The sequence below is a fragment of the Micromys minutus genome (assembly GCF_963924665.1).
Source record: "Micromys minutus genome assembly, chromosome: 9".
Lineage (NCBI taxonomy): Eukaryota > Metazoa > Chordata > Mammalia > Rodentia > Muridae > Micromys > Micromys minutus.
Window position 1 is genome coordinate 30,909,811 of NC_137978.1, and position 141,680 is coordinate 31,051,490.

The 141,680-nt window shown below is 36.4% G+C and overlaps 2 protein-coding genes across 2 annotated transcripts; both read left to right on the forward strand.

The window, feature by feature from the left end:
• Window positions 1-42,710: 42,710 nt before the first annotated feature.
• LOC308424279 (selection and upkeep of intraepithelial T-cells protein 2-like) lies at window positions 42,711-121,022 on the forward strand (the record flags this gene model as incomplete). The annotated part of the gene is made up of 5 exons (XM_080921223.1): window positions 42,711-42,786; window positions 68,974-69,321; window positions 70,838-71,119; window positions 102,479-102,601; window positions 120,970-121,022. 5 exons carry the CDS (start codon window positions 42,711-42,713, stop codon window positions 121,020-121,022), a joined length of 882 nt encoding a protein of 293 aa, XP_080777349.1.
• Window positions 87,406-88,058, forward strand: LOC308424900 (Golgi SNAP receptor complex member 1-like; the record flags this gene model as incomplete). Its single annotated transcript, XM_080922102.1, is given in 3 exon segments — window positions 87,406-87,898; window positions 87,901-87,914; window positions 87,918-88,058. Coding segments are annotated over 3 exon segments (648 nt in total).
• Window positions 121,023-141,680: the final 20,658 nt, after the last annotated feature.

Below are 141,680 nucleotides of genomic sequence, written 5' to 3' on the forward strand. Positions count from 1 at the left end.
GGGTTAGGAGCTTTTTGTTTTTTGCATCTTCTCTGGCTGTTTTGTCTATGTTTACAATGTTTTCTTCTGCCCCCGAGATTCTCTCTTCCATCTCTTGTAATCTATTGGAAATGCTTGCTTCTGTGACTCCTGATTTCTTTTTTAGGTGTTCTACCTCTAGGGTTATCTCTTTTTGTGTTTTCTTTATTGTGTCAATTTCCGTTTTAAATTCCGTCTTTCATTCCTTGATCTCTTTGGTTCTGTTTTCCTCTAGTTCTTTGAGTTCTTTGAGTGGTTTTTTTTTTTTTTTTTTTTTGTTTCCTTTTTAAAAGCTTCTGAATCTTTTTGCTTTTTCTCCCAGTCTTGTTTAAGAATCTCCATCATCGTCTTGAGGTATGATTTTAGGTCTGTGTCTACTTTATCTGGAGTATTTGGCATTCTGCTGTTGGCTGTGATGGGAGAGCTGGGTACTGGTGTTGCCAGGTTGTCTTGGTTTTTTTGGGATATGCCCTTTCGCTTTTCTCTTGCCATCTTGTTGTCAGTGATATGTTCTTGCCTTTCCCCTGTACCTGGTCTGTATCCCTGAATCTCTACTGGTCCAGGTGACTGATGATCCGAGCCCTGTTCTGTGCCACAAAGATGCCAGGTGGGAACAGATGTCCCAATGCTGGGTTCCTGATCCCTGGATCAGGCAGGGCAGGGGCATGCTTTCTGTGAGCACTTAGCAGAGATCTCTCTGCTCCCTGGCTGCTCAGATCTCCTTCTCACCAGGCCTTAACCTTTGGGAACTGCTGGTGTTTTCTGTATTTTCATTTCAAATGTTATACCCATTCCTGCTTATCCCCTCCCTCTTCCCCCTAAAATTGCTTCCATGAAGGTGCTTTTTCTCTCAATCACTCTCTTCAGTTTCTTGGCTTGTTAATGATTTTGTTTTCACCTGATGTTGCAAACCTTTCAGCTCCTTCAGTATTTTTTTTTTTTCTAGCTCTTTCATTCGGTTCCCTGTGTTCAGTCTAAAGGTTAGCAGCAAGCATTTTCATCTGTATTTGTATAACTCTGGCAGAGACTCTGAGGAGACATTCATATCTGATGGCTTCCAGTAAAAACTTCTTGGTTTCTATTTCTTAGATTCTGGTGCTTGCCTAATGCCATCTTGCTATTGGTGCTGCTAGGTGATTTTTTGTCTCTGACTGGAGCATGTCTCTTCTGTGGTTTCTTGGGCCCATGGTCTCCAGAGGAGGATTGCTTCTGCGGTTCGGTTCTCTGGGTAGGCCCTGAGTTCCAATGGTGGTGCCTGGTCCTGATGCAACTGGGCTGACTCTGTCCATGGGCCAGAACTGTTTATTCACAGGCAGCACCTCTACTTGGGCTCTGAGATTTCTGGGCAGCCTCTCCAGGATAGTCAGTGGAGCCGGAGTGTGGAATCACCTCTGGGCTCAGGAGTGAAATCCCACCTGCAGCTCTTCCTGGTGCTTAGCAACTTGTGGGCAAGCTGTCATTCCTGATGAAACTCCTCCTAACTCTTTTATAGGGGTCCCCAACCTCAGTGCAATGGTTGGTTGTGAGGATCTGCATTGTCTCAGTCAACTACTGGTAGAACCTCTCAAAGGACAGCTATACCAGGCTCCTATTTGCAAGCATAATACAGCATCAGTAAAAGTGTTAGGGATTGGTTCTTATCTATGGGACAGATCCCAAATTGGACAAGAAACTTGTAGCCCATTTCTTCAGTCTCTGTTTCATTTTTGTCACTGCATTTCTCTTAGTCAGGAACAATTTGGGGTTGCAAATTTTGTAGGAGGGTTGATGCTCCTATCCCTCCACTAGGGGTCCTATCTGGCTACTGGAGTTAGCCTCTTCAGATCCCATACCTTCACTATCGAGCACTTCACCTAATGTAACCCCATTGATTACTGAGATTCTTCTTAGGTCTTTGTGACTTTTTAGAGGTTCCTCCCATCCCTACCCCCAACCCAACAACTACATATTTTCATTTATTCTAGTGGCTCCCTGAGTATCTCTCCTGTCTCTATCAAGACCTGATCCTGTTCCCCTTTTCTCGCTGCCTCCCTTCTCCTACCCAGGTTTCTCGCTCCCTCTGCTTTTCATGATTATTTTGCTCTCCCTTGTAAGTGGTATTTAAGCATCATCACTTGGCCAATCCTGCTTGTTTACCTACTTAAGGTTTGTTGGGTATATCATGAGTATTCTGTACTTTTTGGATAATATCAGTTACTATATACTATGCATGTCATTTGGGCTGTGGGTTACCTCACTCAGTATATTTTCTAGTTCCATCTATTTGCCTGCAAAATTCATGATGCTCTTGCTTTTAATAGCTGAATAGTATGCCATTGTGTAAATGAATTACATTTTCTGTATCCATTCTTTGGTTGAAGGACATTTGGGTTACTTCCCAGTTTCTGACTATTATGAATCAACCTACTATGAGCATAATGGATTATATATCCTTGTGATATGGTGGAGAGCATATTTTGGTTGTATGCCCAAGAGCAGAATATCTAGGCCTTCAGGTTGAATTATTTCTAATTTTATGAATAACTACCAGATTGATTTCCTGAACAACACATACATTTTCTATGATTTTGTATTTTATCCTTTACAGAGGAAAATGTTTTAAATTTTCTTATCTCCAATTGATTATTTTTCAAAACTGTGTGCATTGTTCTTAATTGTCATACCAAAGAGCCTTTGCCTTGGCTCTTTGTGCACATTTTCCTTTTGAATTACATAAACTCAAATTTATATGTATGATATAAATATGTATAAATCTTTAGATATTAATGATGCAACATTGAGATTTACAATTTTTCACGAGTTTCTCATTATTTAAGAACCGTACTTTAAAACAACAAATTTTCACTTGAATTTTTAGTACCACATAAATTACCTAAGTTTAAGTTTCTCCACTTCTGTTTTATTCTTTTGTTATAGAGACTCAAATAGCCTGCCAATTCCAGAATATTTTCTTCATGGAATTGTGTATAAATTTTATAATTGATAACATGTTCCTCACAAATTCATATTTAGAAATTAATATTGTCTGACTCTCTAAAGAGAATTATCCTTTGCTTTATAAACACATTTATATAAATTCAGAATCTGCACTACAATCTTGGTTAGAATCTTAGGCCACATTAAACTGCCAAATAGGGTAAATGAAGAAAAGAAATTTCTAGAAGATGGAATGTCCAAGGTTAAAATAATGTTATCTATCAATAGTCTTATTAAGATGCTATACATGACTGAAGGAGTAAGAGATGGTGGAGCAATGTGGGGTGAGTGTTATTATTATTATAAGGAATTCATCCATGATCATAAATATATTCTCAACATGATGACATTAGTTCTTATATAAGAACAGTTTCCAGGCTCTAATTATCTGTTTAGAGTCTATGCATTTTCACTTCTTCAAACTACATAATGACAAGTAAATACCAACCTGGATGTGTGAGGATACACTCAGGACCCAGCACCTGGGAACAAGATTTCCCATACCATTTCAAGCTTGTTTTCATGCAACAAATAAAATATCCACATAATTTGATAGAAATATACTCAATCATATAATTTTGGTACTGCAATAGATTGCATTGTCTTAAATTCAAACTCAAAAGCATCATGTCTTATATGCAGGGATATAATTTATTTTTGAGTATTGATATATAATTTAGAAGTTCACTAAACACATTTGGTTTTTTTTTAGACTTTTCATGGCTGTAAACATTCATACTGACAGTTACACAGTATGTCAATTCAGAGAGATTTTACTCTCTGTGTCATTAAAATGGCTAGTACATTTCTGTGATATTATTTTATGGAAGTATTTTTACACATGGACAGCACATATCCAATTTTTGTCTATATGGTATGTTTTACTGTTTAGTCACCTATTGTCTTTATTCAATAAAGATATTCCTGTCTGTTTCTAGTTTACCAAAAGATTCAACCATAAATGAGTACTGATTTACTGCATGCTATCTTTCTTTTTTATTGTAATCTATTTCATATCAGTGTGACTCACATTCACTGATTGTACAAGTTAAACCACCCTGATGACATCACTGTTCATAATATACTGTATTATTTTCAGATATTGATAGACTAGATTTGTTTACACGCCAGTTTTTAAATGGGATATTCTCTGTATTTACATTTCAAAGGTTATCCCCTTTTCCTCCACTTCCATCCCCTTTCCCATTTCACTTGCTTTCATGAAGTTAATCATTATCAACTACCCTCTCAACCTCAGTGCCTTAGCATTCCCCTACACTGGAAAAACATGCCTTCATTGGACCAAAGACCTCTCCTTCCATTGATTCCACACAATGCTGTCTTCTGTTAAATATGCAACCAGAGGCATAGCATCTCCATGTGTTCTCATTGGTTGCTGTTTTAGTCCCTGGGAGTTCTGGAAGGTTTATTTTGGTTGATTGAAAATGTTCTTCCCATGGGATTGCAAACAATATCAGCTCCTTTAGTCCTTTCTCTAGTTCTCTCATTGGGGTTCCTGGGGGTTCATTCTCAGCTGTATCTGTATGACTCTGGCAGAACCTCTGAAGAGACATCCATATCTGGTTCCTGCCAGTAAGCACTTCTTGACCTAAGTAATAGTGCTTAAGTTTGGTGGCTGCATATGGGGTGGATCCACAGGTGAGGCAGTCTCTGAATGAGTCTAACTTCTTGAGTTCTTTGTATATATTGGAAATTAGCCCTCTCATAGGAATAGGATTGCTAAAGATCCTTTCTCAATCTGTTGGCTGCCATTTTGTCCTTTTGACTGTGTGAAAATCTTTTCCTGTGCCTACGTGTTCTAAGCTCTTCCCCACTTTCTTTTCTATTACTTTTAGTGTACCTGGTTTTATGTGCAGGTCTTTAATCCACTTGGATTTGACCTTTGTACAAGGAGGTAAGAATGGATCAATTTGCATTCTTCTGCATGCTGACTGCCAGTTGAATCATTACCATTTGTTGAAAATGCTGTCCTTTTTCTGTTGAATGTTTTTAGTTCCTTTGTCAAAGATCAAGTGGCCATAAGTGTGGGAGTTCATTTCTGGGTCTTCAATTCTGTTCCATTGATCTGCCTGCCAGTCTCTGTACCAATACCATGTTTTTTTTTTTTATCATGACTGACCTGTAATACAGCTTGAGGTTGGGGATGGTGATTCCCCTGGAAGTTCTTTTATTGTTCAGGATAGTTTTCACTATCCTGGATTTTTTGTTATTCTAAGTAAATTTGCAAATTGCCTTTTCTAACTCTATGAAGAATTGAGTTGGATTTTGATGGGAATTGAATTGAATCTGTAGATTGCTTTCAGCAAGATGACCATTTTTACTATGTTGATCCTTCCAATCCATGAGCATGGAAGATCTTTCCATCTTCTGAGATATGTTTTAATTTCCATCTTCATATACTTAAAGTTCTTATCATACAGATCTTTCACTTGCTTAGTTAGGGTCTCACCAAAGTATATCATATTGTTTTTGACTATTGTGAAAGATGTCATTTTCTTTATTTCTTTCTCAGCCTGTTTATCTTTTGAGTAGAGGAAGGCTAATGATTTGTTTGAGTTAGTCTTGTATCCAGCCACTTTGCTGAAGTGATTTTTCAGCTGTAGGAGTTCTTTGGTGGAATTTTTGGGATCGCTTATGTACACTATTATAATATCTGCAAATAATAATGTTTTGACTTTTTCCTTTCTGTCTTTTATCTGTTTGACTACCTTTTGCTCTGTAATTTGGTCTGGATAGGACTACCAGTACTGTATTGAATAGGTGGAAGGTGGGATGGGCAGACATGTCTAGTCCCTGTTTTTAGTGGAATGGTTTCAAGGTTCTCACCATTTAGTTTGATGTTGGCTACTGGTTTGCAGTATATTGCTTTTACTATGTTTAGGTATAGGCCTTGAATTTCTCATTTTTCCAAGACTTTTAACATGAAGGAGTATTAAATATTGTCAAATGATTTCTCAGCATCTAATGAGATGGTCATGTGTTTTTTCCTTTGAGTTTGTTTATATAGTGGATTATGTTGATGGATTTCTGTATATTGAACCTTCTCTGCATCTCTGGGATAAATTGTACTTGATCATGGTGAACGATCGTTTGATGTCTTTTTGGATTCGGTTTGCAAGAATTTCATTGAGTATTTTTGCATTGATGATCATGACATAAATTAGTCTCAAGTTCTCTTTGTAGGGTTTTATGTGGTTTAGCTATGAGCACGATAGTGGCTTTGAAGAATAGTTGAGTAGTATTCTATCTGTTTCTATTTTGTGGAATACTTTGGTATTAGGTCTTCTGTCTGATAGAATTCTGTACTGAATCCTTCTGGTCCTGTTTTTTTTTTTTTTTTGTTTGTTTGTTTGTTTTTGTTTTTTGTTTTATGTTTTTTGTTTTTTTTTGTTGTTGTTTTTTTTTTTTTTTTTTGGTTTGGAGACATTGGATGACTGTTTCTCTTTCTTTAGGGGTTATGGGATAGTGTAGGCGGTTTATCTGATCTGGATTTAACTTTGTTACCTGGTATCTGATTAGAATACTGTTCCTTTTCTCCAGATTTACCAGATTTGTTGAGTATAGCCTTTTGTAGTAGGATCTGATGATTTTTTGAATTTCCTCTATTTTTGTTATTATGTCTCTCCTTTTACTTCTGATTTTGTTAATTTGAATACTCTCTTTGAGCCCTCTAGTTAATCTGGCTAAGGATTTATCAATATTTTTGCTTTTCTGAAAGAACCATCTTTGTATAGTTTTGTTTGTGTGTTTGTTTCCACTTGGTTGATTTCAGTTCTACCTCTGATGATGCCATCTACTTCTTTTGTGTGTATCTGATTCTTTTTATTCTAGAGCTTTCACATGTGCTGTCAAGCTGTTAGTGTGCTCTCTCCAGTTTCTTTTTGGAGGCACTGGGAACTATGAGTTTTCCTCTTAGTACTGCTTTTATTGCATCTCATATGTTTGGGTATGTTGTGCCTTCATTTTCATTAAATTCTAGAAAATCTTTAATTCCTTTCTTTATTTCTTCCTTGACCAAGTTATCATTGAGTAGAGCATTTTTCTGCTTTCATTTGTATGTGGGCTTATTGTTGAGTTTGTTGTGATTGAAGACCAGCCTCAGTCCATGGTTATCTGATAGGTGCATGGGACTATTTCGATCTTCTTTTATCTGTTGAGACCTTTTCTGTGATCAAAACTATGTTTACTTTTTGAGGAGGTGCCACAGGGTGCTGAGAAGAAGGTGTATTCTTTTGTTTTAGGATGAAATGTTTTATAAATATGTGTTAAATCAATGTGGTTCATAACTTTGGTGAGTTTTATTGTGTCTTTGTTCACTTTCTGCTTCCATGAAGTAGTTTATTGAAGCCTCCCACTATTATTGAGTGTGGTACAATATATGTTTTTCACTATAATAGAGTTTCTTTTATGCATGTGAGTCCCTTGTATTAGGAGCATTTATGCTCAGGATTGATAGTTCATCATGATGGATTTTTCCCTTGATGAGTAAAAAGTGTCTTTTCTTTTTTTGTTACTTTTGGTTGAAAATCTATTTTATTTGATATTAGAATGGCTATTCCAACTTGTTTCTTAGAACCATTTTCTTGAAAAGTTTTTTCCCAGGCTTTATACTATGAGGTAGTGTCTGATTATGTTGCTGAGATGTGTTTTCTATATGAATCAAAAAGTTGGATCCTGTTTCTTTATCCAGTCTGATAGTTCATGTTTTTTTATTGGGGAATCAAGTCTATAGATGTTAAGAGATATTAAGGAATAGTGATTGTTGTTTCCTATAATTTTTGTTGTTAGAGGCAGAATTATGTTTCAGTGTTTTCCTTCTTCTGTTTGTTACACGGAGATTATTTTCCTTCATTTCCTAGTGTGTAGGTTTCCTACTTGTGTTGGAGTTTTTAATCTATTGTCCTTTTTAAAGCCTGGTTTTGTGGACAGATATTGTAGATATTTGCTTTTGTTCTGGAATGTCATGGTTTCTCCATCATGGTAATTGAGAATTTTGGTGAATATAATAACATTAGTCTTAGGGTCTACATGATGTCTTTTAAGGATCTTCTTGCTTTCATAGTCCCTTTTGAGATCTCTGCTGTGATTCTTATAGGTCTGCCTTTATATGGTTTTTGTTCTTTTTCCCTTAGTGCTTTTAATACTGTCTCTTTGTTTAGAAAATTTCGTGTTTTGACTATTAAGTGATGGGAAGAATTTTTTTCTTCTCCAATCTATTTGGAGTTCTGTAGCCTTCTTGTATGTTCATGGTCATTTCTTTCTATAGGTTAGGGAAGTTTTCTTTTATGATTTTGTTGAAGATATTTATTGGGCCTTTTAGTTAGGTATCTTCACTCTCCTACACCAATTATTTTTAGGTTTAGTCTTCTCATTGTGTCCTGGATTTTCTGGATGTTTTGGGTTAGGAGCTTTTTGATTTTTGCATTATCTTTGACCGATGTGTCAATGTTTTCTATGTTATCTTTCTATTTTATCTCTTGTATTCTCTTTGTGGTGCTTGCAACTATGATTACTGCTATTTTTTCTATGTTTTCTGTCTCCAAGGTTGTCTCCTTTTGTGATCTCTTTATTGTTTTTATTTCTGTTTTCAATTACTTCACCTGTTTGTTTGTGTTTTCTTTAGCTCTTTAAGTGATTTTTGTGTATCCTCTTTAAGGACTTCGATTTGTTTACATGTGTTCTCCTGTAATTATTTAAGTGTAATTCATGCACTGCTCAAGGACTTCCATCATCATTATGAAGTATGATTTTAAGTCCAAATCTTGTTTTTCTACTGTATTGGGATTTCCCCTCCCTTTTGTGATGGGAGAGCTCTGTTCTAGTGTTGACAGGTTGTCTTGCTTTCCATTTCTTAAATTCTTGTGCTTGCCTCTTGTCATTTTGCTATTCGTAATGGTAGGTGATCTTGTTGTCTATGAATGGAGAATGTCTCTCCTTTGGGTCTGTTGGTCAATGGGCTTGGGAAGGAGATTGTTCCTGGGTGTTCAGCTCTCTATTGGTAGCCTGAGATTTTCAATGCCAGTGGACCAACTCTGACTCTGGGCCCAGATGAGTTCTGGAACTGTCTGTTCCCAGGCAGTACAGTGCTACCTGCATCCTGAGAGTTCCTGGTGGTCTCTTTCTGGATAATCAGTGGAGAGGAAGTGGGGATTTACCATTGGGCTCAAGATGGAGAGCCTCATGAGGCTTTTCTGGGTGTTCAGCAATCCACAGGCAGGCCCTGAGTCCTGATGGCAGTGGCCCAGCTGTTTTACAGTTATTTCTTATTATTTAGTTAATTTTGTGGTTATAAAAAATGTGGTAACCATTTTTATTTCTAACCTAACTAATTTGTGTCACCTATTTTTTTAACTTAGAATAAGTAGAAGTTAACCAGTTTTGTTGTTCTTTAAAGACGTCAGCACTTTAAATTTTTTTTATTATCAACTCCATTGAACTGAAAAATATTTTGAAACAAATCCAATTAGGCTTAAACATTTTTAATTAATTAATTAATTAATTAATTAATTAATTTTTAGACAGTAATTTTAAATCCCACACACTGGTTCCTCTCAGTTATTTCTTCCCACAATTCTTCCTCCATTCTTCTTTTCTCTTCTTTTCTGTATAGTTGAGGTTCCCCTGGGTATGCCCCCTCCCTGGTACTTCAAATTACTGCAAGGCTAGGAGCTTCCTCTTTTACTGAGACTGGACAAGGCAGCCCAGCTGGAAAAACACATTCCACATAAAGGCAACAGCTTTTGGGATAGCCCCCAATCTAGTTGTTTGAGACTCACATGAAGACCAAACTGCACATCTGCTATATATGTGTGTGGAGGCTTAGGTCTAGTCTATGTATGTTCCTTGGTTGGTAGTTCAATATCTGAGAGGTCTGTGTGTCCACGTTAGTTAATTCTGTTTGTCTTCCTGTGAAGTTTCTATCCATAAAGGGTCTGCAATCCTTCCTTTTATTTTTCCATAAGGATCTCCAAGCTCTATCTTCTGTTTTGCTGTGGGAATCTGCACCTGTCTGAATCAGTTGGTGGGCGGGTTCTCTTAGAGAACAGCCATGCTAGACTCCTATCTAAACCATAACAGATATCATTAATCATGTCAGAGATTGGTGTTTGCTCATGGGATGAATCTCAAATTGGGCAGGTTAGTGGTTGCCTACTCCCCAGGCTCTGCTTTATGCCCAATCTCCACATTTCCTGTAGACAGGGTAAGTTTTTGGGTTAAAAGTTTCTGTAGGGGCTTTGACATCACATTGCTCACTGGAATTCTTGTATAGTTAATGGAAGCAGGCTCCTCAAGCTTCATTTCTCTAATGCTTTGACTCTTAGCTAAGAACATGCCCATTGATTTTTGGGCATTTCCTCTATCCCAGGTCTCTGTCGCTTCCTGGAGATGCCCCCTACCTCTCCCATCCCATCTATTGTAGTTTTCCATTCACTCTCATGGCCATGTGGCCATCTTCCTTTCCTTCAGCTCACCTAACTCTGAGCTCTTCCAGTTCCCTAATGATCCTCTCTCTACCAAGATCCCTCCCTCTTCCTGCCTTTCATGAAGATTTTATTCCCCTTTCCAAGTGAGAGTGAGACTCAAGCACCCATCCTTGTGCCTCCTTCCTCTCTAGACTTCTTGAGTCTGTAAAATATAGCATAGACATCATTTGTTTTATGACTAATATCCACTTATAAGTAAATACATACCATGCATGTCCTTTTGGAATTGGGTTACCTCACTTAGGATAATATTCTCAAGATCCATAAATTTGCCTGTAAAACTCATGATATCTTTGTTTTTCTTAGCTGAATAGTATTCCACGATATAAATGTACCACATGAGATCATTTTCCACTGGGAACAGTGGAGATTCAGGGATGCTGGCCTGGTGAGACTGCACTGCAAGTAGACGGGGAGCAGAGAGGTCTGGGCTGAGCACTCGGAAACCTCAACCCCCCCAATTGGTTCAGGGGAGCAGAAACTCTGCTCCAGGGACTCAGTTTCTACCTGGAGAACCCGTGCATGCAGAACAAATGCTCAGGCTATTTGTCGCCAAGAAGAGCAGAGATTCAGGGACACAGGCCAGGTACACAGGAGAGACGAGAACCAATCACTGACAACAAAACCATGTATAATCACAGACAACAAGATGGAAAGAGGAAAGTGAAAGAACTTACCCAATAAAAACCAAGACAACCTGGCAACATCAGAACCCTGCTCTCCCACCACAGCAAACAGCGGAATGCCAAACACTCCAGATAAAGAAGACTCAGACCTGAAATCATACCTCAAGATGATGATGGAGATCCTTAAACAAGAACTGGAGAAAAAGCATAAAGAATTAGAAGCTTTTAAAGAGGAAACAAGAAAAACACTCAAAGAACTCAAAGAACTAGAGGAAAACAGATCCAAAGAGACGAAGGAATGGAAGAAGAAATTTAAAATGGAAATGGAAACAATAAAGAAAACACTAAAAGAGACAACCCTGGAGGTGGAAAACCAAAAAACAAAATCAGGAGTTACAGATGCAAGCATTGTCAACAGACTACAAGAAATGGAAGAGAGAATTTCAGGGGCTGAAGACAACATTGAAAACATAGACAAAACAGTCAGAGAAGATGCAAAATCCAAAAAGCCCCTAACCCAAAATGCCCAGGAGATCCAGGACACAATGAGAAGACCAAATCTAAGAATAATAGGAATAGAAGAGGGTGAAGAATATTAACTAAAAGGCACAGTAAATATCTTCAACAAAATTGTAGAAGAAAACTTCCCTACCCTTAAGAATGAGATGACCATGAGTATAACAAAAGCCTACAGAACTTCAAGTAGAGTGGACCAGAAAGGAAATTCCTCCCAACACATAATATTCAAAATGCCAAGTTCCCAAAGCAAAGAAAAAATACTTAAAGCAGTAAGGGAAAAGGTCATGTACCATATAAAGACAGACAAATCAGAATCACACCCCACTTCTCAACAGAGACTATGAAAGGTAGAAGATTCTGGACAGATATCATGGAGACCCTAAGAGAACACAAGTGTCAGCCCAAGCTGCTGTACCCAGAAAAACTCTCAGTTACCATAGATGGAGAGAACATGATTTTCCAGGATAAAACTAAATTTACACAATATCTGACCACAAACCCAACACTAAAGCAAATTACAAATGGAAAACCCTATACATCTTTGTAAAAACAAGAAAATACCTAAGCAAGAAAACCAAAAGAAGAAAGACACACAGGCACAATTCTACCTCTAAAAGCAAAAATAACAGGAAACAACAACCACTATTCCTTGACATCTGTTAACATAAATTGTCTCAATTCCATAATAAAAAGACATGGGCTATCAGACAGAAACATAAACAAAACTCAGCATTTTGCTGCATACAGAAAACTCATCTCATAGACAAAGACAGACACTATCTCAGAGTAAAAGGTTGGGAAAAAACCTTCCAAGCAAATGGTCACAAGAAACAAGCTGAGTAGACATTCTAATATCTAATAAAGTAGATTTTCAACCAAAAGTTATCAAAAAAGATAAGGAAGGACACTTTTTACTCATTACAGAGGAAATTTGTCAGGAGAAACTCTCAATCCTTAACATATATGCTCCAAATACAAAAGAACCCACATTCATAAAAGAAACCCTACTAAAGTTCAAAAAATACATTTCACCCCACACAATAATATTGGGAGACCTCAACACCCCACTCTCATCAATGGACAGATCATGGAAACAGAAACTAAAAAAGGACACTGTAAAACTAGCAGATATTATAAACCAATTGGAATTAATAGACATCTAGAGAACATATCATCCTAAAACAAAAGAATACACCTTCTTCTCAGCACCTCACAGCACCTTCTCCAAAACTGACCATATAATCAGTCACAAAACAAGCCTCAGTAGATATAGGAAGATTGAAATACTCTCATGCTTCCTCTCAGATCACCATGATCTAAGGCTGGTCTTTAATAACATCAAAGACAACACATACACATGGAAACTAAACAATGCTCTATTAAACTATAGCATGGTTGAAGAAGAAATAAAGAAAGAAATTAAGGGGTTTCCAGAATTTAATGAAAATGAAGTCACTACATACCCAAAACTATGGGATGCAATGAAAGCAGCAACGAGAGGAAAACTTATAGCTTTGAGTGCTTCCAGAAAATAACTGGAGAGAGCATACATTAGCAACTTGACAGTACAGTTGAAAGCTTTCGAAATAAAGGAAGCAGATACACCAAAGAGGAGGAGTAGATGGCAAGAAATAACTATACTCAGAAAAGAAATTGACCAAATTTAAAAAAAAAAAAAAAACATTCAAAGAATCAAAATCAAGAACTGGTTCTTTGAGAAGATAAACAAGATTTATAATCCCTTAGGCATACTAACTAGAGGGCAATGCAAGAGTATCCAAATTAACAAATTCAGAAAAGAAATTTGAGACATACAACTGAAACTGAAGAAATTCAAGAAAACATCAGATTCTACTACAAAAGCCTATACTCAACAAAGCTGGAAAATCTGGAGGAAACTGAGGAATTCCTAGACAGATACCAGATATTAAAGTTAAACTAGGACAAGGTAAACCATCTAAATAATCCCATAGAACCTAAAGAAATAAAAGCAGTCATCCAAAGTCTCCCAACCAAAAAAAGCCCAGGTCCAGATGGGTTCAGTTCATAATTCTATCAGACATTTATTGATAACCTAATACCAATACTCTCAAACTATTCCACAAAATAGAATCAGGTGGAACACTACCTAACTCATTTTTAAGGCAAAAATAACCCTTGTTTCTAAACCACACAAAGACCTTACAAGAAAACAGAACTTCAGACCAATCTCACTTATGTATATTGATGCAAAAATATTGAACAAAATCCTTACAAACTGAATCTAATAACACATCAAAATGATCATTCATTATTATCAGTAGGGTTCATCCCTGGAAGATAGGGATGGTTTAATATACAGAAATCCATCAATGTAATTAACCATATAAACAAACTCAAAGAAAAAAAACACATGGTTATCTCACTAGATGCTGAGAATGTTTTTGATAAAATTCAACACCTCTTCATGTTAAAAGTCTTGGAAAGAGCAGGAATCCGAGGCCCATATCTAAACATACTAAAAGCAATATAGAGCAAACCAATAGCCAACCTCAAACTTAACAGTGAGAAAATTGAAGCAATCCCACTAAAATGAGGAACTAGACAAGGCTGGCCACTCTCACCCTACCTATTCAACATAGTACTGGAAGTCATGGCTGGAGCAATTAGAAAACAAAAGTAAATAAAAAGGGATACAAATTGGAATGGAAGAAGTAAAATCATCACTGTTTGCAGATGATATGGTAGTGTACATAAGTGACCCCAAAAATTCCACCAGAGTAGTCCTATAGCTGATAAACAAGTTGAGCAAAGTGGCTGGATATAAAATTTACTCAAACAAATCAGTATCCTTCCTCTACTCAAAGGACAAACACACAGAAAAAGTAATTATGGAAAAGTTACTCTTTACAATGTTCACAAACAATATGAAATTCCTTGGTGTGTCTCTAACTAAGCAAGTAAAGAACCTGTATGACAAGAACTTCAAATCTCTGAAGAAGAAAATTAGTAAGATCTCAGAAAATGGAAATATCTTCCATGCTCATGGATTGGAAGGCTCAAGAGTATAAAAATGACCATCTTACCAAAAGCAATCTATAGATTCAATGCAACTCCCATCAAAATTACAACTCAATTCTTCATAGAGTTGGAAAGAAAAATGTGCAATTTCATCTGGAATAACAAAGACCTAGAGTAATGAAATCCATCCTCAACAACAATAAAACATCTGCAGGAATCACCATTCCTGACCACAATCTATATTACAAGGTAATTGTGTTAGAAACTGCATAGTACTTATACAGAGATAGGCATGTACATTAATGGAATAGATGAACCCTCACACACTTGGTCACTTGATTTTTGACAAACTGTAAACATTCAATGGAAAAAGGACAGCCTCTTCAACAAATGGTGTTGGTCCAACTGGCAATCAGCATGCAGAAGAATGAATATAGATCCTTTGTTATCTCCTTGTACAAAGCTCAAGTGCAGGCGAATCAAAGATCTTCACATTCAACCAGGTACAGTGAAACTATTAGAAGAGAAATTAGGGATAGCCTTAGAACACATAGGCACAAGAGAAAATTTTCTGAACAGAACACCAACGGCTCATGGTCTAAGGTCAAATATCGACAAATGGGACTTAATGAGATTGTAAAGTTTCTGTAAGGCTAAGAACACTGTCAGGAAAACTAAACAGCAGCCAATGGATTAGGAAAAGACCATTACCAACCCTACATCAGATAGAGGCCTAATATCCAAGGTATACAAAGAACTCTAGAAGTTAGACACCAGAGAATCAAACAACCCTATTAAAATATGGGGTACAGAGCTAAAAAAAAAATAAAAACTTTCTCAATTGAGAAATATTAATTGGCTGACAAACATCTAAGGAAGTGCTCAGCATCCTTAGTCATAAGGGAATTACAAATCAAAACAACCCTGAGATTCCACCTCACACCAACCAGAATGGCTAAGATCAAAAATTCAGATGACAGCAGATGCTGGTGAGGATGTGAAGAGGAGGAACAACCCTCTACTGTTGGTAGGGTTGAAAATTGCTACAATCACTGTGGAAATCAATCTGGCTGTTCCTCAGAAAATTGGACATAGTACTATATGAAGACCCAGTTATTCCACTTCTGGGCATATACCCCACAGACACTCGAACATACAACAAAGACACATTCACCACAATGTTCATAGCAGCCCCATTTATAGTAGCCAGAAGCTGGAAAGAACTCAGATATTCTTCAGTAGATGAATGGATACAAAAATTGTGGTATATTTACACAAAGGAGTACTACTCAGCTATCAGAAACAACAATTTTATGAAATTCTTAAGAAAATGGATGCATCTAGAGAATATCATTCTTAGTGAGGTAACCCAGTCACAAAAGAACAGACATAATATGCAGTCCCTGATAATTGGACACTAACCCTAGAAAGCTCTGAACACACCAGAAACAACTCACAGACTCTATGAATTTCAAGAAAAACAAATGCCAAAAAAAAAAAAAAATCATTGTGCTTAATCTTTACACACCAAGAAATCTTTGACTATTCCCAGGTTACATCTTGTTTTACATGAAGTATATGCTCATTATAGCTTATAAGATTTTAAATCATATCATCAAACTTTTAAAGAAATCAATTACTGAGAAAAATATATTCATATACTTTTATGCAACAATGCTTTTAAAATTTGTTCATTTATCTTTGTTTTTAAAAATAATGTTGTTCAATTAAAAAAATAAATGTACCACATATTCTTTATCTAGTCTTCAGTGGAGGGGCTTCTAGGTTGTTTCCTGTTTATGGCTATTATAAATATAGTTGCTATGAATAGTTGATCAATTATCTTTTTGGGACAATTGTCTTTGAAAAGATTTAATATATAAATAATTAAAAATGATTTTATTTATTTATATATTTTGAAACAAATTTGTTTAGATTTAAAGCATTCTTCAATATAAGATTTGTTTTCTTTTATGTGTTTTGCATATATATGCATATATATACATATACCTACATATACATATATATATATATATATATATATATATATATATATATATTGTGGTGTGTGTGTGTGTGTGTGCGTGTGTGTGTGTGTGTGTGTGTGTGTGTGTGTGTGCCATCTACATGTAGTTTCTTTGAGGACCAGAAGAAAGAATCAGAGCCTTTGGAACTAAAATCACACATGATTGTTTTCTACCTTCTGGACCCTGGGAATTGAATCTAGATCTTCTGCAAGAACCATAAATACTCTTAACATGTGAAAGTCCCATTCTCTTATGAATTTATGATTGTTATTTAAATTCTATATCCCGAGGTTCATCTAAGTAATTCTAATTCTCTCTGAAGTCTTTTTTAGCAGGCATGGCTGAGACTGGCAAGTTTCAAGGATAGAGCTGGAATGGAAGAAAGCACTAAGGACTTTATGTACTTTATATTTTTAAATAATAAATGTATTTTATTTTATTTCTTAACATGGATTCTGAAAAAAAGTACTTTATATAAATCACAGTAGTGCTTAATTTAAGTATAGTCTTTGTTTTTTGGAAGCTTCTACAGTAGTAGGTTATAAAGTGATATTCCAAAATGCCTTAGTCTTATTTTCGTTACCCATATTTCCTTTGTTACCCTACCCTCCCAAACCTTCCCCAGTTAAAACTGGTAGTTTCACATTTTCTATTTATAACACTACCTTTTATTTCTCTATAAAATATATATATTTGAAGTTTAAAAGCTAACAACCACATAAGAGAAAATATAAAATATTTTTCTTTTGTGGTCTAGGTTACTTCACTCAAGATGACTGTTTCTAGCCCCATTTATTTACTTGTAATTTACACAGCCTTATTGTTCTTTTTGTTAGGTTTTCAGGTTTTCTTTCTTTTTTATTAGATACTCTGTATCTACATTTGAGAAGTTATCCCTTTAACCTGCCCCACTTCCACCCCCTTCCCCCTCTATTGTTCTTAACAGTTCAATAATATTCTATTGCGTAAATATAAGGAAGCAGGATGTTGAGTGGGCCTTCCAATATTCTCTGTAATAAGGTGTCAAGAATTCTTGGTATAAGCTGTCATAGACAGTGTTCTATTGCTGTGAATAGACACCATGGCCATGGAAATACTTGTGAAAAAACATTTAATTGGGGTTTGATTACAGCTTCTGAAGTTTAGTCTATTGTTATCAAGGTAGTGAGCATGGGAATATTTAGGCGGACAGGTTCTAAAGAAGTTGTTGAGAGTTCTACACCTGAATCTTCAGGCACCCAAAAGAAATAGAAAGCCTAGGTTCAGAATGGGCTTTTTAACCACAAACCCCAACCACCTAGTGATACAATTATTCCAAAAAAAATAAAATAAAATAAAGCTACACCTGCCTATTCTTTAATGTAGTGCAATTATCTTGTGACCAAGCATTTAAATATATAAGTCTATGAGGTCAATCTTATTAAAACTACCACATTTTACTCTCTGCATTTCTTTTGGCTTGTAGCCATATCATATTACAAAATTCAATCACTTGAATTTCAAAAGTTCCCATAGTTTATAATTTCTTCAAACCCTATAAAGTTTAAAGTCTCTTCTGAGACTCATGATAATTTCTTAACTCCCCCTACAAAACAAAAATAAAAATAAAAAAGCAGATCATATACTTTCAGTATACAATGGAGACGATTATAAATTACCCTTCTAAAAAGAGAGAAAGAGAGTATAGTTAGGTAATAACAAATTATAATAAGACTGAAAACTAGCAGGGCAAACTCTAAACTTTGAATCTCCATGTCTGATGTCAAAACACTCTTCAGATCTTCATATGTGTTCAAGTCTGTTGATTTCAGCATACTTCTTCTTCTTGGGCTATTTTCATTCTCCTAGCAGCTTTCCTTGCTAGGAAAGGTTTAGACCCACAGGTCTGCCATCTTCAACATTTTGGGGCCTCCAGTATAATTCAGGATTCATCTTCAGAGATTCATGAAATGGCAAATATATGTCTTTCATGCAAAGATATTCTTGACTTTTGTCTGGTCTCAGTGGTTGCTTGTAGCCTGGAAGAAAGATTTTATCACCATATTCTCTTATTCCTGACTTTAAAGCCAGAACCACATGGCCAAAACTGCCATACTCTCCTGCTTGCTTGGACTGAAACAGGGTTCCCTACTTCAATTAAATGTTCACTAGTTTTTTTATTTTCCATTGTTTCCTTTGCTGCTTAAGCAATTCTTCAATTCCCTTTTACAAGTTGGAAGCTTGGCTGGATAGGTCTTGTCCCAATGTTACCACTCCCTTTATTTCATTTAGCTTCTGGGCTCTCTATAAATGTTTTACCTCCTTGAATACTGGACATAGCTTCACTACAGCTCCTAATGCTCATTTTCTTCTTAAACTACATTTTGTTGTTTTCTTTACTCACTTCCTTCATTTCTTTTTTTAATTGAACAACTTTATTTTTAAAAACAAAAAACAAAGATAAATGTACAAATTTTAAGTATCTTTGCATAAAAGTATATGAATACATTTTTGTCAGTGCTTAGCTGGTTTTTTTTTTAAGTTTTGATAGTGTGCATTAAGATCTTACTAGTTAGAATGGGCATAAAGTACATGTAAAACAGGATGTAACCCAGAATTAGTCAAAGTTCCCTTGGTGTGTAAGGATTAAGCATAATGGTGTTTTCTTTTCTTTCTTTTTTCTTTTTTTGTCTTTTCTTAAACTTCACAGTCTGTGAGTCGTTTCTAGGGTGTTCAGAGCTTTCTGAGGTTAGTATCCAATTAACAGTGACTGCATATTATGTCTATTCTTTTGTGACTGGGTTATCTCACTCAGGATGATATTCTCTAGATGCATCCATTTTCTTAAGAATTTCATAAAGTAAGGCCTCTGTTCCTGGATATCCACTGTTCCTGGTGGCAGATGATCTGAGGGCCTGTTCTGCATCCAAAGGCCGCAGGCTAGGAACAGACAGCCTAATGCTGGGTTCCTGGTTCCCTGGACCAAGCGGGGGGGGGGGCATGCTTTCTGCGTACTCGGCAAAGATCTCTCTGCTCCCTGGCTAATCAGAATGCCTTCTCACCAGGCCTGTGTCCCTGGATCTCCCACTTCCTTCATTTCAATGTAGATCTCCACAAGAGTGGCCACTAATAACTATAAACTACAGTTAATGCTTGGCTGTCTTGCAATCTTTGCTAATACCATTAATACAAAACTCTTTTATTTAGCTTTAGGCAGATGTTTTGGACAAGGGCAAAAGGCAGCCATAATCATTGTCAAAATATCACAAGAATGGTCTCTAGGTCACTTAGTAATATTCTTCTCTGAAACTTCTTGAGCTGGGTACTGCAATTGAAATTCCATCGGCACTGATTTCCAGACAAAATTTAGGTAGAGAGATGGGAATTTGGTATGAAATACTATTCTTAGCAATGCAGATATTAGAAATGAATGGTTATTGGGTGAGGCAAAGACAGTCTTCTCTAAAAATGTAGGCCCTTGAAAGTCAATCACACACCAATAAAGAGCTACATCCAAAAAGTTGACGAGCACTGATTGTATTTAAGTTTTAATAGGGCACAGAGTTGAAAATAGACAAGAGGGGAGAATCTGAGACAAGATGGAGAGGTTATAAAATATAATCACATATGTACAAAATTCTCAAAAGACTAATTCAAGCACGTATTTATTGCTTGTGGGAGAGAAAACTGATAAAGATACTATGGAAATCAGTGTGTAATTCCCTAATATATCTAAAGCTGAAAATACATCTACCACAAGGTCCAGGTATACCACTCTTGAGCATAAGTTATATTTGAGTAAAAATGTTTCAAATAGACCCGGAGCGGCGGCTCGTAGAGGCTGAGCAATTGGTGGGTGGGAAACCTGGGCTGCCAGGGAACAGAGAGATCTCTGCGAAGTGCACATGGAAAGTGCACACCCTGCCTTGCCCTGCCCTGCCCTGTCTGATCCAGCGACCAGGAACAGAACTTTGGAACTTCTGTTCCCACGCGGCGACTCTGAGGCATAGAACAGGGCTCGACCCATCTGCCATATGGACCAGTGGAGATCTAGGGACACAGACCAGATACAAGGGAAGGGCAAGAATATATCACTGAAAACAAAATGGCAAGAGGAAAACGAAAGAGTATATCCCAAGGAAACCAAGACAACCTGGAAACACCAGAACCCAGCTCTCCCATAACAGCAAACATCGGAATTCCAAACACTCCAGAAAAGTAAGAAATAGACCTGAAATCATACCTCAAGATGCTGATAGAGATACTTAAACAAGAACGGGAGGAAAAGCAAAAAGATTCAGAAGCTTTTAAAGAAGAAACAAGAAAAACACTCAAAGAACTCAAAGAACTAGAGGAAAATAGAATCAAAGAGATGAAGGAATGGAAGAGGGAATTTAAAACAGAATTTGACACAATAAAGAAAACACAAAAAGAGATAACCCTAGAGGTAGGACACCTAAAAAAGAAATCAGGAGTCACAGAAGCAAGCATTTCCAATAGATTACAAGAGATGGAAGAGAGAATCTCAGGCACAGAAGACAACATTGTAAACATAGACAAAACAGCCAGAGAAGATGCAAAAAACAAAAAACTCCTAACCCAAAATGTCCAGGAAATCCAGGACACAATGAGAAAACCGAACCTAAGGATAAGAAATCATCAGATTCTACTACAAAACTTATACTCCACAAAATTGGAATATCTGGAGGAAATGGACAAATTCCTAAACAGATACAAGATGCTAAAGTTAAACTAGGACCAAGTAAACCATCTAAATAACCCTATAACACCTAAAGAAATAGAAGAAGTCATCAAAAACCTCCCAACCAAAAAAAAGCCCAGGTCCAGACAGGTTCAATGCAGAATTTTATCAGACATTTATTGGGGATATAACACCGATACTCTCCAAACTATTCCAAAAGATAGAATCAGATGGAATACTACCTAACTCATTTTTTGAGGCTACAATAACCCTTGTACCTAAACCACACAAAGACCCTACAAGGAAAAAGAACTTCAGACCAATCTCACTTATGAACATTGATGCAAAAATACTCAACAAAATCCTTGCAAACTGAATCCAAGAACACATCAAAACAATCATTCATCATGACCAAGGAGGCTTCATACCTGGGATGCAGGGATGGTTTAATATAAGGAAATCCATAAATGTAATCCACCATATAAACAAACTCAAATATCAAAATCACATGGTGATCTCACTAGATGCTGAGAAAGCATTTGACAAAATCCAACACCCCTTCATGTTAAAAGTCCTGGAAAGAACAGGAATCCAAGGTCCATACCTAAACATAATAAAAGCAATATACAGCAAACCAACAGCCAACATCAAACTTAATGGCAAGAAACTTGAAGCATTCCCGCTAAAATCAGGGACTCGAAAAGGCTGCTCACTCTCCCCCTACTTATTCAACATAGTACTGGAAGTCCTGGCTGGAGCAATTAGACAGCAAAAGGAGATCAAGGGGATACAAATAGGAAAGGAAGAGATAAAAACATCACTCTTTGCCAATGACATGATAGTGTACTTGAGTGACCACAAAAATTTTACCAGAGAACTCCTACAGCTGATAAACAAGTTCAGCAAAGTGGCTGGATACAAAATTAACTCGAACAAATCAGTAGCCTTCCTATACTCAAAGGACAAACTTGTGGAGAAAGAAATTAGGGAAAAGGTACCCTTCACAATCGTCACAAAAACTATGAAATACCTTGGTGTGACTCTAACTAAGCAAGTGAAGGACCTGTATGACAAGAACTTCAAACCTCTAAAGAAAGAAATTAAGGAGGATCTCAGAAAATGGAGAGATCTCCCATTCTCATGGATTGGAAAGATCAACATCTTAAAAATGGCCATATTACCAAAAGCGATCTACAGATTCAATGCAATACCCATCAAAATTCCAACCCAGTTCTTCAAGGAATTGGGAAGATCAATGTGCAATTTCATATGGAATAACAAAAGACCTAGAATAGCAAAATCCATCCTCAACAACAAAAAAAAACATCTGCGGGAATCACTATCCCTGACCTCAAGCTATATTACAAGGCGATTTTGTTGAAAACTGCATGGTACTGGTACAGAAATAGGCATGTGGATCAATGGAATAGAATAGAAGATCCAGAAATGAGCCCTCATGTATATGGTCACCTGATTTTTGACAAAGGAGCCGTAAACATTCAATGGAAAAAGGACAGCCTATTCAACAAATGGTGCTGGTCCGACTGGCACTCAGCATGCAAAGGAGTGAAGGTGGACCATTTCTTATCTCCTTGTGCAGAGCTCAAGTGTAGATGGATCGGGAATCTCCACATTGGACCAGATACACTGGGACTGTTAGATGAGAAAGTGGGGAAAACCATGCAGCACATAGGCACAGGAAAAAATATTCTGGATGGAACACCAATGGCTCAAGCTCTAAGGTCAAAGATTGACAAATGAGACTTAATGAGATTGCAAAGTTTCTGTGGGACTGAGGACATTGTCAAGAAAGCAGAACGGCAACCAACAGAGTGGGAAAAGATCTTTACCAACACCACATCAGATGGAGGCTTAATATCCAAGGTATGCAAGGAACTCCAAAAGCTAGACACCAGAGAATCAAATAATACTATTAAAAAATAGGGTACAGAGCTAAACAAAACGTACTCAGTTGAGGAACACCGAATGGCCGAGAAACATCTGAAGAAGTGCTCGACATCCTTAGCCATCAGGGAAATGCAAATCAAAACAACCCTGAGATTCCACCTCACACCAGTCAGATTGGCCAAGATCCAAAACTCAGATGACAGCAGATGCTGGCGAGGCTGCAGAGAAAGAGGAACACTTCTCCACTGTTGGTGTGGTTGCAAACTAATACAACCACTCCTGAAATCAGTCTGGCGATACCTCAGAAAATTGGATATAGTACTACCTGAAGACCCAGCTATTCCACTTCTGGGCATATACCCCAGAGACACTTTAATACACAACAAAGATATATGCACCAAAATGTTTATAGCAGCTCTATTTATAATAGCCAGAAGCTGGAAAGAAACCAGATGTCCTTCAGAAGATGAATGGATACAAAAATTTTTGTACATATACACAATGGAATACTACTCAGCCACCAGAAACAATGACTTGACCAAATTCTTAAGAAAATGGCTGCATCTAGAGAATATCATCCTGAGTGAGATAACCCAGTTACAAAAGAACAGACATAATATGCAGTCACTGATATTGGGATGCTAACCCCAGAGGCTTGTACTCTCCCAGAAACAACTCACAGCCTGTATGAAGTCCAAGAAATAAAGAAAACAAAAAAAAATTTACAAAACAAGAAGACTTTGACTATTTCCATGTTGTGTTTTGTTGTGCATGTACTTTATACTCATTGTGACTATTAGGTTTTCAATGCATACTGTCAAGTCCTTGAAAAAATCAAGTACTGACTAAAAAATATATTCACATAGTTTTATGTAAAAATTATTTTAATATCTGAAAATACAGTACTGACAAAAATGTATAATTTTAAGCAAAAAAATGTTTAAAATCTGTACATTTTTCTTTGTTTTGTAAAATAAAGTCATTTTAAAAAAATATTTCAAATAGGTTAATATATTTAAGTACTTAGTCACCGGAGAGTGCCAGTATTTGAAAGGATTGGTAGATATGATGTGTTTTGAAAGAAGCATGTTGCTAGAGGTGAGAATTGAAGATTCAAAAATGCCATTCCAAGCCCAGTCTTTCTCATTCTTTTTACTGTGTGCAGATCCAGATGTAGAATTCTCAGCTACTTTTCCAGTACCATGTCTACCTGAATGTTTCTATGCTCTCTTGCATGATGATGATGGACTAAACCTCTGAAACTATAACACAGGCACAATTAAATATTTTCCTTTATTAGTGTTGCAAATATTATGGTGTCTCATCACAGCAATAGTACACTGACTAAGGCAGAATTTGTTACAAGGAAGGACCATATTGCCTGACCATGCTGTTTATTTGTGTAATGTAAACTTTGCATAAGAAAGCAGTTGAATTCTTTGAGCATAGATAGGTCTAGGTCGATCTGGTCATAAAATCTTTGTACAATATGGTGTCAGTCATGGTTTTTATCATGTAAAATATTTAAATCCAATCATAATAATTTTTATTATCCCATGATGCTCTCGCTACTATTCTATCCATGAAAATGTCTTTACAGGCCAGCCATTACTGTAGCATGAAGAGTTTATACTTGAGTATGGTTGATAATTTTTGGGTTCTAGTATGTGCATGTTATCTTTCAGTATAATGAAAACCAAATGATAGGAATAAAGTTTTCAGGTCAATATCTTAATATTTTCATTTTATGCTTAAATATATGTCTTTAAGAACAGAAGATTTTGGTTAATGGTTTTCTCTTCTTCTATTCCCCCCTCTTTCTTATTTTTTGAGAGAAAGAGAGAGGTAGAGTTTTAATGTTGAGCTTTTGAAATTTACTAACATACTACAGTGTTTGAGGATCTGGGGAGGCTAATGCCACCTGGATTGCCAGTTGCTGGCCTATTTCCCAGCCAAAGAGTAATTTGTCTATTCCAGCCAAACCTAAGTGGTCACCTTTCTGTACAGGAAGAAAAGATTCAGCCCTGCCTCCTTAGACTGGCTGTCAGTCTCGGGGAGTATGTTGGGCAGTTAAGGGCCTCTTTACCTTTTCTCCTCATGTAGGAACTGTTTATAATAATACCTTGGAGAATTGATCTGGTTCAAAAATAGATAGATATATTGTGGCAGGTTGCCCAGCTGGGCTGCCAATGGAAGTTCTCAGGATTATGTGTGACCAGTATTCAGTATGAAAATTTTACTAAAGCTGCAAATTATTCTAAACAATTATCTCAGTATCTTTTGCATGTGTCCCTTGATACCTGTTCAGGAGTCATTTTTGCTTCTCCTTTATCAGGAGAAAAGGCTTCTCATGTTATTACTCATTGTCTTGAATTGTGGAGTGCATGGGGCATACCTAAAGTGATAAAAACAGATAATGGTCCTGCCTATACTTCAGCAAAATTCAAGCAATTTTGCCATCACATGGGAGTTTCACTCCTGACAGGATTGCCTTATAATCTTCAGGGTCAAGGCATCATTGAACGGGCTCATCGAACCCTAAAGGTTTATTTAAACAAATAAAAAGGGGGAATTGAAGAGGTGCCCCCTACACCCAAAATGGCCATTTGTACTATGCTTCTTACCTTAAATTTTTTAAATTTTGATGCTCATGGCTATTCAGCTGACGAGCACTATGGACAATGGCCCGTTCCATCTAAAGAGTTAGTAAAATGGAAAGATGTCCTCACTGGTAATTGGAAAGGCCTGGATCCTATTTTAATATGATCCAGGGGAGCTATTTGTGTGTTTCCACAGGGAGAAGAAAGTCCAATTTGGATCCCAGAACCTCTAACACGTTGAGTGCTACCAGAACAAGATGCTGTTCCACCTGCTTCTGAGGAGCTTGTCCTGCATGACGATTCAAGTGGAACTGGGATGGGGGATTCTGTCGGTGTTTCCAAAACCAATGCCCATTTGCCTTAATGCAAAACTATTTCCTCCTTTGTTTGGCAAGAATAAAACCTTTCATGTACCGTACTTGCCTTTAGACACTGAGATAGCAGTGTAAGGGGATTATAGAACTTTTGCCTTATCAGGTAGTTTTTGGCATGCTTTTGTGCAGAGAGACTGTGTTTCTGCTCTAGATGGTGTGCAAACTCCGTACTCAACAACAACGTGACAAAGTGGTCATAGCATATGCTCTTGCTGCACTCGAAATGGGCACCTCTTCCTCTGTTTGGCTTGGTATGCTTAAGAAAAAGTGTTGGGTCTGTGTCTGTGTCTGGATAGCCCTTGCACCCTGAGCCTTTGAGGCATTGCACCAGGAATGGGTATCCTACACATAGACAGCCTTTGCACACTGCAGGGCTCATTCCCATTGCATGCAGGAAGGTGCCTTACCCAAAATTATTGCTGATCATGGTCCCGAACCCTAAAGGTCCAACAAGAGCCTGATGGTTGATCGGCCTTGTTTTATTTAAGAAAGAAGGGGGAGATGTTGGGAGCAGTTTGTGCTGCACCCAAAGATGGTGCCGGCTTCCCGCCGATGACTCAGCAAACAGAGCTGTTGTCCAGCCAGAGGGACGCACTGTACATGTGCCACACTCATCACAGCCAGCTCTCGGGACATGCTAATGAGTTACTGGAGGGCGCACCAATCAGGTAGCGACACGAGTCTCCTGGGCATTTATAAGCAGTGCATTTTTCTTCCATGTGGTCCCCTGCTCAAGAGTACAGTACAATAAAGGTTGTTCGCAGAAGAATCCTGTTATTGCATGTCATTCTTGCCGGCGGGATGTGGGGCTCGCAACAGAGGATCTCTCAGGGCACAGGTGGCAGTACTGCCTGGAGACCGACACTTCTATCCCAAGGCAAGACCAGGCCCAGTTTTATCAGGACTAGCAGCCTGCCCACAGGTTGCTGGACACTTGGAAGAGCCATAGTAGGGCTATCACTCCACATATACAATGCTCTACTCAATGATACCTTGGTCAAAAAAGAAATATTAGAAATATTAGAATTTAACAAAAATGAAGGCACAACATACCCAAACTTATGGGATAAAAATAAAAGCCCTTGTAAGAGGAAAATTCATAGCTCTGAGGGCTTCCAAAAATAAACTGGAGAGAACATAAGAGCCTGACAGCATAACTAAAACCTCTTGAACAAAAAGAATCAGATACACTCAAGGGGAGTAGATGGAAGGAAATAATCAAACTCAGAGATGAAATAAACCAAATAAAAACAAAAGGAACTATACAAAGAATCAACAAAATCAGGAGCTGGTTCTTTGGAATAATCAACAAGATTGATGTCTTTATCCAGACTAGAGGATGCAGAGAGCATATTCAAAATAACAAAATCAGAAATAAAAGAGTAGATAGACATAACAACAGAAACTGAAGAAATTCAAGAAATCATCAGATCCTACTACAAAAGCCTATACTCAACAAAACTGGAAAACGTAGAGGGAATAGACAGTTTTCTAGACAGATACCAAGTACCAAAGTTAAGTTAGGATCAGATAAACAATCCTAATAGACAATAATCCCTAAAAAATAGAAGCAGCAATCAAAAGCCTCCAAACTGAAAAAAAATGCAGGACCTGCTGGGTTTAGTGCAGAATTCTATCAGACCTTCATAGAAGACCTAATATCAAAACTCTCCAAACTATTCCACAAATAGAACAAAGGGAAGACTACCCAACTCATTCTTCTAAGCCACAATTATGCTCATTTCTAAACCATACAAAGACCATAAAAAAAGAAGTTTAGACCAATTTTTCTCATGAACATTGATGCAAAAATACTCCATAAAATTCTTGCAAACCTAATCCAAAAACACTTCAAAACAATCATTGAACATGATCAAGTAGGATTCATCCCAGGGATGCAAGGATGATTCAACCCATCAATGTCACCCAATATATAAATGAACTCAAAGAAAAAACCACTCTTCTCAATATTCACAGCAATGTAAAATATTACAAGAACATCAAGTCTTTGAATAAAGAAATTGAAGAAGACCTTTGAATATGGAAAGCTCTTTCATGCTCATGAATTTAAAGAATCAACATAGTAAAAATGACCATCTTGCCTAAGGCAATCTACAATCAAAATTCCAACTCAATTCTTTATAGAGTTAGAAAAGGCAATTTGCAAATTCATTTGGAATAATAAAAAACCCAGGATAGCAAAAACATTATCAATAAAAAAAAAAAAAAAAAAAAAAAAAAAAAAAAACCTGGGCAAATTAACATCCCTGACCTAAGGCTATATTACAGATCAATTGTGATAAAAATTGCATGGTATTGAAACAGAGACAGGCTGGTAGATCAATAGAATAAAACTGAAGACCCAGAAATGAACCCACACACCTATGTTCATTTGATCTTTGACAAAGTAGCTAAAAACATTCAATATAAAAAGGACAGTCTCTCTAACAAATGTTGCTGGTTTATCTAGCAGTCAGCAAGTAGAAGAATACATATTGATTGTTTTTTTATCTACTTGTACAAAGCTCAAGTCCAAGTGGATCAAAGACCTCTACATAAAACCAGATACACTGAAACTAATAGAAGAGAAAGCAGGGAAGAGCTTAAAATGCATAGGCATAAGCAAACATTTCCTAAACAGAACACCAATGGCTTATCCTCTAAGATCAAGAATAGACAAATGGGACCTAATGAAACTGCAGTTTATGCAAGGCAAAGGACATTGTTAAAAGGACAAAATGGCAACCAGCAGATTAGGAAAAGATCTGTACTAATTCTGCATCTGATAGAGGGCTAGTATCGAATATATACAAAGATGTTACTTTAGAGAATCAAATAATCTTATTAAAAATTGAGTAAAGTGCTAAACAAACAACTCTCAGCTGAGGAATACTGAGTGGCCTAGGAACACCTAAAGAAATGCTCATCGGATCAAGACTCAGGACCTGTCTGCACAGGGCTGAGCCCGCAGGGAAGCCTTTGACATGCTCTTCTACCTGACCCAGGGTAAGCCCTCAGCCTGCCACATATCCTCACCATATGTCCAGGGAGAGAACACCTGGTGATCTCCTAAGTAGATAGGGAGGTGAACTGTGGGATCTGGACCTTTCCAGACCAGCCAGAGGGTATGAGGACCGCCATCAAGTCTCTGGACCCTCCTGCAAATGGCTGAGCCCACACAGAAGCCTTACAAGTGCTCTCCTACTTGAGCCAACAGGAGCTTGTTAGATACCCTTCAGGCTGCCCCAGGAAGGATAGCCTGGAGCCCCTGTAGGGCAGCTAGCATGGTGCACTCTGAGACCAGGTCCTCTCCAGCCCCGAGAGAGAACCAGGTGACTAAGAACCCATATCCCACAGCTGAACCCCCAGAGAAGTCTTGCAAGAGCTTTCCTACCTGGGCCCATGGAGACAGAACAGAGCCACTGCAATCAGAACTTATTACCTGCCCACAAAAGACAAACATCCAGAAGCAATTTTCTTCCTGAACCTATGGGCCCTCAGATCCACACAAGAGACAGGCTTCGGTCAGATACAACAAAAGCACATGTACTCACAGACAACAAGATGGCAAGAGGAAAGCAAAAACCTAAGCAATGAAAACCTTGACAACTTGGCAAGAACAGAACCCAGTTCTCCTACCACAGCAAGTAGTGGATTGCCGAACACATCAGAAAAAGCAGGAACTAGACTTGAAATCATGCTTCATGATGATGAAAGAGATCTTGCAGAAGTGCATAAATAACTCCCTTAAACAATTACAGGAGAACCAGGAAAAAAATCACTCAAAAAATTACAGGAAGACACAACCAAACAGATAAAGGAATTGAAAATGGAGATAGAAACTATAAAGAAAAGGAAAAAAGAGACAACCCTGGAGATGAAAAATCAAAATAAAAAGAAACCAGGAATCATAGATGCAAGCATCACCAACAGACTATAAGAGATGGAAGAGAGGCTCTCAGGGGCTGAAGACAACATAAAACCATAGATAAAACTTTCATAGAAGATGCAAAAACCAAAAAGCTCCTAACCCAAAATGTCCAGGAGATCCAGGACACAATGAGAAGTCCAGACCTAAGGATAATAGGTGTAGAAGAGGGCAAAAAATATCAACTAAAATGCACAGTAAATATCTTCAACAAAATCATAACAAAAAATACCCTATCCTTAAGTACAAGATGACCATGAACATACAGGAATCCTACAGAACTCCAAATAAATTGGACCAGAAAAGAAACTCCTCCAGAAACATAATAGTCAAAACACCAAATAGTCAAAGCAAAGAAAAAATCCTAAAAGCTGTAAAAGGAAAATGGACAAGTAACGTATAAAGGTAGACCAATTAGAATTACACCAGATTTCTCAACAGAGACTATGAAAGCTCAATGATTCTGTACAGACATCATAAAAACACTGAGAAATCACAAATGTTAGCCTAGGTTAATATATCTAGCAACACTCTGAATCAACATAAATGGAGAAACCAAGTTATTACAGAAAAAAACCCAAATTTCCATAATATCTGTACACAAATCCAGCCCTACAAAGATGATAGATGGAAAAATCCAACACAAGGAAGGAAACTACACCCAAGGAAAAACAAAAAAAAAAAAAAAAAAAATTATCATGCAAGGAAACCAAAAGAACAAAAGAAAAGCACACAAACATAACTCTAACTCTAACAACAAAAATAATAGGAAACAAAAAGCATGATTCCATAATTTTTCTCAACATCAATGGACTCAATTCTGCAATAAAGGGACATTATCTATCAGACTGAATACATAATCAGGATTCATCATTTTGCTGCATATAGGAAACTCATCTTAGAGACAAAGACAGACACTCCCTCAATGTAAAAGGCTGGGAAAAAATATCTCTCAAACAAATGGCTCCAGAAAACAAGCTGGAGTAGCTATTCTAATATCAAATAAAATAGATTTTCAACCACAACTCATCTAAAAGATAAGGAAGAACACTCACTATTTACTCATCACATAATCTATAAAGATGAACTCTTAATCTTAAACATCTATGCTCCAAATACAAGGGCACCCACATTTATAAAAGAAATCTTACTAAAATTCAAAGCATGTACTACACTGCATACAATAATAGTGGGAGAGTTCAACACCCAACTCTCATCAATAAACAGATCATGGAGACAGAAGCTGAACAGAGGCAGAGTGAAACTAGCATAAGGTTATAAACCAACTGGAATAAACAGACATCTACAGGACATTTCATCCTAAAACAAAAAAATATACTTTCTTCTCAGCACCTTACAGTACCTTCTCCAAAATTGACCATATACTCAGTCACAAAACATGCATCAATAGATACAAGAAGTTTGAAATGCTCCTATTCATCCTATTAGATCACCATAGACTACAGCTTGTCTTTAATAACAACAAAAACAACAAAAAGCCCCATACACTTGGAAGCTGAACAATGCTCTGCTCAATGATAACATGGTCAAGGAAGTAATAAAAAAAGAAATCAAAGCTTAAAGCCCCACAACAAAAAGAAACAGATACACCCAAGAGAAGTAAATGGCAGGAAATAATCAAACTCAGAGCAGAAATCAACCAAAGAGAGACCAAAAGAACTATACGAAGAATCAACTAAACCAAAAGCTGTTTTTTTTTAAAAGTCAACAAGATTGATAAACCCTTAGCCAGACCAACCAGAGAGCAAAGAGAGAGTACCCAAATTAACATAATCAGAAATTAAAGGGGAGATATAACAATAGAAACTGAGAAAATTCAAGAAATCATCAGATCTTACTACAAAAGCCTATACTGAACAAATCTGGAAAATCTGGAAGAAAGGGACAGTATTTGAAACAGATACCAGGTAACAAAGGTAAATCTAGAACTAGATAGGATAAACCATCTAAACCATGCCATGACCCATAAATAAATAGAAGCAGTCATCCAAAGGGTCCTACTATTTTCATATTAGACATATTTGTAATAACCAGAAACTATAAACAACTCAGATGTTCCTCAACAGACAAATGGATACAGAAAATGTGGTACATTTATACAATGGAGTACTGCTCAGCTATTAAATAATGACTTCATGAAATTCACAGGGAAATGTATGGATCTAGGAAAATATTATCCTGAGTTAGAAAAGGAGGACTCCTTACAAAGGCAAACAAAATAATCAAAGAAGTAGAGCATGGGGTAAATTTGGAGGAAGAGTGGGGAGGGGAGAAAGAGGGGCAGTATCACATATGTGAGGATTGAAGAGATTTACCAAAGATCAGGAAGTTGAACAAATGTGTAGCACTAGGGGATATGTAACTGGAGGTAGAAACAAGAATGTCCCATATGTCAGGAATGCAAGAGCCTCTCAATTCTCTATGGGGATGCTATTATTTTAAATACCCCAGAAATCAGAGGGATAACTTGTTGATACCATATTCAGATGTTAGGCATTGCCCCCTGTTTGAGGGATGGGGCCACCCACCCATCTCCAAAATTTTAACCCAGAATTGCTCCTGTCTAAAGGGCATATAGAGGCCTTTAGTGGAGCAGGGACTGAAGGAAAGGCTATCCAGAAACTGCCCCACCTGAAGATCCATTCTGCATGGAGACACCAAAACCAGACACTATTGCTGTTGCCAAGGAGTGCTTGCTGGCAGGATCCTGAAAATGTGGTCTCCTAAGAGGCTTTGCCAGATTCTGACCAATATAGATGTAGATGCTCAAAGTCAACCATTGGACAGATCACAGGGACCACAATGGAGCAGTTAGGTGAAGGACTGAAGGAAATGAAGGGGCCTTATCTAGCATAATTGGTAGGGGAGCCTCTTTGTCTGGTGAAGGCTTGATGCTCCTGTGTTGAAGAATGCTATGGCAGTGAGGCAGGAGTGGGTGGGTAGGGGAGTACCCTCACAGAAGCAACTTAAGGGGGAATGAGATAGGGTAATTGCCCAGAGGAATCTGAGAACAGAATAAAACTTTAAATATTAATAAATAGAATATCCAATTAAAAAAGAACAGAAATATAAAATAAATGTATTTAATGAGAAGAATTAAAAAGCCTTTACTGTTATCCCTCACATATTTTCTCCTCTAGCTTTCCCTTCCAATACTCACCCTAATGTAATCCTTCCTATTCCATTATTAATATTCTTTATATAAATGTTCTATTCTCACTCTTCTCCTTTTAAAGACATTTGTTATTCCATGCTCCTTTACAATTTTCTTAGCATTACAAAAGATTATATATATCATGAATCTTGCATCCATAGTTAAAAAAAAATGTTCATCATTTTGTGTCCAGGTTATCTCACCCAAGACAATTATTTACATATTTTCATGCATCATTTGCAATAATTTTAGAGTACATTTTTTATTTTCTCATTTTTTTTAGTTTTTTGAGTTTTGATTTTATGCTACACTTAGATCATATTGGTCTATCTGCCCTACTTTTTCGAGAGACAGCCCCCTTCCTACCCACAAAACTTTGGTATAGAAATAGAATGATCGATGGAATCAAATAAAAAACACAGAAACAAACCACCAACACTCGTATAAATACTTGATTTTATTACAGAGAAGCCAAAACCATACAATAGTAAAGGCAGAGCATCTTCAGAAAATAATGTTGTTTTAACTGGATATCTGCAAGTAGAAGAGTGCTAATAGCTTAATACTTGACACTGTGCAGAAAATAGTAGTTCAAAAGTATCATAGACTTCAATAAAAAGCTAGATGTATCAAATCTAATAAAATAGAAAGTGGGAAATAGACTTGGACTCATTCATACATGAAACAGCATTCTGACCAGAACATCCATAACTCAGGCCTTAAGATCAACAATTAAAATTTGGGAACTCAGGAAACTGAAAAGCTTCTATAAGGCAAAGGACACCATGAATAAGACAAAATGACAGCCTACAGATTGAGAAAATGTCTTCACCATCCAAATTTCTGAGAATGGACTAATATTAAAAATATATAAAAAGCTCAAGAAGTTAGACACTAACAACTCAAATAACCCATTTAAGGAAAACGCTAAACAGAGAATTCTGAATAGAGAAATCACTAATGTCCAAGAAACACTTAAAGAAATACTTAAAATTCTTAGTCATGGAAATGCAAATCAAAATGACTTTGAGATTCCACTTTACACACATCAAAATGATTAGGATAAAATAATCAAAGGACAGCACATGATGGTGGTAATGTGGAGCACGTGGAACACTCCCTACATTGCTGGTAGGAGTGCTAATTTTTAAAACTACTCTGGAAATTAATTTAACATTTTCTAATCAAATTAGGAGTAATCCTAACTTAAGGCACAGGTATACCACTCCTTGACAAATACCCAAAAGATGTTCCACAATACCACAAGTTAAACTTGCTCAACTATGTTCATAGTTGCTTTATGTGTAATATCCAGAAACAGAAAATGACCTAGATGTCCCTCAACTGAAGAAAGAATACAGGAAATGTGTTTTATTTATGCAATGTAATTCTACTCAGCTATTGAAATAAGGACAATATGATTTTAACCAGCAAATCTATAGAACTAGAAAATATCCTGAGTCAGGTAACCCAGATGCAAAAGGACATAAATGGTATATAACCATGCTACAATCCACAAAGGAAAAAAAAAACAACAAGGATGGCCCAAGGGAGGAGGGTTGAGTCTTTTTCAGAAAAGGTAATAAAATATAGACTGGATGCTGATGTAGGGAGGAAACTGAGTGGGAGAGGGGATGGGAACCGGAACATAGTGTGATTGAAATCATGTGTAGAGAGAGAGAGAGAGCAGGGGAAAAATGGAAGTTGGTAGTTGACTGGGTCAGGGGCATCTCTAGCATATTTCAGAGACCACAGACAGATAAGGGTACCAGGGTGTCTATGGGAGAAACTCTAGCTGATATTATTAGCAGTGGAGAAATGGATCATGCAATGGCCACTTTATGTAGCCAGACACCACTTCTAATGAAGGGAGAAATGACAGCCACCATAAAACCATCAATTCAAAATATTACCTGCCTACAAGATGTGCAAACACAAAGATAGAACAAAGATGCAGGGAATGTGTAACCAATGAGTGGCCCAAATTGAGGCCTGTCCCATGGGCAGAATGAATTTCTGGTAATATTATGTTTGCAGATATTCTGTTATGCTTACAGACAAGAGCCTGGCAGAATTGTACTCTGAGAGGCTCCACTCAAAGGTCAGTGGAAACAGATGCAGAGACCCAGAGCCAAACAATATATGGAGCTCCTTGAGTCATGAGTAAGAGATGAGGGGGCGGATTGTGGTACCCAGAAAAAGAGGGGGCTCCACAAGAGGACCAACAGAGTCAAATAATCCAGATTTCTGTGGATTCTCAGAGACAGAAATACCAACAAAAGAGTAAACATGAGCTGGACCTAGGTCAGTGGCGCATATGGAGCAAATGTTCAGCATGACTTTCATGCAGGTCCTCCAACAGTTGTAGCAGGGACTGATCCTGAATATGTTGCCCCCCTATAGAATCCATTCCCCTAATTGGGGTGACATGTGTGACCACAGTATTAGAAAATGTGCCCAGTCCTACATTGATGTAATATGCCAGGATGGGGTGATATCCAGAGTGTTATTATTCCTCATCTGAGAGAAGAAGTAGAACAAGAATGGGGGAAGAACTGTATGAAGAGTGAACTGGGAGGAGAGTGGGCATATATTGTGAGTAAATATATAAATTAATTGAATAAAAAGTTTTCACAGTCATGGTTTCTTATCTCAGCAATAGAAAACCTAATTAACACAATAGATCAATAGATGAGCAAGTGTCTCCTTAGTGTGTTGTCAAGTTCTTTGGGTATATCCATTGAAGTTGTATAGCTGTATTTTGTGTACTCTAGCTTCTAGAATAAATACTGCATTGTTTTCTATAACTACATATTACTACATATTAAAATAATTCAGTGGATATATATGCTCACATATGTTCTGGAGTTTTACCACTACTGTTATTTGTTCCTTTTTCTAGATATTTTCCTCCCTATCAGTTCTTCTAATAAAGCCACTGAACATTACTGGGCATTCATTGATCAATTAAGGATGTGGCAAGTTTGGAGACTCGACCAAATACCAGGACCTTTGAAGAATTTTTATCAATATGTTAGGGTGCTTTTCAGCTTGTTTATCTATTATGCACATTTTTTTAACTCGACTTTTTCTTTATTTTGTGATTATCATCATTTATCATTAACCTTATGAATCTTCCTTGAATGAATCATCAGAACTTAAGGTTCCTTGTGTTTCTAAAACTCTCTCCCCATTATATGCATAGGTATAGCATTAAAGTTGCATTCAATGCAGCTTCTCATTTTATACTTATTATATAACACATATAGGCCAGGTTTTGTTTTAGTTATGCTAGTAATTGAGTAATACCAAATGTAGTTACTGAGATAAACAATGATTTTAGTTGTGAGTTGATATGACCAGCCCTGTCCTAAATTTTAGGCTTGCTGTACTGGCTGGTTTTGTGTCAATATGACACAAGCTGGAGTTATCACAGAGAAAGTAGCCTCCTCTGAGCAAATACCTTCATGAGAACCAGCTGTAAAGCATTTTCTCAACTAGTTATCAAGGGGCACAGCCCATTGTGGGTGGTACCATTCCTGGGCTTGTAGACCTGGGTTCTATAAGAAAGCCGGCTGAGCAAGCCATGGGAAGCAAGCCAGTAAGTAATATCTCCCCATGGCGTCTGCATCAGCTCCTGCTTTCTGAACTGCTTGGGTTTTGGTTCTGGCTTCCTTTGGTGATCAACAGCAGTGTAGCTAAATAAACCTTTTCTTCCCCAATTTGCTTCTTGTTTATGATGTTTGTGTAGGAATATAAACTCTGACACTTGCAAAACCATGTGGCCATAATTACAGAGTAGAAAATGGGCATTGGTATTTAATTACCCTGATAGCCATCTGTCTCTAATACTTTTGGCTTCAGAAAAGTGTTGAAGCATTATCACAAGCACAGGTGACACAGTTGTTACTTTCATAGGAAGAGCAGAGAGCTGACTTAGTATCAACAACCACAGGTAAGTAAGGGGATTTAGTAAGCTTTTGGTATATGGTTCTATCTTTATAGATTTTTTTCTTTACATTTTCTTCTTGTACCTCCTTAGAGAAATGCTGTTCTCCTAGAAATAACTTCAAAGAAATTAGACAGAAGTATATAATGATTAATAAATCTTGGTGTTTAGAAATATGGAAAGTTAGTGTCTTTGGCAGGGGGCAGGTAAGATATCAAGTTTCATTTATGGGTCAGTTGAAATCTGAAAATGACTCCATGAAACTAAATCTTAGTGGACACTGAGCTCAGGTTCTGTATTTTACTTTTATCAGAGTAATAATAATATATAACTATGACTACTTTTTTTCGGCTACAAAAAAATAATGAAACTCAGGTCTGCCCTATGAATTCAAACAGAGTATCTTCTCTATTGTAGTTAGTTGTAATGAGCAAAAGAAGAAAGGCATAGGATTGAGGAGCTGACCCTTTTAAGTGTTTGCAATCCATCTTTAAAAATGTTTTCTAAAATATGCTAGCAAAAACAAGACATTTACTTCATGGTTTCAGCCATGCATGGAAATTTAAAAGCTGATTTCATTGAAATGGTTACACAAGTAGGACTGGAACAATGGAATTAAAAGGCATGTTAATGTGAAAGGGGAAACGTTTCCAGGGTTCCAACCCTAGACAAGGAATTACAGATATCCGAGTTTTTGCATGTGGAGAATTGGTCTTTCCCAGGGATCAACATGCTTGTCCATTGCACAGTGGTCAACCTTCAAACCATATACACACAAACAAAAAAAATGACTCATCAGGATATTAGACACACATACTCATATGTATCTATATTTACAAATGTACACATTTCTGTATTACAATTGTTTCAATAATAATGTTATTGTATATTATAATACACTAACTCTGTTACACACATATATATGTATCTATATAGATATATCTGTGTATATACATATACATGTGTGTGTGTGTGTGTGTGTGTGTGCGCGCGCGCGCGCACGCATACATAATAAAAAAAGATGCTATTGGCTTGAGAGTGGCTGGTGGGAGAGAAGCTGGAAGGAAGAGTAGGTAGTTAAAATGTAACATAATTCTATTTCAATTCAAATATTTTTAAAGATTTGATTTCATAGTAGAGAGCAAACTGACCAACAGTATGATTTTGTAAATAGAAAAGTATAGAGAAGTAAAAGATATTTGTTTTTTTTTAAATTTATGAAAGCATAATTATCTTTAATTAAAACAATAAGTATAATTAAAACAATTTACTGTACCCAGATGAAGTAGCACATGCCTTTTAATCCCACCACATTGTCTCTGTAAATTCCAGGTCAGCTTGATCTACAGACCAAGTTCCAGAACACCCATGGTTTTGACACAAAGAGTATTCTTCCATTGGGAAAAAAAACACATCAATTTTAGTGTAGTTTTAAAAAAATCTAGAAGAGATCATCAATAGCTTTTAACTTAAAATGTTTACATATTGATATATCACATTGTGGCACATAAAATGCACACTTATCACATTTAAATTAACAGAACGCTAAAGAAAATGAGAAATAGACTTCCTGAATAGAACATTAAATTTGCACTGGAAAATTTTTAACTTGCAGCAACTGTGATTACCTATACAAAACCTGCACATGATTGGCTTCCACTATTTAACATTGTGAAAGTATGAGACACTCACAAGATCTCATTTCATTCTGAGGTTTAATATGAGGCTAGTAATTACCAGTAGGCAGAGAGATGATTTTTAGTGGTGTAGCCACTGAATTTATTTTCTCATACACAAACGTTTACCACAGTACAGCAATATATCCTAATCAAACACAATTATGAAAACCAATAAAACAAAAGGACATCAAAGTTTTTGGGAACGTAATTAGAAATAGAATGATTAGTCAGAATTTAGGGGCCACAATAGAGGGCAATTAAGATGAATACAGATTATATACATGTATAAAAATGTCATACTGGCATCCTTTATGCATACATGATATATACTAATAAAATATGAAAGGAGGGATGAAGAGATGTGTTAAGTAATTAACAACACTTTATGCTCTTGTGATGGATCTAGAATTAGTTTTAACACCCATATGGTAGTTCATAACCATATTAACTCTAGTTCCAGGTGAAGTGGATTTTGATTTGGAAAAAAAAATCTAGGTTTAATTTTGGAATGTGTATAAAAATCATCTTTAACATTGGGTTCAGGAAGTTCAAAAACCTCTCTAATCTCTGTGTGTACCATGGATACAAGGGGTATATATACTTATATGCTGGTAAAACACACACACACACACACACACACACACACACACACACACACACACACGTGCGCAAATAAAATAACGTTTTATTTATTTTTTTCTCTTTGGAAGTATTAGAAAACTTTATGAACTTTGAAGAAACAACCACTTTGATTTTGATAAGGCAAGTACCTGTTAATCCTCATGACATTTTTAGCAGTCTGCCTATAATTTTAGAGTTAAAAATTTTTCCCCAATACAAATTCTTTACTGAAAAGATTAGCATTTGCTTTTGTTTAGATTAAAACTGAATTAATCTTTCTAAAAACAAAAGCAAAAGCTGAGAAGGAGGACAAGCTCTTATTTTTGAAAAACAGCACACATCAGGAGTCAGTGAGAGTCCTACAACAGATCCATTCCTTTTTTAAGTTCCCCAGCAAATGTTAAATGTGTTAAACTAAAATAAATGTGGTTCTCCATTACTTGAGTCTTTCAAAGAAAAGGAATAGTCTTTAAACAACTTTTATCATTACAGAGTATTTTCATATATTTTGACAGCTTACGTAGAAAGTTCTGGGGTCAGGGCATCTGTGGCTTATAACCATCTCCCGAGATATCCCATATTGATAAGGGGGTAAATGTATTGTCAGTTCTGCCTTCCATTCTTAGGCAGGAGATAATAGCAGCAGCTACTCTGAATTGGTTTAAACAGATAAATGAATTGTAACACATAATGTTTTAGGACAAAATTAGGTTAATTGTAAATATTCAGTGTGTATATATATATGTTTACTTTAATCATTGTAGTGCTTTGCTAATTCCCTTAAGAACTCTTAAGTTGCTCTGGATGATCCAACATCCACAAAGGCTCTAGTCCTGTACTTTTATTTTTATTGTGCATTTCAAGTATTTACATTTGCTCCTCTTCCACCCCCCTCCCATCCTCCTCTTGCTTCTATGAAGATGATCCCACTCCCACCCACTCACTTCCATGTCAAAAACCTGCATTTGCCTACACTTGGGAAATAAGCCTTCATAAGACCTAGTGATTCTCCTCCTATTGATGCCAGGCAATGCCATTCTGTGCTGCATAAGTGGCTGGAGCCATGGGTTTTCCCATGCGTACTCTTTGGTTGGTGGTTTAGTCCATGGGAACTCTGGAGGGTATGATTGGTTGATATTGTTGTTCTCCCCATGGGGTTGTAAAGTCCTTCAGCTCCTTCAGTCCTTTCTTTAACTCCTTCATTGGGGTCCCTTTGCTCAGTCATGTGGTTGGCTGCAAACATCCTCATCTGTATCAGTAAGGCCAGAGCCTCTCAGGAGACATTCATATCAGTTTCCTGTCAGCAAGCACTTCTTGGCATCAGCAATAGTGTGTGGGTTTAGTGGCTGCATATGGAATGGATCCCCAGATGGAGAAATCTCTGGATGAACTTTCTTCAGCCCCCTCTTCACCCACTCCACACTTTGTCCCTGTATTTCCTCCTGTGAGTTTTTGTTTTCCCTTTTAAGAACAACTGAAGCATCCACATCTTGGTCTTTCTTCTTCTTTACTTCTCCATTGTTGGTGGGATTCCAAGGTGGTATAACTACTCTGAAAATTAGTTTAGCATTTCCTCAGAAAATTGGACATAGCACTACCTAAGGACCCAGCTATACTATTTCTAGGCATATACCCAAAAGATGTTCTAACATATAACAAAGACACATGATTCACTATGTTTATAGCAGCTTTATTCATAATAGCCAGAAGCTGGGAAGAATCCAGATGTCCTGGAACGGAGGAATGGATACAGAAATTGTGGTATATTTACACAATAGAACACCACTCAACTATTAAAACAATGACTACGTAAAATTATTAGGTAAATGGATGAAATTAGAAAATATCATCCTGAGTGAGGTTACCCAGTCACAAAAGAATACACATGGTATGCATTAACTCATATGTGGATATTAGTCCAAAAGCTTGGAATACTCAGCTTAGAATACTCAAGAAACAATTCATAGACAATATGTAGCTCAAAAAAATAACTTTTTAAAAGATTGTAAAACGTATTTGACAGATATGAAAACATTTTTATTTTGTTTGTTTAAAATTCAAGAAAATATATAATAAATATTTTAATATTTATTAAAAACACAGAATACAACACACAATGGAATATATTATATATTCATTTAAATGTTTCATTAATTTTCCCACTTCTCTATAACCCTAATCCTAGCCTGTTATGTCTGTGATAGAAATAGAAAACCATCACATTAGATTGTTTTATTAAAGTTCAAAATACTCAGTAACTAGTATAAAGCATAGACATTTTAATATGACAATTTATTTTCACATTATTTTTGCTAACTATAAGATCCCCAAAATATATTCTAATTATGAGTTTTCCATAAGAATAAACTTCTATAATTACCTTCTAAAAGACTAACATAGTTACTTTAAAATTTTTAAGAGTAAATCTGCATCATAATTTTTTTGTAATTAAGTATAGCTAAGTGGGACAGCCACTTATACAACAAGGCCTCTGAGACTTGGATCTGGTTAGAAGTTTCATAAATTTGTCTGGAAAGATAGGTGATCTGAGAACATTTGCTAATCCATAAAAGAACATCAAGTCTGGGAGAATGTGATACTATTATGTGGAAGAAACAACTGGATGAATCCAATCATTTTTCACTTGGACCATTCCTAAAACAAGAATCACCTGATTGAGTAAATAAAAAGGTTTTGATTGAGGATGCCAGGATGGATCCGTGGCTCTGGATACATATGTAGCATAAGATGGCTTGCCTGACATCAGTGGGAGGGGTGGCACCTGGTTCTGTGGAGTTTTGATGTTTTGGGTAGGGGAATGTTGTAGCAGTGGGATGGGAGATGGTGGGAAAGTGCTCTTATAGAGCCAAAGAGAATGGGGAAGAGGGTGAATGTTGGATGGGGCCTTTGTGGGGAATAACTGGAAAGTGGGGTATCATTTGAGATGTAAACAAATGAAATGATAAATAAAGAAAAAATAAAAAAATTCTAAGAATACAGAAAAATGAGGTAAATGGCTGTAGTATAAAAGTTTGCATAAGATCAACTTGTAGAAAATATGAATGTATTTTATTTCTGAAAATTTATGATTCTACTGCTCATTAACTTTTTAATTACAGAGGTAATGGGAGATACAAGAGTACTTCTTACTCTACACCGTGTTGTCTTGTGCCTCTTCCAGATGGTAGCACTGAGTTCAGGTATACATCTCTCACTTGCCTTTCTAAGCCTTATTAATGTCAAGTGCCCCCCCAAAATAAATATCTGCTACAAAGGACAAGGTATTTAAACCGCTGTTCCTCAGAGTGAATGTAGCAATGAAATGAAGAAAGTCACAGAAGTATCTAGCCTAAAGGTACATGTCATTATGTCTACTCAGATAATATACTTTCTATGGGTTTGTTTCATATTCCAGGAAGCAAACACAATGAAAGAGATCAAATAATTGCTTTAAAGACTCAAAATGTGTATTAAATTTGTAGAACTTGCATGTCAATTTTACACTGAAGAATTGTTGCAGGCTCAGATACTTAAGAGAATCATTTTGAGTGAAAAAAAAAGTAATGGAAAAAGATAGGGAGAGATGAAATAGGCTAGGAGAACAAGAATTTGATATTGTAGGGACATCATTCCAAAGCACAAATAAATATAGATCACTTGGAGACTTAAAAAATTAGATAAATGATATCAAAGATATAAAAATTTGTCTGTAGGTAAAGCTGATTGTCCAGTAGTAAAATCTGACTAATGCATATTTACTTGGGTTCTACTTAATACTAGAAAGTTTATTTGGTGGGAAGAGATGTCCAATTTTTTTTATGTCTCCCCCATTATTTGATGATTTTTATTGGAATATACATGTGTTTGTGTGTGTGTGTGTGTGTGTGTGTGTGTGAGTGTATGAGTGTGTGTGTGTGTGTGTGTGTGTGTGTGTGTGTGTGTATGTGTGTGAGTAAAGGAACTTTAATAATATTCTACTGTATTAGTTTTCCATCTGAACTTTGAATTGAGTCTTAGTTTTTTCTGTCCTTTTCTGTATTTTCTTCATTTGTCCTCTCTTTACTCCCCTTCTTCTGATCTTTCAATTCGATCCATTTCTTCATGTTTTATTTTTCCCTTTATGTTATATTTTCCCTTCCTAGTGATGTCCATCTTTACTGTAGACCCTTTTTCTTTTTTTAACTTCTCATTTTTTCAATTTTATTGGATATTCTCTGTATTTACATTTCAAATTTTATACCCTTTACCCCCCAAAACCCTTCTTCTTCCCTCTCAACTTGCTTCCATGAAGGTGCTCTCTCCCCTAATCACCCACTCCACCTCAGTGACTTGTCTGGTTGATAATGTTGTGTTTCCTATGACGTTGCAAACCCTTTCAGCTCCTTCAGAGCTCTTTTATTGAGGTCCTCGTGTTTAGTCTAAGGCTTAGCTGGAAGATTTTGTTGAGTATTTTTGCATCAATGTTTATAAGTGAGATTGGTCTGAAGTTCTCTTTCCTTGTAGGGTCTTTGTGTGGTTTAAGAAGAGGGTTATTGTGGCCTGGAAAAATGAATTAGGTAGTGTTCTATTCTGACTCTATTTTGTGGAATAATTTGTATAGTATTGTTATTAGGTCATCAATAAAGGTCTGAAAAATTCTGCACTGAACCCATCTGTACCTGAACTTTTTTTGGGTGGGAGATTTTGGATGACTGCTTCTTTCTTTAGGTGTTATTGGATTATTTAGATGGTTTACCTGGCCCTGGTTTATCTTTAGTATGTCATATTCGTCTAGGAATTCATCCACTTCCTCCAGATTTTCCAGTTTTTTTTTTGAGTATAGGCTTTTGTAGTGGGATCTGATGATTTCTTTAATTTCCTCAGTTTCAGTTGTTATGTCTCCATTTTCCTATCTTTTTTTTTTTTTTTTTTTTTTTTGTTAATTTGGATACTCTTTCTTTGCTCTATAGTTAGTCAGGTTAAAGGTTTATCAATCTTGTTAATTTTCTCAAAAACAGCTCTTGGTTTTGTTGGTTCTTTGAATGGCTCTTTTTGTTTCGGTTTTGTGAATTTCTGCTCTGAGTTTGACTATTTCTTGCCATCTCCTCCTCTTGGGTGTATCTGCTTCCTATTGTTCTAGAGCTTTCAACTGTGCTGTCAAGTTGCAAATATATGCTCTCTCCAGTTTCTTTTTGGAAGCACTCAGAGCTATGAGTTTTCTTCTTAGCACTGCTTTCATTTTATCCAATAATTTGGGTATGTTGTATTTTCATTTTCATTAAATTCTAGAAAATCCTTAATTTATTTTTTTATTTCTTCTTTGACCATGCTATTGTTTAATAGAGCATTGCTTACTTTTCATGTGTATATGGGCTTTTTCTTGTCATTGTTGTTCTTAAAGATCAGCTTTAGTTCATGGTGATCTAATAGGATGCATAGGAGACTTTCAATCTTCTTATATCTATTGAGGCTTGTTTTGTGACCAATTATATGGTCAATTTTGCAGAAGGTGCCGTGAGGTGCTGAGAAGGTGTATTCTTCTGTTTTAGGATCAAAAGTTTTGTAGATGTCTATTAATACCAATTGGTTCATAACTTCTGCTAGTTTCACTGCGTCCTTGTTCAGTTTCTGCTTCCATGATCTGTCCATTGAAGAGAGTGGAGTTTCGAGGTCTCCCACTATTATTGTGTGGGCTGTAATATGTTTTTTGAGCTTTAGTACAGTTTTTTATGAATATTGGTGCTCTTGTATTTCGAGCATATATATTATGGATTGAGAGTTCCTCCTGATAAATTTCCCTGTAATGAGTAAAATGTCCTTCCTTATCTTTCTTAATAACTTTTGGTTGAAAATATACTTTATTCAATATTAGAATGCTTACTCCAGCTTGTTTCTTGGGGCTGTTTGCATGGAAGGTTTTTTTTTTTTTTTTTTTTTTCCAACGTTTTACTCTGAGATAGTGTTTGTCTCTGTCTCTGAGATGAGTTTCCTCTATGTAGCAAAGTGCTGAATTCTGTTTATGTAACAAGTCCGATAGCTTATGTCATTTTACTGGGGTAATTGAGTCAATTTATGTTAACAGATATTAAGCAATAGTGGTTGCTGTTTCCTGCTATTTTTGCTTTTAGAGGTAGAATTTAGCCTGTGTGTCTTTCTTCTTTTTGTTTTCTTGTTTAGTTGTTTTCTTGTTTTTACTAGGATGTAGTTTCCTTCCTTGTATTTACTTTTCCACCTATAATTCGTTGTAGTGCTAGATTTGTGGTCAGATATTTTGTAAATTTTGTTTTGTCCTGGAATATCTAGGTCTCTCCATCTATGTTGACTGAGAGTTTTGCTCGGTATAGCAGCCTGGGCTGACACTTGTGTTCTCTTAGGGTCTGCATGATATCTGTCCATAGTCTCTTTTGAGAAGTCAGGTGTGATTTTGATTGGTCTCCCTTTATATGTTACATGAACTTTTTCCTTTACTGCTTTTAGTATTGTTTCTTTGCTTCAGACACTTGGCAATTTGACTACTATTTGTCTGGAAAAATTTTTTTCTGGTCCACTCTATTTGGAGTTCTGTAGTCTTCTTTTATGTTTATGGTCATCTCATTCTTAAGGGTATGAAAGCTTTCTTCTAAGATTTTGTTGAAGATATTTACTGTGCCTCTTACTTCATATTCTTTGCCCTCTTCTATTCCTATTATCCTTAGGTTTGGTCTTCTCATTGTGTCCTGGATCTCCTGGACATTTTGGGTTAGGAGCTTGTTGGTATTGCATCTTCTCTGACTGTTTTGTCTGTTTGCAATGTTGTCTTTGGCCCCTGAGATTCACTCTTCCATCTCCTGTAGTCTGTTGGCAATGCTTGCATCTGTTACTCCAGATTCCTTTTTTAGGTTTTCTTCCTCCAGGGTTGTCTCTTTCAATGTTTTCTTTACTGTTTCTATTTCCATTTTAAATTCCTTCTTCAATTCTTTTATCTGTTTGGTTCTGTTTTCCTTTAGTTTTTTTTTTTTTTTTTTTTGATATTTTTGAGTGTTTTTTGTGTTTTCTCTTTAAAAGCTTCTATTTCTTTATGGTTTTCCTCCCGTTCTTGTTTAAGTGAGTTATTCATGCTCTTCTGTAAGATCTCCATCATCATCTCTAGGTATGATTTCAGGTCTGTGTCTTCTTTTTTCTGGAGTGGTTGGCATTCTGCTGCTTTCTGTGATGGGAGAGCTTGGTTCTGATATTGCCAGTTTGTCTTGGTTTCCATTGAGTAAGTTCTTTCGATTTCCTCTTTTCATTTTGTCTGTGATTATACATGGTTTTGCTGTCATTGATTGCTTCCCATTTCTCCTGTGTACCTGGCCTGTGTCCCTGGATCTCTGCTGTTTTAGGCGCCAAATGCCTTGAGTGTTTTGTCCACAAGCAAGGGCCTTCCAGGTGATCACCGAGTCCCTATGGCAGAGTTCCTACTCTCCTGTACCAACCGGAGGTCTGCACCTACCCCAAGAGTTCTAGCCCTCTCTGTGCCCTGGCTACTCACAGTACAGTCTCGCCAGGCCTGTGTTCCTGGATCTCCACTGTTCCAGGTGGCAAATACCCTGAGTGTTTGGTTTGCACATGATCAAACTCACTGTTTTTAATAGCAGAGTAGTACTCTATCGTATTTATGTACCACAATTTCTGTATACATTCCTCTGTTGAAGAACATCTGGTTTCTTTCCAGTTCCTGACTATTATAAATAAGGCTGCTTTGAACATTGTTGAGCAGTGTTCTTGTTAGATATTGGTTCTGCGTTTGAATATTTGCTCAGGCATGGTATAGCTGAATCCTCAGGTACTGCTATGTCTAATTTGCTGAGGAATCACCAGACTGATTTCCAGAGTGGTATTACCAATTTAAAGCCCTACCAATCATGGAAAAGTGTTTCTTTTTCTCCATATCCTCACCAGCATTTGCTGTCACCTGAGTTTTTGATCTTAGCCATTCTGATTGGTGTGAGGTAGAATCTTAGGGTTGTTTTGATTTGTATTTCACTGAAGACTGGGGATGTTGAGCATTCTAACTGCCAGTTGGACCAGCACAATTTATTGAAAAGGCTGTCCTTTTTTTCCATTGAATGATTTTAGCTCCTTTTTCAAAGATCAGATGACCATAATTTTAGGGGTTCATTTGGGGGGTCTTCCATTCTATTTCATTGATATACCTGCCTGTCTTTGTACTAGTATCAGGCAGTTCTTATCACAATTGATGTGTAATACAGTTTGAGGTCAGGAATGGTGATTCCCCTAAAAGTTTTTTTTTTTTTTTTTAATTGTTGAGAATGGTTTTGGCTATACTGATTTTATTATTATTATTTTAAATAAATTTGCAAATTTTTCTTTCTAACTCTATGATTATTTGAATTAAAATTTTGATGGGGATTGCATTGAATTTGTAGATTTCCTGGGGCAAGATGACCATTTTTATTATGTTGATTTGTTCAATCTATGAGCATGGGAGATCTTTCCATCTTCTGAGGTCTTCTTCAATTACCTTCTTCAGAAACTTGAAGTTCTTGTCATACACTTGCTTCACTTGCTTGGTTAGAGTCATACTAAGGTGTTTTATATTCTTTGTGACTATTCTGAAGGCTGTTGATTCTCTAATTTCTTTCTCGGCCTCTTTGTCCTTTGAGTAGAGGAAAGCTACTAATTTGTTTGAATTAATTTTATATCCAGTCACTTTGCTGAAGATATTTATCTGCTGTAAAAGTCCTCTGGTGGAATTTTTGGGTTGTCTTAAGTATACTATCATATCATCTTCAAATAGTGATATTCTGACTTCTTCCTTTCCAATTTGTATCCCATTGACTTTGTTTTGTTGTCTAATTCTTCTGGCTAGGACTACGAGTACTGTATTAAATGGGTAGGGAGAAAGTTTTCAGCTTTGTCTAATTCCTGATTTTAGTGGGATTGTTTCAAGTCTCTCTCCATTTAGTTTGATGTTGGCTACTGATTTGCTGTATATTTCTTTTGCTATGTTTAGGTATGAATCTTGAATACCTGATCTTTCCAAGACTGTTACTATGAAGGGGTTTAAATTTTGCCAAACGCTTTCTCACCATATAAAGAGATGATTGTGTGTGTGTATGTGTTTTGAGATTGCTTTTATAGTAGATTACATTGATGGATTTCTGTATGTTGACCCATCCTTGCATCCCTGGGATCAATCCTCTTTGGACGTGCTGGATAATTCTTTTGATGTGTTCTTAGATTCAGTTTGAGAGAATTTTATTGAGTATTTTTACATTGATATTCATAAGGGAGATTGGTCTGATGTTTGCTTTTGTTGTTGGGTCATTGTCTGCTTTATGTATAAGTGTAATTGTGAATCATAGAATGAATTTTGTACTGTTCCATCTATTTCTATTTTGTGAAATAATTTAAAGAGTATTCTTATTAGCTCTTCTTTGAAGGTCTGATAATATTCCTCACTAAATCCATGTGGTCCTGGGCTTTGTTTAGTTGAGAGACTTTAATGATTGCTTCTATTCCTTTAGGGGTTATGGGAGAGTTTAGATGGTTTATCTGATGCTGATTTAACTTTGGTATCATGTATCTGTCTAGAAATTTGTCCATTTCTGCCACATTTTTCAGTTTTGTTGAATATAGTTTTCTGTAGTAGGATCAGATTTTTTTTTAAATTTCCTTTGTTTCTGTTCTTAAGTATCCCTTTTACTTTCTGATTTTGTTAATTTGGTCACTGTCCCTGTGCCCTCTTTTTAGACTGGCTAAGGGTTTATCTATATTGTTGATTTTTTCAAAGCAATAGTTCTTTTTGTTTCTACTTGGTTGATCTCAACATTAAGTTTGTTTATTTCCTGCCTTCAATTCCTCCTGAGTGAATTTGATTTTTTTTTTTTGTTCTAGAGCATTCAGGTGTGCTGTCAAGGTGCTAGTGTATGCTCTCTCTAATTTCTTTTTGGAGGAACTCAGAGCTATGAGTTTTCCTCTTAGCAGTACTTTCATTGTATCTCATAGATTTGGGTATGTTATTCCTTCATTTTTATTAAATTCTAAAAAGTCTTTGTTTTCTATCTTTATTTCTTCCTTTTTTAAAAGTTATTACTGAGTAGAGCATTGTTCAGCTTCCATGGGTATGTTCCTCTCAATTTTGTTGTTGACCAGCCTTATCCCATGGTAGTATGATAGGTTGAATGGGATTATTTCTGTCTTCTTCTATCTGTTGAGTCTTGTTTTGTGACTGAATATATGGTCAGTTTTTGAGTAGGTAAAATGAAGTGCTGAAAAGAAGGTTATATTCTTTTGTTTTAGGATGAAATATCCTATAGATATCTTTCAAATTTATTTTATAAATAACTTCTATTAATTTTACTATGTCTCTGTCCAGCTTCTGTTTTCATGATCTGTCAATTGAAAAGAGTGGGGTATTAAAGTCTCCCACTATTATTGTGTGTGCTGCAATGTATGCTTTGAGCTTTAGTAAAGTTTCTTTTATGAATGTGAGTTCCCTTGCATTTGGAGCATAGATGGTCAGAATGGAGAGTTCGGTCTGGTAGTTTTTTTCCTTTGATGAATATGAAGTGTCCTTCCTTATCTTTCTTTTTATCTTTTGGTTGAAAGTCAATTTCATTTGATATGAGAATGGCTACAACAGCCTGTTTCTTGGGGACATTTTCTTGGAAAATATTTTCTATCCTCTACTCTGAAACAGTGTCTATCTTTGTCACTGAGGACCATTTCTTGTATGCAGCAAAATGTTGGGTTCTGTTTACTTATCCAGTCTATTAGTCTATGTCTTTTTCTTGGGGAATTGGGTACATTGATGTTAAGAGATATTAAGAAAGAGTGATTGTTTTTTCCTGTCATTTTTATAGTTAGAGATGCAGTTATGTTTGTGTGGTTATGTACTTTTGGGTTTGTTGCAAGAAAAGTACTTTATTGATTTTCCTAGGGTTTAATTTCTCTCTTTGTCTTTGGGATTTCTATCTATTATTTCTTGTAGGACTGGATTTGTGGAAAGATATTATGTGAATTTATTTTTGTCATGGATATCTTGGTTTCTCCATCTATGGTAATTGAGAGTTTTGCTTGGTATAGTTGCCTAGGCTGATATTTGTGTTGTCTTAGGGTGTGAATGACATCTGTCCAGGATCTTCTAGCTTTCACGGTCTTATTTGAAAGGTCTGGTGTAATTCTAATAGGTCTGTCTTTATATGTTACTTGACCTTTTTTCCTTACTGCTTTTAATATTCTTTCTTTGTTTTGTGCATTTGGTGTTTTGACTATTATGTGATGAGAATAATTTCTTTCCTGGTCCAGTCTCTATGGAGTTCTGTAGGCTTCTTTTATATTCATGGTAATCTTGTTCTTTAGGATAGGGGGGTTTTCTTGTATAATTTTATTGGTTTTATTAGTCCTTTAAGTTAGAAATCTTTGCTTTCTTCTACATCTATCATCCTTAGGTGGTTTGGTCTTCTCGTTGTGTCCTGAATTTCTTGGATGTTTTGAGAAAAGAGTTTTGTTTTTTGTTTTTTGTTTTTTTTTTGTTTTTTTTTTTTTTTTTTTTTTTTTTTTTTTTTTTTTTTTTTTTTTTTTGGATTATCTTTGACTATTGTGTCAATGTTTTCTATAGTGTCTTCTGCCCCTGATATTCTCTTTTCCATCTCTTGTATTCTGTTTATGATGCTTTCATATATGAATCCAGATATCTTTCCTAGATTTTCTATCTTCAGGATTGTTTTTTGTGATTTTTTTATTGTTTCTATTTCTATTTTTAGATATTGGATGGTTTTGTTTAATTTATTCATCTGTCTGGTTGTATTTTACTGTAGCTCTTTAAAGGATCTTTTTAGTGTTTCCTCTTTAAGAGATGCTACTTGTTTACCTGTATTCTCCTGTATTTCTTTAAAAGAGTTATTTATGTCCTTCTTAAAGTTCTCTATCATAATCATTATGTATGACTTTAAGTCCAAATCTTGCTTTTCCAGTGTGTTGGGATATCCACTACTTGCTCTTGTGGGAGAACTAGGTTCTATTGTTGCCATATTGTCTTGGTTTCTGTTGCTTAGGTTCTTGTGCTTGACTCTTGCCATCTTGTTTTCTGTGATATTAGTTGGTCCTGCTGTCTCTGGCTGGAGCTTGTCTCTCTTCTGGGCCTGTGAGCCTGTGGGCTTAATGGTGATAGTATTCCAATGTGATCAGCTCTTTGTGGGCAGGTTTCATGTCCCAACAGAGACTACCCTAGTTCATGGCACATATGGAGAATGAAAGGGTTCAGTTCCAGAAAGCCCTGCAATTCCTGTGCCCTGTGAGCTCTTGGTGGGTCTCTCTTCAGACTGTTAGTGAAAAATAGCATCTCTCCTGTGGGCTTAGTAGTGAGAACACTCCTTGGATATCAGCTCCCTACAGGCAGGTTTTGTGTCCATACGGCAGTTGTACTATCAAGTTTTAACAACAAGAGTAAGATAGGTTTTCCTTATTGATATTATGTTGCTTGCCTGAAAACTGAGACTCATTTGTGATGACTGCTCCTGACATATGCTAGAAAAATACAAGGGGAACCCTGTTATTGTAAAAGCAAACAGAGCACACAATTGTGTAACAAATTTTGTGAGTTATAATATTTTGTAAAATAAATAAATTAATAAAAAAAGAAAAACAGAACAAATCTACTGAAACTCATGATGCTGTTAAGAATTCTATGACCAGGGAGGAACTCCATTCTGTGGTGTGGAAAGTTCTCTTTCTCCCCTCCCCTCTCTCTCTCTCTTTCTCACATGCACACACACACACACACACACACACACACACACACACACACACACACACACCTACCTTCCAACTTTGGGATTTCCTTACCTTCTCTCTAACTTTGGGGTTTTCTTAGTTCTTCTATCCTTCTGAATGACAGTCTTTATTTTTCAGCTTTAAGAACTGTCTCCTAAGAAACTGCTGTAGTGCTTCACAAGCAAAATAGTTTTATGTCCTACTTTGCCATGTAGTTTTAGCTTATTTCCATGATCACTTCAGTCCTGAAAATTATAATATTTATTTTACAGGTATATCTACCAATACAGGATAATGTAGAAAAAAACTTCATGATCCCAAAACTTTTATAAGTTATATGCATTCATTTCTCTTTCCCTCTCCCAAAAGAATAGCTCTTTGTATCAAGTCTCTGACTCTGCAGTATCTAGAATGCAACTTAGTTTAATAAAAGATATATTCATTTTTTTAAATTTTATTTAATTCTTTTTTTATGTTCCATATGTTATCCTCCTTCTGATTCACCCTAAACTGTTCCACATCCCATACTTCTTTTACCTGTTTGTATTTGGATGTCCCCCCACAACCAGTCCTCATAGCACCCTATAGGCTCCAGTCTCTTAAGGGTTAGGTGCTTCTGATCTGACTGAGTTCTAAATGCCCTGGGCCATGAGGTCTACTAGGTTAGATACCTGAAAACAGTGAAATCACCTGATTTCTGGAAAAAAGGCCTCTCGAGGGAAACAGAAACCTAGGCCTAGATCTATGTAAAATGGTGTTACTCAGGCTAAGGGAATTTCTTAATTCTGTCAGATCTCAGCAAGTTCTGACCAGGCAGTCCTCAGTTGTGTATGTGTTGGGGGCCTCATATCAGCTGGTATATACTGCTTGGTTGGTGGCTATGTCTGAGAGATCACAGGGATGCAGTTTAGTTGACATTGCTGGTCTTCCTACAGAGTTGCTTGCCTACTCAGCTTCTTGATCAGCTTTTCCTTAATTCATCACAGGGGTCAGCAGCTTCTGTCTATAGGTTGGGTGTAAATATGTGAATCTGACTCATTCAGCTGTTATAGGCTATTTGGTGATAGGCCCATTTTTGTGGGCACACCATAACCCCAGTCAGTGTCAGGCCTTGGGGCTTCCTCTTGAGCTGGATCCAAACTTGAGCCTGTAGCTGGACTTCCTTTTTCTCAGGCTCGTCTACATTTCTGCCCCTGCAGTTCTTTCAGTCAGAAATAATTCTGGGTCAGAGGTTGGACCATAGGATGGTAACCCCATTACTCACTTGATACCCTGAATTTCTGCTAAATGTAGGCCATACTAGTTTCCATTCCCCACTGGAGGGCATTTTAACTAAGGTCACATTCTAAGTCTGGGTCTGGACTCAGATGAGAATATCTTATCTCTCAATTTGCTGGTAGATTCTGGAGGTTTCCCCTACTTTCTCCTCCCAAGGTTGTTTGTTTTCATTCTTTCTGCTAGCCCTCAGAGTTTTAGTCCTCTTTCCCACACATACTACCTAATCAACTTGCCCTCACTCTCTCCCTATACTCCTTCTCACCCATCCCCTTCTCTCTTCCCTCCTGTGATTGCTTTCTTCTTTTTACCAAATGGGATTGAGCCAACCTCACTTGGGACCTTTGGCTTCTTAAGCTTTTTGAGTTCTGTGGATTGTATTCTGGCTATTCTGTAATTTTGGTTAATATCCACTTATTAGTAAGTATATCTCATGCATGCCCTTTGGGGTCTGAGTTACATTACTCAGGATATTTTCTAATTCCATCCATTTGCCAGCAAATCTCAGCATGCTCTCGTTTTTTAATAGCTGAGTAGTATTTCATTGTGTAAATAAACCATATTTCCTGTATCCATTCTTCTGTTGTGTAACATCTGGGTTATTTACAGCAACTGGCTTTCACATAAGGGCACTATGAACATAGTGGAACACATGCCCCTTTGGCATGATAGGACAACAATTGGGTATATCCTGAAGGGTGGTAGAGCTGGACCTTTAACTAGGTCTATTTCTCATTTTCTGAGAAATCTCCAGATTGATTTTCAGAGTGGTTATGTCAGTTTGAAATCCTACCAGGAATGGAAGAATGTTCTTCTTTCTCTACATCCACAACAACATGTTTTTTTTTTTTTTTTTTTTTTTTTTTTTTAACCTGAGGTTTTGATCTTGGCTATTCTGATTGGTGTAAGGTGGAATCTCAGAGTCATTTTGATTTGCATTTTCCTGACCACTTAAAACTTTAAACAATCCTTTAGGTTCTTCTTAGCCATTTGATATTTCTCTGTTGTGAATTCTCTGTTTAGTTTTATACTCATTTTTTATTTTTTTTGGAGGTTAGCTTTTTCAGTTCTTTATATTTTTTGAATATTAGCCCTCTATAAGGTGTGGGTTAGTGTAGCTAACCCTAAGTTGATGGGGGGTTGGCTTGGTTATTCTAACATTTCCCCCAATAATATTTTTTAAAATTAGGGATCCGGTTGAGGCACCCATGGACATCAGCACTTGCTCTTACCCATCTCAGAATAATCCTCGTGGGACCTCAGGGTTTTTCTGTCTTAGGTTGAGCAGCACCCCTGTGGGTTTCCCCATCTTTGGTCACCTAATTTATACTTGCTCTATGGAGCTCAAGCTATAGGGTTGCTTACTGCTAGTCTATCAGCTGACATCTTGGCTCTGGGCTTGTCTTTTGCTTGAGGGACATTAGGGAATGTACACACCCAAACTGCTTTAAGGGCTACATGCCCAAAGCTAATACTATCTTGGTTTTAATAGCACACCGAGTTGTTCCCATAGCAGTGCGGAATCAATTCAAATTTAACATTCCTAATTGAATGCATATTCAATTGAATGAAAGGTTTTAGATTAACTTAAGTGGAGAGGGCCTCAGCCACTTCTCTGACAATTCCACTGAGCATCTGTGGCAATAAGGTGGGGAGGAGCAATTTCCAAAGATCAGAGCTACAAAAGCAGCTGCTGAAACAGCACTAATATGGCCGCAGCCAAAATCTGCCTGATGCAGGCGAGAATCAGTTGATTCTTCCAGTATGCTCCACAGGCTCAGGTGTGGGTGTAGATTTGGGGGTCATTGTCACCACTGCAAGTATTCTATTCCCACAGTGGCTTCACAGATGGACGACATTCCTGTTTAGAACAATTGAAACTATCCCCCTCGTTAACAACAATAGTACTAATCTGCAGGTTTCAGAAAGTAGACACAGTGCTCAGGGACCCAGACACAGGTAACTCAGTATCCTGAGGGAAAACACAGACAGAGCCTCGACCTCTATTCAAAATGGGGTCCAGACCTAACCATAAACCGGATGCAAGTGTCTTCAATTGAACCATTCCCTGCTGAGCTGGGCGTGCTCTCCAGTGTCTATCAGTGGCAGATCAGCCTTCAGAATTTACAGTTAAAATATTTAAAATATATAAAATCAAGGATAGATGCACATGAGGGGAGACATGCTCTCTCTCTTTTGTTTTAGACAAGTACATCTTTATGGTGCAATAAACATGTCCAATGATTGCTTGTCCTTGGGGATGATAAGGAATTCCAGTCTTATGAATTATAACATAACCTGAACAAAAAGTATTCAAACCTTTTACTGGATTAGGCGGGAACATTACCTGTTTTAATCTTCTTGGGAACATTCATATATGCAAAGGCTTACAAGCAGTGATTTTTGATATTTTTTAATTTCTCACCACTATGTGCATTCCTGAATAAGTATCAATTGAAACATGTACAACTATAATTTACCTAAAGAGGAGACATGCATAACATTTATTTTCCAAATATCATTGGGACTCAGTCCCCTAAGATTGACTCCTAAATTAGGAGCAAAAATAAATTCTGCACACATGAGACATTAAGTGACGGTCTGTAGAGCTTGCTCTTTCATAATCTTACAATGAAATCTTAAGGATCCTGCAATAAGGTGAAATTTAGTATGCATCTTAATAGTCTTATCAACATTAGATTCTTCTATAACCAATGCAAAAGGGCAAGTAATACACATCTGATTTCCCCTCTATAGAGGTCTTGGAAGGGCAGTATGGAATATAATGTGCCCTACCAATTTAGAAAATTCTTTGCCAAATCAAAGTCTGTAATTTTAATAACTGATTGGAAACTCCTGACACAGGGACAGCATAAACAGCAGTTTCCAAAGGTGGAAAAATTTGAGCAATATAGATTCAGATTCTATCAGTATAAATATTTAGGGCTTCTTCAGGAAACCTCTGCAAAGCAAATTGCATGGCCATAATTTCAGCCATTTGAGCAGATTTAACTGCTACTTGGTAGGTTTCATAATTTATTCAGATACCACAAAAGTAAAGCCATTAGAAGATCCATCTGTAAAAACTAACCTAGAATGGGGATGGGAGATAGAGGAAACCACCTTAGGACACACAATGGGATGCTTCTTAAAAACTGAGCCAATTTATTAGCAGGATAGTAGTTATCAAGTTCACCAATAGTACTGCATAAAAAATATAGCCCAGTCTGCATTGGTTTGTGCTAAATACATACTTACTCTGTAGTATAAGGTGTAATGATAACTTCTGGCTTCTTTCCAAAGGTCTGCACTGCTACTTTTGTGCTTAAAAATATTAAATTAATAACAGCTTAGGATAAGAAACAACAATTCTCAAAGGTGAGGTTAGTAAATGTACCCATAAAACAGGTCCTTGCTGTCAGAATACTCTTGTTGAAGTTTGATCAGATGGAAATACTAATAATTGTAAATACATTGAACAATATATACAATTTAAATGAGCTAAACAGCACCTTACAATGCTTCTTGGACCTTTTGTAAACAATCTCTGGCTTCAGCTGCAAGTTGTCTATCAGACATGGGATCAGTGTTACTATTAAGAACACAATTGTCCAGAGGCTATACACTGTTGGTTGCTTCGGAAATTAAAGTGTGGAGAACAGGTGTGGCGGCAGTCCCAAGATGATGCTTGGGACTCCGGCTTAGTCTTGTGACTAGCACCTGACTTCCTCCTGCCCCCGAGATTAGCCACTCCCACTGTGCGAGCTGCGCAGGCGCACCCATGGCGAGAGATCAGGCCAGATGATGCGGACCTTTGAACTGCAGCCACACAACATGAACTGAGGAGGTGGAGATAAAAGAGGATAATAGGACTGTGCTTGGGGGCAGGGGGAGGAGAAAGAGAAACAGAAAGAGAAATGGAGAGACAGACCAGGACAGAAAATATTTCCACTGGCATGCTGTAAGGTTCCTGAATAAATCACTTTGAGAAGAATGCTGTGTAGTTGCTCCTTTTCTGCTGGTCGGAGACGGTAGGGACAAGTGGTGGCCCATACAGTGAAACTTCCCTTCTGCGTTCAGAACTCATCGAGGTCAGGGTGACTAGTCGGTAAGCTCCCAGGTAAGTGGGACAATCAAGGTTCTTGGTTTGAGACTATAAAGCCTCCTGGTAAAAGGGACAAGAAAAGCTCTCGGTTTGAGATGATAAAGTTCCCGGTACAGGGACAAGTTGCACCCAGCACTATGGGAAACACAACATCAGTTCAGACAGTTTGCCAAGCTCTGAAAGATTTGCTGAAAGTGAAAGGAATCAGGCTAAGAAAAAAAGACTGTAGAGAATTTTTTAAAAGCAGTGGATCAGGTAGCTCCCTGGTTCTCAGTATCTGGACATCTCATAATGTCTAGTTGGAAAAAATTATGAAAGGATTTGTGGTTGCTGAAGAGCAAGGGGTAGTAGCTAAAGGAGTGCTGCCAGTATGGAAATTGGTGAAAAACTGTATAGGAGATGAGGAAGGGTGTAGTGCAGAGCTGGAGAAGGGAAATGAGGCTCAGAATCAGGTTATGGAAGAGCGCTCCCAGAATTTAGAGGCAGGAGAAGTGTCTAGTGAGGGAGAAATGTCAGAAGATGATCTGAAGAGCATAGCCGACAGTTTGGAGAAAATGAAATTACGGGTTGAACCGTCGACTCTGGGGCCGCCAACTGCGCCTCCTTATGCCCCAGGCAGAGTGGAAGGGAGTAGTTTGCATCCTGGAACTTGGAGAGAGCTACAAGCCCAGTGCTTTCCTGTATTTCGGGATGTGCAGAGTAATCATTATCATGAGCCGCTAGACTGGAAAAATGTTCAGAGGCTAGCCGAGGGAGTGAGCACCTATGGAGTTAGTGCTGTGTATGGTGTGGCACAATTAGAACACTTACACTGGTATTGCATGTCCCCTAGTGATTGGCAAAATTTGGCTCATGCTTGCCTGATCTCTTGTCAATATTTAGATTGGAAGGCATACTATATTGAATTTGCCTTGGAGCAGGCAGTTTTTAATGCTCGCAATGGTCAGCCCACCTGGGATCAGGACATGCTAATGGGACAAGGGAGGTTTGTAGCTGCACAGATAAGTTATCCAGTCCAGGTGTATGAGCAGATTAACATCATAGAAATTGGGACATGAAAATCTCTACCCAATTGAGGGGAGGTGAGTGGGAACTTGACCAAGATCCTCCAAGGGCCCACTGAGTTTTTTGCAGATTTTGTAGCCCCACAAAAAAAATCATATCAATTTTGAAAAGTTGGTTACATTAAATGATTTTCAAAAACTCCTGGGAGATATTCAAATGGATTCGACCCTGTTTATCTCTGACCAGTAGAAAGCTGCAACCACTCTATGACATTCTGCCAGGTGATTCTGCTCTTGATTCTCCCAGACAACTCACTGATGCTGCCCGAGCTGTGTTACAACTGGTAGAGCAGGGCATCCAGACTGTGGCCTTAAAACACTGGGATGAGTCACAACTCATTTTCCTGTGTATTCGGCACACAGAGGCACAGCCTTCAGGAGTTCTATGGCAAGGAGCTCCTTTGCTTTGGATAGATACATCCCAAGATTTCCCCAGCCAAGACACTTGTGCATTATCCTACTTCAGTGGCACAGTTGGCTTTGCTTGGCATCCAACAATGCATACATTGCTATGGCTTCCCACCTAAGGATTTAATAGTTCCCTATAACGTAAAACAGTTGGAAGTTTTATCAGCCTCAATAGATGATTGGACAATTTTGTGGTGTAGTTTTCAGGGTAACTTTGATAATCATTTCCCTAAGGATCCTATCCTACAGCTGATTACCACTCATCCTGTAGTTTTCCCTCGCATCACTTTGCCAGACGCCCCACTTATCTTTACAGATGGTTCCAAGACAGGACAAAGAGCATATGTGGTGACAGGGTCCTCTCAGGTTACCATACAATTTCCCCCTGCATCACCTCAAGTTATTGAATTGCAAATCGTGATTAAGGTATTTGAGTTGTTTCCAGGTCCTTTTAATTTGATTTCTGATAGCCAGTATGCTGTTAACATGTTGCTGTGCCTAGAAGTAGTGAGTAAAATCAATTCAAAATGTACTATTGGACATCTCGTTGTCACCTTGCGTGACTTGATTTTGAAAAGAATGTTGACTTTTTTTTGTACATTATATCCATGCCCATACTAACTTACCTGGTACCCTAGTGGAGGGAAATGATATTGTAGATAAAGCCACAAGGGCTTGCTTGTTTTTTATACATCACCTATTTCATTATCTCAAGAATTTCATTCACAGTTCCATGTAAATTGCAAGACCCTGTCCTCACTCTTTAAGATCAGGCACAATGAGGCACGGGATATTGTAAAAGGGTGTCAGAAGTGTGCCCCTATGCTACCTCAGATTGGGTTTGGGGTTAACCCATGTGGGTTGTGCCTTCTACACCTCTGGCAAATGGATGTTACTCATTTCCTTGAATTTGGAAAATTAAAGTATCTTCATGTTTCTATTGATACAGCCTCTGAGATCATTTTTGCATTTTTACATAGAGGGGAAAAGGCATGTCATGTAATTGCACATTGCTTTGAAGCATGGAGCACCTGGGGATAGCCCAAAGAATTGAAAACAAATAATGGGCCTGCCTATACTTCTGCTTCTTTTGTGTCCTTCTGCAAAATGATGGGCATTCGAGTAACTCACAGATTGTTCTATAATCCTCAAGGACAAGGAATCATTGAGCGTGTTCACTGCACCCTCAAGGAGTGTCTAGTTAAACAAAAGGGGGGAATTGCCTCTGAAGGTTCTTCCCTTAGGGAGAGACTGCCCATTGCTCTTTTTACCTTAAATTTTTTAAATGAAGACAAGCATGGGCGGGTCGCTGCTGAGCGTCACACCAATCCTGATGTTTCTCCCAAAGGCCTGGTTATTTGGAAAGATGTCCTGACTGGCAAATGGCAGGGTCCCGATCTGGTGTTGGTTTGGGTGAGAGGGTCTGTTTGTGTGTTTCCTCAGGAACATCGACAGCCACTGTGGGTCCCAGAGGGTTTGTTTGTATGTTTCCTCAGGAACATCGACAGCCACTGTGGGTCCCAGAGAGGTTGACCAGAGTGGTCCAGGATGAGCAGAACAACAACCCTGTGGATGAGCCTGGTGCTGCTGATGCTCCTGGTGGTGAAGCCTGATGATCTGCTATGGGGGCTCCTATCAGTGTTCCATAAGCCTTCTCTCACACTCAGCACAAGTTTTCCCTTGATTCTTTGCATCTAATACCTTCTTGCAATTGCCTTTCTTACCCTGGGATGAGGATATTGGACCCATTGGGGATGCAGTATTCTCCCTTAAAGGATTGTTATGTTTTCAGATGATTGCCAATATTTCTCAGAATAGTAGTTGCATTCAATTGTATAATCAGTCTGAGTATAGGATTTTGAATTGTAGTAATTATAATTGTTTTTATAGTATGTGTTGGAGTGCATCCACGCATCATTTGGCTGTGGAGACTAGAATGTCGTGCTTTGTTCCCTGGCCTGTACAGGCCCCCTCAGCTAAGACCTTATTCAGGCCTAAAAGAGATTTTGGATCACTACCACCACCTCAAGGCTGAAAGAGTGGGCTGGACTAGCTAGATTAGCCCTTTGCTTGGTCTTTATAAGCGTCCTGGCATTCTGGTACATGTGCCGTATACAATTTCGACAGTGCAGTACTTCAGCCTTATTGATACAGGCTTTTGCAGTGGTGGAGACTGGGCAGTCTCCTCAAGTGTGGCTTGGCATGCTAGAGAAGTAGTCGGTGACAGGTAAGACTCCCTGGGCGTGTCACCAACCTAAGACAGGGACCGAATCAATGCTGTCTGTTTCCCAATGACAGGTAAGAGGCACTGCCACAGGGGGCAATCTAAGGCAGACATTTTCTCTGCCAAAATTATAAAGAAGGGGGAGATGTGGAGAGTGGGTGTGGTGGCAGTCACAAGATGATGCTTGGGACTCCAGCCTAGTCTTGTGACTAGCACCTGACTTCCTCCTGTCCCCGAGATTAGCCACTCCACCGTGCGAGCTGCGCAGGTGCACCCATGACGAGAGATCAGGCCAGATGACTCAGACCAGCCAGATGATTCAGACCAGTCCACAACATGGACTGAGGAGGTAGAGATGAGAGAAGATAATAGGACTGTGCTTGGGGGCAGGGGGAGGAGAAAGAGAAACAGAAAGAGAAATGAAAAGAGAGACAGACAAGGGACAGAAAATATTTTCACTGGCATGCTGTAAGGTTCCAGAATAAACCGCTTTGAGAAAAACGCTGTGTAGTGACTCTTTTTCTTCTGATCAGAGATGGTAGCGACATTAAAGCAGTTGCAACTAGACAGCCCGAAAAGGTGTTATTATTTCAATAAATACTCTAATTCTCTAAAACCAGAAATATGAGGGATATCTATTTGCCATAATGGGTTATAGATAAGTCCACAAGGGTTAACACCATCATGTAGTATAAGAAACTGAGGACATTCAAGACAAGTCTTTACAATTTGACATGCATATTCTCTAGAAATTTCAAATTGTTGTCTCAGGCCATTACTATTTTTATGGCTAAAAATGAGATTATAATCTTCCTGATATACAAATCTGCTGTGGCTTTGCCTTTTCTTAGAGATCTAGGCAACCCAGAACCTCTTAAATATCATATAAAATATGGGACAATACATTCTCTTCATTTAAGTTTTATTTGCATAGACAATTGCAAAACTCAAAAATAGCAATATCTAAAAACAAAACAATTTTAAGCAATTATAAAACATTAACTATATATATATGTTAATAACATTAACTATATATATAATATAGTTAATAATAACTATATATATATATATATATATATATATATATATATATATATATATATATATATATATATATTGGCTATCAGTATATAAATGTAAAGTTAAACTGATTTTTTAAACATCTAAAAACAGTGGCTACAGCACATAATCTAAACTCAAAAGAATGAACACGTGATCCAATTGCATATACTGCTTTCCCATAGATGAACCATCTATAAATACTGCAATTGCATTATCTATGGCCTGAATGCATAAATTTACAGTAAATAAAAGGGCATGCATAGAGGAAAGAACTTTAAAAACCTGTCTTTTAGAAAATGATTTATCAATTTTCAATTTTGCCTGAAAAAGCCAAACATCAGTATCTAGCCACAACCAATTTAATTGCTGCTCAGACTAAGGAACACATATTTTATCAGGTTAAGTCATTCCCCTTAAAAAATATACCTTCTATCATACAGTTCTGTATTAACACAGCAAAGGATGTTAAAACTTTAAAGTGGAAGAAAGGTGAATTCATATTAATGGTTCCTTTTGCAAAAAGAACTGCTGTGGATGTAAGGCAAAAATACATACAGCCAACAATTAATCATATATAATATCTGCTGTTAACTAATTGCTTCCACTATATTCACTGCAGAGCCTTTCACCTCTCAATTAACTGCAGAGGGACTAGGATTTGAATCTCTTGAGAACAGCCTGTGGTGAACTTAAGGCAAGGTTTTTGCCAGCTAACATCTGATGATTTTTGAAAATCACATTAAACAAGTAAATAACTTTATGAATCTTTTATGCCACAATCTGACTAGTGACTGGTTAGCTAACAAAGCATCTACAACAGTAAACATTGAGGATTTTAAATCTCAACTTCCTGCCATGAAGGCAGCAGCAAAACAAAAGACCACCAGCCATTCCCTGAGGCAAAACTTTTCAGTGCTACCCATTGCTTCCAGGGCTCTTTAAAACTACATACAGACAGGCCAAATAAATGCAAACCTTTTACAATCATGAGGATGCAAAAGAATAATATAAAGACAATTTTTAAAATCTATGATAATTTTTGGAATGGGAGCCGAGAAGCGGTAAGCCAGGCTGTAAAGCTCTCCTAAGTTTCCTACTTTCACACCACAAAGTGGCTGCAAGTTCATATATATATATATATATATATATATATATATATATATATATATATATATATATAGCTTTTAATACCTCTTTAAGTCTGTTTTTTAGAACAAGAATTACTCAAAATATTATCCCATGTTTGGAGTATCCATAGAAACCCGTTTCCTTATATATAGAAAACACGTGGCTCATGCCACGTGTTGCTGTTTAGGATGACTCCAACCAAGTTGTGGTTTCCATCTCCAATGCACCCCACTATCCTTACTGTTAGCCAGCTTCTTGCGGTGGGGCAAACCCTTCAGGTTGTTTCCTCCTTCCCAGATCTCGGTGGGGATCTCCAGTTTCGGAGGCCGGCTTGGGGCTTCCATTTGACCCCAAGAGCTACTCTGAACCTGGCAAAGGCCTAAGGGTTTGTGTTACCAGGAAGTTTTAATCTATCTTGAACTATGGTCTCTCGACTGCCTGCAGTCCCAGTTATATACACTCAGGTAATTACAGGGAAGGTAAGCAAGTTCCCTAGTTGCTGGGTGGAAGAGTCACCCCCTAGGTCAGAAGTCTGCAACCTTGGGCAACTGGGCACAGGAAAGCCAGGTGTGAAGTGGCTTGCAACTGGGCCAATTAGCATAACAAAAGGGGGCGTGTATCTCTCCCAGAGTCTAGGCTTGCAAGGAGACAGTGTAGCCAACCTTGGGTGGATGGGGGGTTGGCCTGGTTATTTCCACAGTTAGCAAAGACTTTTACCAATCTATAGGTGGCTGATTTGTTCTATTGACTATGTCATTTACCTGAAATAGAAACTTTCCAGTTTCATGAGGTCCCATTTATCAATTCTTGATCTTAGAGAATAAGCCATTAGAGTTTGTTTAAAAAATTTCCCTGTGTCAATAGGTTTAAGGCTTTTTCATACTTTCTCTTGTATTACATTCAGTGTATCTGGTTTTATGTTGAAATCCTATATCCACTTGGACTTGATCTTTGTGAAAAATAAAAAATTTGGATCTATTTTCATTTTTTTCCACATAACAGACTGCAAGTTAGACCAGCATCATTTATTGAAAATGCTTTCTTTTTTTCCATTGAATATTTTTGGCTACTTTTCCAAAGATCAAGTGTTTCTAAGTCTGTGGTATTATTCCTGGGTCTTTAATTCTAATCTATTTATGAATGATTGTGTTCATCTCTGTACCAATACAATGCAATTTTATTTTATAATAAAACAGTTATTTTACTATTTCTTTGTAGTATACCTTGAGGCCTGGGATGGTGATTTTCCCAGAAGTTCTTTTGTTGTTAGAATTGTTATTGCTATTCTTCATCTTTGCTTTTTCAAGTGAATTTGAGAATTGCTTTTTCCATGTCTTTGATGAATTCTGTTGTGATTTTGATGGGGATTTTAGTGACTTTGTAAATTGCCTTTGGTAGGATGGCCCTTTTTACTATATTAGTTCTGCCAATCCATTAGAATGAGAGATCTCTCCATTTTATGATATCTTCCTTGATTTCTTTCTTGAGAGACTTGAAGTTATTGTTATAGTGATTTTTTACTTGTCCAGTCAAAGTTACCTAAAAATATTTTATATTATTTTTGGCTATTGTAAAGGGTATTGTTTCCCTAATTTCTTTCTCTGCCTATATATCATTTGCATAATTGAATTTGTTTTATATCTGGCCACTTTGCCAAGTTGTTTAGCAGATATATAAGTTCTCTGGTAAAATTTTTGGGTTTTCTTACATATACTATCATATCATTTGCAATTCATAATGCTTTTACTTCTTTTTTGTCAATTTGTATCCCTTTGATCTCTTTTGTTGTCTTATTGCTTGAGCTAGAACTGTGAGTATCATATTGAATAGATATGGGGAGAGTGCACATCCTTTTTCTGTCCCTGATTTTAGTTGGATTGCTTCTAGAATCTCTCCAGTTAATTTGATATTGACTGTTAGTTTTCACTAAAGTAACCAATTTATTATGTTTAGGTATGGACCTTGCATTCCCAATTTCTATAATTCTTTTAACACAAAGGGTTGTTGTATTTTGTCAAATGCTTTTTCTGCATCTAATGAGATCATCATGTGATATATTTCTTTGAGTTTGTGTATATAGTGGATTAAGATAATAGATTTTTGTATATTGAACTGACCTTGCATCTCTGGATTGACTGTGGTGAATGATGGCTTCAATATGTTCTTGAATTTTATTTGTTAGAATTTTATTGCACAATTTTGCATCAATATTCAAAGAAAAATTGGTCTGAAGTTCTGGTTTTTGTTGTGGTGGTGGTTGTTGCATACTTGTGTGGATTAGGTATCAGAGTAATTGTAGCTTTGTAGAATGAATTAGGTAGTGTTCTTTATGTTTCATTTTCTGGAATAATTTGAGCTTCTCTCTTTCACTGAAAATTGTTTCTTTAGGCTAAATTCATGTCACTTATTTTAAAATTAAAATAGTTTTATAAACATAAATAATATAATTTTGTCATATTTCTGCTTTCTATTTTTCTCAGGTATTCTTCATGCTCCCAATTTTATAATTTCCATTCTCTCCCTGTCTCTAACCTGTCCCTCTCCCTGCCCCCGTTCCTTCTTCCCTCTTCTTTTCCCACTGTTTCTCTCTCTATCAGACTTGCTTTTTTTTAGTTACCTTTCTTCTGTCTTTTTCAGTCTCTAGCAAAAACAAAAACAAAACAAAGCAAACAAACAAACAAAACAAAACAAAAGCACAACACAAGAACCAAAAACAAAACAACAGGAAAAGATGTACAAAAGTAAAAATCAAATCCAACAAAGGACAAATAAGGCAAAAAAGAATGCAATAACAAAGGAAAAAAATAAAATGTACCTAAAAATATGAATGATTTAGTTTTGGATTAGCCAACTATTTCTGAACTTGAAGTCTTCCCTGGAGTGGGTATTCAGACTCTAGAGGGTCCCCCCACCTTCTAACTCCCAAGTTTGCCTGTTTCCATTTTTTTTCTGCTGGCCCTCAAGGTTTCAGTTCTTTATTCCCCCACAATACCTATTTTGCCCTCCTCTTTCCCTCCCTGTCTCCATTCTCACCCATGTCCCTCCCTCTTCCCATTATCTGATTGCTTTATGAGCTGCCATTCTAATTTTTGAAAATTTGTTGGATTTTTTATTCTGAAAAATAGTCTCTCTGATGTTATCAAGAGTTCCAGACTGGACTTCTCTGAATAGTCTCTATTTTCATTCAAAGATTCTTCCAATCTCTGTTCTCTGGTTCTTAATCTAGCACCAAAATCTTAATCTCTTCTTTCTCCAAGTTTACCTTCTTTTGATCTTTTCTGAAGAGGATATAAAAAAAGAACCTGCAATTATTATTGAAAAATAGTCATTTTATAGTTAGAAGTTACATGGAATCATATGGAATTCATATGCATTTTGTCATTGTGTTTCCATTTTAAACATAGAATTATTTTTTTTTAATTCTCAAAATCTCTCACTGAAGACTTTCTTTTTTGATATCTGAACTAAATATTTCTTCCTATTACTTTTTTATATTCAGCAGCTTTTCTCTTTTATTGTTTTCCAAACTGGATACCTTACCTTTACTGTCTCAGTTTGTACATTGCACTGCCATTAGCCACACCCCATATGTTCAACTATCCCATTTCACAGGCTGTTGGTCCCATCCCAATTATTTCACTCATAGGGAAGGAACTTAGAGTGTCCATCTATATTCTATATCCCAACTCTGGCTGAAGATATTCTGACTTCTAGACTGCTCTGTGCTTTGCTCACAATGACCTGAATTGGGATGTAGCCTTTCCATGGGCCACCTATGTCTCTCTAATGTGTTTTATTAATTTTATTTATTTTTGAGAGAAACTGAGATGAAAGACCAATATAAAAGAACACTGTTTTGAAAATTAATTATTTTATTTACATTCCCAATATTGAACCCTCCTGGTCCACCATCACAGAGTTCTTCAGTTTTGCCTCTGAGAGACTTCTCCCTCCCCCTCACCAACCATTAGGGACTTCATTCCCAGCACTTTGGTTAGAAAATATTCTAACCACTTTTACCAGGCTCATTTCAATGTATTTTGTCACATGGAATAGGCCTGAAGTTCATTCAAAATTGTTTACTCATTGACCTAATATTTGTGTTACTATTATACCAGTTTGTCTACTAATTAATATGCTATTATATGAATGTAAAAGAGATGTTATTTTAACTCACTCATGGAAGAGCATTTTGATTGCTTGCAATTTTTAGCAACTGTGAGTAGGACATTATCATTGTGTACAATTTTTAATATAGAAATTTTCTTCAGTTCATTTGCATCTAAAATTATGACTATGGAAAAGAAGTATAGTAAGTTCAATCTAGAATGGTGCCAAACTGTTTCCATAAATTCTATATCATTCTGCTTTGCTATCAACAATAAATAGCAGTGGTCTTGTTTTTATCTTGTGCCACCATTTCATGTTGTCAGTGGTTTGGACTTCAACCATTCTAATAGAAGGTTAATAGATTATCGTTATTTCAATTTGAAATACTCTAATGGTACAATATTAAGCTACTTTTCATTTGTATTTTCTATACAATTCAGGCTCTGCCCTGTTCTATTTTACTCTACTTGATGTAGAACAATAGGATTCAAGCTGAGTATTGTCTTGAGTGACTCCATTTTATAGTGTAGCAGTTTGCTACATTTTGAGTGCAGGTGCTGCTTTGGAATAACAGTGAACATTTGTGCAAGTAACAACCTTCACCAACACATTATGAATCATGATCAAGAAGATTCTGTATAACTTAATCATACATGTAATAACATGACACATATGAAGATATCAGGATAGATCAGGAATATCTGGAGACATGGTGATATCACGAAAATAGTATAAGGCCCAGGCCAATTATTGAACCTCTCAGAATTACAGAGGTCACAATCCCTACATCTGTATTATCTGTGGGTGAGGATATAACATAAAGGGGTAACAGGACCTACCATATTCTCATCTACTATCACTGTGCATGTATCACAAGATTCATGTGCTGTTATGGTCTCTTCTGTACCTGAAACCCTAACTCATCAAAATCTTCACTACATGAAATAGCCTACTCATACTGCCACTTTCTCTGGTACTATCTAGCACGTTATCCAGATTTTTTTTTAATCTAGCCTGTCTTGAAGTGGCTTAGTACTTACAGTAAGTAATTTTTGAAAAACCTATCTAACCATTTGCAGTAACAATTTTTGCTTCGATCATATGAATAATTATAACTAAAATATATTCTAAATAGACAAAGTGTTCTTAAGTGATGTTGAGGGAGAGGGAGAAAGAAGACAGAATAGGGATCAGCAGAGAGAATAATTTCAAGATATGTCAAGAGGTTTACTGTGTCACACTCTTGTCTTTTGATTCTTGTAATTCTTCACAGAACAATTCACTGTAAATGGCTTACAGAGTCCAGTCTTAGCTCAATTGGGTGGAAACCTAGAACTCAGTTGTGAGTTGTCTCCTCCACAACAAGCCAAGCACATGGAAATTCGCTGGTTCCGGAATCGCTATACAGAGCCAATATATCTGTATAGGAATGGTAAAGACCTGCTTGGAAGAATTATCTCCAAGTATGTTGAGCGGACTGAACTTCTGAAAGATGATATTGGAATAGGGAAAGTAACCCTCAGAATATTTAATGTGATTGTTGATGATGATGGGTCCTATCGTTGCTTCTTCAAAGATGACAACTTCTATGAAGAACACATCACAGAGGTTAAAGTCACAGGTAGGCATGAATTTCTCTGTGACCTTTTTATACCCATGATTCAAGGCATATATAGTATTGAGTAGAAGGAAAATTCTTAGTGTTTAACTCTTATTGCATGGATTGATTAATAAGCTGACCTTTCTGCATTTAATTTTTAATTAGGTATTATGGGAGATCAAAAATGAAAATAACTACTGTGCAGAAAATATTTCTATCAGAAAAAACCAAGCACTGACAAAAATGTATTCACATACTTTTATACAAAAATGCTTAAAATCTGTACATTTATCTTTGTTTTTTAAAATAAAGTTGTTCAATTAAAAAAAGAAATATTTTTTTTCTATTTCAATCTGAATTAATTCACTGATTAGTCAATGCCCAAATAATTTTTCTAAGTCTTATATTTTGAGCAACTATTTTCATTATGCTCAGATATAATGCTATATTTGAAGTATAGACAACTATGTGTAATTTATATTCCTTTGCTCATTCTGAAATATTTTAAAGAGACAAGATCTGGAGGGAATGTAGAGGGTTTAAAGGAAACTAAACTAAATCATATATATGTGCATATATAGGTAGAATTCTTGACCAAGTTGATTAAAATTTATTAACTTTCATCTAACACTGAACTCATAGTTTAAAGCCAAGAGACATGAAATATTCCATTTCCATTTTAGTAGTCATATGTAACATAGAGCTACTATGTTTGCAGAGATATAATTTTTTTATTCTAGACACATTTTACTAGACAGATAAGTTTTGATAGAGTGCCTTAAGACTCCATAAACTTTTTCATTGACAATATATTACATACGATTTATGTTTCAGAAATTATCCTAAAAGTTTTTAGACATATTCAATTTTCTAAATAAATACATACCTTTCAGAGTATTAATGTATTTCCTGTGTTACATGACACACATTGTCTAAATTTACCTATAATTAAAATAAACATAGTTTCAAATAAAGTTACTCCATAGTGTTTAAAATTCAACTTATTATTTAATTTGTTCACAGGAGTTCAAAAGTAACCACTAACAATGCTAAAACAAAAACATTAAATTATAATTTCTATTATAATAGAATTTATTCAATTATATTCAAATTATGTTCAAATATTTCTTTCTATTTGGCATAATTGAAAGATTAAGTTACATTTCTATTACTTTGTAAATACCAAAAATAATTTAAATAAATGAATAAACAAGTGAAACATGTCTTCTCCTAGTTGACTTAATTTGGACATCTTGTTGACTACATATTATACTCTTTCCATCTAACTCTGAAGATATTCATGAGATATTTTATTAAATATTCTGTGTATTTACATTACAGATATTATCCCCTTCCTCCAACTTCATCCCTCCTCCCCCTCCCATGAGATTCTTATGTCAACCAGAGTCCTGTAAAAATTTTTCTACAACTGTAAATTTTGAAACTGGGATTAAAATTGAAAAGAGCTTTTATTGTCCTATCTTGTCCTCTTCCATGTATAACTAATGATAGTATTCTGCTATTTTGTTTTAAACAGCCACAAGCTCAGACATTCACATTCTTATGCATCCACCTAATATTGAAGGTGTGATGTTGGAGTGTCATTCAGGTGGTTGGTTCCCAAAGCCTCATATGGAATGGAGAGACAGCAAAGGAGAGCTCATTCAAGCTACATCAAAATCCCATTTACAAAATGAAAAAAAAACTTTTACTATGAAAATGACCCTTCTTATTACATTCAACTCCAACTGGAATGTCACTTGCTACCTTCAAAACCCTGTAACTCACCAAGAAGAAAGCGTAAATATTGTCCTGTCAGGTAAATTGTGTGTGCTTCTTCAGTAACAGCCATTGTCACTCTTACTCATTATTCTTTCTTGACTAAGTTTCTATGGACTTATTTCCCCATGGCCTTACTCCTCACCTATTATGGCATCACTAACTTTCTTTGATATATTAATTTTATCACTCTGTATCCTTGACTAATATGGTTTCCATTTCTGTCACTATGAGAAAATGTCATGATCATAAACAAATTCAGGTGGGGGAAGATTCTATTTGGATTACACTGCTACATGACAGTTTACCACCAAGGGGAGCCAGAACAGGAGTTCAAATTAGGAGTTTGGTGGCAAGAACTGAAGTAGAAATTACAGATGAACACTGTTCATTTGCTTTTTCTCCCTGGTTTTCACAGCTCAGTTTCTTAAACAACCCAGTAACATCTGCCCTAATATGGCCACTGCCACTCCTGGTGGGATGGGTCTTCTACACTCACTATTAATCGAGAAATGGGCACAGGACAACTGATGAAGGCAACTACTGAATTAGGGCTTTTTCTTTCAAGGTGACCCTATTTAGTCTTAAATCAACAAAACCAACTAGTTTATTGACATTGAAGTTTCCAAGGCACAACTTTTGACATTTTACTCTCTTTTAATTTCTTTATGTTTCATAGCTTTAACTATCACCAGAACTCTAAGAGTTTCTTAAGTTATACCTTCTCTTACCTCTGCTATCATCTAAAAACTCGTAAGTCAAACCAAAATAAGCATATGAAAACCTAAATTCATGGTTAATCCCAAGACTGCTTAATGTGCTGTTGTGTAGTGGAATCTTATATTTTCAGTTTCGCAAAACCAAATCTTTACCTTGATTTTTGTTTTTCATTGTATTCCTGCATACAGAATAATAGTAGTAGGTCTTCCTTAAAGTATAACCAGAGCTGTTCTGAGTCAGGTAGCACCAATGATGCCAATTTGGCCACATAGTCTAAAAATAAAAGTAGAACTCAAACCCAAGGTGGAGTGATAAAGTCATCAGATTAATAATTGGATCCTAAATTGTCACTTTTCACCATCTTTTCTTTGTTATCTAAGTCTGAATTATGGTCTATGAATTTGAAATAGCACCTTAAAATTGTTGGTTCTAAACTAGTTTAATATGGTTTATTTTGAGCATAGAGACAGGATAATTTACTTAAAATATCTATGTCTAGTACCCTAAGATTACTCTCTGTTTACTTATATTTAAATATCTTCAAACATTTAATTCATCTGTTTCTTTGGTAAATTTATGGCCTTATCTCCTAATATTTTCCATCTCTATCTTGTCTATTCATAAATCATGTAGATGAGCTCTGCCTGAAAATTTTTTCTAGTACTTTTTTAGTATATTGTAAATTGAATCAACTTTTCTTATCCATATTCAAATCTTATATCCTAATAAGCAATAACTTGATGACCAACTTGAAGTATACCACTCACTGATCTCCATGCAAGAGGGAGTCCCCATTCTTTACCTCTTTAACTTTACTTTATTTCTTATTAATTTTTAAATCTATTATGCAACTGTAGGATTATGATATTTTTTACATCTGTGTCCTTTGCAAAAAAATGAATCCTTGATGTTTCTATACACTAGCTCACCCGATTTAAACATTAGATATTATAAATAATGAAACAATACTTGATGTTTGGATTAAGTGAAACAAAAATGGGTTGTAAGCATGCATCAGTATTGGTTTCTATCCCTGAAATAGCTAGGTATTATGTGAAAAAGACTATTAGAAAGACTAAACCCACTGATTTAGTAGAAAAATATGTTTGTATGTGTATAGCTATGTATAAATGACCTACAGCACACACATATGTATATCCATATATGTAAAAATATAAATATTTGTGGATTTACACCTTTATTGAGTAATAAAAAGTTTATTTTATTATGTAGTAAGGTCTTTAAGCAATTGTAAATTCTGAACAACATATTTTAAATTTTGTTTAACACAAACTTTGGAGTTTGTGTTGCAATTTATGAAATACGAGATTTTAAGCAAATTTGTACTCATCAAACAGAAAGAAGAATGAAGATGGATGACAAAGAAAAGGTCTTGGTCAAATGCAATCATGTAGAAATTTGTTACTAACTGAGTGGTAGGCTGACAAAATTTCACTTTGATCTCATGGTGTTTTTATCTGGGAAATTTTATCTGGGAAAGAACTAATACATGTAAATTACATGTAATAAAGTTTGAGTAAAATACAGGTTTATTTCACAAATAACAAATATCCAAAATGATGTAGAAGAATTCATGGTGGTCCCTAATTAGCATTCTACTGAAACAATGAAGTGTTTTTATTAAAGAGTTCAGAATTTTTATCGAGGAATGAAGATATAAAATTCATATGGATAACAACAAACGAAAACTTACACAAACTTTAGTCTCTAGATACATTCAGTATCAATACCCAACATTTATGAGTACATTAAATTGAGAAGTGCACATATAGTGATGTTTCAGACATGAGTGCTACAGCACTAATTTGGAGTGATGTTATACTAATTTATGGAAGCCTTTCTCTAGACTTTAGAGAAGATTTTTATTCTAAAAAGCTCTAAGAAGGGAGCGTCTCTTCCTTTTACCAAGTAGTCTTATGAGGCAGGATGGATGGGTAGAAGTGTGGAAGGTAATCTCTACATACTCATATAGCAGCCTCACTGTAATCTCTACTTGGCTTATTTTTACTCAGGTCATGTCCTGCTCTTAGTCCAACTCATTATAACTCCCTCACTTGTCTATGGCTAATATTCCACGTGGTAGTCTCTTAAATAGTAATATGCATTAGGTAATTCTAGCACTCCTAACTAGGTATGTCCATCCCAAGGTTTCTCAGTGGTACAATTTGTCATTCACTGTTTTAGGTGAACTGTTTTCATGGATAATTGTTTGGATAATGATTCTGTGTATATTATCAGTTGTGATGATTACCTTCCAAGTGACTAACTTACTACGTTTAAAACATGGTAAGTATGGCTGAGTGGTGGGGAACTTAAGTAGGAGGAAAAGAAGTAGTTACAGCTAGCCAATCAATGCTTCCCTATTCAGTTTTGATAGAAAGTCATACACTCCTGGGTCACCTTTTACACATGCACACACACACACACACACACACACACACTTATGTATGTATGTATATGTGTGTGTGTGTGTGTGTGTGTGTGTGTGTGTGTAAAGGTGTTGCCTTTATGCTAATTAAGTTCAACCCACATTTATCTGAGGTGATTGCCATCCAAGATCTGTATGTGTTCACCCATGCTCCAGTAAACTATTCAGAAATACAGTTAACTATTCTTGAACCATCCAGACACAAATAAGTACTCTCTTAATCACAATCATGTAAGCAATCTCAGATAAACTCTGGTACACTAATGTAGACTTACATAGCATCTTCTATCTGTCATGGATGACTTGGTGATTATTCTTCTTGTGAATTTGTCAGTTTACATGGGTATGAGAAACTTTTTATCTAATTATTTTACTTACATTTCAAATGTTGTACCCCTTCATGCTTTTTCCTCTATTAACTTCACACCTTATCCCCTCCTATCCCCTTTCCCTCTAAAAGTGTGCTCCACCATCCACCCAACCACTGCTTTCTCACCCTTCTAACATAGCCTTTATGTGAGGCATCAAGTTTCTCTATGATCAGTGCCAGATAAGACAGTCCTCTGCTACTTATGTGGCAATAACCAGGGTGGTTTAGTCCTTTAAATGTCTGAGGGCTATGGTTAGTTGAAACTGTTGTTCTTCCTATGGAATTGTAATCACCTTTAGCTGGTTAAGTTCATTAACTTACTCTTCCACTTGGATTTATAGGCTCAGTCCCATGGTGGGCTGTGAGTATCTGATTTGGGAAACTAGGATCCGGCAGGGGTATTAACTTCAAGACTCCCACAGATATCTAATAGGGTACTGATGTAGTTACATGCAAACTATGTGTATAAATATTAAAGGCTTCTGACATTTAATAAAACACTAGTAAAATTGCTCATTATTCAGATAACTGGGCAGACAGTATGACAATACTAATTATCACCATTTTTTCTTTAGCATAATAACCAGCTCTACCTTAAGAAGTTCCATTAGAAAACACCAGAATGGCATTATCAAGACGAACTAAAAAGTTCACTTTGGGAAAAAGAACCTCATGAAATAATAATTTTATTAATATATCTTGAGGGTAATCATTATCTATCTGTCCCTGAGAGAAAATTTGAATTAGCAACCAAGTGTCACTATGATATTTCAAACATTCATTCTGTTCTACATTATAAGGTTGTGCAAGAATACCAGGCACCTTTCCAAAATTAACAAGAGACTGTTGTCTGCCTAACACAATCACTTCAGCAATGGCTTCATAATAAGGAACTATATATTTCTTAAATAAGGTCCTAAGTTGAAACAAGAAAAGGGGAGCATTCAGCCATAACGATGCAGTAGGCAAACATGGAGAAGGAAATACAAGCAAATGTAAAGACTGATTATAAGACAGGACACAAATTGCTATTGAATGGCCAGTTCCAAAAGCTGTAAAGTAGCCTGTCCTTCAGACATGAAACTTCTATGTTAGTTAGGATATGAATCACCTCTCAAAATATCAAACAAAGGCCTCACCTGTCCTGTACTTAATTTCAAATGGTGTCTAAGCCAATTAATATCTCCTAATAATTTTTGAAAGTCATTTAATGCCTTTAGTTGATCTTGTCTAATTCTAATTTTTGATGAGTGATACCCTTATCACCTGACATGAACCCTAGATATTTATAGGGTTCTTGAATTTGAACTTTTTCTGAAGCTATCTGTAATCCCTTTGCTGCTAAATGCTTCTTCAAATCTCCAAAACATAGTAAGACTTCCTGAGAATCCCTCCCAGCAATAAGATATCATCAATATAGTCAGTAATGCACAACTGGGGGCATGTTTTTCTAACTGCCAAAATAGCTGGTGGCATAAACTTCTGGCATAAAATAGTACTACTAGCCATTGCTTGAGCCAAACCACCCAATGATTGTGTCTTCTAGACTACCCGAAATTGCTAAAAGGGACACCGAAATCAAAAAGCTCACATCCTCAGGATTTAATGGAATAGTAAAAAGGCAATCTTTAAGATATACAACCATTTTATAGTATCGTTTAGGTATAGCTGTAGGATAGGGTAGGTCAACCTGCAAAGCTCCTGTATTCATCATAGTGAAATTAACCTTTCTAAGATCTTGCAGCAGGCACTATTTTCCTGGCTTCTTTTTTATAACAAAAATTATGGTATTCTAGGGGGAATTGGATACTACATGGTGACCAACCTCCAATTGCTCTTGCTCTATTGAGTGACTACCTGATTTTTTTTCTGAGGAAAATGGCCACTGATAAACCCACACAGGATCACTGGATAAGCACTGAATCTTATTTTCATGGGGAAAGGAATGACATTGGCCACTACTGAAATGTCCCAAATCCACCCTATTAAGTTTTATTTTAAGCTATACTGGTTGAGTCATACCTTGATTATTTTTCTCAACTTTCTATGGGGTAGATACCCTTTATTCAGCATCTGTTTGGTAACAGCTTCATTTGACTCTTGAATAGGACCATATAAGTCTTGTTTCATATTAGATAGACTATCACTTAAATCTCCCTTTGTAGGTAATTGAGTTCAACGATCACCAGCAGCCACTGCAATTTGAGCATATACTCTGACAGGCAGGCCAATCTGATTGGTATTACACTCACATGGGCCTTCTCACAGGAACATATTAAGATTCCAATTAGCTTTACATTTGATTTCCCAAGGAAAGCGGCATGGCTGCTTGAGACCTTTATAAACAATGGGTTTTAGTCAATATTGACCCTGACATTTGGCTGAGAGGGAGGATCAGCATGGAGCTGAGTCAGTTCCTGGGACATCTGATGGACAATAACAAGCTCTGAATTGGGTCAGTTCCTGGAATTCTTTAAGGTTTCACCAAAGATAATATAGCTAGTATAGCAACCAATTAAAAATGTACTAACATCACTGCTACACTCGTAGCCCATCATGTTAGACTTTACCTAACCCTTCAAGAAAATTCCTCTAACTTTGCATAAAAGAAGCTGTTGAACATCTTTTGTCATAATTTTGTATGAATGGATGAGCCCTGCATTCTGGTTGTTTCTGCAGAATAAATGCTCTTTGTTTTTGTGGGTGAAATATTCCAATTAGTATTTTCAGCTTATGCATTCATCATGACAGTGCATTTGCAGGCTTCTCGCCACCCAGAACTCCATAATAGATAGTTTCCACTGGACAAGGTGGCTTTACACATGGTTTTTCAATCTGATGGAGTTAAACTTGCTTCTATCACTGTGTCTAATAGTGCTTGAGTAAAAGGAGGAGTGGCTTCATATTGTACAAATGCTGCTTTCAGTGACTTAATTACTTTAAATTCCAATTGTTGATACTGTCTAACTTTATTGCCCTTTTGATCGACTATTTCAACCCCATGAAAGGCTAGGACTTTGGAAGTATCCTGTCCTTCTTTACAGACATGAACTAGTGCCTGTTTCAGTGAGGAGTAACAAATAAGAGTCTCATTTCGTATTTTCTTATCTTTGATATATTTTTAACTCCTCCAATTTATTAGTTATTTTTTGTAACTGAATTTCTAACTCTAATTTGCAAACCTGTATTTCATATTTGGCAGAGTCTTTTTGCCCTGCTAAACAACTTTATAAGTTTAATTGTGAGACTATAAGTATGTATTCTTCAACCCAGTCAGAGATTTGAGAAGGAATTAAATATTACATGAGTATGCAAGAAGCACACAGACACAGCTTTCAAACTATAAAAATTATAGAGATATGTAACCTGTAAAGTTCCCAACATTTTTTATAACATTGGAGCATCTATCTTCAGCCTTCTGACCTAGAACATCTGATAGACCTTATGTGAAGCAGGAGTTGAATATCTTGCATCTGTTTGTACATTTTGGATAGAATTATGTCTGCAGAAGAAATATGGCAGTCCCTGCCAAGTGACCACCTTACCACTATTGAAGCCACTTCCCCAGGCAAAATTCATGCTTTATATCTTTTTTGAAGCAGAATGGGGTACTGTCAGGAGAAAACATGTCTCTTAGTCAAAAGATCTTTTAATGTTGCAATGATATTAAATGGTTTTGTGAATCTTCAATGCTTTTGAAGACCATCTATCTATATATAGCATAACTGACGGTCACACATTGATTATTTTAGCTATCAACTACTTCAATAACATTGTAAACACTTATTGTAATTAAACAAATTAAAATCTGATATGTCCTTGAATTTTCAGTACTTGACCATTAATTTCCATTACTTAATCATCCTAAACAGTTTATAATAGCCTTGCATTCTTATATGAATTACATAGGCACAATGCCTAAGAATAACAAAATTAATATTAAATGTTATGTCAATATAGAAAGATTTCTTTCAGTGAGAACCTTAAGCATTCATCATTATCCAAAATTTTGTATTTATGTAACAAAATAGAAACTCAATTCTTCATATATATATATATAATTATAATAACTTTAATAATCCTCCACTATTTGTCTAATTTCTTATAATATTATTATATCCTCTTTTTTTCTTTTCTACCCCATTCACTTTTCCTATGAAAGAAAGATAGAGAAGAAAAAAGAATAGAAGTACCTGAGTCTAAGCAATCTATCTGGCATGGTTCTCACTTTGTTTTATAAAATCATTTAATTCTTGGAAAAATTTCGATGGTCATGTTCTTTAAAAGAGAATTATTAAATCAAGATGCTCTTTAGGATATAATAGAAACTTAACATTGTAATAATGATAACTGACAAAGAATTAATTTCCTTTAAATCCATTCTTTTTTGACTGATCAAAATAGTATCACCTAAAACCCAAAACGGTATTTGTTGTGTTTCTCACCTTTAGGTATTGGAATCACTTGGGAAGTGAGTAGTACCAGGAAAAGGAAGGTTAAAAGCTCAGCCTCAGTGATGGGGCTTTCTCTCAGTAGAAAAAGGGAAAATAAACTGTGCTAGAAGATGGCAGCTCATAGAAATGCTGAAAAAGAAGTAGGAAAATATCATGAAACAGCCTGTTTCAAAAGAAAGAGTTAAAATCACACCAACAATGCCACCAGATTTAGAGGATGCTCATGCTGGAATTAAAAGATCACTATCAGCTTGCCCAGAAGATAAATACAGTATGATGGCTGCTCATAGTGTGAAGAAGGCTATGATGAGATATAATGACACACTATAAATAGGCTGGATCTAAAGCTTTTACAAAAAAAATACCATTGACTTCCTATGGGACAGAATTGCCTTAATTTAAACAAATTTTAAATAACTGGATTGCTCAAAATAGACTTAGGCTAGAAAGAAATGAATGATAACCCTAGTACTGAAGGCCAATCCTCAATTTTAATGACTAGCATGGAAGAGGGATAATGCTATGAATGTAGACTAGTGAAACAGTAAGGGGAATGAGTATAATTAGGGAGCAGTTGCTATCTGAAACATACTCTGATAAACAAAGACAGAATTGATGTTATGATGTTATGAAGTTACAATAGAACAATGTTGCTTAGCAGCTTTATGATCTTGGAACACATTTGAAAAGCCAGGAAAAGATCCACCTCATTTACAAAGATTATACAAAGCTCTGGAGAAGACTTCACTAATTGTAAACAAATATTGTTCTCAATTGAGATCTCAAAAACAGATGCAAAGCAGGTTTTTATAGGGACCTTGGTATTTGAAAATGTGAATATCTTATGAAGAACAAGTTCTTACACCATCAAGACACTATCTATGTCTGAGTGGAGCGGTATATAACTGCTATTGAGAGTCTAATATGCATCATGTTAATATAGTAAGTCATCTATAGATAGTATCAGAAAATATAGTCATTTGCAACACAAATGATCGCAAATTAAGATCTCTGATCTCAATTTGCTTGGTGCCTTAATTTTGGAAAATTTGGTCATTTTTAACACAATTGTAAACAAAGCATCTCTAAGGGCAATGGTTATTTTAGGCATAAATTGGATAGAAATCCTACACTTCCTGATTTATTCAGTCTATGCAGCATAGACTACAATTGGAACAATGGGTGTAGTCAACACAGCATAAAGTAAAGAACATCTGTCTCATATCAGCCAGGAAAGAATAAACAGGCAGAAATACCACAACAAAGCAAACCTAATGCACACTACTGAAGGGAGTTCTTCTTAGACTTGGTCATAGATAAATATCTTACTGTATTCCACCAAAAATCAATGTTATAAAAATACTTCATTGAATTTATGGTGTTTTTCCCACAGGGACAGTAGGGTTGAACTTGTAAAGCACTCAACTGACTGTCAAAAGAATCAAAGTGAATGTAGATATGATCGTTGATGAAATCAAATTTATGATTTTATCATTTGTGTAAACTTGTGATGAACTTTGTAACATGTGATCATGATCATGTATTCTGAAAAATATTTAAGTGCTAAGAACAAGGAGAAGAGTCAGAAGAGTGCAGAGAAAAAGAGAGCTGAGAGAGGAACTGAGTTGAGGAGAAGGTTTTAGACAGAACACTTTTTTTAGACAGAACTGAACTCAAGAACTTAAAAGTATAGGCATAGCTGTGGGAGGAAGGGCATTGAGAGTAAGATCATTATTGTTGCATCAATGCAGGCAGAGAAAGCTGTATTAGAAAGAGAACTCAGAGAGGAATAATTAAAAACTATATGTAACATAAAATACTAATAAAGCAATGTGCAGAATGCAGAGGGAAAGATAAAAGGAGAAAATGTTGGAGAGAGCAGAAATAGCAGGAAGACCTTCTTTTTACCATGGGGAAGAACAGGTCCTTTCTTAATAACAAGGCAGGCTTAGTCTTATTAAAAGGAGCAAAGCTTTTTTTTTTTTTTCTTAATAACTTGGGTTTAATTCAGTTAGCATTAAAAAAATATAACTTTTTCTTTCTCTATATGAACAAGACTGGAGTTCATTTTTATCCAGAATGAATGAGTTCTTTCTGTACCAGTGTTTAGTCTTTTGCTTCATACGCATATGTAAGTATGGATGTGTGTACATGTAAGTATGTAATTGTAAGAATGTGTGTGTGAGTGTGTGTTAGAATGTAATTGTGAGAATGCATGCAAGCTGGTCCCAACTTGTCTGAGGGAAAATGTATATACGTGCAGTTGTGAATCTGTATGTGAGTTTATTCATATTTGCCTATGTAAAAGCTTTTCCTTCTGCAAGTGTTATTCTCTTCTCTTGATTCAATTAAAGTGTATTGGTCAAACTTCCATGTAACCCAACTAACAAGAGGCATTTGGACAAAAGAGATAAAAGAGAGAGGGAGATAGATGTACAATTTTTCCCCTTAGGAGAATTTTTTTTCCTTTTTCCCCACTTAGAAGAATTTTATTTTCTTTAGAGTACAGTAGTTTTACTCTTTTGGGGCGTAAAAGGCTGCTAGCTTAGGCGATTAACACCTGTAGCTTAACAACAGGGCAATAAGTAAAGTGGTCTTTGTTTTATCTCAGCAGAGATTTGTGCTTCTGAAAGACTCCCAGAACGGGAAGACCCTCACTCAAGTCTCAGGATGACACAACCCCTGAAGAACTCAAAAGAGACCATCTTTGCTGCAATTATACAAGGTTTATTGATGAGAATTGACAGGAGCCAGTGCACTGGGGTCAAGATTCTTATCCCACATAGGGTTAGAGGAGTTCGACCCTGAGTGGCTGAGAGAAGGGGTTTTTAAAGGAAAAAACAAACAAACAAACAAACAAAAAAACACACACACAAAACCCAAGTGGGGAGGGAGTACATCATTGGAGAATGCCAAAAATACCAGTGAGGAATTGCAAGGGAAACACCTGTTTCTCAAGATTGTTCATAAGATTTTATTTTAACTTTTATGGTTTTATGATCAGTCAGTTCCTGAAACAGAGTCACCCTAACCTTGCGGTCATAAATTCTTTATGGTCAGCCAGTTCCTGGAACAGAAGAATAGAATTGCTGAACTGGCTAGCCTATTTTTGGCTCTATTTTATTTGTTAGGGGTCTTTTATTTTACCTGTTAGGTGATCAGGATTTATCCTGGCCTTTCACTTCACACCACTATACCCTCTTTTGATTCCAATTAAGTCAACACATCAAAGAACACACCAAAATACTCTGATTCAATTGGTATAATATAATTTGCCCACCTAGATAAGTCAAATCATTCTGTACAATTCCATTTCTTATAAAACATTCATAACAACCTTCATCCATATAAAGATACACCAAGAGAAACATCTACATCTGCCTCCATGTACCAGCTTTAAAGGACAGGGTAAACTGAGGGAGGCAGTGAAGAGGTATGACATCTGTGATGAGGGCCAAAACCTGATGACTTCTAGTAATTTAACTCTCTCTTTGTATTTAGGCATGCTAGCATTCCTCTACACTGGGTTATCAAGACTTCACAGGGCCAAGGGCCTCCCATCCCATTGATGCCAGATAAGACCCCTTTGGCTCCTTCAATTCTTCCCCCAATTCCTCCATTGGGGTCACTGTGATCAGTTAAATGGTTGTCTTTGAGCATCTGCATCTATATTGGTCAGGATCTGGCAGAGCCTCTCAGGAGACAGCTGTATCAGGCTCCTGACAGCAAGCATACCTTGGCATCAGTTATAGCTTATGGGTTTGATGTCTACATGTGGGATAAATCCCTAGGTGGGTCAGTCTCTTGATGGCCTTTCCTCAGTCTTTACTCTTTGTCCCTGTATTTTCTTTAGACAGGAAAAATTCTGGGTTAATTTTTTTCTTTTTTCTTTTTTCTTTGCTTCCTTACTAGCTTCAAGCAATTAACTCCTGCTGGTAGTATCAGGGGAAAGAAACTTAGTTAATTGGATTCTTTAATTTTCAACTCAGGGCTCTCTTGCTTGCTGGATGAAACACATGAGGTCATATAGATAATTTTTTGTTGTTCTTAGTTTTTAATATTAATTAGAACAGCTAATCCCATAGTTTTAAAAACATTTCATATTCTATAATTTATTAGTAAGTATAAGTTCATGACATATATTGATAAGGCTTAAGAAGTTACAGAATAAATGTTTACATGTCTTTCTATTAATACTACTACCTTATTAAATATTTATTATGTTTTATAGCTATATAAGTTTATTATAAGTTTAAAGGAGTAATTTTTATGTTCTAAGTTAGCATGGTTTTTTAAGAGACGAACTTCCACCTTGTGTCTTATTATATTGAAGACCTGAATAAATAAACTCTTCTATCATTTATTTATGTCTTTTCACCTATAATAAATTGCTCATTCCCAGTTTAGAACTTTTATGCACCTGATAGTCTCCTCCATCCTAAACTGAAAGGACTGCTCCTTGATCTTAAATTTGTTTCAAGCCTGCTTTCTTTTCTGTAGTTCATTTATCTTGTGACACATGAAGGTTTACATAGCTCTGTTTACAGCTTTTAACTATATGAACATTGATATTACTTGTACTAATTTAGTAGTTTGAATTAATAATTCTTAGAAATTATGAAACCAAAATCACTTACACATTACTACATGAAAGTACATCTTCATATCAATTCTGCAGCAAATCTGCCCAATAGGGAAAGTTGATGCCCATGAGTTAGACTATGTAACAGTGGCAGGAAATACATATCTGCAGCAAGAAGCAGTCCTGGAATAAAATCTTAGAGAATCTTACATCTTGAAGAGCACCCATCACAGTTATGCAAAACAGTAGGACACATCAATAAAACTCACTTCCTTGCTGTATAGTCTTTCTTAGATGGATTCAGAAATAAGACTAACCATTTGTCTTTCAGGTTTGCAGTCATAAAAACATAGTTGGAGATTATTTGTCATTCCAACAAATTGAACTAAAAATGAACAAAAAGGCTCTGGTAAGAGTCTGTTAAAACAAAGATTAGTGCTATGGGAGAACTAACTCTAAGGAAAACTTCAGAGGCTAATGAAGCTCTAAGTCCTCATAAATCCCCTAGGCTATTTCTACTGCTGTTGGCTATACCAAAAGGAGATGATATGTTCTTATTTCTAAAGACACTGATCATTTAGTCTACATAACATGATAAAAAAATAAAAATAAAACAGGATAAGATAGGGCTTGAAATTCCCTCCCTGAATTCTGGCTTTCATAGTTCCAGAATATGCTGCCATGAGACTGCCCAGCCTGCAGTGGTTTGAAATGGGACATAGAGTTAAATTTAGATTTAAATACTGATGATCATTGGTCATAGTTTTAAAGTCTGATGTTCTCTTGACTTCTAGCCCTCTAACAACACTGAATGCTTGATGATAACTTCTAAAAAGTCCTAAAACTTTCTTTATTATTCTATAGTTAAAAATGACTGGCTTCTTTTCTCTTTAACTCTTTGTTTTACCAAATGTTAATACTCTCTTTGATTTATTTAACTCTTTATGTTTAAACAAGTGCTAGGGAAACATCTCTTTCTTAATCTTCTATGCTTTTCTGATCTTCTTAGTGTTTTATGCTTAAAACTTAACTTTTTCTTACTATTCTATGCTTTATGAATTGTGGAATAAACTTATTTTTGATTAATACTTTATTACTTGTCCTTCAATAAGCTCTAATATTTGATGATTGACACATGCTGTTTAGCAGCAAAGAATAAAAAAGTAAAAGAACTTATTGTTTGAACTTCTTTGTCTGGTGAGTCAGCCAGAAGCCTCTCTGGATAAACTAGTTAACTATTTGTGAACTAGAGAGTAAGGAAAGGAAAATAATAAAGATATTTTATATAGGTAAGCATGTACAGACACATATATATTCAAACACCCAAACTTTGTCCAGGCTTAATCATCTGTCACAATACATGATGTAAGTATTCATGCATGTGTGTGTGTATATATTTGAATGGATGGATGCTGGGGCAGTATTCCTCAAGCCAACCTATTTAAACAAACCTTTATTTTTTCTCTTCTTTTTATACTTTCTTAGACAAACAGCTCCATATAAAATTGCCTCACAGATAAAATGTTACATAAAAGGGGATTTAGAGAAGGATGTTAATATTAAGTTCAAAGCAGTATTTCATTATATTATAAATTTAAAGCAATAGTTTTTCATGAACTTGCCTTATTATAGTGAACATTTGTGACTTTAGCCTGGTATCTCAATATTTTTACTTGAACACATATTTATCCCAAATTTATTTCTCTTTTTAGTATAATTATGAGTTGTCACTGCATTTCTTATTATGCAAGCTGTAGTTACTATTATGAGGAGTGGGCAATTTTATCCTTGATTCTAACTTCATTACATCTTTCTAGAAAGGCACCTAAGACCATCTTTAAAATATTTCTTCTTAAATCTATTTGGATTAAGCCATTGATTCCAGAGAATAATTTTCTATTTGTGTATATAATATCATTGAAAGATACTATATCTTCGTAGGTCTGTAGAACTCTACTCAAAATAGTAGGTTAATACCTAGTGATGTATATTTAATAATAACAGAAAACATATTAATAGCAGAAATCTCCTTTTCAAATGTAATTTCATTGACCTTACCTAAAGAAGGAAATCCCTCATAGCTTTACAGTCCATTGAAGAACCATCTGAGAAAGGTCGTTTGCTAGTTTTTTGTTTCTCCTACAAGGCTCTAAGCAGATGCAATGGAGACTGTTTTGATAAACAGTAGTGGGAATGCCATAAAATGGCATTTAAGCCATTTGTGCTTCCATCCATCCATTGAGTACTTTTGACAGTAGGATGCTGAGGGAAACTTGTCTTTGGCATTCACTGTGAATATTCAAATCATAATTGATCATGCTCCTAAAAATAAATGACTTTTGTTTCAACATAGGAATTTATTTATTTATTTATTTATTTATTTATTTATTTATTTATTTATTTATTATTTTCTAAATAAAAGGACAAGAATTATTTTTATTCACATCCAATCTCATGGCTGAAAGTGAAGCCATCTTTGGATGTAGACAGCCTGGTGCTGTGGAGTCCAGCTGTGAGGCCGCTGGTCATCTGGCTTCCCCAGTCACTGAAGCCAGGTTCGGTTCGGCTTCTGCTTGCTTACCTCCTAGGGAGACACAAGCAACGGAAAGTTTTTGTTGTTTTTAAAATTAAACACAGAGCAATGTGTATTAGAAAAGATAGCACAGGAAAACTGTGGCTTCAGCTCAGTCCGACCAGGTCAGAGCCATGAACGCAGTTAGAGTTCATCTGCTGGCAGGCTCATGGCTGGGACAGTCTTTCTCCTCTGTAGGGTCCCCACTCCAGATCAGGCCACGAAGGTGGTGGGCAGAGTCCTAGGCTGTCCTCTCAGTGGAATGCATACAGCAGCAACAGGATGGTGCAGATGCCAATGACACCTCCAAGGATGAGCGAGTCACGCCGCTTCCTAAGGTTGATCCTTTGGATCAGGCTGTTCACGGCGGGAAAGCGGTCTTGGGAAACGTTGGTTAAGGTCATACTTGAGAGAGGTCTCTTTAATGAAAAGTTACAGGAATCACAAACAGCCATTAGTTCAGTCCTCGAACAGCCAAGGCCGAGAAACTGTGGAGGAGGAGCAACCTGCATTCCCAACCTGGGCCAGGCTCGGCCCACCCAGTCTGTGTATGGTGTAGTCAGAACAACGGAAACTCAGTGGAGAAAACAACTGCCAGGATTCACCTGAGCTTCTGGGCTAGGGCATGAGAGGCTCTGCAGATCAGGGGGCCAAGCCACACCTACTTCCTCCTTTCCCTTTTCTGTCCAATGCTCCTCTCCTCAGAAACAGAAGCTCTGAAGAAAACCTGGTTTTCTCAACCCCAGGAATCCTTCTTGTGTTTAGGCAATTGGGTACTAATGAATTATTTAAAAAGATTAAGTTTACTTTGCAGTGGTCAGTACACTGTAGCAGGGAAATGGGCTCTGGATGTTATAGTTGCTCTATTTGGGGGACATTTAAAAAAGGGAAATTACTGTGGCTTACACCTTTAATTCAAGCACTTGGGAGGCAGAAGCAGGCAGATCTCTGGGGATTTGAGGACAACTAGGATACAGAGCTACTTCCAGGACAATCAGGGGTACACAGAGAAACCCTGTCTTAAAAACCAAAATCAAAGAAAAACGGGGTGGTGTGGTGGTGGTGGGGGAGAGTGTTTGTGCTTACTTGCTTGCAGGTGTGATGGAAGAAGGCGTGGGGGTGATTCTCTGGCACTCAAGGCCTCTATTTACCTGTCCAGACTGATGTTGGGCAACAAAGATGGCGGCGGGAACCAGCAATTACTGGGAAGATCTCAGGAAACAAGCTCGGCAGCTGGAAAATGCACTTGACCTGAAATTAGTTTCCTTCAGTAAACTGTACACGAGCCACAGTCACAGCAGAGCCTGGGATGGAGGCCGTGATAGGTATAGTTCTGACACAACACCCCTATTAAATGGATCAAGCCAAGACAGAATGTTTGAGACAATGGCAATTAAAATTGAACCGCTTTTTGCAAGGCTTACAGGAGTAAACGACAAAATGGCAGAGTATACCCACAGTGCAGGGGTGCCCTCGCTGAACGCAGCCCTGATGCTTACGCTGCAGCGACACAGAGACATTCTGCAGGATTGTACACATGAATTCCATAAAACCAATACAAACTTTATGGCAATACGGGAAAGGGAGAATCTCATAGGATCAGTAGGAAAAGATATTGAGTCATATAAAAGTAGGTCTGGAGTAAACAACAGGAGAACAGAACTGTTTCTGAAAAACATGACCACCTTTGAAACTCTGATCGTCTGATAGAAGAAACAATAAGCATTGCTATGGCAACAAAGGAGAATATGACTTCCCAGAGAGGAATGCTCAAGCCAGTTCACAGCAAAATGAACACCCTGGCCATGCCTGCTACAGATGTCATTCCATAGGAGGGCCTCAAAGATGGCTCAATGGCACAGTGCCTGTTATAAAAACATGGGGACCTGGTTGCATCAGTGTAACCATCAGCAGGACTTTGCTCTTTCCTATGTCTCCTCCCTCTCAGCACAGACCTTTTGTCTGGTGTTAGCCTGGCCCTCAGGCAGGCACTCTCCTTACGACAGAGATGGCTGCTACACAGCCTGAAGGCCATAGGAAAGCAGAAGCCTTCCAGCTGCTGTCACCAAGGCCCCAGCCTAAGGGATGACTGTTTTGCTGTAAGTATAAATGCTTCTGACCATCTCACTGAGATAGACTGTTAGAAACAAGAGAAGGACAGTCTGCAAGAGAAACTGAACAAGAGTGTAAACAAGATCCAATTTAAAAACAACAACAACAAAAGTGTAAACGAGAGGGATGGTCCACAAGACGAGCTGAGCAAGAGTGTATGCACCATAGGTTTCCTGATGCCACAGCTTTATGTTATTTTGTTTTTTACTCTTTCTTTGTGTGTGTGTGTGTGTGTGTGTGTGCGTGCATGCGTGTTTGAGCATGAGCATGCATGAGAGCACATATGCAGAGAAAGGCCAGAGCTAAACTGCCCAGTGTGGTTTGTGAGGAAGAGAACTTGAGTCTTCTGGTAGAGCAGCAAACATTCTTAACTTCTGAGCCATGAGAGGAAATACAGGTTAGGACCACAAGACCAGGTTCTCAGAGCAAAGAGATTTACCTGCCCCAGAGGGACAGAGGACAAGGAATAAGAGACACACAGACCAAAGATAGAGAATAAGGGATGAGGAGAAGGAAACAAGGGAGGGGGAGGGGTATTTGTCCTAGAGTTGGACAAAGGAATCCCTCTGAAGAGAGAGAAGACAGATGTTACCATAGACGGAGGTTTATAAAGGTAAAAAATGAGAAATCCCATGTTAGAATGAGGTGTTTAATTTAATTGGGCATGTTCATTAGGTGGGCTAAAGGGGGCTTTTGATTGCTGGATTTTAATACTTTGATAGCTAGACATTGGTAGTCAGCCCTAACATAGGAATTTCATTATCAGATATAAAGAAAAAAATCAATACAACTGTCTAAAATTCAGAAATTGGCATAGAAGTTAATTGGAAGTATATATCAGCTAAATGAAGGGGTGTAATGTTTTGCATTTCTTTCCTTTAAGGAGAATGTTACTTTCTAGAGACTGATGTAAGAATCATGACAGTTAGTAAGAAGCTAGGGAAAATAAAATAATCAGCAAGCACACACAAGTTAGAAATAGTGATTCTCGTCCCCATTATACTTTATAAAGTTAATGAACAAATACTGGAAAAACAATATCATGGAAGCTTTTTGTAATCTGAGCACAGTATAGTAAGAATTTTGGAATTTTGGTTTTCTTTAGAAAACACGGAAGTATGATAATAATAATGTAATTCTTTATATTCCTGTTGTAGTAATGTCAGGTTGCTTCACATTGTCCACAGCATCTGACTATGAGTTTCCCCATGGTCTAGTAGGGAAGTGATTTTGCCAGCTGCAAAGTTTCTAAAAATGTGTGACATTTTGCAATTCTGGGGACTTTTCAAAGGACTTATAAATTCCAGGACTCAGGGTGATAGAGACAGATACCTGATTTTGGTTGTTCAGAGGGCTAGTTGTGGTTTGGGAGCATTCATGCTTAAAGAAGAAACAAGAGGAAGAGAAATTAGATTTAATGTTCCATTTTCTTTGCTTTCTTCCTTAATACTTTTTTTCCCCACCTATCTAGTTTTAAGTGGCTGAATGGGTGGAAGACGGGTGGAGGATGTTAGAAAGTAAAGGCCCTTAAAGGAGCAAAAACCAGCTACAACTTGACACTCAAATATGAGACTAGGCAAAAAGAAAAATTTTATTTCAAATGCCATAGGAAAAATGTCAAAAAAAGAAGTGATGCATATCTTTCATAAGATTCCAGAAAAAAATATTGTGGTTGCTATTTCTGGGATATTCTCTGTTTTGATCCTAGAGAGGAATTTCATGTTCTTTCTTTTACTTCCTCATATATTCTTTTTCAAAGTGGGGTTGGAGGAATGGCTGAGCAGTTAGAAAAATTCCATGTAAATACAGAGGGATCTGAAATGCAAAAAGATGGCTGAAATGGGAAAACAAATGAAGCTGCTTTATTCCTTCTTTGCTGAAAAGATGACATAATTTCTTGTGCACCTAGAGAGATTATTCTTGGTATTGGAATCACTTGGGAAGTGAAGAGCACTGGAAACTCTAACCAACAGTAGTTTCCCACATGAGAAAAAAGAAACAAAAACTGTGCTGAAGGATGTTTGGCTCAGAGAAATGCTGAAAAACTGACTAATTTTTTTTAAAGAAATGGTTAATCTGTGACCAACCAGACCACCAGAGTTAGAGAATCATCCCCAAGTTACAAGATAAGCATCAGCTTTCACCGTATTTGTATATAATATAATTGTTGATAGGCTGGAGTTAGGTTATAATGAGATAGGATAGCATCTTATACAAAAGAGAGATCTTGGACTTTAGTAAAGAGGGTACAGATTCCTTTTAAATGGAAACAACTTAATTGAAACAAATCAGAAATAACTGGGTTTCTCAGAATTGAATTAAGCTAGAATGACTGGTAATAGCAGTACTAGAGGCATGTCTGCACTTTCAATGCTTAACACAGTAGAGAGATGTAGAATTGAATAGTGAACAGGGAAAAGCATAGGGGTACTGAGTATCATTAGAGAGCAATTTTTAGTTAAGGGCTGTATTCTGAAATACAAAGAGAGATTCAATTTGATTATACTACAGTAGAACAATGTTGCTTAGCAGCTTTAAGACCAAATGGGCAAAGTAGGCAACAAATTTTCTTGAGTATCTCTCTTGGACCCATCTATGCTCATTGTTCCGGTGGTAACTCTTGCCATATCATTGCAGACCCCTGGTCCACATCATTTACAAAACTTATACAAGTTTGGAGAAACCTTCACTATTCATTTATTAATATTAGTTACAAAAGTGACTGATGTCCTATCAAATTCAGTTACAGGTCAGTGTTGACGGAGACCTTGGTGTTTGAAATGCTTATCCCTTATGTAAAAACAGGTTTTACACCACTGTGGGCAAACACTGTGGAAGTGTGGAGAAGGTTACAAATGATATTGCTTTTAATGTATACCATGATAATATAATAGGTTAAGATATAGCTAGAATTCTCTGATACCTCAATCTCTGGTGATTGAGTTATACTAAATAATGGTCCATTTCAAATAGAGTTTTAGCAAGCCATTACAGATTTCCAATCTCAAAATGCCTGGAAATTTAATTGTGGAAAATTTGGTCATTTAATCAAAATTGTGAACAAGAAATCTCTAAGGGCAATGTTTGTTCAAGGTATAAATCGGAAAGAAACTATATTTTCTGGGGTGTGCTGTCAATAGGGCAAGTGTTACTATTGGAACAATAAGTGTAGGTCTAAGGAAGATACCCAAGGCAATTTGTTGCTATTAAGAAGTGAAAGGGATAGTGTAGGTCAATGATAACTAGCAAAAAGAAGAGGGGCATTTGCCTCCTGTCAGTCAGGAAAAACTAAGCAGGCAGAAATGCCTAAATTAATTAGGTTTGCAATGCAAATCTAATGCATCCTATTTCAGGTAATGATCCTCTAGACTTGGCCATAGATAAACTTCTTACTTTATGACCCCCAGTATCAATCAATCAATAAAAATAAGTGTTTGAATCCGTGGTCTTCTGCTCACTTGACAGTAAAGTTTAGAAAGGATTTTACTGACTGTTCAGAGATCCAGTGTGATTGCAATTGTTATCAACAACCCTGATAAGAAAAAGTACTTCAGACCAATTTCCCTCATGAATATTGATGAAAAATACTCAATAAAATTCTTGCATTCCAAATTCCAAAACACATCAAAATGATAATTTATCATTATAAAGTAGGTTTCATCCCAGTGATGCAGGAATGGTTCAATATTTGTAAATCCATCAACATAATCCATCATATAAATGATCTCAAAGAATCAAGTAATTAAAAATGTGGTACAGAGCTAAACAAAGAATTCTGAACAGAGGACTATCAAATGGCCGAGAAGGACCTATAGAAATGCTCAACAATCCTAGTCATCAGGGAAGTGGAAGTCAAAACAACCCTAAGATTTCACCACACACCAGTCAGAATGGCTATGTTCTACTCAGGTAACAGCAGATGCTGGCGAGTATGTGGAGAAAGAGAAATAATCCCTCACTGTTTATGAGATTGCAATCTGTTACAACCTTCTGGAAATCAGTCTGATGGCGCCTCAGATAATTGGACATAATACTACCTGGAAACTCATCTATTCTACTCCTGGGGATATACCCAAAGGATGCTTCAACATATAATAAGAACACATGGTCTGCCATATTCAAAGCAGCCTTATCTATAATAACCAGAAGCTGAAAGCACCCAGATGTCCAAACACAGATGAATGGATACAGAAAGTGTGGTACATTTATACAATGGAGCACTCCTCAGTTGTCAGAAACAATGATTTTATAAAATTCCTAGGCAAATGGAAGGTACTAGAAGATATCACCCTGAATTAGGTAACCTAGTTGCAATAGAACACACATGGTATGTACTCACTGATAAGTGGACACTAGCCACCAAAAGCCTCGAATACTCAGGAAATAATTCACAGACCTTCTGAAGCTAAAAATGAAGGAAGGACAGAATGTTAATGCCTCAGTACTTCTTATAAGGGAAAACAAAACTCTCACAGGAAGAAATGCAAAGTTAAATTGAAGAGCAGAGATTGAATAGAAGATTAATCAGAGATTGCCTTACCTGGGGATCCTATCCATATGTAGCTACAAAACCCAAGCACTATTGCTGATGTCAAGAAGTGCTTACTGGTACGAGTCAGATATGGATGCCTCCCCAGAGGCTTTGTCAGAATTATACAGATACAGGTGAGGTTGCTTGCAACTAACCATTGGACTGAACAGGGGAACCCCAATGGAGGAGCTAGAAAAACAAGTAAAGGAGCTGAAAGGATTTACAATCACATGGGAAGAACAACATTATAAACCATTTAAACCCTCCTTCACCCCTCCCATGAACTGAAACACTAACCATTGAGCACAAGTGGACAGATTCATGCATATTTCGCAGAGGATAGCATTGTCTGGCATCAATGGGAGAAGAAGCCTTTGGTTCAGTGATGGTGAGTTTTCACAGTGTAAGGGAATGCCAAGGCACTGAGGTGAGGTGGAGAGGGTGATTGGGAAATTGAGCACCTCTTTGGAAACAAGTGGAGTGGGGTAGGTGGGATGGGAGTGAGGTAGGGGGGAAAGAGGATAACATTTAAAATGTAAATATAAAGAAAATCCAATAAAATAATAAAAATTAAGTTAAATTTACATTTGAAATGTTCTCCTTCTTCTTCAATTTCAAATTTTCTCTCTTGCTTCCCCCTGCTTCTGTGAAGTTGCCTTCCCCATTTACTTTCCCCTCTACACACTTGAGTTCCCTACACTTATATTTCCAGCTACCCTTCTGAACAAGTATAAATGTTTGAAACAACTGCCATTTTTAACCCTTGTTTTTTTGAAGGGAAAGGCCTAGGCTAAAGAGAAGAACCATGTATTTGAAATCCAGTACTTAATACTCTGTAGAGATAAGCTTTCTCAGAAGTATTCTTATTGATATTATCCAAGATTTTTCATGTCTTTTGAAAAAGACAGGGGCAAGGAGTGAGAGAGACAGACAGAGATGGCTGGAAAAGGAAGACATATTTTGTCACATCTATATCCTTCCCTATTGACACTCCTCCCACAAGATTACATCTCTTCTTTTTTTTTAAACGACTTTATTTTACAAAACAAAGATAAATGTACAGATTTTAAACATATTTTGCTTAAAATTATACATTTTTTGTCAGTACTGTTTTTTCAGATATTAAAATAATTTTTACATAAAACTATGTGAATATATTTTTTTGTCAGTACTTGATTTTTTCAAGGGATTGACAGTGGGCATTGAAAACCTAATAGTTACAATGAGCATAAAGTACATGCAAAACAAAACGCAACATGGAAATTGTCAAAGTCTTCTTGTTTGGTAAATTATATATATATATATATATATATATATATATATATATATATATATATATATATATATATATATATATATATATATATATATTGTTTGTTTTATTTATTTCCTGGACTTCATACAGTCTATGAGTTGTTTCTGGGGGAGTGCAAGCCTCTGGGATTAGCATCCCAATATCAGTGACTGCATATTATGTCTGTATCTCACTCAGGATAATATTCTCTAGATGCAGCCATTTTCTTAAGAATTTGGTTAAGTCATTGTTTCTGGTGGCTGAGTAGTATTCCACTGTGTATATGTACCACAATTTTTGTATCCATTCATCTTCTGAAGGACATTTGGGTTCCTTCCCGCTTCTGGCTATTTTAAATAGAGCCGCTATGAACATTGTGGTGCATATATCTTTGTTGAGTATTAAAGTGTCTCTGGGGTATATGCCCAGAAAGCTGGGTCTTCAGGTAGTACTATATCCAATTTTCTGAGGTATTGCCAGACTGATTTCCAGAGTGGTTGTATTAGTTTGCAACCCCACCAACAGTGGAGAAGTGTTCCTATTTCTCCGCAGCCTCACCAGCATCTGCTGTCATCTGATTTTTGGATCTTGGCCAATCTGACAGGTGTGAGGTGGAATCTCACGGTTCTTTTGATTTGCATTTCATTGATGGTTAAGGATGTCAAGCACTTCCTCTGATGTTTCTCGGCCATTCGGTGTTCCTCAACTGAGAACATTTTGTTTAGCTCTGTACCCCATTTTTTAATAGGGTTATTTGATTCTCTGGTGTCTAGCTTTTTGAGTTCCTTGTATACCTAGGATATTAGGCCTCTATCTGATGTGGTGGTGGTAAAGATCTTTTCCCATTCTGTTGGTTGCCATTTTGTTTTCTTGACGATATCCTTAGCTTTACAGAAACTTTGCAATCTCATTAAGTACCATTTGTTAATATTTGACCTTAGAGCTTGAGCCATTGGTGTTTTGTTCAGGAAATTTTCTCCTGTGCCTATGTGTTCTAAGGTTTTCCCTACTTTCTCATCTAATAGTTTTAGTGTATCTGGTTTAATGTGGAGATCTTTGATCCACTTACTTTTGAGCTTTGTACAAGGAGATAAGAAAGGTTCTATTTTCATTCTTTTGCATGCTGAGTGCCAGTTGGACCAGCACCATTTGTTGAATAGGCTGTCCTTTTTCCATTGAATGTTTACTGCTCCTTTGTCAAAAATCAGGTGACCATATACATGAGGGCTCATTTCTGGATCTTCTATTCTATTCCATTGATCCACATGCCTATTTCTGTACCAGTACCATGCAGTTTTCAGCACAATTGCCTTGTAGTATAGCTTGAGGTCAGGGATAGTAATTTCCGCAGATGTTTTTTTGTTGTTGAGGATGGATTTAGCTATTCTAGGTCTTTTGTTATTCCATATGAAATTGCACATGGATCTTTCCAATTCCATGAACAACTAGGTTGGAATTTTGATGGGGATTGAATTAAATCTGTAGATTGCTTTTGGTAGGATGGCCATTTTTAACATGTTGATCTTTCCAATCCATGAACATGGGAGATCTTTCCATTTTCTGAGATCCTCCTCAATTTCTTTCTTTAGAGGTTTGAAGTTCTTGTCGTACAGGTCCTTCACTTGCTTAGTTAGAGTCACACCAAGGTATTTCATAGTTTTTGTGACGATTTTGAAGGTGCGGTACCTTTTCCCTAATTTCTTTCTCCACATGTTTGTCCTTTGAGTATAGAAAGGCTACTGATTTGTTCAATTAATTTTGTATCCAGCCACTTTGCTGAACTTTTTTTTTCAGCTGTAGGAGTTCTCTGGTGGAATTTTTGTGGTCACTCAAGTACACTATCATGTCATTGGCAAAGAGTGATGTTTTTATCTCTTCCTTTCCGATTTGTATCACCTTGATCTCCTTTTGCTGTCTAATTGCTCCAGCCAGGACTTCTAGTACTATGTTGAATAGGTAGGGGGAGAGTGGGCAACCTTGTCGAGTCCCTGATTATAGTGGGATTGCTTCAAGTTTCTCGCCATTAAGTTTGATGTTGGCTGTTGGTTTGCTGTATATTGCTTTTATTATGTTTAGGTATGAACTTGGATTCTTGTTCTTTCCAGGACTTTTAACATGAAGGGGTGTTGGATTTTGTCAAATGCTTTCTCAGTATCTAGTGAGATGACCATGTGATTTTGATCTTCGAATTTGTTTATATGGTGGATTACATTCATGGATTTCCTTATGTTAAACCATCCCTGCATCCCAGGGATGAAGCCTACTTGGTCATGATGAATGATCGTTTTAATGTGTTCTTGGATTAGTTTTACAAGGATTTTGTTGAGTATTTTTGCATCAATGTTCATAAGAGAGATTGGTCTGAAGTTCTCTTTCTTTGTAGGGTCTTTGTGTGGTTTAGGTACAAGGGTTATTGTAGCCTCAAAAAATGAGTTAGGTAGTATTCCATCTGATTCTAACTTTTGGAATAGTTTGGAGAGTATTGGTGTTATATCCCCAATAAATGATAGAATTCTGCACTGAACCCATCTGGACCTGGGTTTTTTTTGGTTGGGAGTCTTTTGATGACTTCTTCTATTTCTTTAGGTGTTATAGGGTTATTTAGATGGTTTACTTGGTCCTGGTTAACTTTGGGATCTTGTATCTGTCTAGGAATTCATCCATTTCCTCCAGATTTTCCAATTTTGTGGAGGATAAGTTTTTGTAGTAGGATCTGATGATTTCTTGAATTTGCTCAGTTTCAGTTGTTATGTCCCCACTTTCCTTTCTGATGTTGTTAATTTGTATACTCTTTTTTTTCGCCCTCTAGTTAGTCTTGCTAGGGGTTTATCAATCTTGTTGATTTTCTCAAAGAACCGACTTTTGGTTTTGTTGATTTTTTCAATGGTTCTTTTTGATTCTATTTAGTCTATTTCTGCCCTAATTTTGATTATTTCTTGCTGTCTACTCTTCTTGGGTATATCTGCTTCCTATTGTTCTAGGGCTTTTAGCTCTGCTGTCAAGTTGCTGATGTATGCTCTCTCCTGTGTCTTTTTGGAAACACTTAAGAGTAGAAGTTTTCCTCTCAGTACTGCTTTCATTGCATCCCATAGGTTTGGGTATGTTGTGTTTTCATTTTCGTTGAATTCTAGAAAATCCTTAATTTCTTTTTTTATTTCTTCTTTGACCCCGCTATTGTTTAACAGAGCGTTATTTAGTTTCCATGTGTATGTGGGCTTTTTGTTCTTTTTGTTGTTGTTAAAGGCCAGCCGTAGACCATGGTGATCTGAGAGGATGCATGAGAGTATTTCAATCTTCTTATATCGATTGAGGCTCGTTCTGTGTCCAATTATGTGGTCAATTTTCGAGAAGGTGCCATGGGGTGGTGAGAAGAAGGTGTATTATTTTACTTTAGGATAATATATTCTGTATATATCTATCAATTGTAGTTGGTTCAAAGTCTCTGCTAGTTTTGCAGTGTCCTTGTTCAGTTTCTGTTTCCATGATATGTCCATTGGTGAGAGTGGGGTATTAAAGTCTCCCACTATTATTGTGTGGGGTGAAATGTATTTTTTGAGCTTTAGTAGGATTTCTTTTATGAATGTGGGTGTTTTTTTATTTGGAGCATATATGTTAAGGATTGAGAGTTTCTCCTGACAGATTTTCCCTGTAGTGAGTAAAAAGTGTCCTACCTTACCTTTTTTATAAGTTTTGGTTGGAAATTTACTTTATTCGATATTAGAATAGCCACTCCAGCTTGCTTCTTGGAGCTGTTTTCTTGGAAGATTTTTTTCCCACCCTTTAACTCTGAGATAGTGTCTGTCTTTGTCTCTGAGATGAGTTTCCTGTATGCAGCAATAGGCTGGATTTTGTTTATGTATCCAGTCTGATAGCCTATGTCTCTTTATTGGGGAGTTGAGTCCATTTATGTTAATAGATATCAAGGAATAGTTGTTTCTGTTTCCTGCCATTATTGCTTTTGTAGGTTGAATTGTGTCTCTGTTTTTTCTTCTTTTTGTTTCTTGTTTAGGAGTTTTCTTGTTTTTACTAGGCATTATTTTCCCTCATTGTATTGGGTTTTCCGCCTATAATTCGTTCTAGTGCTGGGTTTGTGGTCAGATATTGTGTAAATTTTGATTTGTCTTGAAATATCTTCAGCTCTCCATTGATGGTGATTGATAGTTTTGCTGGGTATAGCAGCTTGGGCTGGCACTTGTGTTCTCTTAGGGTGTGCATGATGTCTGTCCAGGTTCTTCTAGCTTTCATAGTCTCTGTTGAGAAATCGGGTGTGAGTCTGATTGGCCTGCCTTTATATGTTACCTGACCTTTTTCCCTTACTGCTTTTAGTATTCTTTCTTTGCTTTGGGCACTTGATATTTTTACTATTATGTGTCGGGAGGTATTTCTTTTCTGGTCCAACCTATTTGGAGTTCTGAAGGCTTCTTTTATGCTTGTGGTCATCTCATTCTTGAGGGTAGGGAAGTTTTCTTCTACGATTTTGTTGAAGATATTTACTGTGCCTCTTAGTTGATACTCTTCTCCCTCTTCTATTCATATTATCCTTTGGTTCCGTCTTCTCATTGTGTCCTGGATTTCCTGGACATTTTGGGTTAGGATCTTTTTGTTTTTTGCATCTTCTCTGGGTGTTTTGTCTATATTTACAATGTTGTCTTCTGTCCCCGAGATTCTCTCTTCCATCTCTTGTAATCTATTGAAAATGCTTGCTTCTGTGATTCCTGATTCCTTTTTTAGGTGTTCTACCTCTAGGGTTATCTGTTTTTGTGTTTTCTTTATTGTGTCAATTTCCATTTTAAATTCCCTTTTCCATTCCTTCATCTCTTTGATTCTGTTTTCCTCTAGTTCTTTGAGTTCTTTGAGTGTTTTTCTTGTTTTCTCTTTAAAGGCTTCTGAATCTTTTTGCTTTTCCTCCTGTTCTTGTTTAAGTATCTCTATCAGAACCTTGAGGTATGATTTCAGGTCTGTGTCTTCCTTTTCTGGAGTGTTTGGAATTCCGATGTTTGCTGTTATGGGAGAGCTGGGTTCTGGTGTTGCCAGGTTGTCTTGGTTTCCTTGGGATATACTCTTTTGCTTTCCTCTTGCCATTTTGTTGTCAGTGATATGTTCTTGTCTTTCCCTTGTATCTGGTCTGTGTCCCTGAATCTCCACTGTTTAGATGGCAGATGGGTCGAGCCCTGTTCTATTCCTCAGAGTTGTCGGGTGGGAACAGAAGTTCCAAAGTTCTATTCCTGGTCGCTGGATCAGATAGGGCGGGCCAGGGCAAGGCAGGGGGTGCACTCTCTGTGTGCACTCCACAGAGATCTCTCTGCTCCCTGGCAGCTCAGGTCTCCCACCCACCAGTTGCTCAGCCTTTATGCGCTGCCTTTCCTGGTGGCAGATGGGCCAGGCTCTGCTCTGCATCCTGAAGTCACCACCGGGTGGAAACAAGTTTGTAATTTTTGTTCCTGGTAGCTGGATCCATTAGGGCAGGGCAGAGCAAGGTAGGGGGTGCACTTTTTCTGTGCACTCCACAGAGATCTCTCTGCTCCCTGGCAGCCCAGGGAGCCCACCCACCAGTTGCTCAGCCTCTATGAGCCGCCGTTCCATGTGGCAGATCGGCCAGGCTCTGCTCTGGGCCCTGAAGTCGCCTCCGGATGGAAACAGAAGTTCCTAAGTTCTGTTCCAGGTCACTGGATCGGGCAGGACAGGGCAGGTCAAGGCAGGGGGTGCACTTACTGTGTGCACTCCGCAGAGATCCCTCTGCTCCCCAGCAGCCTAGGTCCCCCACTCACCAGTTGTTCAGCCTTTATGAGCTGCCGTTCCGGGTGGCAGATGGGCTAGGCTCCGCTCTGCGTCCAGTTGCTCAGCCTCTACCAAAGATTACATCTCTTAATATAAATTTATGATCCTCCCGGTGTCATATTCATTCAAACCACCACTGTGAGCAGAAGAATGGAAACTACCTATAGTACCACGTTCTCATTTTATTGAAATGAGTGATGTTAGCCAGTTTAGATTTTTCAGAACCATGCTTCTGACAGCATCTTTTAAACTAAAAAACAAAAACAAATACAAAAACCCCCAAATGATTGTAACATATAACTTTGTATGTAGCTCTTAATCATGCCTACTTATGACAAATGTTTTTCCCCAGTGTAGAGTGTTTCTATTGCAGATATCAAGTGATCATAACTTTTTTTTTAATGTTCCACAGGCAACAAAATTTCTTCTTGGAAAAAAAGTGCAATTCTAATCATGATGTCATGTTCAGCAAATATAGGAGTCATCCTCATTTTGAATTTAAGACAAAGAGGTATGTAAACAAGAGGCTGATGCCATCATGTAAATGGTTTCTCTCAAATGTTCAGTAAGATATTTAGCTTAAACAACATGGTCAATAGAAACAATCACAAGGAAATGTCTTGATTGAACCTAGAATTTTATAGGCTTAATAGTAGATGCACATGACTATTCTGCTCCAAAAGAAAATAATTTCTTTGGAGTTCAAGTTCATAGTAATTCATTTGTTGTTGTTTTATTGTTTATGCCCCAGTTGGTAGTACCTAATAAATTGCTTTGAGTGCTTTATATTTTAAGGCAAATGAAATAATAGTTATCCTAAACTACTATGTTTTACCTTTTAAAATTTTATTTATATACATGGCTATTTTGCCTTCATTTATAGTACTTGTGGAAGTCAGAACATGGTGGTAGATTCACCAAATTATCTTTAGCCACAGTGTAGATTTTTGGAATTAAACCCAGGCCTTCCCAGAGGGAGATGTTAATGCTTTTAACTGCTGGATCAGTTCACAATCTTCTGTATCTTAAACTATCAAGTCAATGAAATATTTTATCATTAAAAAACCAAGAAATCCTGAAAATTCAAGTCTATCTGAAAATTTATTCAGAGTATATGCTCCCTGGGGAGAGTACAAGTTTCCTTCCTTTGAAATTGTCCCAATTGGTAAAGGACTGTACCTCAGCTTATGACATTACACCTTGCATTTGCATAAAGATCCTTAAACTCATCGATTTATCAACAAATAAAAAGAAGATTTGAAGTTTGGAAGGAAATGTGTTGGAGAGCTTAGACTTTGTTTGAATGAGAAAGTGGTAGGAGTATGTTCAATATATTCTATATAAATTTTGTAAAGAAAAAAAAAAAGGCTCGCAGTGCGTAGGTGGGACAGCAAGGAGGAATAAAGAATAATTTTGGCTGAGGAAACTATAATAAGAATATATTGTAAATTTTATTTTCAATTAAAAAAATAATTTTTAAAGAATCAAATCAAAATCAAATACATATTACACAGAAGTAAAACTAGTCCTATGTATAAATTTCAAAGTGAAATTCAATAGTTAAGCAATAATTTTGATAATATTAACTTAAAAACATATATTAAAATATGCCTAAATTTAAAGAGTTTGTTTGGAGCTTGTTTTAAATCAAAAGATAATTTTGTAGAAATTACTTTGTTTTCAACATTAGTATTTTATGGGAATGGTATTCATAGACTACTGTAATCGTTATTTCTTTTTATATTTGAGGGTGTAATCAGAATAAAAATTACAAAAGAAAACAAGAGGAACATATTTGATATGTGTTGTCATCCCTTTTATTCTTAAAGTCTTGTGAAAAATATTTACAAAAGGCCCAGGACAATGAAAGAAAGTGATGATATATACTATAGTGGTTCTCAACCTGTGAGTTATGACTATTGCAAAACACATATTTTGTATAGGAACTGAGACATTTCTCAGTGGAAAAATTACATTAATTAGGTAGAAACAAAGTTAAATTTAGGCTTAAAGGACACTTAGCTGACTGAGTACATTGAATAGACAGCCTTGGTAAAAGAAAATCGTTCAGATAGGGATGAGGAAAGATGTGTAGCAGCTATTATATAAAATTAGGGAGCAAAATCAGAATGCTCCTCAGGAAATAAGATGTTTGAGGATTTTAAGACCTCATATATTTTAGAGATAGTGACTATCTAATAATGCTCTGTTTCACTATACTTTACATGAGCCAAAACTTCTGAAGACTCTTAGCACTAAATAAAAAAATATTTTATTCCCTGTGATCTTCAGACAGAGTAGTAAAAACAAGAAACATGCTGCATGAGAAAAATGAGTCCCAGTTTCTTTATAATCTCTTTCATGGTTGACATAAAAATGTTCATCTCCAAATTCAAGTAGGCACAGTTACTTCTCTATTGATCTTCTAGATGTAGAAAGAAGGAACAACAGGAACCTGAAAATTGAATCTACTTTTCTTGTGTAAGCTAGCCTTTTCTTTTTGCTGAAACCTTCCCAATTCATTACTTTCTCTCCAGTTCCAGATTCAGATCAACATTTTGAATTGGACACTTTGTGGTTGGAAGATATTACAATGGTCCTTCTTGCACTGATTGTGTATAGCAACAAGCTCATGTTGTTGATTTACTTCAGATTGTATGGTAAGTAGGATGGGGATTGTGTTTACTCAGAAGATCTGCTTTATAGGACTAAGGCTCAGATGTCTGAAAGGTTACCTCACTAGTAATTTTGTCTTAGTAACTAAAACAAAATCTATATGAAGAACTCTGCATTGTATAAAGGCTGATATATGATAAATTGGAGACTTCTTTTGGGGATGACTGGCGTTTTTCACTTATAAGATTGGGGGGACTCTCAGGTAAATGACTGTCATAGCTCTTACTCTAAACTTATGACAACTCTTCCATGGTGTACAGATGGGAAGAATAGTTTTTTTTATCAATAAATCCCAAAAAGCATTTGTATACTAAACTCTTCTCAAAAACTGAGTGACTTTTTAAGTTTTGATTTTGAGAGTTTGGACTAAAATTTCAAATTTTACATACATTAATTTAATTTTAATAATGTTCTCTTTTATAACTGTGTAAATGCCTCTAAGGGCCAGACCAGCAACATTGATAAATTTGTGTTTATGAAGACAGCATCTTTGAAATTTCCTTCCTTTAACTTATGTCTAAGCATAGAAGTCCTATGGAATATATATTTTTTGCTGGGCAAATATATTTTCCATATGCATGTGGATAAGAATATTGAATGGGTATGCTATGAAAAAAAGTTTCATAACATATTTTGTGACTTATCAGTAACATACAGTCCTAAAATGTTCCATTAGAAATGTACAAACATGTTATGGAATAATGTTCCATCAGTTCAGAGCACTTGCTACTCTTTTTTTAAATTATATTTTTGATAACTACATACATGAGTACTATATGCATACCTTTTTGTAGGATGAATGAATGTAAGGGTGCTCAAAACTGAGCACCAGTGAAAACAAAAATATTAAACACACAGTGTTGTCTTTCCAAAGTAACATATATTTTACTCATTTTTTGTCTAAAATTTTGTGAACTGAGTTGATTAATAGCCTGGTAGTCTCAGTGCTATCTGTATGGTCAGGAAACTCCAGCTCCCTCAGAATGTTGCCTTGAGCCTGTTTATCTCAGTCAGTCAGTAGTTCTATTTTCCCCAGACTCTACCCATTACCTATTTTTACCTTGAAATTCCTTCCTTAGTTAATATACAGAAACTATGTTTATGGAAAATGTCACTTGTACTTTACATGAGTTTTGATGCTATTATGTCTTAGGATTTGTTGTGTACATGAGATTTATTATCTCCAGAAAACATTTTTCAAAATTTTGTTTTCCTTACATATGCCTCATGTAAGTTACCACATGTAAGACTCTTGATGTTTGAACTAACACTAATAAGGGAGTCATGTTGAACTAAATTGCTTTTGTATCTCACATGGATCAACCCTCTGTTAGTATAGTGAAAATAGTTACACCACCAAAAATGATGCCCAATGTGAGGGAGTTATCCCTCAGAAGAGGCTAAGAAATTTTTGCTTTGAAATAGAGGAATGTGGCTAAGAAAGAGGCTAAGAAATTTTTGCTAATAAATACAAGAAGGTGGGAGTTTGTTTCTCTCACCTAGGGGTTTGCAACAATAAATGAGACTAAAGTGCGCATGTTTTTACTCAGTCCTTTGAGACAAGAATTTTTAAACTTCTAAAAAGCTTTTCAAGATCAAGAACAGCAAAACAATTAGAGCATCAGTTCTTCAGCTTTGTACAAGTGACTGTAAAATTCAATCCTCTGATTCCTAAACAAGAAACCACAGTATTTGATAATTGGAAGCAAAATGTGACTGATGTGAAGAGAGTAAGGAAAGGTGAGATAAAATACCTGTTGATTATTTTGCAATCTGGAGAACAGTATTGTTGTCCTTGGACTCTTTCAGGAGATTGATATACAGGTATGAGTCACCCTGTGTTGTTGTTGTTTTTTTTTTTGCATAAAAGTATACAAACACATTTTTATAAGGTTGTAATTAAGTATTTGTGGGTACCTATACATACACATATGTATATATGTAACAATAATATAGGAAAAGTGGTTATTAATTTGAAGAGATAGAGAAACTGAGAGGGGCAGTAGGAAAAAAAAGGGGTATGTGATACAGTTCTACTTTAATTGAAATATATTGTTTTTTTTTTCATTTTTTCTTGATCTTCACACAGTCTTTGGGTTGTTTCTGGGGTGTTCAGGGCTTTTTTTGGGTTAGTATCCCATTATCAGTGACTGCATGTTATGACTGTTCTTTTGTTACTGGGTTATCTCACTCAGGATGATATTTTCTAGATGTATTCATTTTCTTAAGAATTTCATTAGGCCATTGTTTCTGATAGCTGAGTAGTACTCCATTGTGTAAATGTACCACAATTTTTGTATCCATTCATCTACTGAAGAACATCTGGGTTCTTTCCAGCATCTGGCTATTATAAATAGAGCTGCAATGAATATTGTAGTTCATGTATCTTTGTTGTATGTTGGAGTATCTCTGGAGTAAATGCCCAGAAATGGAATAGCTGGGTCTTCAGGTAGAACTATGTCCATTTTTCTGAGGAACCGCCAAACTGATTTCCAGAGTGGTTGTACCAGTTTACAGCCCCACCAGCAGTGGAGAAGTGTTCCTCTTCCTCCACATCCTCGCCAGCATCTATTGTCATCTGAGTTTTGGATCTGGGCCAATCTGACTGGTGTGAGGTGGAATCTCAGGATTGTTTTGACTTGCATTTCACTGATGGCTAAGGATGTTGGGCACTTTCTTAGAGTTTCTCAGCCATTCAATATTCCTCAATTGAGAATTTTTTGTTTAAGTCTGTACCCCATTATTAATAGGGTTGTTTGATCCTCTGGTATCTTGCTTTTTGAGTTTTTGTATATCTTAGATATTAGGCATCTATCTGATGTGGAGTTGGTAAATATTTTTTCCCACTCTGTTGGCTGCCATTTTGTTTTCATGATACTGTCTTAAGCCTTACAGAAGCTTTATAATCTCATTAAGTCCCATTTGTCAATCTTTGACCTTAGAGCTTGAGCTATTGGAGTTCTGTTTAGGAAATTTTCTCCAGTGCCTATGATATCTAAGGTTTTCCCAACTTTCTCATCAAATAGTTTCAGTGTACCTGGTTTAATGTGGAGATCTTTGATCCACTTGCACTTGAGCTTTGTACAAGGAGATAAGTAAGGGTCTATTTTCATTCTTTTGCATGCTGAGTGCCAGTTGGACCAGCACCATTTGTTGAATAGGCTGTTTTTTTTCCATTGAATGTTTACTGCTCCTTTGTCAAAAATCAGGTGAAAATATACGTGAGGGCTCACTTCTGGATCTTCTATTCTATTCCATTGATCCAAGTGCCTATTTCTGTACCAGTACCATGCAGTTTTCAGCACAATTGCCTCGTAATATAGCTTGAGGTCAGGGATAGTGATTCCCACAGATGTTTTCATGTTGTTGAGGATGGATTTCTCTCTTCTTGGTCTTTTGTTATTCTAGATAAAATTACACATTGCTCTTTCAAACTCAGTGAAGAACTGGGTTGGAATTTTGATGGGACTGCATTGAATCTGTAGATAACTTTTGGTAAGATGGCTGTATTTAAAATGTTGATTCTTCCAATCCATGAGCATGGGAGATCTTTCCATTTTCTGAGATCTTCCTCGATTTACTTCTTTAGAGGTTTGAAGTTCTTGTCATACAGTTCCTTCACTTGTTTAGATAGAGTCACACCAGGGTATTTCATATTTTTTGTGAATATTGTGAAGGGTATCTTTTCCCTAATTTCTATCTCCACATGTTTGTCCTTTGAACATAGGAAGGCTACTGATTTGTGTGAGTTAATTTTATATCCAGCCACTTTGCTGAACTTGTTTATCAGCTGTAGGAGTTCTCTGGTGGAATTTGTCGGTTCGCTTAAGTATACTATTATGTCATCTGCAAATAGTGATGTTTTTACTTCTTCCTTTCCGAATTGTATCCCTTTGATTTCCTTCTGCTGTCTAATTGCTCCAGCCAGGACTTCCAATACTATGTTGAATAGGTAGGGAGAGAGTGGGCAGCCTTGTCGAGTCCCTGATTTTAGTGGGATTGCTTCAAGTTTTCCACTGTTAAGTTTGATGTTGGTTGTTTGTTTGCTGTATATTGCTTTTATTATGTTATGTATGGACCTTGGATTCCTGTTCTTTCCAAGTCTTTTAACATGAAGGGGTGTTGAATTGTGTCAAATGCTTTCTTAGCATCTAGTGAGATAACCATGTGGTTTTTTCTTTGAGTTTGTTTATATGGTGGATTACATTGATGGATTTCTGTATGTTAAACCATTCCTGCATCCCAGGGATGAAGCCTACTTGATCTTTTTGAATGATCAGTTTAATGTGTTCTTGAATTCGGTTTGCGCGTATTTTGTTGAGTATTTTTGCGTCAATGTTCATAAGTGAGATTGCTCTGAGGTCTCTTTCCCTGTAGGGTCTTTGTGTAGTTTAGGAATGAGGGTTATTTTAGCCTCAAAAAATGAGTTTGGTAGTTTTCCATCTGATTCTATTATGTGGAATCATTTGGAGAATATTATTATTATGTCATCAATAAATGTCAGAAAAAACGCTGCACTAAACCCATCTGGACCTGGGTTTTTTTTTGGTTGGGAGGCTTTTGTTGACTGCCTTTATTTCTTTAGTTGTTACAGGATTATTTAGCTGGTTTACCTGGTCCTGATTTAACTTTAGTACCTTGTATATGTCTAGGAATTCATCTATTTCCTCCAGATGTTCCAACTTTGTTGAGTATAGGCTTTTGTAGTATGATCTGATGATTTCTTGAATTTCCTCAGTTTCATTCGTCGTTTCTTCACTTTCTTTCTGATTTTGTTAATTTGTATACTCACTTTTTGCCCTCTAGTTAGTCTGGCTAAGGGTTTATCAATCTTGTTAATTTTCTCAAAGAAACAGCTCTTGGTTTTGTTGTTTCTTTTAATGGTTCTTTTTGTTCCTATTTGGTCTATTTCTGCCCTAAGTTTGATTATTTCTTGCCGTCTACTCCTCTTGGGTGTATCTGCTTCCTTTTGTTCTAGAGCTTTCAACTGTGCTGTCAAGTTGCTGATGTATGCTCTCACCAGTTTGTTTTTGGAAGCATTCAGAGCTATGAGTTTTTCTCTCAGTACTCCATTCATTGCATCCCATAGGTTTTGGTATGTTGTGTTTTTGTTTTCATTGAACTCTAGAAAATTCTCCATTTCTTTCTATATTTCTTCCTTGACCCTGCTATCATTTAACAGAGCGTTGTTCAGTTTCCGTGTGTATGATGGCTTTTTGTTGTCTTTGTTGTTGTTAAAGACCAGTCTTAGACCATGGTGGTCTGAGAGGATGGATGGGAGTATTTCAATCTTCTTATATCTATTGAGGCTCGTTTTGTGACCTATTATGTGTTCAATTTTCGAGAAGGTGCCATGAGGTGCTGAGAAGGTGTGTTCTTTTTTTTTAGTATGATATGTTCTGTAGATATCTATTAATTCCAGTTGGTTTAAAACCTCTGCTAGTTTTACAGTACCCTTGTTAAGTTTTTGTTTCCCTGATCTGTCCATTGGTGAAAGTGGGGTATTGAGGTTTCCACACATTATTGTGTGGGGTGCAATGTATTTTTTGAGCTTTATTAGGGTTTCTTTTATGAATGTGGGTGCTTTTTTATTTGGAGCATATATATTAAGGATTGAGAGTTCCTCCTGACAAATTTCCCCTGTAATGAGTAAAAAGTGTCCTTCATTATATTTTTTTGATAACTTTGGGTTGAAAATCTACTTTATTACTATTAAAATGGCAACTCCAGCTTGCTTCTTGTGGTCATTTGGTTGTAACTTTTTCCCCCACCCTTTTACTCTGAGATAGGGTCGGTCTTTGTCTCAGAGATGAGTTTCTTGTATGCAACAAATTGGTGGGTATTGTTTATGTATCCAGTCTGATAGCCTATCTCGTTTTATTGGGGAATTGAGTCCATTTATGTTAACAGATATCCAGGAATAGTGGTTGCTGTTTCCTGCTATTTTTGTTTTGTTGAATTGTGCCTGTAGGTCTTTCTTCTTTTGGTTTTATTCCTTAAGTTTTCTTGTTTTTATTGGGATGTAGTTCCCCTCATTGTAATCAGTTTTCCACATATAATTCATGGTAGTGTTGGGTTTGTTTTCAGATATTGTGTAAATTTAGTTTTGTCTTGGAATATATTAGTCTCTCCATCTATGGTGATTGAGAGTTTTGCTGGGTATAGCAGCTTTTGCTGGCACCTGTGCTCTCTTAGGGTCTGCATGATGTCTGACCAGTCTCTTCTAGCTTTCATAGTCTCTGTTGAGAAATCGGGTGTGATTCTGATTGTTCTGTCTTTTTAAGGTACATGGCCTTTTTCCCTTACTGATTTTCGTATTTTTTCTTTACTTTGGGCACTTGGCATTTTGACTATTATGTGTTGGGAGGAATTTCTTTTCTGATCCAATCTATTTGGAGTTTGGTAGGCTTGTTTTATGTTCATGGTCATCTCATTCTTAAGGGTAGGGAAGTTTTCTTCTATGATTTTGTTGAAGATAATTACTTTGCCACTTAGTTGGTATTCTTTGCCCTCTTCTATTCCTATTATCTTTAGGTTTGGTCTGCTCATTGTGTCCTGGATCTCCTGTACATTTTGGGTTAGGAGCTTTTTGGTTTTTGCATCTTCTCTGACTGTTTTGTCTATGTTTACAATGTTGTCTTCTGCCCCCGAGATTCTCTCTTCCATCTCTTGTAGTCTATTGGAAATGCTTGCATCTGTGACTTCTGATTTTTTTTAGGATTTCTACCTGTAGAGTTATCTCTTTTAGTGTTTTCTTTATTGTGTCAATTTCCGTTTTAAATTCCTTCTTCCATTCCTTCATCTCTTTGGTTCTGTTTTTTTCTAGTTCTTTGAGCTCTTTGAGTGTTTTTCTTGGTTCCTCTTTAAAAGCTTCTGATTCTTTTTACTTTTTCTCCCGTTCTTGTTTAAGGATCTCTATAATCATCTTGAGGTATGGTTTTAAGTCTGTGTTTTCTTTTTCTTGTGTGTTTGGCATTCTGCTGTTTGCTTTGATGGGAGAGGTGGGTACTGGTGTTGCCTGGTTGTCTTGGTTTTTCTGGGGTATGTTCTTTCCCTTTTCTCTTGCCATCTTGTTGTCAGTCTTGTGTCCCTGGATCACTGCTGGATCACAGCTGGCCCACCGCTGGCTTACTGCTGGTTCACTGCTGTTTCAGTCCTGTGTCCCTGAATCCGTGTTGGCTCACTGATGGCTCACTGCTGTTCCACTGGCTCATTGCTCTTCCTGGTGGTGGGTGGTCTGAGTGTGGTTCCTCACTCCATGTTGTCTGGTGTTGGCTCACTGCTGTTCCTGGTGGCGAGTGGTGTGAGTGCGAGTGCGGTTCCTCACTCCTTGTTTTTCAGCTGGGAATAGCCCAATGCAGGGTTATTGGTTCCATAGAGCAAGCTGGGGCGGGGAGGGGGAAGCAGGGGACCGCACACCGGCTCACAGCTTGCTCACTCATGTTGTTTTTTTTTTTTTATTACCTTTGGAACTTGGCTTATAATTTCTTTGTGTATATTGTTAATATTGTGCACAGTGCTAAGTCATTGAAATAATCTATTCCTTGGTGGTTGTGGAAAATTTTTTCTCTTTTAATATCAGATAATTTCTATATAATATGTGTAATGGTGATTCTGGCAAAATCAAAATACTAAGTTCTGATTTCCTTACTTCCAGATGCTAGAAGTCAAATGTCTTCTATCTTTTCTAGAATATATTCCTAGTTACTTTAAAGACCTTATACATCTTTTTTTTTGGAAGGTGATATAAATATTAACAAAAATTTATTTGCATATTTTGTAATCTATGGAGAGACACTCTATATTGTCTCTTCAGCTTAGAAATGGAGTACTACTCAGCTACCAGAAACAATGACTTTATGAAATTCTTAGGAAAATGGCTACATCTAGAGAATATCATCATGAGTGAGATAACCCAGTCACAAAAGAACAGACTTAATATACAGTCATGATAATTGAATACTAACCCCAGGAAGCTGAGAACACCCCAGAAACAACTCACAGACTATATGAAGTTCAAGAAAAAAAAAATGAAAAACAATTATGCTTATCTTTACACAACAAGAAATCTTTGACTAATTCCAGGTTACATCTTGTTTTACATGTACTTTATGCTCATTGTAACTAGTAAGATCTTAATGCACACTACCAAACCTTAAAAAAACCCAAGTACTGACAAAAATGTATTCGTATACTTTTATGCAAAAATGCTTAAAATCTGTACATTTATCTTTGTTTTTTAAAATAAAGTTATTCAATTAAAAAAAAGAGGAAAAAACAGTTTCTAAGAGTGTATTTCCTGCTGAAGGAGTAATTCATTTTTTCAGAATTTGTGAATCCAACTCAGTTTGCTTATTTCAGCTAATGTTCTTCTCACAACTACTCTTGTGAAAGATTGTTCTAATTAAAACCCCTATAAGCCGAACTATCTCCAGTTCACCACTCTATTGATTTGGTGCTACCAAAAGTTGTTAGGGTCAGAAAAGGAAATTCTTTTAGGTATGGTAGTCTCAGAACTCTAACAAAGATGTCCTAGTCACAAAACCAGCCTGATACTATAGTTCTGTTTATGAGATATGTAGGAGAGGATAATGATTCCCATCTTCTCAGTTGATAAGTATCTTAGTCCTTGAGCTATTCTTCATAATGCCTAAGCTCCTTTTGTTAATTCTTTCTCTCTGTTCTAGGATATAGTGATGGTAATAAAAATTGTAAATATTTAATGTTGAGATTCTCACATGCCATGTTCTTTACAATATCATATGGAACAACCGCGTTTCTGCAATTACTAAACAAAGGTAAATCGTGTTAATAGTACTAGCATAGTTTTAGTTCTGTTTTTCTAGAATAATGACTCTGGGAGTTTTATTCATGAGAAACTTTCATCATTGCCATAGGATCTGTGGTTTCATGTAATTCTTAAAAGATCATATTCTAACATAATACTATGGGAAGCAACAATTAGATCTGTTAGTATTTTCAGCTGTGATTGGAACAAGATACTTATGAACCTGCCACAAGAAGAAACAGCTTCAGAAATAGCACTGAATTAAGTCACATTTACTTTCATTACTTTATTCATTTATATGTCAATATACATATAACAGATCAGGTTATCAAAAACTGCATATTATGTCTGTTCTTTTGTGACTGGGTTATCTCACTCATAATGATATTATCTAGATGCAACCATTTTCTTAAGAATATTGTTAAGTCATTGATTCCAATAGCTTAGTAGTACTCCATTGTGTAAATATACCACAATTTTTGTGTCCGTTAATCTGCTGAAGGACATCTGGGTTCTTTCCAGCTTCTGGCTATTATAAATAGAGATGCTATAAATATTGTGGTGCATGCATCTTTGTTGTATATTGGAATGACTTTGGGGTATATGCCCAGAAGTGGAATAAGTGGATCTTTAGGTAGTACTATGTCCAATTTTCTGAGAAATCGCCAGACTGATTTCAGGGTGGTTGTACCAGTTTACAACCCAACCAACAGAGGAGAACTGGTCCTCTTTCTTCACATCCTTGCCAGCATCTGCTGTCATGTGAGATTCGGATCTGGGCCAATCTGACTGGTGTGAGGTGGAATCTCAGGGTTGTTTTGATTCACATTTCCCTGATGACAAAGGATGTCGAGCGCTTCCTTACATTTCTCTTAGCCATTCAATATTCCTCAATTAAGAACTTTATGTTTAGCTCTGTACCCCATTTTTTAATAGGGTTGTTTGATTCTCTGGTGTCTAGATTTTTGAGTTTTTTGTATACCTTGGATATTAGGCCTCTATCAGATGTGCGGTTGGTAACGATCTTTTTCAACTCTGTTGGATGCTGTTTTGTTTTCTTGATGGTGTCCTTAGCATTACAAAAACTTTGCAATATTATTAAGTCCCCTTTGTCAATCTTTGACCTTAGAGCACAATCCATTTTGTCTTGTTTTGTTTTGTTCAGGTAATTTTCTCCTGTGCCTATATGTTCTAAGGTTTTCCCTACTTTCTCATCTAATAGTTTCAGTGTACCTGGTTTAATGTGGAGATCTTTGATCCACTTGCACTTGAGCCTTGTACAAGGAGATAAGTAAGGGTCTATTTTCATTCTTCTGCATGCTGAGTGCTAGTTGGACCAGCACCATTTATTGAATAGGCTGTCCTTTTTCCATTGAATGTTTACTGCTCCTTTGTGAAAAATCAGGTGACCATATATGTGAGGGCTCATTTCTGGATATTCTATGCTATTCCATTGATGCACGTGCCTATTTCTATACCAGTACCATGCAGTTTCTAGCACAATTGCCTTGTAAAATAGCTTGAGGTCAGGGATAGTGATTCCCGCAGATGTTTTCTTGTTGTTGAGGATGGATTTTGCTATTCTAGGTCTTTTGTTATTCCAACTGAAATTGTACACTGCTCTTTCCAACTCATTGAAGAATTGGGTTGGAATTTTCATGGGGATTGCATTGAATCTGTAGATTGCATTTGGTAGCATGGCCATTTTTAAAATGTTGATCCTTCCAATCCATGTGCATGAGAGATCTATTTTCTGAGATCTTCCTCGATTTCCTTCTTTAGAGGTTTGAAGTTCGTGTCATAAAGATCCTTCACTTGCTTAGTTAGAGTCACACCAAGGTATTTCATATTTTTTGTGACTATTGTGAAGGGTATATTTTCACTAATTTCTTTCTCCACACGATTGTCCTTTGAATATAGGTAGGCTACTAATTTGTTTGAGTTAATTATGTATTCAGCCACTTTGCTGAACTTGTTTATAAGCTGTAGGAGTTCTCTGGTGGAATTTTTGGGGTTGCTTAACTACACTATCATGTCATCTACAAATAGTGCTGTTTTTACTTCTTCCTTTCCAATTTGTATCCCTTTGATTTCCTTTTGCTAATTGCTCTGGCCAGGACTTCCAGTACAATGTTGAATAGGTAGGGGGAGAGTGAGCAGCCTTGTTGGAAATTTACTTTATTCCATATTAGAATAGCCACTCCAGCTTGCTTTTTGGAGCCGTTTGCTTGGAATTTTTTTGCCCAATTTTTACTCTGAAATAGTGTCTTTCTTTGTCTCTGAGATGAGTTTCCTGTATACAGCAAAATTCTGGGTTTTATTTATCCAGTCTGATAGCTTATATCTTTTTATTGGGGAGTTGTGTCCATTTATGTTAATATATATCAAGGAATAGTGGTTGCTGTTTCCTGCTATTATTACTTTTGTAGGTTGAATTGTTCCTGTGTTTCTTTCTTCTCTTGGTTTTCTTGCTTGGAAGTTTTCTTGTTTTTACAAGGATGTAGTTCCCCTCATTGTATTGTGTTTTCTATATAAAATTTGTTGTAGTGCTGGCCTTGTGATCAAATATTGTGTAAATTTAGATTTGTCTTGGAATATCTTCATCTGTCCATCTATTGTGACTGATAGATTTGCTGGGTATAATAGCTTGGGCTGGCACTTATGCTCCCTTTGTGTCTGCATGATGTCTGTCCAGGCTCTTCTAGCTTTCATACTCTCTGTTGAGAAATCAGGTGTGAATCTGAATTATCTGCCTCTATATGTTACTTGACCTTTTTCTCTTGCCGCTTTTAGTATACTTTCTTTACTTTGGGCACTTGGTGTTTTGATTATTATGTGTTGGGAGGAATTTCTTTTCTGGTACAAACTATTTGAAGTTTTGTGGGCTTATTTTATGCTCAGGGTCATCTCATTCTTAAGGGTAGGGAAGTTCACTTCTATGATTTTGTTGAAGATATTTACTGTGCCTCTTAGTTGATACTCTTCTCCCTCTTCTATTCCTATTATCCTTAGGTTTGGTCTTCTCATTGTGTGCTGGATCTACTGGACATTTTGGGTTAGGAGCTTTTTGGTTTTTGCATCTTCTCTGACTGTTTTGTCTATGTTTTCAATGTTGTCTTCTGCCCCCGAGATTCTCTCTTCCAAATCTTGTAGTCTATTGGAAATGCTTGCATCTGTGACTCCTGATTTCTTATTTAGGATTTCTACCTGTAGGGTTGTCTCTTTTAGTGTTTTCTTTATTGTGTTCATTTCTGTTTTAAATTCCTTCTTCCTTTCCTTCATCTCTTTGGTTCTGTTTTCTTCTAGTTCTTTTAGTTCTTTGAGTGTTTTTCTTTTTTCTTCTTTAAAACCTTCTAATTCTGTATGCCTTTCCTCCTGTTCTTTTTTAAGGATCTCTATTATCATGTTGAGGTAGGATTTCTGGTCTGAATCTTCTTTTTCTGGGGCCTTTGGCATTCTCGTGTTTACTGTGATGTGAGAACTGGGTTCTAGTGTTGCCAGGTTGTCTTGGTTTCCCTATATGGTATGTTCTTTTGCTTTCCTCTTGCCATTTCATCGGCAATGATTTGTTTTCGCCTTTCCCTTGTACCTGGCCTGCCCCTGGATCTCTGCTGTTCCTGGTGATGGATGGTCCAAGCCCTGTTCTGCACCCCAAAGCCGTCGAGTGGGAACAGAGATTCCAATGCTGGGTTCCTGGTCCCTGGGTCAGGCAGGGATGGTGCATGTTTTCCATGCACACTCGGCAAAGATCTCTCTGCCCCCTGGCTGCTCAGATCTCCTTCTCACCAGGCCTTAACCTTTGGAAAATTTTGGTCCATGTGGAAGATGGGCCAAGCCCTGTTCTGTGACCCAAATCTGCTGTGTGGGACCAGAGGTCCTAATGCTGGGTTCCTGGACCCTCGATCATGCAGGGCACGGGTGTGCTGTCTATGTGCACTCGGCAGAGATCTCTCTGCTCCCTGGCTGCTCAGATCCCCTTCTCACTAGTCCTTAACCTTTGGGAACTGCTGGTCCAGGTGGCAGATGGTCCTAGCCCTGTTCTTAAGCACAATAAATTACCTTAAATTTAATGTCTTAGGTCAGAAAATGTGTGTTCTTATAGTTCTGGGGATCAAAGGCCTAAAATGGGTTTCACTAGATTAAAGACACTATTTTCCAAAGGATCTAGGAAGAACCAATGTATTACCTTGTATACTTTCTAATTATATAGATTATACAAGTATATTATTAAGTACAGATTTTTTTATTCTTTCCCAAGTTGGTTTATTGTGTTGGATAATTTTAGTACTTGCAACTGTGGTTATGGATCCTTATTGTCTTGCTAGCTGTCAGATTGCTACTGAGTTGAATTATATCACATGCTTCCTATGAAATAGCAAACAATGAAGAGCCAGATGTGTTTAATTTGTAGATCACTGTGTATCTTCTTTATTCTGACTGAATTAATTTTAGAAGTTTTTATTATTAGATTAATTTCACCCAAATAATCCAAAAAGTCTTCTTTTATTTTAGGGTTTACAGCTTTCATTTCACCTAAAATTTTCTTTTTTCACATAATACAACACATATCAAATTTCCAGAGTGTACCTATAGATATTTTGTAGGTTAATTCTGATTACTACAAGATGGCCCCAAAATCAATTATATAATTTTGTTCAATTTATTCTAATGTTCTTCTCAAATTTTATTCCAATTGTGTCATCAAATTAAATTTGACAATATTGGATAAAGATAAACTTCATAAATACCTATTTTATGTAGTTTTAAGAAATGGTTGAATAGTCCAGTTTAAATAGCAAAACAATGTATCTACATTTTGCATTGCTTTGGTATTCATTCTCTTTGGTTTTCTTTCTCTGTTTCTTTGTTTTTCTTCTTTATACTCTTCTTTCTGTTTTGATACAGAATTTTATTATCTATCAGAGACTGGTCTCTACTGTAGACTAAATCTCTTGAATGCTGAGTATAGGCATTCTCCCACTCTGAAAAATTCGTACAGGTGATGAAATATGAAATGATATAATTTAACATCTCTTTTTTGTACATAGTCTCATTAATTATTTAATTTATAAATTTTCTTTGTTTCTTTTCAGATCCCCTATTTTTTATGTACAGAAGCTGTATGTTAGATATAACAATGTGTCTAGGAACCGTGATTTTAATTTTCAATATTAAAAAGGGTATAAAATTGTTATCATGCATAACAAGTAAGTAAATAAGGGTTGTTACACTAATAGTAACATGTGTATGAGGAGGTGGGGAAGGGAGAGAGGAGGAGGATGAGAATAAGGAGGGCTTGTACTAGAAAAATGGCTCAGTGCTTAAGAGTACATTTCTTTCTGTACACTGGGCTGGATTCTCAGAATTCAAGTGGTGTTTTACACCTGTCTATCATGCCTGTTCCAAGGGATCAGATGCTTTTTTGGACCTCTATATGTGTGGTGCATAAACAAATTTGAAGACAATTTAAAATAGAAGGCTTCTTTTATTCTCCAGTTGATAGCATACAGAATACTCACTGTGTTGATCAGTTTTTCTTAAACCATGATTCAATAAATGAATCAATTTTTCTGTTGGCACTTTTAGAACTTTCTAAAAATGCCAAGGTTGCTTCTTCAAATATATATGTATGATATTATATTTAGATGAATTAAAAATTACCAAGATTTATTATTTATTGCACATTAAAAAACTGTTTTCATTATTTATGTGGAGCAAGTTCACTCTTTTCTATAGCTTTTTAACAAGATAATTTAAGGTAATAGGTACTAAGTTAGAATGGCACTGATAGTATCATCTACACATTGTTTCTGTTACAATGGGAGTCGGGGTCTTCAGGTATATGATATTCTCCCTAAACTTATTGTATAAAGATCACAACTTGTATTTCTTACTAAAATATCTTTAGTAAGTATTGAATAGCTGATGCATCATAAGAAGAACAGCTATATCCACAGACTGTACCTCTCAGAGATTCCAGGGATTAAATCAGCAACCAAAGAGTATACATGGATAGGTCTATGTCTGCAGCTACACATGTAACAGAGGATTGCCTTATCTGGCAACAACGGGAAGGGAGGTACTTGGTCCTATAGTGACTTGTTGATCCAGCCTGGGGGATGCTACTGGGTGAGGAAGGAGTGGGTGTGTGGATTGGGGAGTACCATCTTACACACAAAGGAGATGGGGTAGGATGGGGGAATTTGCAGAGGGAGAACAAAAATAGAAAAACTCTTGGACTGTAAATAAATGAATAACCAATTAATGAAAAAATAAAAAGGAATAAGTAACAGAGTATGAAATTCTAAGAAGAAAGTTGTTTTGTACTCATAATTGAATCCATCCTAAATTGTTTCTCATAAGAATGAATATAATACATTTAAAAATATACCAAAATACCTAAATTTATGAAATCATTAGATAAATATTTCCTCAAATGAAAATAAGAAAAATATAAAAATATGAATATGTATCAAATTACCAAGGTTACATCATTGAAATGTTAATATAAAAATGATATTGTAGTAATAAATTAGTGATTACTTATATGAATGAATGTAATCCCATACTTGGGCATCTGAATATACATGTTATATCTCCATAGATTCAACTTACAGTAAATCAAGATTATTTTAAAGATTTTGTTTTTGAGGGGAACACCAAGCTGGTCATGGACTCTTACACATATTAAATATGTCAGGTCTGAAAAGTGTGTTTGAGAGATGATGGCAGAGAATTTGTCGTAAGTGGCCAACCAATAACTTCTCTAACTAGAGAGATACATATCAGAAGAGGAAGAAATTTCCTGATACAGTTTGTATGGCCAATAATTTGAGTCTAGATATCCCAGTGTTCTTTTTAATAGAACCAAACAGGGCTTCAAAAAGAGAGTAGTTTTGGGGGGATAGATAGATATGAAATGATTGAAATGATTCTTAATGGTATTCTTCTATAATCATACAATAAAAATAGCTATTTTACTTTAATGTTTGCCCTAGGTAAAATTCTAGAAATATTCTTCTGCAAGGACTGACTATATGATACTCTTCCAGAACTCAGCAATAAATCAAAAATATTGTCAAAAGTATATGTGACTAGAATACCAATCTCACCCCAAAACATTTCATGTAAAAATCTGTTGTGCCTGAAATACATGCAAGGGTGATGATGTTACATAATTTGCAATGTGTGAACAGCCAATGTTGAGTTGGGCCAGTTTAGCTAAAATAAACATCTATACCACAAAAGTAAGCATAGGCCTGATAATCTAATAGGTCCAGAAACCAAAGACTGCATAGCTCAGAGTACTACATGACTGGCAACACAAATGTTAACGAAAAGATTTTTAATAATAGATAGTCTGTTACAGCCATGAATTGACACAAAATTCAGTGGACTGCTTAGAGTTGATGAAAGAATCAGCAGCAATAAGGTATTAAACCTTAAATTAAACTAGAGAATAATTTAAAATGTAGGAAGAGGGATTGCAGGAGCCAAAGAAGTCAAGGAAACCAGGAGAACACAGGCCACAGATTCAACAAATCAGGGCTCATAGAGGAAAACCATGGAGCTTGCTGCGATCTGAACTAGATCCTCTGAATATATGTTATTGTTGTTTACCCTGATATACTTATGGAAATCCTAACAGTCAGAGTGTGTATATACATGGATGTCAGCCAAAGGGAGTTCTGTGTTTCTTTTGTCTGTCCTTTGAACCATTTTTTTCCCATTGGTTCCCTCTTTGGCAGTCAATATGATGATTTGTGTCTAATCTTACTATACCTTGTCATGGTTAATGTATTTTGTGAATATCACTGGAAGGCCTCTTCTTCCTCAGGGGAACAAGAGAGGAGAACATCTGGAGGTGAGGATAGAGGAGATAACAAAATTGAGTATAGTGGAAGAAGAGAATATTGTGATCAGGATATATTTTATTACAGAAGAATTTTGAAAAAAAAATGTATGGGACTTTTACTGAACATGTGATGACATGGACTTCCTGTTAATAACACAACTGAGGGTCAGAGAATTCTTAGCCAAAAAGAGAAAATTTACACCATAATACCAACTTTAAAATATCACATAGTATTTAGGAAGAGGGGTGGAATAATTATTAAAGGCCAAAAACAATGAATTACTAGAAAGAACCTATGTATTCTGGATACAACACAGCAACTGAGCATAAAAACTTACAGTCATTGTGACATATGCATACAACCTATCCAAGCCCCAGCCAATTCAAATACTGGCATGCAGAGGAGGGCTGAGCATGAAGACACACTCAGAGCAGAAGAGATATTTGCAATTGTTAACTGCTTTTTGAAGGGAGGTCACTTCTATTGAAGAGGATGGTGCCAATAATTTGCTCATGTTGCAGTGAAAGGACACACAACTGAAAATAGTAAGCACAAATTGGTCTTGAAGAAAAAGCAAAAAGACACAAAGTTGTAAAAGTCAGGATAAAGTCTGAGAATAGTTTAGGGAAAGATGAATATATCACAACATGTACAAAATTCACAAAGAATTAATAAAAATATTTTAAAAAAATGGTAAAAGCCTTACCTAAGATCATAGACACTCCAGGCAGGATGTGGTTGGAATATAGGGTATAAAAGAATAACAGATAAAATTAAAAGTAGGAAAATGTATCATATAATTACTGTTTAAAATTCCATTATATTATATATAATAAGAAATTTAAAAGAAGGAAGAGGAGAAGGTAAGAGGAAGGAGAAGAAGGAGAAAAAGCCTGTATTCTACTGTTTGGGTTTTAATTAATTCCTGGGGTGGTCAGGTTGACAACCAAGAATAGATACTTCAGAGTGTGACTTAAAATTTGTAAGGCAAAATAAACTATTTGCTCCACTCCCAAAAATGCAAAAATATTAAAATTATAAAATATATAAGAATGATTACTCAAAATAATAAAATGTATCATTTTATATAAAGTATTTGAAAAATGAGAAGACTGATCTAGGGCAGTCTCTGAGTGAGTGAATAAATTCTAAGTCAAGTCACAGTCATTTTATTCATCAGGATTCTCTAGTCACAAAATATATGTAATATCTCTATACATCAAGAGAACTTTCAGAATGACATAAAATCTGCAGTATAACATTCTATAACTATTAATCCTACAATCACACAATTGTGTTGTAAATTTAGAATAGGTCAATATCCCTTGGGAAACATCAATTTATGATCCCAACTTAAATGCAATTACTGTTGATATTCTGTTAACTGATGTTAAAGAAATTAGAAGAAAGTACAAATACCTATATAAATGTGTTCTTAAAATAAAACTAAAGTACTCATGCTACTTATAATCTTCATTTTTGTAACTGGGTATGTGGCCTTAGATTATATTTATATACTGAACATTCTATATTGTATCTTTTTTTCTGTAGATATGGCTAATAGATCCATTCCTGATTGCTGGGATATGCGGCTATCACATTCTGCACGTTCTAACTCTGCGGACTAGAAGCCACTCCAAAGTGTACTATACCATGCTAGCTCCCGGGATACTTAAGCTGCCCTCTTTATGTTGTCTCTTCCTGACAGGAAATTTGCTCACGTCTCCTGTAACCCGTAAACTCAAAGCTCTAGAAACTTGAAATTTAACAATCACATTTATATATTAAACTATCTATCTATAAAACATCCACACAATAAATTCATAGTCAATTAATAAACACATAAGATGTAATCCACCCACTTAGACCAATTTCACTCATGAATATTGATGCAAAAACAATCAATAAAACTCTAGCAAATGAGTTTAAAAATCCATCAAAACAAACATTCACCATGATTAAGTGTGATTTATGCCAGGGATGCAGGGATAGTTAGATATATGAAAATCCATCAAGATAAGCAACTATATAAACAAACTCATAAAGAAAAAAAAAAAACCCACAGGATTATCTCATAGATACTGAAAAGCATTTCAGGAAAAACAAAACCCCTTAATGTAAAAAGTCTCAGTAAGATCACAAGGCACATACCTAAACATAATAAAAGTAATATGCAAAAAGCAATTGCAAAAAGCAAAAGCAAAAACAAAAACAACAAACAAACAAACAAACAAATACTACATGGAGATAAATTTGAACCAATCCCACTAAAATTAGAGACAAGACAAGGTTGGCCATTTTTCCCTATTTATTAAATATACTACTTGAATTTCCAGCCAGAGCAATTAGACAAAAAATAAGAGTTCAATAGGATATAAACTGGAAAGAAAAAACTCAAGATATCACCATTTGTCTGTGATCTGATAGTATATATATGTCCTTAAATTCTCCAAGAAATTTATTACAGCTGATAAACAACTTCAGCAAAATGACTGGATATAAAATTAATTCAAACAAATCAGTTTTCTTTTATTACTCAAAAGATAAATGGGCTGAGAAATAAATTAAGGAAATGATACCCTTCATAAAAGTCACAAATAATATAAAATATCTTGTTGTGATTTTAAACAAGAAAATAAAATATCTGAATGACAAAATATTTCCTGAAGAAAAAAATCAAGAATGACCTCAGAAGATGGAAAGTCCTCCCATGCTCATGGATCAACAGGATTGACATAGTAAAAATTTTCCTCTTTCCTAAAGCAATATACAAATTTAATGCCATTCTTATCAAAATGCCAACTCAATTCTTCAAAGAGATAAAAACAGAAATTGTCAAATCCATCTGAAACTAAAAAAAAAAAAAAGAAGAAAGAAAAGAAACAGAATAGAAAAAACTATTCTCAAGAATAAAAGAAATTCTGGAGCTGTACTACAGAGAAATCATGATAAAAGCTGCATGGTACTGGTAAGTAGATCAATGGAATACAATTGAAGACCCAGAAATTAACCCACAAACCTATAGTCACTTTATCTTTCCCAAAGAAGCCAAAACCATGTAGTTTAAAAAAAAAAAGACTCCATTTTTAACAATAGTACTGGGTCAACTAGTGTTTGGAATTAGATAAATAGAAATTCATCCATTTTTATCTTCTTCTACAAAGCTCAAGGTCAAGTAGATCAAAGATCTCCACATAAAATCAGGCATGCTGAATCTAAAAGAAGAAAAAGTATGATTCTCAAACACAGTGGCACAGGGAAAAATATTCCTAAACAGAACACCAATGACTCAGCCTCTAAGATCAACTATTGACAAATTAGTCCTCATAAAATTGAAAAGGCAAAGAACACTATCAATAAGATGAAAATGAAAATCTACAGATTCAGAAAAGATCTTTATCAACCCTACATCAGATAAAGAGAGAATATCTAGTATATACAAAGAAACCAAGAAATTGGAATCCTGAGAACCCTATGAAAAATGGGGTATAGAGCTAATAATAAACTCTAAACTGAGGATTCTCCAATCACTAAGAAGCACCTAAGGGAATGTTCAACATCTTTAGTCATCAGGGAAATGCAAATTAAAAGGACCTTGAGATTTCATGCAATAGAAGTCACTATGGTTAAAATAAAAAACTCAGGTGATAGCACATCCTGAAAAGGGTGTGGAGATAGAGGAATATTCCTCTATAATTGGTGGGATTGCCAGCTGCTAAAACCATTTTGGAAAACAATCTGGTGGTTCCACAAAAAAAACTGAAAATAGTTTTATCTGAAGATATAACTATAGCATTGCTGGGCATATACCCAGAAGATGTTTCAACATTAAACAAGGAAACATGCTCCGCTATGTTTATAGCAGCCTTATTTATAATAACCAGAGATGGAAACAGTCCAGACATTCCTCAACAGAAGTATTGATACAGAAATCATGATACATTTCCACAATGGAGTCCTCCTCATCTATTAAAAACAATGACATTAACCGAGATATGGATGGAACTAGAAAGTATTGTCCTAATTGAGGTAACTCAGACACAAAAGAATACACATAGTATATAAGTGGATACTCCCCTGAAAGGTCAGAAAACCCACAATACAACCCACAAACAATATGACACTAAAGAAGGAATACCAAAGTGTGAATGCTTCAATCCAACATAGAAGTAGGAACAAAATAATCACAAAATTTAGAAAGGCAGAGGTATCTGGAAGGGAAAGAGGAAGGAAATGAAAATAAGAGAGAAGGGCAGAATAAGGTATTGGAAGGGACAGGAGCAAACCCCAGAGATTCAAAAAATTGAGTAAAAATTTGTACCAGTGGAGAATGAAGAACTGGGGTTGCCACTAGAACATTCCAGAAGCCATGAAAACATCTAGCTCCCAGGACACAATGGAGAGACAGTAACTGAAATACCTAACAAAGGGAAGATAGAATCTGTTGAGACCACTTCCAGTAGACAGAAGTGGTCCCCAGTTGAAGGATTGGACCACCTACCCATCTCACAAACTGAATTCCAAAATTATCCTTGTCTAAAGGAAAGACAAGTATAAAAAGAGCAGATACTGAACAAAAGGGCATCCAGAGGCCACCCCACCTAGCACTCAATCCCACCTGCAGACTCCAAACACTGATACTATTGCTGATGCCAAGAAGTACTTGAAGAAATGAGCCTGTTATAGCTTTTCCCTGAGAGGTTCTGCCAGCCCTTGACTAATACAGATGCAGATACTCATAGGCAACCATTGGATTGAACCCAGGTACTCCAATGGAAGATCTATTGGAAGGAGCTTAATAGGACTGCAAACACATAAGAAGAACAATATCAACTAACAAAATCATTTCAAGCTCCTGGGGTCTAAACCACCAACCAAAGAATATACATGAATGGATCCATGGCTCCAGCTATATTTGTAGCAAACGATGGCCTTGTCTAGCATCAGTGGGAAGAGATGCCCTTGATTCTATGAAGACTTGATGCTCTAGTGTAGGGTGATGCTGGAGTTATGAGGCAGGAGTGAGTGAGTGGGTGGAGAAGCTCACCCATAAAGGCAGAGGAACAACAGGATGGGAGTATTTAGAGGGAAAACCTGGAACACAGGTATCATTCGAAATATAAATGAATAAAATGATTAAATAAAAATACTCATGTGAAAAAGTTTAAAAATATGAAATTACAAGTACCAAATACAAAATATCAATCAGACCATTAAAAACTCATACAGCCCCTATAGTTATATAGATATGAAAAACAACTGATACTGATCCTCAGGAGCACAATGCTAATATTGTAGAAAAAAATCATTGCTAAATATACTCAAAATCAGAATGCTTGATGCTTTACTTGCAATAAAATTAGTCATTTACAAATAAATTATTAGGCTAAAAGATTGAGAGCTCAAAAATAACAGGTACACTGATTCTAGAGAAAACAATAATCACAAGAGAATAGATAATTTCTAATTACTACAATTCACAAAGACTTCTAGGGAATTGTAGCCTCTGTAAAAAAAGGCAAACCAGCCAATGGAGAGCCAGTCCAAGAAAGAAATATGAGTAAACCTCTTTCCAAGAAGAAATGAGCAGATGGACCTGTCAACTTGAGACCCCCACAACAAAAAAATACAAGCTATTTTCCTTTGGTCAGTCAGGAGGTAGCAAAAAGGCAAAAAATATCAAAATTAGATGTTTATGATCTTATACATTCTACAGAAGGAAGTACAGCTTTAGATCTGGCCACAGATATCTTTTCTACATTATATCCAAAAGTTAAATGTTAAAAGTTAACCAACAGTGTATGTGGTCCCTTACCTTCAGAGACTGTAGGAATAATCTTGAAGTGAAATAAACTAACTCCTCAAGAATTTATTATACATCCAGGTCTAGTTAAATATGAAAAACAAAAATAAATAAATAAAAATATAAATATGACATATATAAAAATACAAGTGAATACAGGAAATAGAATTACTCAACAAACTATTGTTATTTCCTTACATCAAAGACAACACTACTTCAAAAAAATAACAGTAGCTTTTGGGAGTACTGAAAAACTTTATATTTCTGACCTTCATTAATTAGTGATCACAAACCCAAATTAATGATACAAATACATGATGTTGACAAAGATTTAGTGGTTACAGGTGCTCATGTTAATATACTTTCCCAATGTCTTAAAATACAGATTGATGACTTCAAAATGATTATACACAATTTATAGAAATTGGGAAAATATCACAAATAAGACAAGGTGTCCAAAAAGTTACCTGTATAGGACTAAAAGGACAAGCAAAATGTTGAGACTTAATGTTGCTGAAATACCCATGAGCTTATGTGGAAGTGATCTTTTATAAAAAGAGAATACTTAAATTAATATTCCTATAATTTCAGAGACTAATTATCGAAATAAGATATTGCTATAGGTAATAGAGAGCAAACAAAAACTGTGCCAATGCTCAAAAAACTGAGACTGAGCTTCCAAATTTATAAAATGGGTTGCTGCTAACAGAACAACATCCTTGCCCCTGAAATAGTTATTAAACAATTTGACAAAATCTTTGGCCCATAATAAAAGAACAATATCAGACACTTGAACAGACACTTGATACAAATGCAGCTGGAAGCTCAACATATTAAAAAAAAGTCTAATAGCCCATAGAATTTGCATATATTTGGTATTTTAAAAAATCATAGAAGATAAGAAGAGATTTAAGACTTTTGGTATTTGGTGTCTAGAAAACTATTTATTTCATCTAGATTTTCTACTTTTGTTGAGTATAGTCTTTTATAGTAGCATCTGATGATTTTTTGAATTTCCTGTTTCTGTTGTTTTGTCTCTCTTTTCATTTCTGATTTTGCTAATATTAATATTGCCTTTGGAGGAATCATAGACAAAATGCTTTATAGTGAGGAGAGGGAACTTGTAAAGTCCACCTCTAGCAGAAAGACAAAGCATCAAGTGAAGGATGTGATTGCCATCACACAGTCCAAATTCTGGCCCATAGTTATTCCTCTCTGAAAGAACTGCAGTGACAAGAAAGGAGAAGATCCTGAGGAAATAAAGGTCCAGCAACAGGCCCAAAGGGAAATCCAGCTCAAGGCAAGGCCACAAGGCCTCACACTATTACTGAGGCTATAGTGTGCTCACCAAAAGGAAGTTATCATGACTGCCCTCTGAAAGACCCAATAAGCAGCTGAAAGAGTCAGATGCAAATATTTATACCCAACCAATGAACAGATGCTGCTGATCCCTGTGGTTGAATTGGGGGAAAACTGGAAGAAGCTGAGGAGGAGGGCAACTCTGTAGGAGGACCAGCAGTTTCAATTAACCTGGACCTTGAGATCTCTCAGACACTGGACCACAAACCAGGCAGTATACAGCAGCTGATATGAGGTTCCCAAGACATATTCAGCAAAAGACTGCCAGGTCTGGGTTCAGTCAGAGAAGATACACCTAACCCTCAAGAAACTGGAGGTTCCAGGAAGTAGAGAGATCTGGTGGGGTGGGGTGGGGAAAATCCTCATGGATACAGGGGAGTGGGGAAGTGGTATGGGATGGGGAAGAGTTGGAGGGTGGACCAGGAGGAGGATAAAATCTGGAGTGTAAAAAAGGAAAAAAATTAATACTTTTTTTAAAATAAAGAGATTTAAGAACAGTTAAGAAAATTCAAAGAATGGGCCCTTAATTGCCTAGACTTAAAAAAAAAAAAAACTTCGTTACTAAGATCATGGCTTATAATAATTATAAATGTAAAAGGTTGTTTTTTTATATTCCTATAAAAGAAATATAGTAAAAAGTTTACTTTCAGAGAACATACTTTAAATAATATTCATCTACCACAAAAATACCACTAAAATGGTACTTCCACAGGAATGTTAGGTGGTCCAGCTTTATATTAATATTTTGTAAAATAACCATTGAAAATTATTCATAAACAATTCTCTGTACCCATCCTTAGTCATTGTATAAATGACATTTTTTCGGGGGGAGGGTTATTTAGAAAGCACATTTAAAGTAAAAGAAAAAGTCGGCCATGCTGGAGGTTACATATTAAGCCAAAAAATTAGAAAGTGGAGTTTCAGTTACTTATTTTGGTTTTAGATTCTGACAACAAAAATTTTGTCCACAAAAGATACAGAAATATAGAGACCAATTACAAACTCTTAAAGACTTTCAAAAATTAATGAGAGATATTAATTGACTGAGGTCTAAAATTAGTATGAGTACATATAAATTAAGTAATTTGATTCAAACAATATAAGGAGATTCAAATATAAACAGTTCAAGATGTCTAACAACTAAAACAAAAATGACCTAACTTTCATAACACAAAGACTAGCAGCAACAAATGTAGATAAAATTGAACCTAAACTTGATTATATTGTGTTCATTTAGTTTTAACTCATCCTCTTACTGGGAATAGTTTACAAAGAGAAGATAATATTATAAAAATAGATTTTCCTAGTTTATAAACAAAGCAAAAACTTGAATACACATATAAAATCATTTTCTAAGTTGATTGTAAAGATAAAATACGACTAGTCTATTATCAGGAACAGATTGAGCCAAAATTATTATACCTATTACAGATGCTAAGATTTGTCATTATGGGTAATTAATGAAGATTAACAAAATACTTATTATGACTTCTTAGATGGAATTAATAATGAGTATCCCTAAACCAACATATACAGTTTATTAAAAGCTAATTAAATCATTTTCCATACAGTAAAAACTCACTGATTCCAGAGATACCAACACTTTATATTGCTACAAACAAGAAGTAAATGGCATGTTATAAGTCAAATAAACTAAACAAGGTGATCAAAAGTCCATATGCACAGGTTCAGAAATCAAAGTTATATACCATCCTTATGATGTCATTAGATTATCCTAAACCTCTTAAAATAATTACTGATATTTTATATACAAAAACTTGTTTTACATATAGAGACTACTATATTTATACCTTATAATTCAAAAATTAACTTTGTTATTTATACAGTTATATCACTTGATAAAAATAAAAATTATTTTATATGTTATTCATATTCAAACCATACAGCTTTGCCTACTCCACTAGCTCAAAAAATGACAATATTGACCAATTACTAATAAAAAATTTGTTAGAGGCTTCAAAATTGGGTGTAAAAACATATCAACAAGAAAGGTTTAAATTTTTTTACCACTTGACAACAATCTAAAAAACTAAAAATGTTTTATAGGCTCTCTATGTAACAAAACTATATTAGCTACTGACATCTGACAGATACTTTTCATTTTACAAAATCTAGAAAACAAAGATATATACAACATACTATTGACAATATTTTAATGAACAATGACTATAAGTTCTAGAAAAGCTAACTATATTATTAAACATTTATTATTAAAATAATAAAAATTATAGAAATACATACACAAATGTAAACTAACAATGCTTTTAGATATGTATTCAATAAGATAAAACAATTCTTTACATATTATAAAACATATTAGTGGAATACTACATAATTTCACAAGACAATTATTAAAAGTGCCAATTGTACCTTAAAAGAGATACTTATTAAACAAAAAGTAAGAATAAAGAACCCCAGAGAAAGTCTAAATAATATGTTGTTAACTCTCAGTATTCTTAATGTTAGTAAACAACAACAACACCTGAAACTCAGTTATCAAAACAACTGAGAAACCAAGCAAAACAATATATTATAAAGATGTGTTGACATGAAAATAATAATCTTATGATAGTTTTAAGAGAAAGATATGGTTATACTTATATATCTACAGGAAATAAAAATATAGTTATCAACAAAATTTATAAAAACAAGATTTGACCAAGAAAAATTTCTTATCACCTGAGAAAGAATTTTTCACAAAATAAATAGTCCAAATGATTCACAGACTGTCTCAGTTACTAATTTCTCTAAAAAACCAAAATATATAACAAATCAACTTCAAAAGTACTAGCCCAAGTCATTAATCATAAAGAGATAGACATTATATAGAGTATATAGACAATACATAGACCAGACAAATATAGAAACTAGACAATAAATACAAAAACTAACTTTTTAAAAAATTAACCATCATTTTCTATGGCTCCCCAATGAAAATTATTTCCCCCAATTCATCAACAAACAAATATATATGAAAAAATTATAAAGAGTACACAACAGAATCAAAGAGTACAAAGCTGTTACATGGTAGAGAGTTGAGGATAGAGGGCAATGGAGTTATATGTATTGCTATCCATCTTTTTGCCTGAATTTTAGAGTCGGGCTTGTTTGGCTTGGGGAAAGAGGAACAGAAATTGTTCTTTTGCTTTGGTGATAGGTGGTGGTGTACATGGAGGGTGGAGGAGGGTAGCATGTCATTTATTTTTATAATGGAGTACTACAGAGTCTGCAGTTTGGGGTGAGAGGAAAGGGGTGGGTTGGGCTAAGTTCTTGTGTAGAGGTTTTTTATGTGTTTATAAAAGGCTAAGGGTGCTTTCCAGCTATGTCCTTCAGAAGATGAATGGATACAAAAATTGTGGTACATATACACAATAGAATACTACTCAGCCACCAGAAACAATGACTTGACCAAATTCTTAAGAAAATGGCTGCATCTAGAGAATATCATTCTGAGTGAGATAACCCAGTCACAAAAGAACAGACATAATATGCAGTCACTGATAATGGGATGCTTACCCCAGAGGCTCGCACTGTCCCAGAAACAACTCACAGACTGTATGAAGTTCAAGAAATAAAGAAAAGAAAACAAAACAAAACAAAAAAATCTCTATACAACAAGAAAACTTTGACTATTTCCATGTTACATTTTGTTTTACATGTACTTTATGCTCAATGTAACTATTAAGTTTTCAGTGCATACTATCAAACCTTTAAAAAAATCAAGTACTGACTAAAAAATATATTCATACAGTTTTATGTAAAAATTATTTTAAAATCTGAAAAAAAGTACTGACAAAAATATATTGTATAATTTTATGCAAACAATGCTTAAAATCTGTACATTTATCTTTGTTTTGTAAAATAAAGTTGTTTAAAAAAAAAGGCTAAGGGTGTGTTCAGAGTTTTATTTCTCATATTAGTTAAGTGCTATGAGACCTTGATAAATGTGGTCTTTAGGGCTTTGATCCTCAGACTTGCCTGGTTCAGGGATGAAGCACTATTTGCCAATCATGTTCAAGTGGTCCTATACACTGAAGGATTGCAAAATTAGAAAAAAATTAGAAAAATTGAGGATGGATTCTTTTCATTCATATGTGTGTGTGCGTGTTTGTGTTTGTTTGTGTCTGTGTGTGTTTGACAGAGAGAGACAGAAGGAGGGAGAGAGAGAGAGAGAGAGAGAGAGAGAGAGAGAGAGAGAGAGAGAGAGGAAGGAGAAGGAGAAAGAAGAGAGGAAGAGATTACCAATAATAGGAAAGAAAAGAAACAACTTTTCCAATGAAAAGGTTTCTGTGTTTGGCTGCAAATAATTCCTTAGAGGCCCAAAATAGTAATTCTTTCAGCTGATTTAAAAACTTTCAGTCATAATGGTGACTTTTCAATTTATGTTATGAGAAGAAGTTAGATAGGGGTCTTTGCCAATTATAACCATTACAGGCTGTTGAGTTTCAGACAGAGGTTTAGGGACCTTCTGAACAGACCAAAGAGTGGCTCTGGCCAGAAGGCATCAGCTGTCCTTTCAGTTTATCTGAATCCACACCCTAGTGCCAAGCAAAACCAATGTAGAAAAGAGACAGTTTGCTTGCCCTCAGAATACTAGAGAGCACTCACCCTTCCTTGTTCCAAACAGATGTTATGTTGGACTCACCTGGGTGCCACCTGTACACTGGCTAATGAATCCAGGGAAAGTCTGGAACAGGTGAAGTCTGCATTCTACCTCTTCTCTCTTGGGCCTCAGATGTTACTGTACAGCAGAACAATGAAGATTAAATGAAGTCCAAGACCGATAGGGTTCAAAAGGCTGTCATGTGACCAGAAATGGCATAAGTGTTACAGCTGTTCCAAAAGGAATAAACATGTTTAGGTGGCCAGTGCATGGCAGATAGCTTGGGTCTCAGTTTCCAAAGTGACTGTAGTTTCAGCAGTGGTAGCCATGTTGATTGCCAATACTCTTACGTGAGCCTCTGTAAATGACTGGAGCCTGGTCAGGCAGGAGTGGCCAAAGGCTAAACAAGGAGTACATTGGATGAAGAAAGCCTTCAATTGTGGGAAACTTATACCATAATGAGTAGCAAAACCAATAGCTTTTAAATAGAACCTCAGACACTTATCAAGCATTTTGGAGCAGACTGAGCAACACACAGCTAAGTTCCTAAGTCTGTGCACTGAAAGCGTATGGGAAACCAGCATACACAAGCCTGCAACAATGATGCATGGGCTTGGCCTGGAATGTGGGCTGAAAAAACGTGGCCCAGACCAGATTGACAAAGTGCATGCCAGCCTAAGCATAGGTACCAAAGCGCAGAAGCCACTGCTTTTATGGTCGGCTATTGGACTGACATGAGGAGGTTTGAGCCAACAGACAGTGCAATTAGCTACCTTGGGTGGAGTCAACCCCTGGAGTGTCCTAAGGAGAACAGTAGGCAGAAAAAGAGATTAGAAAGAGGGAAACCAAACCCAACACAACTTCTGACAAAGTACAAAAGCTTAAAAAGATATTTTCTATTATTATTATTATTATCATTATTACCATTATTATTACCATTATCACTATTATTATTATTGTTATTATTACAATTATTATCATTATTATTATAATTATTACTTTTTTTTTTTTTTTACAGTCCAATCATTATCCTTCTCCTGGTCCAACCTTTGACAGTTCCTCAGGTCATTCCTCCTCCCCCTTCTCTAAGAAGATGTCCACCCACCCCATTCCCAACCCAGAAGACCTCCTCAATCCCTGGGGCCTCAAGTCTTTCGAGGGTTAGATATATATTCTCTCATTGAGACCAGACAAAGCAGTCTTTTTCTGTATATGTGTCAGGAGCTTAATTTTAGCTAGTGTATGCTTTCTGTTTGATGGCTCAGTGTCTGAGAGATCTTGGAGCTCCCGGCTAGTTTACACTGCTGGTCTTTCTATGGTGTCACCTTCTTCCTCAGCTTCTTCCAGCTTTTTCCTAAATCAATCACAAGGGTTCCAGGCTTATGTCCATGGGTTGGGTGTAAATATCTGCATCTGTCTCATTCAGATGCTTGCTGAGTCTTTCAGAAGGCAGTCATCATAAGTCCTTTTTTTGTGAGCACTTCATAGCCTCAGTAATACTGTCAGGCCTTGAGGCCTCCCCTTGAACTGGATCCTAAGTTGGGACAACTGGACAACCTTTCCCTCAGGTTTTTCTCTATTTTTAACCCTGCAGTTCTATTAGACAGGATTAATAATGGGTTAGAGTTTTTGACTGTGAGATGGCAACCCCATCTCTCACTTGATGCCCCGGTATTTCTATTGGAGGTGGACGTTACAAGTTATATCTTCCTACTGTAGGACATTTCATCTAGGGTACATTTCTTTGAGTCCTGAGAGTCTCTCACCTTCCAGGTCTCTGGTGGGTCCAGCTACTTCCAACCTACTGAGGTTGCCTGTTTCCATGTTTTTTTTTCTGGCCCTCAGGGACTCACTCATGATCACTTTTCAATACCTGATCATGTTCCTCTTTTCCCCACCCTCTCCTTCTAACAACCAAGTCCCTCAGTCATTTGCCATCCACGATTGCTTTCTTCTTCCTCCTGAATGGTATTGACGTATCCTCATTTGGACCTTTTGGCTTGTTAATCTTCTTGAGTTCTGTGGATTATATCCTGGAATTCTATGCATATATGTGCTTTTCATGTCTTTGGGGTTTGAGTTACCTCACTAAGCATGATATTTTCTACTTCTACCTATTTGCATGCAAAACACATGATATCCTCTTTCTTAATAGCTGAATAGTATTCCATTGTGTAAATGAACCACATTTTCTGTATCCAATTTTCCATTGTAGGACATCTGAGCAGCTTCAGGCTATTGCAAATAAAACCACTATAAACACATTGGTACATGTTCCCCTGTGTCATGGTGGGATACCCAAGAGTGGTACAGCTGAGTCCTCAAGTAAGTTTATTCCAGTTTACTGAGGAACCTCCAAATTGATTTCCAGAGTATTTTTACAGTTTTTCAATTCCTCCTGTAATGGATGAGCATTACTCTCTATCCACCTTCTTGCCAACACATGTTGTCACTTGAGGTTTTGACCTTATCCAATATGGTTTGTGTAAGGTGGAATATTTGTGTAAGGATCATATTGATTTTCATTTACATAATCCCTGAGGCCTCTCCTACCTCAGCACCTTTGGTATTCCCCTACACTGAGAAAATAACTCTAGCTGGACCAAAGAGCTCTTATCCCATTGTTGCCAGAGAATTCTGTATATGAATCTGGTCCATGGGTCTCTCCATGAAAACTGATTAGTTTGTGTTTTAGTCCCTGGGATCTGTGGTATGTTTGGTTAGTTGATAATTTTGTTCTTTCCATTGGTTTGTATATCCTTTAAGTTCCTTCAGTCCTTTTTCTACCTCCTTCATTGAGGTTCCCATGTTTAGTATGATCGTTAGCTGCAAGCATTCTCTAGAGTATCAATATGACTCTGGGAGAGCCTTTTAGGAAGCATTTATATCAGAATCCAGATAGGAGCCACTACTTGGCATCAGCAATAGTGTGTGGGTTTAGTGGCTTCATATGTAAATTTTATATAAATAAACCCAGTTAATATTTTATCTTTTTTCCTAGCAACTATGGTAAATTGTTAGCTTCCCTTGTATGAACTTTGGTTTTTGGTTTTACAACATCTTGGAATGAGTTGTAAGTTGCAAAATGCCTGTTTTCTATTTCATAGGCAATTAACTGGTGACATTTGGAGTCTGGCAAAGTTTTAATTATCCAAAGTGACCTAATTGTAGACCCATTATGAAATAGATTAACTAATACTGATATAATTTTAGGGATTCTTATAGGATCATCATTAAGACTTGAGAAGTAAATTATTTGTTTATATAGAATCATTTCAATACACTACATTTTAATTGTTTTGCAGAGATCTGAACAAAAGTGTGAATTAATCATTAGGTATTAACCTAATGATTGTTATATATGCTTACAAATAACAGGAAACACATATTAATAGCAGGAATCTCTCCTAAAATGATTTTCTTCAGGGCTTTGTCCATGAGAGCAAATTTGTTGTGGATAATTTATTAATGCAATGCAAACTCTTCTCAGGAAAATTTCAAGCTAGTTATTAACAAGTCCTAAAAAAGCTCCTGACAACAGACGTCTTTTCATAGACAAGAGAATCATCATTAGCTGATTTTTAAGCACTTCACATTCCATGCATGCAAAAATCTACCCATAATGCTACCTTTAAAAATTTATGCATTTTCAAAGAAAAAAGGCCAGCCACAACACCTAGTTTACAGCTTCATAGACAAGCTTGACCAGAACATAGACTCCATTACAGTCTTGATTCCCTCTAGTGATAGATAACCAACGTAGTAAGGATTGTCTAACCAAGCTGTAGAACTCTGGACTTGTTAACTGGTTAGCAGGGAGATAAATGCATTGTGGTGCAGGAATAATATTATTTCTATGTCAATAAACCTTGAGTGTTGAAACAAAACATACAAATGCTCAAAGATGTACATCAAAGACATTGGGCATGTTTGGCAACCAAAACACCTACACATGGTCTTAAATCCTCTGGTAGCTTAGCTTGTTTCCCTTGTTGGCCCCACACTGGACATTTGGACCCTATTTCTCTTAGCTCCATGCATCATTCAATTTCTAAAAGAGCATATATGTAGCATTGTAAAAAAATCACTGAAAAACAGGTTCTAACAATTCCCAACATAGAGGGTGTTAACTATTTTTTTTTGTGACACACTTTTTTTGGTTTTATTTATTTATTTATTTATTTATTTATTTATTTATTTATTTATTTATTTATTAGATTATAGATCCTTTTATTGAAAATAAAACATTCAACAAGCAAGGCAAGCTTTCTTAGAGGTTGGGAGGCATAAACCAATTGTACAGGAGGCACATAGTACATACTACTTGGTTTTGACTGTCACCTTTCTCTAAGTTATTTATTTTATTTACTATTTTCTATTTTTAACTTATCTACATTAGTTTTTTAAAAGCAAAATGGAGTTTATTCTGCTACCTCAGTCCCTCTTACCAAAATACTCAGATACAAATATAATAAATCTTTTAAAATAAGATAAATAAAACAAAAAAATAATCAACAATCACCTTATATGTTGCTGTATCCAGGGCCTTCCATGCCCATGCAAGGCAAGCAATTTACTACTGTGCTACAGCCCCATATCTAATAATTAAATTTAATATCTCATCATCCAGTTTTTCTTGAACTTCACACATTCTGTGAGTTGTTTCTGGGGTGAGGGTGTTAAATATTATGACACTTACACTTTATAAAAACAAAAGGGAGGAGATGTGAGGTCAGAAAGCTATGTGACTGGGAGATTTGTTCTAGGTGAAAAGTTAGGTCAATACTTGTTCAAACCTCAAAACTCATCTTTTGAGGCCAACAGGTTTTGTATTGTTTTCTTCTTGCTTTGAATCTACATGTCCCATCAAAGGTCTTTATGACCACCTAAATCTTCCTTCCTTGACACAGGCATATATCCTGATAGGTTAGAGATTAAATCTCTGTCCTTCTAAGAACATGTACATCCAGCACTTGAAATTATTCTTCATGTAAATTTCCCAGCTTTTTGGATGCACACTTATTCAAAAAATTTCTTCATACACCCAAGGTTTATACCACCCTTTTCCCTTTACCCCAAAATAAAGAGAGCTGTTTTACTGAAAACTGTTTTTGGAGAAAAGGTTTTGTGGTGTGGGCACCACAAACAGCTACTCTGAATAGGGCTAAGGCCTGGTACAGTTTGAAAGAAAGACACAACACAATTAGTCTTGTTACCAGAAATGCTTTACTCTATCTCCAACTACAAGTGTAACTGGCTTCATCTCCAGATATATAACTTATAAAGCAGTTACCAAGGCAGTATGCAAATTCCCTAGCTCCTGGGCGGAGGCATCACCCCCTGGGGTGAAGGCTATAACCTGAGGTAACAAAAAGCAGGAAGAGGAACAGGTATGGAGTAGGCTTGTGACTAGGCATTAGTATTACAAAAGAAGGTGTTTTCTCCCAAAGTCAAAATATGCAAGCAGACAGTTCAGCTAGCCCTTAGCAGATGGGGGTTAGGCATAACTTCCAACATTTCCCCCAAAATTATTTTTTAAAGTTAGGGCATGTATTTGGTACCCACAGATGTCAGCCTTTATCTTACCCATTTTTGATAAGACCACACAACCCCCATGGACTCTCTGTCTTAAATCAACAAGCACCCCTGTGGGTTTTCTGGTCACCTAATGTATTCATGCTCCATTGAGCTCAAGCTATAGAGTTGCTTACTGCTTGCTAGTTTGTCAGCTGACAGCTTGGCTCTGGGCTTGTCTTTTGCCCAAGTGACATAAGGGATGGTACACATCAAGACTGTTTTAAGGGCTAATATGCCCAAGGCTGAAACTAGCCCAGTTTTATGAGCCTCTTGAACCACAAGTTATTCCTATAACAGTACTGAGTGAATTCAAATGTAACATTCCAAATTGAATATATATCCAACCAAATGAATGATTCCAAATTAACTTCAATGGAGAAGGACTTAGCTACTTCTCTTGAAAATTTCAACAAGCAGCTGTGGCAATAAGGTGGGAAGGGACAATCTCAAAAAAAAAAAAAATGCAGCTATAAAGTCAGCTGCTGAAACAGCACTAAAAATGACTGCAGTCAAACTCCTCCTGGTGCAGGCAAGAATGAATTGATTCTGTCCAGTATGCTCCTCAGGCCTGGGTGCAGATTCTGGGATCCTCCTCACCACTGCAAGGTCTTCACTCTCCCAGAAACTTCTTAGAAGACATTCCTGTTGAGTATAATTGATACTATCCTCTTCGTTAATATCAATACTACTACTCCATGGGTTTCACAGGATGAACACATTGCTCAGGAACCCAGACAGGTGATTCCTGAGGAAAAACACAATCAGGGTCTCAGTCCCTATTCGAAATACGATCTGATGTTACCAAAAGTGGGAGGCAATATCTTTCCATTTCCTGCTGCCCCAGGCAAGCTCTACAATGTCAGTCAGCCACAGAGAGGCATTCTGAATTTACAGTTAAAAATTTCAAAATATATAAAATTAAGGATAAATGTGCATGAGTAGAGACCCTTACTCAAATCTCAGGAGAGGCGTGCACCCAGCGAGGCACCGAGACCAGACTTGCTGCAATTGCACGAGGAAGTTTATTGAAAGTGAAACAGAGTGAGATCTCAGGCCAGCATGCTGGGGTCGAGACTCATACACCACACAGGGGTAGAGGAGTTCGACCCCAGCCTGAACTTGTAACTGGCTTATAAAGGCAAAAACCACAAAAGAGGGGGATGACAGGGGGAATGAGGAAATTCAAAGGGGACAATGAGGAAGTTCAAAGGGGAAGAATCATACAAACAACACATGAGAAAAGAAGTATATTGGTCAGAGACCCTGATATCCTTCCTAAGGAACCCAAAAGCAGACAGGTCATTTCTCCAGTGCAAGCCAGAGAGTCAAGACATCTCCTGACCTCCTGTCCCCCTAGAAGAACTATGGAACAGTTTATGTTCTTTTTCCTTCTCTTTCACCATACCATCCCAGACAAGAGAGATGACTGTTTTTCTGAGACCCATTTTCTCTCTCTCTTGTTCAATTAAACTACCTCTAATCTGTTCAAAAACACCTATGAGAAATATCTTCACTCCTCTAAATCTTTAGTATAGCACATACACAAAAACATTTTACCATTACCTCTTTTATGCTTTTTTGCTTAAGCAAAAACCACTAGTTGATCCACCAACTGTGCATTTCATTTCCAATACACCCCAATCTCTGTACTTGCTGGCCAGCTTCTTCAATGAGGTGAACACTTCAGGATGTTCCTTCTTTCCCAGATCTTGGCAAGGACCTCCATTTGTGGTGCCCACACCAGGAAGTGTTACTCTGAATCGGCCGAAGGCCTGGTAGGGTATAAAAAAAAAGACACAACTCAATTAGTCTTGTTACCAAAAATGCTTTACTCCATCTCCAACTATAACTGTAACTGGCTCCAACTCTAGATATATAGCAGTTACCAAGGCAGTATGTAAATTCCCTAATTGCTGGGTGGAGGTGTCACTCCCTGGGGTGAAGGCTAACAAAAAACAGGAAGGTAGCAAAAAACAGAAAGAGGAACTGGTATGAAGCAGCCTTGTGACTGGGCATTAGTATTACAATGGAAGGTGTATTCTCCCAAAATCAAGGCAATCTAGCAGATAGTTCAGCTAACCCTTAACATATGGGGCTTGGGCATAACTTCCAACACTGTCTTTCCTGTATCCAATACCAACTGAAATCTTGCCTAATCCAAATGTCCCAGCTAAACTTCACCCCTTCTTGTCAAGCACTGTGTACAGTGTTCCTGGATAACTCAAAAAGACAAGCAGTTAAAATAGGACATTATAATATGAAGCACAGTACAGCTCTATGTCATACACACTCATAGAAGAATCACTTGTAGAACCATCTAATTGTAACATAAAGAAAATATTAATTATTTTTTATTAGGTAAAATTATTTTTAAAGGTAAAACAGACAGGAATTGACTAAATAATACTCTGCAAACTTTAAATTTTCTGAATGTGAATGAGAAAGAAACAGGGGAAACTGATAGACATTGGGCTATATCAAAAAACTTCAGACTCAAACCAACCTATAAACAAAGTATTAACATCAGAATGGAGGCCAATAAAACTTTGTGTAGGGAAGTTGATCTGTTTATATTACCATAAGAAATGAAAACATGTGAATACCATCAAAGCAAAGATTAAAATTTGGCTAAAGATGTCTGAAAACCTTGTCCACTGACCCTAAAATTGCTTATTTCCTTGAAAATGACTCTGCTTATTATTTTTCAATATTTATAGCACAATTAATGACTTAAAGCAGAAGGGGAGAAATGTAGTACATATTTTGAGATTTTGGTTCCTCTTAAAAACTATATAAATATTATATAGCTGTGGTTTTGTTTTCATGGCAGGTATGGGGATTCAAATTGAAACTTCTGCTTCAGATGGTCCAGAGTAGCTCATATATTATGCATCTTTTTCTAGCAGGGGCCTGAGTTTGCCAGCTGCAGATAATTTTTGTGAAAATAGAACATCAGAAATTCTGGAACCTTTACAGAGGGTATGTCAATGCTAGGGACAATGGTTCGAAAATTGTTTGCAGATTTTTTAATAGGAGTACTCAAAGAAGAAACAAGAAGAAAATAGACTAGATTCAGGAACATCATTCCTTTTTTGTCTTTTTTATTTTTTATTTGTTGTTTTATTTATTTACATTTCAAAAATTATACCCATTCTCAGTATCTCCTCTGTAAGCTTTCAATCCCATTCCCCTTGCATCTGCAAGGGAATTTCCCTGTCTACCCATTCCTGCCTCACTGTCCTAGCCTTTTCCTATGCTGGAATATTGAGCCCTCATAGGACCAAGGGCCTTTCCTCCCATTGATATCCGACAAGGCTATCTTCTGCTACATATGCAGCTGGAACTATCAGTCCCTCTATGTGTATTATCTTAGTTGATGATTTGTTCTCTGGGGGGTCTGGGGTGTCCGATTGGTTGATATTGTTCTTCCTATGAAATTTCAAACCCTATTTGTCTTCTTCATTGCTTCTCCCACTTCCTTCAATGGGGTCCCTGTGCTAAGCCAGATGGCTGACTGTGACCATACACATCTTTATTGGTCAGGCTCTGGTAGAGCCTCTCAGAGACCAGCTCAGCTATACCAGGCTCCTGTCACCAAGCACTTTCTGGCATCAAGAATAGTGTTTGGGTTTGGTAAATGCAAATAAAATGTATCCCTAGGCAGAGAAGTCTCTGCATGTCTTTTCCTTCAGTCTCTGCTCTAGTCTTTGTTTTTGTATTCCATTTAGGCAGGAGAAAGTGTGGCTTAATATTTTTAGATGGGTTGGTGGCATTCTCCTTCAACTCATGTTCATGCCTAAACACTGGGTATGTTCTCTACGAGTTCTATGTCTCCTTTGCTGGGCATTCAGTCGATTTCATCCTCTTTGAGTCCAGGGAAATTCTTGATTCCCTGGCATTTGGGACTTTTAAATGGCTACCTACAACTCTTCATTTCCTACTGATACACACCTTCGTTCAATTTCTTGATCCTCTGCATATCCCCACCTCCTCCCACACCTAATCCTACCCCTTGTTTTCCTTTCTTCTCCCTTCTTACTCACAGATGCCTCTCTTGCTCTACCTCCTATAATTATTTTGTTCCCCCTCTAATTAATACTGAAGTGTTTATACTTTGGTCTTCCTTCTTCTTGGTCTATGAATTGTATTGTGGATATTCTGAGCTATTTCTTTTATTTTTTCTCTTTGTCATTTTTTTTCTCTTCTACATAGCGTTAGGGTGTTGAAGTGTAGCAGGAAGTATGGGGTCACCCCTACATAAGTGCCAGGGCCACCACAGCTCCAAAACTATCTCCTGCAGAAGAACCTAATTGAAGAATGCTTGAGACCAACAATTGCTAGATCAAAAAATGTCAGCCAATTGGGGACTGCTTAGAATTGAAAAGGAACACATACTAAGAAACTGAAAAAAATCATCAACTCATCAGATCAGATATTACTACTAAAGTTCCAGGATTTTCCCCATTTTGAGATCATTTATTACCTTAGAAAATATGAAGTAGTGTATTTGATCCAGATTTATATTTGGTATATGGTATCTGTCTGGAAAATAATTCATATCATCTAGAATTTTCAGTTTTGTTGACAATAGGCTTTTGTAGTATGATGTGATGATGTTTTGAATTTTCTCAGTTTTTTTTGTCATGTGTCCCTTTTCATTTCTGCTTTCTTTAATTTGGATACTTCATCTGTGTGGTTTACTTAGTTTGGCTAAGGGTTTAATCTATCTTGATGATTATATCAAATAACCAGCTATTAGTTTTGCCGATTCTTTGTTTAGTTCTCTTTGTTTTTAATAGGTTGATTTCAACCCTGAATTTGATTATTTTATGCCATCAATGCCTATTGTGTATTTTTACTTCTTTTTGCTCTAGAATTTTCAGATATGCTGTTAAGTTGATAATGTAGGATTTCTCAATTTTTTTACGAGGAAACTCTATACTATGAGTTTTTGTCTTAGCAATGCTTTCACTGTGTCATATGAGTATATGTATATGATGCCTTCATTTTCATTAAATTCTAAAAAGTCTGTAATTTTTTTTATTTACTCCATGAC